The sequence below is a fragment of the Pygocentrus nattereri genome, chromosome 19, assembly GCF_015220715.1.
Source record: "Pygocentrus nattereri isolate fPygNat1 chromosome 19, fPygNat1.pri, whole genome shotgun sequence".
NCBI lineage: Eukaryota > Metazoa > Chordata > Actinopteri > Characiformes > Serrasalmidae > Pygocentrus > Pygocentrus nattereri.
In genome coordinates, this window is record NC_051229.1 from 16170868 (window position 1) to 16315046 (window position 144179).

Consider the following 144179-nt stretch of genomic DNA (forward strand, 5'->3'; position numbering starts at 1 on the left):
TGTAAACCAATAAAATGCACCAATAAGGTGTCTCTCAAGAAATGTCCAATTAGTGTATGTAATAAAGTGGTCACTCGGTATGATCTGTCATTAAAAAGCAAAGCAATGACTACCAATGTTTCTTTATAAACCTCATCAGGCAAATTCAACTAAGAGCACCAATACTCTATTTCTAAACATCTTCCTTCTGTGTGTAATTTAATCAATGTTTATTACCAGAGCAGTATTTCAACCAGAGCACTGCAGATGTGATAAACAAGCTGAGGCTTCACAGTGCTCATCTATTCTAGTGCTTCATTCTGCTGGCACTGTGAAGAAACATGCCACACGTTGATACTTAAGGCTTTGCAGAGCAACAAAGGAATAAGGTCATATTCAGTCAACCTTCTATTGTGGTTCTGAATGCAGGGCCTTGTAATAACTCTGCATTCATTTACATCCGACAGCTTAGTCCATATGTTGCATGGACTTGAATGTCATCATTTTATTTCCTCTTTATATAATGTACAGTCGGTAAACATTTAATGAATAGACCATATGTTTGTTTCCCTTAATCCGAAGCTACCGAGCAAATCTATCAAGATGAAATCAATGCTGAATGAACGATACCTGCACAGCATTCATCCTTGATTCATGCAGTGTCAATGTACAGTACCAGTCAGTTGGAAACAACTTGAAACTTACTTTTAATATGACATATTTTGTGTGTGTATAAACTTAGACTGTAACCAAGCCTACTTACAGACTTGCTTAGAATTTTAAAAAATCTGGAGCGGGTGCATTTTCTCCTTTTTACAATCCAAAACATGCTGGGTGATGTTGAGGTCTGGACTGTGGGGTAGTCAGTTCACTGTTTTGAGACCATCGGCAGCTTCTTTGAATTTCCTTCTTTTATGTCTATTGTCTTTTCACAGTAATGGCGTCTTGACAGCTACACATCCTTTCAGACTCATAGTGCTGCATAGCATTGTCTTCTAACAATGGAATGATGGACAAAAACACTTGTGGAATTTTTCAGAACTGATGCCAGAATGCGGCTTAATTTTCTGCTGTCTCTCAAATATGAAAGCTTTAAGAACTGTTTATCTGAAGGTGACAGTTTTCATGGTCTACCAGGTCTTGCAAGGCTGTTAGGTGTCCCACTATCTCATGTCTTTTTCTGCCTTCATTGTTGTTCTAAAATGTTGTAAAAAATAGTATAAATGTAGAAAATGTAGTAAAAATAAGAAAAAAAATGTGTGCCTAAACTTTTGACTGGTACTGTGTATCTGCAAAACCACAAGATGATGAAGTAAATTAAAATCTCCTTAAGTCCCTGTGTTGTGACACCCCTAATCCTAATGAAGCAGGCAGGTTCAGTGTTAATGAGCTGACTCAGGTTTGTTAGCGAAGGGCTGGATCTAAATCCAGCAGACAACACAACTCTCCAGCAAGGCATTAGCCCCCCACCTGCTGCCCCATATGTGTGACATCACTTTTATCTGAAGGTGTCATTATGTATTCAGTGATTATCATGCATGCATGTTTGAGATGTAAAATGAAGGATCTGGAGAGCAGATGTTTTCAAATAGTGAAGAGCAAATTTTTAAATCAAAGACGAATACTGACTTTACAAAATACAAAAAGCATTTCTATAGTTTCCTTCAATCTTTTTGTAAAAACGTAACATCAATTCCTTAAAACCTAAGAGCCTGTATATTGGTCCACACTTCATGCAAGAAAAATGTAGGACCTTTAATATTTAGCCTAGAGTTCAAGTGAATAATGTACAACACAAGCAGGTGCTTGATCCTATTATGCTATCTGTTTGCTGTAGGAGTGATGGATAAGCATACAGAAGAGCTTTCAAGAGAGATAAAGTCATTGATTATGCATTTGAAAACAGCTGGTAGTAAATCCTGAGTGGTAGGCAATCGATGAGCATCACAGAGCGGAGGACGTGACATGTAACCCCTGGAGATGAACGGGTTACATAAACAGCCACCAGATCCATCACAGTGAGGACGAGCAGTGCTCATTAGCGACTTGTGGAAATCACTCAGGTGGGTGCCGCACATTGGTGGTGGTGAGTCATCATGTACATATTAGCACTTCAAGTAGGGTTTAGATAACCATGGTACCAGTCCAAAGCTTAGCGTATTTATAAACGAATAACACAGATCAAAAAGGAGCTCGGGTTTGCCACAGGTGGGTTCACATTACGTTTCATGTGATCTAAATGTCTGGTTATGTTTGAGATGTTAGATATTTCCACATTTTAATATATCTAATTACTGCATAAGGCCAATCTACTTTCCAATAATCCAGTACATCCACAAAGCATATACTGAAAAGTCAATTAACTCCTTTATTATTCAGTTGATCATCTTAAGACTTATTATTCGGTAACCACTATGAATTACGCAGCATCTACTATAAAACTCATATGCAAGTTTTTAGTTATGAGACTAAGTAATTAAAGTATGGATGCACATGCAGATCCTTACAGTTTGAGTTGATAATTACATTAAATTCACTAATTAAAAATCAATCAATTCTTCATAAGAAACTATATTGCATAAAAATAGGATTCATTAGATTATCTAACATGAATGGATCAGAGAAGCTCCATTCAACTCTTGCCTAGAACATTTTTCTACACTTTTCTAGATCAAATTAGATGACTTTGTTGCTCTGCACAGTTCATGAAACTGGTCCATATAATAAAATGTGCAACTCCAGTATATATTAGTGCACCCTCTGAATGAAATGCACTGTTTATATTAAAATCATGACTGCTAGCACCCTCTCCTGGTGGATATCCCTCATAGCAACCACAGATTTCACTTTGCAAACTGTAACTGTGCGCACTAAAGCATTAAATGATATTGTAACAATGCTGAATTCAGATCACACAGTATAATTGGCTTAGCGGCTAGGTCTGCTTTGCTAACGCCATTGCAGTTACAATAAAGAGAAAACAAATCAGTTAAAAGGGCAACAGAGCCAAACATGCAATGTTGCTAACAATGAAGGGAAGCTAAAAGCCACCAGTCAGCATAATGTCATAGTGATGTAACATTTTGTAACGTTGGTGGTTATGCACATTCCTTCATTGTAGCAACATTAGCATTAACATAACACTAGTATTATTGACTGAAACATTCCAAGTGTCTCATCTTCCAAATTACTGAACCAAACAGAAAATGAAAGAAAAGTGTGAGAAAAGAAGTTAATTTTAGCGAAAATTTAGTAACAAAAAGAAAATAATTTGTTAAGATGAAGTTGAGATTTCTTAATCCGTTAACCTGTGGCCCTCTACATTCTGACAGATACAATTAGAGAACTGACGAGTGAACAAAGCCCCCTGTTGTCAAAGGAGAGAAAACAGAGATGAATCACCTTATTGTAATAATTTATCATGTGAGTTTCAATGAAGCTTAATGAGCAGAATGTAGAAGGCCTCTCCTACAGTCATTAGCCTGACTCCACTGAGTTCTGCCTCAGCTAACAGGAACAATAACCACAGGCCTTGGCTGCGCTGAACACATCTCTGCCCTGTAAAACTCCTCAGCAACCTGCAATGCTTTACACAGATGATGTAGGGGGAGTTACAGGCACACTTCAATCTTACTACACGCTTAGTTACTGGCACACTTAAATCTGAGGGCAATAGCTTAAAAAAGGTATCTCCAAAATAGACTATTTACCACTGTATGTGTAAAGCTGGTTGGACAAAACCAGGGTTCAGGATGTTACTGTTTTAGCAATTAACTTTTCATTTTTTTATAGATTATCACATGACACAGAACAGTATCGCTGCAATTAGTAATAAAACCTGGTGGTTTTGCTTTCTAATGTGAATTGGCTGAATGTTTACTTTTACAGAAGAGTAGTTTCCAGTATGACACTTATACATCCTAGGAAACCATCAAATGCATCTGGGAACAGTCCAAGAACACCTGTCAATATATATATATCTATATATACTGATCAGCCAAAACAAAATTAAACACCCAAAACTCCTTGTTTCTACGCTCATTGTCCATTTTATCAGATCCACTTACTATATAGGTGCACTTTGTAGTTCTACAATTACTGTTTCTCTGCATACTTTGTTAGCCCCCTTTTACCCTGTTCTTCAGTGGTCAGGACCCCCATGGACCCTCACATTGCAGGCACTTTTTGGGTGGTGGATCATTCTCAGCACTGCAATAATACTGATGTGGGGGTGGTGCGTTAGTGTGTGTTGTGATGGTCTGAGTGGATCAGGCACAGCAGTGAAGTCCACTCACTGTCCACTCTATTAGACATGCCTAACTTGTCAATCCACTTTATAGATTTAAAGTCAGAGACGATAGCTCATCTGCCGCTGCACAGTTTGTGCTAGTCATCCTCAAGTCCTTCATCAGTGGCCGCAGGACGCTGCCCACAGGACGCTGTTGGCTGGATGTTATTTTGTTTCTTTGACTATTCTCAGCCCAGCAGTGACACTGAGGTGTTTAAAAACTCCAGCAGCACTGCTGTGTCTGATCCACTCGTACCAGCGCAACACACACTAACACACCACCACCATGTCAGTGTTATTGCAGTGCTGAGAATGATCCACCACCCAAATATTATCTGCTCTGTGAGGATCCATGGGGGTCCAGACCACTGAAGAACAGGGTAAAAGGGGGATACAAAGTATGCAGAGAAACAAACAGACTACAGTCTGTAATTGTAGAACTACAACATGCACCTACATAGTAAGTGGAGCTGATAAAATGGACAATGAGCATAGAAAAATGGAGGTGGTCATAATGCTATGTCTGATTGGTGTACACATTTAAAATGAAGTTGAATTTACTTAACAACTGGACACAATTTGAGAAAAGCATACAATTACAAATGCAGTCTGCATGATGATAATTGGTAGCATATAAGCTTCCATTGTGCTAACTACATTAGCTACAGTTCCATTGCAGAAACAAAATAATGAAGCCAATTGCTTAAGATCAATATTTTACAAATGAGATTAATTATCAATGTGTGTGTCATACAAATTCATTTTTTTCTCCTGGTTATTTCATCAATAACCAGATCAATAAATTGTTTCCTGTTGCTCACACCCCATGTTCCTTTGGGTAATCAGGACAGTCTGTTTGCTTCTCAGCAGTGACTACTGGCTGAGATCCATTTGGCTGTTGTGTGTGGGAAATCTCTGAGTATAATAGCGGGCAGCTGATCAGCATTTTGGAAATTGAAAATATGAGGCCATCTCAGGTGAAGGTTGCTTTCATGCTGAGTGTGTTCTAGCAGTAGTATAAAAACAGGCCATTAATTAATAGTTATTGTGAAGAAGAGGTCAAGTGTCGGGTTGAAAAAGCAAAGCATGCATGTGTTGTTTAAAGCGATTGGACAATGGCAAAAAAAACAGACTTATCGCTTTTCCCAAAGGTACTCTATCAGCCAAGATGTTTGGTGTTTCTTTAGTTTTGCACTGGAGCGAGACACAAATGGGGCTAATAAGTAATGGAAGCTTATCAATCCACAATCTGAAATAGACTCACTTGTATGATTTCTGACACTGTATGACAAACCGTTATCTACAATAATGGAGAAATGTATGGACAAAATTCTGGATTCAAGATAGCCACTTCTAGTTTTTAAGATAGCCTGTGAGTGGTTGGTGTAGTGCAGTGGGTAACACCTCTGCCTTCTATGCTGGAGACTGGGATTCAATCCCCTGCCTCGGTAGGCACTCTACACTATATCAATAAGAGTCCTTGGGCAAGACTCCTAACAATACCTTCACCTACCTATGTTAAAAAAAAAATCAAATTGTAAGCTGCTCTGGATAAGAGTGTCTGCCAAATTCAGTAAGTACATTTATAGATTATAGTCATAGTGACAGAAAACTATGGGCGTTAACCATAATTGATTAGATGCATTGTTATTCTCTCTTGAAAGATTCTGAATCAATTCACAAAAACTGATCAGATTTTATTTAGGCTCTGCATTTCCTCTGTAAAATAAACTTTCCTCACTAATGCATGCATGTTTGCGGTCATAAATTGTTTTCTGTGAACTAAAATGACCAAAACTACAATAAAAAAGACCCTAAGGAATAACATGGCTTTGTTTAGCATCCACCTCGGCAAATTGCTATCAGGCGAACAGGCTAATCCAGTAATAAGAAGAATTACAAACTGTAAAACATACCAAAGTAAAAAACAGGTAACCTGAACGTCCGTTACAAACATCAAACGTGAGCGTTCAGGCTACAACTAAGTCAAGGTAAAGCAGTGATGCTAACATAACACTGAAATCCTCATTAATCTGCTAACAAAAGTCATTAATACCTTAGCAGAGTGCATAAATAGGCTAATATTAAGTAGCCTACATTCCTACATTAAAGATGTTTATAATGTGGGCTACAGAAATAAAAAATCAAGAAGCATCTAAAAGCATTGTGAATCATTTTCTAATGGTATTTTTCCATTTTCCATGATGAAATTGCACCAAATCGTGCGCTGCCTAGAGATTCTCAAACCTACACAAAACACATAAGCAAGTTTGCACACTGTTAACTGTTTTTTTGCCATGTAGCTCCTGTGAAAACTAAAGAAGTAGGTCTACACTCTAGACACTAAAATTGTGTTGATCGATCTATTAGGAAAAGCAGTGTCATTAAATTTTTTTTTACAAAACTGTTTTCAATTTTAGAATGTTATAAACAATATGTTACCTTTGTCCTGCTTAAGCTACTATTGTGTCATAAGTGCGCAACATGATCCATACTGAACACACCCAGGCACACTATAGTCTATACGCTGTTCTAACATCAGGAATGCAGAGGAATGGGGGCTGTGGAATGAGAAGAGAGAAAGTGTGATTCCATCTAGAGTCTGTCTTCTTCTTATCGCTGCATTAGAAGCTTTCACTCTTATCCCTCATTCATCAAATAGCAAAGGACAAAAAATGATCAGATGAAGTGTTCACACATGCGCAAAACATGATATACCACTCACATTGACGACAACTAGTTTTACATAAAAAGATGACCAGAATGCCTGACATGGCTCTTTGTGGGGAAAACAGTCAGAGATGACTTCATTACAATTTTTTTTGGAAGTAACCATTTCAGTCAATGATAGATGTGGTGTAGAAGTCTCTTATAGGTAGACGTGACTGAGCATAGTTTGGTGGAGTTCAGCCTCTTGGTGGCAATTGAACTGCATCAGTTTTGAAATGAGAGAATTAATATAATCAGTCTGAAATAAACCCCGTTATTATCTATTTTCCACTTTTACAGGATCCCAAAAGCTTGCACTTTTTCATAAGCGTGATCCAACATTTCAAAACGGATGCATCAGTGGCGGTACGACTGCATCAGTTCTGGAACCAATTGTAATCGATTATAATCATATCTAGTAAAGTATGCACTCCTTTTTATAGCAAAAATACAGTTTTCAAATATAAAAAAATCGTATTTTTTCTGATGTCTACAGCACTGCTCCAATCATAGTTGTGCATGTCACTGTGCTTGAAAAAAGTCTAAATCATAAGAAAATAATCGCGTCGACTCATTGATTGATTCACTGAATCAGGTGTGGGAGGTGTTAATGTTTTAACCATGGCAGCTTTAAAACTCACCAGACCACATGTCGTTACGCCTTGAAATCAGGCGACTTTAGTATGAAAAAACGCAGACACAGCAGTGCGTGGTCTTCCCTCATCACCCGCATACATATTTTTGGTAATAACGGCAAGCTTTTGTGTGCCTGCTTTATCTGATACCCCTGTGTAAACCTCCGAAACACATATGCTTGTCTACCTGCTGTGCACATTTACTCATCGTGGCACACCCACTGAGGTTATGAGAGGGACATCAACCAGCTAGGTTAGCTTTAAAACCCAAATAAGAGAGGCAGATGCAGTGGAAGCAGGAACCACGCTTTATGGAGGATATAGACGTTTTTTCACATTTTTAGATCACAACCGAGGCTGAATGCAGCTCAGCATTAGATGGACTGAGTTACAGGCATCTACGTATTCCATTTGGATCCGTTCATTTTTTGCTTTCCCGCACAAATGACGTAGACGGCGACAGTTCGAACGTGAAATATAGCCAACTGGCCGAAACTGAAATTTAAACTGAACGCTGCACGGTTAATGCGGTGTGGATTTCACCTTCGTTTTCCTACATACGACTGTATGGAAATCTCTGGGGAGAGCAGGTGTGTGAAGGGGGAAAGACCAGCCTACTGAACACAGACGGACAGTTCGTAGGTTAGCTCGCTCACACACACACCGAGCCGACCCACTTCAGTAGACTGACCGAGGAGGAGGCTGCGAAAAGCGACCGTTACAGCCACAACAGCAGGTAAATGCTGGATGCTAACGTTTCTGCGTCGAAAGAAATAGTGAAAACCAAATGAACTGAGACGGAGTATGTGAATATGGGTGGCCTTGTCCAAGCTTCAGTTTTTGTAAAAGGCAAACAGGAGACATTGGTGTCATGTAAGGTTGAAGAAAAGCGAGAAAAAGAGGGTCTTTACACACTTATAACGCTAAGCTTAGTGAGATAGTAAAACCTCATACACGAGCTACGTAATATTATCAGCATGCCCGTGGCGCAGCGGTTAAATCCTCTGAAGGAAATGTTCCTGTAGACGAGTAAACCAGGCTAACCTTCCCATAGCATGTCGTATCAGATCAAATCTGAGGGATATTTATTCTCTCATGATGCTGGTTACTTTTTTCTGTTGGTAATATTAGTTTAAATGCAATGTAAATCCGACCGTTTTTTCTCCCAGCAAAACAGACATGGCACACTGGTTTTGTCCTGTCATATCCAGATTTACAGTACTAATAACCTAGCTATATAATAATGTAACAGTATATAATGTGGATGTAACATTGTATATATGTGAAAATGTACACATTTCTAGTTAATTCCAATGCATAATTTCTTCCAGTGTACTCCTGTTGTAGTCCATCTTTCTGCCCCAGGACGTGCTTTGGTGGATAGGTTTGCTTACACCCTTCTTTCCCCTGCTGCAGTATGGAGCTCTTTAATGAGTGGCTGTGGAGACAGGAGTACTGGCTTCCTCCGGGCATCACCTGGAGGGACATGGCCCAGATGGAGGACTCTCCGCTCCCCAGGGATTTGCTCATCTCCCTGCCTCTGGCTTTGGGCTTTATTGCCCTGCGTTGCGCCTTTGAGAGGTAACAGCACTTTTAACATGGCTTGAAGGGATTCTAGGGTCATTTGATATTGAGGAGATTGATTTCAGCTAAAGCTGTGTTTAAAGGATTTGTTCAGAGAAAAATCACATTTACACAATATTCCCCTCACCCCAAATATCATTGGTTAGCCAAGGCACGTTTGCCATGAGGCTGGTATAGTGAGCAAATCAGCTTTTACACTACCAGTTATCACTGTACAAACTATTGTCCACTGTTATCTATTAAAATGGACAAAAGTATTTTGTATAGCTAAAACAGTAGTGCCAGCTGCCTTTCAGCCACTCTTGTATGTCCTTTTGTCCATTTGTATAGACATGAATGTGTCATACAGTGTCAGAGAGATTTAGCAGTTTGCACAATGCTAATTGGTGGTCATAAGCATTCATTACTTGTGCACAGCATTACCATTGTAGCTCTGGTGTAAAACTGAAGCGGTATATTTTGAACATAACATTTCTTGACTGCACTGTAAAGAACTTGTGTAAATTTGCAGCGGAAACACTGCGGTAGTTTACTGTATTCGATGTTGTGTACTGTATGATATGTTGCTGTGTTAGAAAAGATGTTCTGGTGCATCTCATGTCTCGGAGGTAGCTTATGCTAGCTTTTACCCTCTCAGGGTGGTACACCGAAGTAGCGTGTAGAATTAGAGGTTAGAAAGTAAAAATCTAAAAATTAACATATTTCTTCTCTCCTGAAGTATTTCCCACTTGGGTGGAAATAGAATGTATTTCTATTAGGACAAAACCTCCTTTCAGTTTATACCTCTACTCAATGGACAGTGAAACTCTTAAAAATGCAAAAACTCTGTCTGTCATAATCCCTTCTTAATAAATATGATCTACATTTGGTGTGATGTGCATAAATATCTAGACATAACAATTGCTCTCTCTGGTTTCACACCAATCTGGGGAAATGAAAAAATGAAACCTGCTAGGTTGGATTTAGGATTTAAAATTTGGTATGAAAAAGGGGTGCAAAAAATCCAAGATCTATACAGAGATAATGTCCTAATGCCCTTCTCAGAGATCACAACCAAGTTTGGCATTCCAAAAAAGCACTTTTTTAAATACCTGCAACTTCATCTTGTCCCATTAAGGCTCAAACCTTTCAGAACTCAAAATGTCCCTGTTAGAGGAAACAATTTCAAAATCTCCCCTGTCTAAAGGACTGATATTATCATTTTATAACATGCTGATGAGTAGCTCCAGAGAATCCTCAGATTCTGAACTTGACTCTTGGAAAGAAGATGTGCAAGTTGATATTTCATTAGAGGCCTGGAAGAATCATACATCACTCCAGTAAAATTGAATAAATTTAATGGCAACATTCCTGATTTTGCATGAAATGTTCACTCTTAAAGGTAGATTGTTGCATTGCATGTGGAGTTGCACTGTAGCCAAAGAAGTTCTGGAAAGAAGTGTCGCAATCTATTTTCCACATGGTTTCTGTAGATCTAGCTTTGAAACCTGAACTTTTTATTTCAGGTATTTTCCCTGACAGTCTTGTTCTTGGAAGTAGCACTCGTAAGTTAACTGACATATGTATTCTAGAGACGAAACATCTGATAGCTTTATTTTGGAAAAGAACAGAGGGGCCCTCCATTATGCAATGGATAAAGAATATGTCCATTTGTTTGTCAATTGAAAAAGTAACATACAACCCCAATTCCAATGAAGCTGGGACGTTGTGTAAAATAAATAAAAACAGAATACGATGATTTGTAAATCCTTTTCAACCTATATTCAATTGAATACACTACAAAGACAAGATATTTAATGTTCAAATGGATAAACTTTAATGTTTTTTGCAAAATATTCATTTTGAATTTGATGTCTGCAACACGTTCCAAAGAAGTTGGGACAGGGGCATGTTTACCACTGTGTTACATCACCTTTCCTTTTAACAACACTCAATAAGTGTTTGGGAACTGAGGACACTAATTGTTGAAGCTTTGTAGGTGGAATTCTTTCCCATTCTTGCTTGATGTACAACTTCAGTTGCTCAACAGTCCGGGGTCTCCGTTGTCGTATTTTGCGCTTCATAATGCGCCACACATTCAATGGGAGACAGGTCTGGACTGCAGGCAGGCCAGTCTAGTACCAGCACTCTTTTACTACAAAGCCACGCTGTTGTAACATGTGCAGAATGTGGCTTGACATTGTCTTGCTGAAATAAGCAGGACGTCCCTGAAAAAGACGTTGCTTGGATGGCAGCATATGTTGCTCAGCATTAATGGTGCCTTCACAGATGTGCAAGTTACCCCTGCCATGGGCACTAACACACCCCCATACCATCAGAGATGCTGGCTTTTGAACTTTGCGCTGATGACAATCCAGACAGTCCTTTTCCTCTTTGGCCCGGAGGACATGACGTCCATGATTTCCAAAAACAATTTGAAATGTGGACTCGTCAGACCACAGGACACTTGTCCACTTTGCGTCAGTCCACCTCTGATGAGCTCAGGCCCAGAGCTCATGGCAGAGTTTTAATTGCACTTGTAGATGGAGCGACAAACTGTGTTCACTGTCAATGGTTTTCTGAAGTGTTCCTGAGTCCATGTGGTAATATCTATAACAGAATGATGACGTTTTTAATGCAGTGCCGCCTGAGGGATCGAAGGTCACAGGCATTCAGTGTTGGTTTTCTGCCTTGCCGCTTACTTGCAGAGATTTCTCCAGATTCTCTGAATCTTTTGATGATATTATGGACTGTAGATGATGAAATCCCTAGATTCCTTGAAATTGCATGTTGAGAAATGTTCTTAAACTGTTGGACTACAGTGTTCCCTCATTTATCACGGGTGTTACATTCCAGGACCACCCGTGATAAACGAAAATCCGTGAAGTAGGGACGCTATATTTATTTAAGTATTTATACACTATTTTAAGGCTTTATAAACCCTCCCCCACACTTTACGCTACATAAACCTTTCCCATTCCCTTAATAACCATTCCCACACTGTTCTGTGCATGTATTGTACATGTATTGTACAAAACACACGTGTTTTTTTAGCATTCCTCAACTTTCCCAGTTGCCCCTGTCCCAACTTCTTTGGAAAGTGTTGCAGGCGTCAAATTGAAAATGAGTGAATAATTGCAAAAAACAATAAAGTTTATCCATTTGAACATGGAATATCTTGTCTTTGTAGTGTATTCAATTGAATATAGGTTGAAAAGGATTCGCAAATCATCGTATCCTGTTCTTATTTATGTTTTATACAGCATCCCAACTTCATTGAAGCCCATCCTATACTGCTATCACATGTAGACATTGGCAAGTTGTTATAAGATGACAAATTGCTTTTCTCTGCCTTGATTTTGATTTTTTTTAAAAAGAGGTGTTTATACATGTTTCTTTTTACAGATCTGACACTGCCTAAGGGCCTCTTTTTGCTAGTTGCCATTAATGATCTGTGCCCAGTACTGAACTGCATTGTATTGTTTATCTGCACTGTACATAGTCTACCTGTTTTTTTTCTATTTATTGTTGTTTTTGATCTGCTGTTTCTGTTTGTTTGTTTTAATTAATTCAAGCACTATTTCACCTACTTAATTGCTTGCATAGCTAATTGTTTTATGTGTGTTTGGTTAATTCTAAAATGGTTTATTCTTTAGTGTTTATTGGCCATAACTGTAATGGACTAATTGTAAAACTTGTAAAAACTCAATAAATACAATGTTTAAAGAAAAAAACAAACAAAATCTAAAAAAGAGACAACATATACTTGGATGGCTGTCAGTATACTTTAGAGAAATGCCCAAGTATAGCCTTTGTGTGGGAAACACTGGATTGGCCTTATATGCCTATATCTTTACACATTGTCCAACATAATGTAGCAAAACTGCGGACTCTTAAACCACTGTGGGTGCACATTAGAACACATGTAAGCTGTGCATACAGATATATATGTATAGAAATGCAAATGTGTGGGAAAAAAATGACACAGTAATTACACAGCATTGTTATTTTATGATTACATTTACGGTAATGGGAAAACAGTACATTTGATTTTGTGCCAAACTCTTTTGTTAAGGCACTGATGGGGAAGTGAGAAGAAATCTGTTTTGAGCAGGTCACCAGGGTGTTTAGAAGATTAAAGGCTCCCCATGGTGTTAAACCCCTAGCGTGCACAAGGAGTCTGAGTGTGTGTGTGTGTCAGCTTTCAATTAGTGTTTTAAATCAACGCCACCTCAAAAGTTTAACTTCTTAAACTGCAAGGGCCATATAATAGGCCCATTTTCAGTTTTACTTACATATTATTTTTTCAGTAGTGTATTAGAGTCATTACATTATAATTACATGTTTCAATATTAGTAACTGAATAATAAGCCTTTTGATCAGGCAATTAATTTATATAGTATTATTTTTATAGTTTGTTCATATTAACGACTGTGTTATATTTAGAAGGTGTATTTTATTAGGATGACTGTTCACATTTTTAAATGACTGTACATTTCAGTGTAGTGTTTCTAATTTTGTACATTGATATTTTGTTACCATAATAAATCAGTCTCTTTGTTTGGCTTTGGCCGCTAGCCATATGCTGCAGTGTAACAGCAGCCATTCTCTTTGTGGAGAGCAGCTGCAGGTCTATGGGTTGTGTGATTCTGGCAGAGCTCTGGGGAGTATAGGGGAGGAGAGTGTGAGGGAAGAGGGAAGGGACACTGAATCAACAAACAGCAGCAGGCAGGCGTACAGTAAGTGTGTGTGTACATGTGTGTGTATGTCTCTGCACGTGTGTAGGATGTGAGTATGTTACTGTGGCAGCTGATCACTATAGTAACTTGAGAGGACAGACGTGTCAGCTGATGAATTTGCCCCTCTCACCCATGTTTGATCTCATCTCATCTTCCAGGGTCTAATGAATGGTTCACACACACACACACAAAACACTCGAACACACATACTGGCACACATTTGCAGTCAGAACTTACAAATTGTTATGCATTTAAAAACTCAATCTAGGGATGCATGATATATATTTTATTTGCAGATAAATTGAAAAATGTAATGATTTATTGACCTAATATTGGAATTACAACCAATAATCTGGCACCCAGTTTCAAACTTGTACCTGTAGTGATGCACATACACTAATGATGGGCATTTCTGTTCTTTTCAAACTCCCTGAAATTGCAGAAAAGTTAAATAATCAGTTTTGGTTTCATAGCCACAGCATATGACTGTCAGCCCAGAAATTCCATATCTCCAAATACACTTTTGCACACTTTATTACTGTCAAGAAAGTGTAATGTGTGATGTTTTCTCTTCTCTTGTTATTTAGGACTGTAGCTGTTCCTCTGAGCAAACTGCTAGGAGTGAAAGACAGAGTGCGCTTATCAGTCTCACCTGCTCCAGGCCTGGAGGCCTTTTACACCAAACACAGCAGACATCCAGCACAGGTGAGTTCAGGGAAAACAGCATGCACACAAACAGACATATTGTTCATCAACACAGTGTAAAGTCCTGAGTGCCTCTCATAATTTTGCATAACGTTTGCCTGGAAAATATCCATGTTACTTTACAAACAATTATAGGAAATTTGTTGTGGTTAGTCCACCACTTCTCAGTGAGCTGTATCCACTTAGTTACAGTTTGTTGTGGATCTGAAAGCTTAAAGCAGTTCTAATGACTCATAAGGGGTTGGGCCACCCAAGGCCTTGTTCCTGATGTGTGTGTTCCTGGTACTGATGTGGGTATTGTTATTACCAAAGTGGGAGGGTTGGGGTTGAGAAGACAATCATATAGTTCATCTTTGCTGGTAAACTGGGGGTTATCAAGGTCATGTATGCATAACTACACTATTGCTATGAGCATTCTGACAAATCACAGTTCCAGATGAGTGTGTCTGTGGTTGTTTTGATGAATCAGCATGTGTATGTATCCAACAGGAGTAAATTATTTTGGTCTGTCTTTAACCATGTCATGTTACACACACACACACACATATGTGTGTGTATATGTGTGTGTGTGTGTGTGTGTGTGTGTGTGTGTGTGTGTGTATATATATACATATACATATACATATATATATATATATATATATATATATATATATATATATATATATATATATATACATTTTTTTGTTTGTTTTTTTGTTTGTTTTTTTTTCTTTCCATGTTGTGCAGACTGATATATGTCATGACATATGATATATGTCAGCACCAGTTAAAAAAGATTTTATGTGCTTTAGAGGAATGCTTACTGCACTGCATCACTGCTGCTGTTTGGAGCTTTCAATACGTATGCATTCCCAAATATATCACTCAGTTATAGATAAATGTACACAAAACATACATGTAAAAATACATAACAGTTTCCCTCTTTTACTTGGGAATTTCTTTTTTTTTGTTCTACTGCAGTAGCTCCTCTGAACTGTCATTCTTAATTGTGCTATAGAAGTACGTTTAGCCTGTGTTCTTTTCAGTACTTCTGGAGTAGCTACAGTCATGCAAAATAAACTGAGGCTACTACTGAGTTACACATATTTCACACATATCTGCACTTCATTGGTCTAAAAAGTTATTATGTATACTTGTTTCTCTGTTTTTGACAGTCAAAACACACAAGCAAAAATGCTTTTAACATAACAGTCTGGTACCCAGATGGTGATTTTGATAACAGTCTACCAGCAAGCTGTAGCTCACAAAGCCTGTGTTAAAATCTGTGAAACCTCTATATTTTTCTGTTATTACAGCAAAGAGTTACCCCACATGAATTGAATGAGCTTTCAGTTTTTGCTTTATCTGTTTTATTCAGAGTGAGGTCAGCAGTCTGGTGAAACAGAGTGGCCTAACCCAAAAACAGGTGGAGGTCTGGTTCCGTCATCGTAGAAACCAGGACAGGCCCAGCAACACCAAGAAGTTCTGTGAGGCAAGGTGAGTTTACTGTGAATAACACAGGTCGTTCATTCTCAATAGTACATACCTACTAGCATAAATGAGCAAGTCCATTAAAGCAGCAATTAAATGAAACATCACTGAAAATAGACAAAATTGCTAATACTACAGCTTTCACCAACGTGATGTAGTTTAGTATGTTTTAAACGAAAAGCATGCCATACAGTGTCAGAAACCAAAGATAGTACCAAACTTTGGATGCAAAACATATCTTGGTTGAACGACTCTATTAGGGATAAGTGTAACATTTTGTGAATTAGATTTTTCTGTTGCTTCAGCATGAAGAACTCCTACACTGACAGTGGTTTTCTCAATCAGATGGATTTACCATCACTTACTTGCCCTTACCTAACATTCTCTAACAGTGATTAGCATGACTGCATCGTTAAGATCAGTTCAAATCTTTTATTAAAGAATCAGTCAATCACAACAATCATTAAAGAACCTCTGTTCTCTCAGTGGTGCTGTAGATGGTATATGACACCTGGTGATATACACTGTTTGTTCCAGTGATTGTGTGTTCTGCCAAGGTCTTTATCACAATGTATAACTCTAACATGGCATCATTTTTGTTTTTGTAGCTGGAGGTTTGTCTTCTACTTAATATCGTTCACTGCTGGACTTGCATCTCTTATCAATGTAAGTAATTCATTGTGGTATTTTTCTGTAGTATTTTTTAATATTTCAGTATTGTAATAGAAACCCATGTGTGATTATGTGCTAGTTCTAGAGTAACAGCCTGCCTAACTCATCATACATTTGTATCAGACTGTGTTAAGCTGTTATGTAATATCAAATGGACTTGCTTATGTGGTTTCTCACACTTTTGTGACATATTGGTATGTATTAAAATTAAAATGAACGACATGATTTACCTGTGCCGTTAACTAACTAGTGGCTATAACCTTACAGTACTTTCAGAGACTAAATGTGATGACTGATAACCTACATTGGATCTGAGGGGAAAATTGTGTTCATCTGACCATGGTTTAGGTCTTCTTGACTGAAAAAACTAGCAAAGAAAAAACACTAAAGAATTCATGTCAGTAATACTTTTATGGTGCATGTGTGATAAGTCTGTAGTTGTGCTTGTCTCTGAATAAGATCAAGTGTCAATTTGTACATTTTCCTCTTAAGACACACCCGCATGGGGTTTCACATCAGTGACTGTCCTTTGTTTTCAGACACTTAAAGGAACAGAGAATTTTGATACTGCTGTAATTTGATCGCCCCCTCTCCTGTTCATTTGCTTGTTCATTTGCTTATACATTTGCGATGACATACATTCTGATTTCCCACAGACATCTTGGTTTTGGGACCAGGGGGAGTGCTGGAGAAGATATCCGTTACAGGTTCACCTACCTTTCGCGCACACACAGCCACACACAACTATGAGGTTCACACATAAAGAAGAAGCAGGGCTCTGGTATTGGACAGAGAGGCAAAAAGCATTTGTTCAGTGCATTTGCATTTGTAGGCTCTGAAGCTGTTGGTCAGGAAAAAGGCAGCACAAAAATAAGTGTGTGTTTATGTAAATCACACATTTTATACAGGGATTCCTTTATTCAGTACAAAAGGTTTATTTACTATTCAGAATTCAGTGAACACCTATGCACCTTGTTCACACAGCAGCCATTTTGCTTATTATGTCACACAGGGTGGGAAGATTATTGGACAGCAGCAATGGGGAAAGTTCCACATTTTTTTGAAGGACCAACAGCATACTAATGTAGATTTGGTGTCCTTTCATGACTTGCATTTGCATAGTTGTTTAATTCAAGTAACTAAAAAATTCCATGGTTATTACTCCTGGATTTACCCCTTTTTATCTGTCTAGAGAGCTAACTACGTTGTACATAGTAGCTAATGCTAACGCCGCACTGAACAAGCTGTACAGCGCTATCAGCAATCTTCAAAGCGCACACCCAGACGGACTGTTCATTGTCGCTAGATTTCTACCATGCCAATCTGAAGTCAGAGCTCCCTAAATTCTACCAATATGTAGACTTTGCAACCCGGGGGGCTAATGTGCTGGATCTTGTTTACACAAACATTCATGGCACATACAGGGCTGAGCCCCACCCCCACTACAGATACTCAGACCACAACTCTGATGCTCATTCCAGCCTACAGACCGCTCATCAGACGTGCCAAACCAGACCAGAAGCAAGTGAGAACCTGGCCACCAGGAGCTATCTCTGCTCTTCAGGACTGTTTTGAGCACACTGACAGGGAGATGTTCAGAAAAGCAGCAACTTCCGGTGACTCTATCAACCTGGAGGAGTATACAGAATCAGTGACTGGCAACATCAGCAAGTGCATTGATGATGTTACTGTCTCCAAACTCATCACTACACACCCCAACCAGAAGCCATGGATGACTGCAGAGGTGTGCACACTGCTGAGAGCCCGTGACAAGGCTTTCAAGTCAGTGGATAAGGCAAGCCTCAGGATAACTAGAGCCAAGCTTTCCCAGACCATCAGACAGGCAAAGCGCACCTACTCAAAGAAAATCCATGAACATTTTCAAGACACTACAGACACACGGTGCATGTGGCAGGGCATCCAGGTCATTACCAATGACAAGACACCTCCACCTGCTTGTAACTGTGATACCTCCCTTCCAGATGTGCTAAATAACTTCTGTGTTTGATTTGAAGTGCTTGAACAGTGAGGGAAACCACACCTCCTCCAAATGAACAGGTATTGTGTCTGTCCACAGCTCATGTGCGGAAAACTCTACACAGAGTCAACACATGAAAAGCCCCAGGATCTGATAGGTTACCAGGCAAAGTGCTCAGAGAATGTGCTGAACAGCTGGCTGATGTTCTCTTAGACATATTCAACATCTCTCTGAGCACTGCAGTCGTTCGAATGTGCTTCAAGTCCACCATCATCATCCCTGTGCCAAAGAAGTCTTCAATATCGGAGAGGAGGTGCAGCAGCTAATGGACTGGTGCAGAACCAACAACCTGTCTCTCAGTGTGGACAAAATTAAGGAGATGGTTGTTGACTTCAGAAGAGTGCGAGGTGTCCACCCCCCCACTTAACATCACTGGCTCTGCTGTAGAAATCAACAGGAGGACCAAGTTCCTTGGTGTCTACGTTACAGAGAACCTCACCTGGTCCCTCAACACCAACTCCATAGCCAAGAGCGCCCAGCAGCGCCTCTACTTCCTGTGGAGACTGAAGAAGGCTCATCTCCCCCCTCCCATCCTCACCATGTTCTATTGTGGACTGTGGAGAGCATCCTGAGCAGCTGCATCATCATCATGGTTTGGGAATTGCACCGCCTCCGGCCGCAAGACCCTACAGGGGTAGTGAGGACAGCTGAGAAGATAATCTGGGTCTCTCTCCCCTCCATCATGGACATCTACACCACACACTGTATCTGAAAAGCCACCATCATGCTGGATGACCCCATCCATCCCTCACTCGTACTATTCTCACAGCAAAAGACTGGAGCATCCTTGCTATCACTGCCAGACTCTGCAACAGCTTTGTTCCGCAAGCAATCAGGTTTTTGAACTCACAATGACTGAACTGAAAGCCCCCCTCACACACACATTCTACACTCACACACTCTTCTCTTTTGATGCTCTTTTGCATTATCTGGAACTTGTTGCTAATACAGTGTTTACACTTTGTTTACTCAAGTACCGTGTATATCTTACCTCAGGAACTGCTGTGCTCACATATTCACAGATCACAGCATGTTAAATAATCTTTGCACTTTGTCACAACTCTACCTCATGCTCAGAAATGAGTGCTGTGTCAGCGCTGCACTGTCCTGTCTGTTTACTGTGTCTAATGTCTGTTGTATTTATTTGAACTTATTGTATTGTTTGTAGTCTAATTTTTTGCACTTACGTCTGCACGTTGCACTTTGTACTGCTTATTCTGTTTCATGTTGCACCGTGTTGTTTCTTAGAGAAATGTAATTTCACTCCAGTGTGTACTTGTACATAGATGGAATGACAATAAAAGCCTCTTGACATGACATGGCTCGGATTTTAGTCTCAGAGCACACAAGAATGCATCAGAATATCCATGTTAAAATCACATACAGCTTTTTCCTAGGAATTATGCCTCTGAGCCCCACTACAGGGAACTTGGCACTTGAGTTTTCATGTCTGTGACTAGGATTGTTTAGCTAAAATTTTATTGACAGATTTAGCATCGCAAATTAGTCTCACTAGGCCCAATCAAACACTAGCCTTTTTCAGCAAAATTTTTGCTAGTGAAATTACATTAATTCTGATGGAAATCATAATAATAAATGCAGTGCAGACAGTGATATGCATTATATGGCTAATGGGAAAAGGGGTTGTTTTTGTTAATGCATGTGTTTTAGGTATTACATTTTACAAATTGATAAGATCTCACACACCCACATGAGAGGCAGGACAGACGCACATTATGCATGTGAAAAATGGCAGACTGCTTTTGGTTTTGGTCATCGCACTCTTTCACATGATAATGTATTTACCCAGTTTACCCAAAATGCTCAATTTATTCAGTCTGAATGTTTACCATGATCAAGCTAGTGGTACAGTTGCTATTGTAAAGATATCTAACCTAATAATTGTGTTTCTCCTTTTGTAGCCAGTTGAGAAAGTGCACTATTGGTATTACATGATAGAGTTGGGATTCTACTGGTCCTTGCTGCTCTGCGTCTCTGTGGACGTGAAGAGAAAAGTAAGTCCACTGCATTTAGTACAATAATCTGTCTGTAATGAATATTGGTCAGCAGTGTATTGCATAAAGGACTCTGTGCAGACCAGTCAAGTTCTTCTACGCCAAACTCACTCATCCATGTCTTTATGGACCTTGCTTTGTGCACTGGTGCGAAGTCATGTTGGAACAGGAAGGGGCCATCCCCAAGATGTTTCCAAAATGTTGGGAGCACTAAATTGTCCAAAATCTCTTGGTGCTGAAGCTTTAAGAGTTCCTTTTGCTGGAACTAAGGGGCCGAGCTCAACTCTTGAAAAACAACCCCACACCATAATCCCCCCTCCACCAAACCTTACACTTTGCACAGTGCAGGCAGACAAGTATCGTTCTTCTGGCAACTCCCAAACCCAGAGTCATCCATCGGATTGCCAGACAGAGAAGCGTGATTCGTCACTCCAGAGAACACGTCTCCACTGTTCTAGATCCCAGTGGCGGCGCTTTGCACCACTGCATTCGACGCTTTGCATTGCGCTTGGTGATGTAAGGCTTGGATGCAGCTGCTTGGCCATGGAAACTCATTCCATGAAGCTCTCTACACACTGTTCTTTGGCTAATCTGAAGGCCACATGAAGTTTGGAGGTCTGTAGTTATTAACTGCAGAAAGCTGGAAACATCTGCGCACTATCCTCTGTCATTTTATGTGGCCTACCACTTTGTGGCTGAGTTGCTGTTGTTCCCAGTTGCTTCCATTTTGTTCTAATACCACTGACAGTTGACTGTGGAATATTTAGTGAGAAAATTTCACGATTGGACTTATCACGGTACCACGCTGGAATTCACTGAGCTCCTGAGAGCGACCCATTCTTTTACTAATGTTTGTAGAATCAATCTGCATGCCTAGGTGCTTGGTTTTATACAGCTGTTGCCATGGAAGTGATTGGAACACCCGAATTCAATTATTTGGGTGGGTGACTGGATACTTTTGGAAATATAGTGTAAGTTAAGTCAGGGTTTAAAAGTACATAGTGTAATAAGATCCATCCATCCATCCATCCATTTTCCAAGCCGCTTCTCCATCAGGGATTGCGGGGTGTAATAACATATTAAATTAATTCGTAAGAGGTTGCATTGTTTTTAATACACCTAAAACACAATGGCAGTCCACAATTCACCCTTCGCTCAGTACTGATGCCTAATCAAAGCTGTGTTTTATTCTAGGATTTCAAAGAGCAGATTGTTCATCACATTGCTACTATTTTCCTGCTTGGATTCTCGTACTGTGCAAACTACATCCGCATTGGCACTTTGGTGATGCTTGTCCATGACTCCTCAGACTTCCTACTGGAGGTAGGAATTTTCACTGGCTCATGAGCTCCAAATTTACTTTGGACTCTTAACAGACTTATTTTGGATGCTAGGATTTGGGTACTTTATTATACTTTGCTGAGTTAAACAGGAATTAGTTTAGTTGAAATTAACATTTTTATCTCTCTCAACAGTCTGCAAAGATGTTCAACTATGCAAGCTGGAAAAAGACCTGTGACTCACTGTTTGTGGTTTTTGCTGTGGTATTCCTGGTGACGCGTCTGGTCGTGTTCCCCAGCAAGTAAGACTTCTGTCATACTAGTTTGTGCTAGAAAACAATTAATAAATTAGTATTTTAACCCAAGGGCCAGCACTTCAATGTTACTACATTACATATATACTTTTTTTTACATATTATGTTTGATTAAATGCTCATCTATAGACAAACATTACATATTAGTATATTGCTAATAAATGTTTTAATGTATGGCATCAGACTATTTGTTGGTGGTCTTTTTTTGGCATTTCAATGGTTTCTTGTGTTTTATTTCTTGCTGTTCTTAGGATAATCTATACCACTCTGATCTTGTCAATGGAGGTGTTTCAGCCCTTCATGGGTTACTACTTTTTCAACGCTCTGCTGCTAGTGCTGCAAGCCTTGCACATCTTCTGGGCCTGGCTCATAATGCGCATGATCTACAAGTTCCTCTTTCTGGGAAAGGTGTGTTTATGTTTATATTTCTATTTATGTTTATGCTACCTTGATTTCCCTCATCTATAACCTCTTAACTTGCAGCTTGAAAAGGACGAACGCAGTGATGATGAAAGTGAGGCAGAAGAGGAGGCTGAAGATGAAGGAGAGGAGGAAGAGAACCAGACATCCTGGAAGAAGAGAAAAGTTGTCCTAGATTCCAAACTGGCTATGATGACTTCTAGTTGTGTTCTAAACAACTTGGCCAGTCAGAGAGCTAATGTGTGCAGTAGAATGCCCAAAAGCAGATAGCACCTGTTACTGGAAAATAGATATTAAGTGTAACTTAGGTTTCACTGAAACACTGTTAAGCGCTTTTTCAGATAATTTCTTAAAAGACACTGACGTTACTGTTACTACTAGAGACATTAATACTTTCATTAATAAGGCACAGTGTTTTTGGGTAAACTTAGCTGCAGTACTTCGGTATCCTGCATTTTGTGGTTGCACAATGGTTTGCAGTGTGTAACATGACTACTACTGATTATAAAAACCTGTTTGTAAAATGCAGGATTAGGAAGCACTATTGTAAGAGAACAATTGGAAATACACACGGACTGGTTTCTTTACCATTTTACACATTCACCTAGACAGAGAAGAACACAGCTCAAGAGCCTTTTCTTTGTACATATGACCTTTCTGCTACGCTTGTGGCTATCTGTGTATTTCATTTGTAAAGTATTATAAAATATATTAACTGAACAATCCCAGTCTCATGGATTTCTAAAACACTGCACCCACTGGGTCTCCTCACTGGAACAAAACCAAAGCAACATTGATAACTGCGCACTTTACGTATCATTTAGTGATTGATGTGGTGGATATAGGCTCTAGTACAACATAGCTAATTGATTTTAACACCAGTCATTTAACTCCACACAGAAAACATTCACTGTCATCACATTCATTACATATAAAGCCATGAATTGCCTTACAGGTTGCTAAGATAAATTTAGGAGCCCATTTCCGGCACCTAAATGTTATAGATTTTTACAGGATTTTGACACACAAGCCATGGAAGTCATGGATGTCAGCCCTGCTACTATCACTCAATTATGTAAGTGTGATTCCAGTGCATTTTCAAACGTCTCACACTCTTATAAATCAACTGCTACTTATTCAAACATAGTTCATTATAATCAGTAACTAACTGCACTTTTCCACTACTAACGTCATCACTGTTGTGTTGAGCAAGTTGAACCTTCATTTTAAAACTTGTTCTTTAAATAATTTGCTCACTAATTCAGAATGTGTAACTCAGGGGGGCCCAGTCTAACTCACAAAGTGCTGATATGGCTGCAGGTTTTTGTTCTAACCAACTTCGAGCACATCTGATTCCACTGTTTAATCTTTTGGTCTTAGTCTTCAAACAATTGGTCAGGTGTGCTCCTGCTTGGTTAGCAGGACAACCCGCAGCCACACTGGCCCTTTGCAGAGGAGATTTGGCATGATTTGATAATTCATCTTCCTTTTAACTGATGATATAATCTTCTTTTCCAAGATTTTCTTCCAGTTTTGTTATTTAATTAATTTATTATCAAAATGTCTTAGTAATACAGGATACATAAGGTAGGAAAGCTGATGACAGTAGCAGAGTTGATGATACAGAAGCCATTAGTTTGCTATTAATTACACCAAATCTGCAAGTATATCACTATTTAGATGTTTATTTATTGCAAATCTATTAATGTGTGCGTCACCTTCTCTTTGACAGATGCTACACTTTCATTTTATTTCCATCCCAAATGGACATCACAATTACAAGGCCGAATTAGTTATACTTTTCTGGACTGTTATTTATTAAAAACTTATTTGCCTTGTCAACTCCAGATAACAAAAGTCAAATTCAAAAGTCATGATCTTAAGATAACAGTCCAGAAAATGATATATGGCCTCTCTGGACGTCAGTAGAACTCACTTCTCTCTGGATGCACATCTCTGTGATGTTCAGGCTATTTCTGACCGCTGCTGCTCAACGTATTGAGCCTCCAAACAAGCGTCGATATTAAATACTGAGTAAGGTAGTTAACAGTAAATGCTTTGGATCAGTCTCTAAACCATCTACCTGGTCTAATTTCTGTAATTTAAAATATAAAAATGTACTTTATCAAAAGAAAATTTTTAATTTAACAAGCATATTTTTGAAACAGTTCTCAGTGATTATATGAGATGACACTAAAATAGGTCGAAGGGACTAGAATCAATTTCACAGTGTAAAATAACAGTGCCAATATTTCGACTCTCCCTCACAGCCACTCATGCAGCAAGACATTGACATGAAAACATTTCCGAGGTGGCTTCCATGTCTCTGTGGCGCAATCGGTTAGCGCGTTCGGCTGTTAACCGAAAGGTTGGTGGTTCGAGCCCACCCAGGGACGACACCGTTTTTGGCCCTTGATGACAACTATTTCATAGCTAGAATCATTTTTTTAAAAACAGAAATCCACAACATGCGAGTTTCAGCAGCGAACGCAGCACCAAAAACAGATATGATCCTAACAATTCACTTGCAATGACATTATTCGGACAGTAGATGTCGCACGAAAAACATCAACAGTGTGATCAATATCAGATTATTTCATTTAAAAACACTCATCTTGAAGGCTTGATGTCGGTGAAACGTTTCAGATCATTTTTAGCCACAATTAGCCTTACAGTCACTTTTTTGGTCAGTTTTACCTCTCTACCCATAACATTTCTTTTTAGTTTTCAAGCGTAGTTGCTATTTAGCAAATGCTTAGCGAACAGTTTAACATAAGCAAGAAAGTGTTCACGCAGATCCACCAAATAACAGATATAACTGTGAATAATTAAAAAAATGTAAATGTAACATCGGCTGTCCGAGTTCACCGAGTCTGTATGGCTGTATTTACTCTCCAGTGCAGCAGGTGGCAGCGAACACGTCTTCAGCAGCCGAGCAGAGAACAGCAAAGCGGAAAGCAGCCCTCGGTCTTTTTCCGCCGAGGCCAGCAGCGACGGGGTGGGTGAGACTTTTCAGCCCCTAAAGTAGCAGAAAATACTCTCATTATAGTTTATATTTGACTGTTATTCAGCACAGTATGTGATAATAAACATTTTAGCGGTCGTTCTAGTTAGTTACGGTGACACTGTGTGGGGTATTGTAGGCACTGTGGAGCGATACGGAGCTGAAGTCCACAGACCGCTCGGCTCATCGGGTAAAGGCGCCATGTGTTAGCAGCGTGCTAGCGAAGCGCATCACAACTGCAGTTATAACATGGCATTCGGCCCGCTTAACACCTCTGTCACCCCATATAAACAGTTTTCGTAAATCTCTGAAGAACATTAAGAGCTGTCGGATGCCGTCTTATGACATACATGACAACGTGTCGCTTCTGGAAGCTAAGCTAGATGTGGAATTCGCTTAAAACTGCTTAACCACGCTTATAAACCGCTATTAAAGTCTTTTAAACTTGGCACTACTTTTACAAAGCTGGATCTGGCGTCCTGTTCGCCCGCTTCTGGTTCGAATTTGTCCGTTCCACCACAACTGGTGCGGCAGTTGTATTGCTGTACCGTTTGCGGTGGAACGGGAACATTCTAACAGAAAGGCAACTTCAGCCTCGTTTTACTTCATCTGTACGTTTCGCTTTTTAGGCTTGTGCGACATTTGTCTCTTTAAATAAATAAATCTTTATGCTTCACAGCAAAATGCAGATCTTCGTGAAAACGTTGACCGGGAAAACCATCACCCTTGAGGTGGAGCCCAGCGACACCATCGAGAATGTGAAGGCTAAGATTCAGGACAAGGAAGGTAAGGTATCAGTTTCAGAGAACCTTTTGATACACTTACCTAAAAGTCTTGGAGTTGACGCAGTACGGTTTCCACAGGCATCCCCCCTGACCAACAGCGTCTGATTTTCGCTGGCAAACAGTTGGAGGATGGCCGCACACTGTCAGATTATAACATTCAGAAAGGTGAGTGTTTTTCCTGTAGGTCATTTTGTCTGTTAACAGAAAACTGGTGGAGATCCTTCACTGGCAGACTGTTAGCAGACTGCGTGGTATGTGAGTATCTGCTGAATTGGGCAGTTAAAGTTTGACTGAGAGGAACCTTTTCATCTGTTGCATCATAATGAGCTTGAGAGCGGCATTATTGTGTCACTGGAGGCAAACTGATTATTTTTCTATTTGTAGAGTCCACTCTCCACCTGGTGCTGCGTCTGAGAGGAGGTATCATTGAGCCTTCCCTCAAGCAGCTGGCTAACAAATACAACTGTGAGAAGATGATCTGCCGCAAGTAAGCATCCTCTGGTATTGCATCATAAACACTCAAGTCATGTATGCCCCAGTGCCATTTTAACCCTTTAATGTCCTCACCAACAAAAAAGCAGTGGATATATATATTTTTTTGTATTTATTTGTTAGGGGCAGTAATACATTTTTCTTTTTTTGATCCCACAATATTAAAAATATTCACATTTACCAAATGGTCGAGATGGCACTTTGTGACATATATAGTGACTCTAAATGTGCTCTACCAAATGGTTAAGCAGAGTGTTAAAGGGTTAAGGTAGGCTAGCAGCAAGAGATTAAAGGGGAATTCTTCAGATTTTACAGAATTTAGTAAAATTGTCGTTGTGATAAACAGTAATTCAGAGTGGTCTAATATGAAATGTACTGTGGTAGAGAAGAGTATATAGCATTTCACACCAGGCCACTCTGAATGACTGCTTACATCTTAACCACTTAATGGAATGTTTGGAAAAATTGGTTCCCCTTTCAACTGTGCACAAAATCAGTCCCAGGTCACTATATAATGGATGATCTAGGAGTTTAGTGAATTATTCTGAACACTGTGATAGACTAGAATAGATAAGATGCAAGGCATTTGTGTATTCCATATCCATAACCGGGCTACAATTCAAAGTTAATCTGTAGTCTTTTGCTTCTTGTTTGCACACTAGCAATTGACGGATAACATTTTTTTTTTTCTTCAGGTGTTACGCACGTCTTCATCCTCGTGCCGTCAACTGCCGTAAGAAGAAGTGTGGACACACCAATAACTTGCGCCCCAAGAAGAAGCTGAAGTAAACTGTAGCGCTAATATGCACTTCAATAACTTGTTTATTCAAGGGCGATGTTTATTACCAATAACACATTAAAAGAAATTTTCAGTTCTGAAATGTCTGATTTCCTTTTTCTGAGTCTTTTACTTCATAGGTAGAAGGAAGATAAATTCACCCCAGTCAAATTAAAGTTGGCATAAAGTTTTTATTTTTTTTAATGAATGGAAACTGTGCACAGGTTCAGCATAGAAACTAGTACCTTAACTGAGAGGTGTTAACTGATACTATTCAAGGCCAGAGCAGAATGGCTGCCTTAAAATAACTGCAGCAAAATGTAAAACTGAATGTATATAATATGCTCTATATGTTCAGTACTGTTTATAGTGCAGTTTGCAAGAGCGCAACAAAATTTCACTTGGCTATGAACCATAGGCCACAATATGAAAAATAAGTGTGACATTGTGGAAATGTGTACTTGCACCTTCTACACCTGTACCAAAATAAGGCCTTTAACTTACGAATAGGACGTTGGTCAACAAGAAGCTGCAGAAAGTCCTGATATGTTGCTGAGAATTGGTAGCTGTATCCCTTAGGGTAATTAAACCCTATACAAGATACTGAAGTGGCACATGGTTGTTAACAGCAGGTTAGCTTAATGTATTACTTTGAGACCTGCATTTGCAATGTTGATATCCTCTTAAGATCTTGTATTGGCTGCAGGCTCTCTAACACTGGTACAGAACATTTTACTCCACGTTTTAAAGCCATTTCACCATCACATATGTTCACATTTACAAATACATGAAGCACGGCTCTGAATAGGTTTTCTGAAGCTACGACCGATATGCAACCATGCAACCTTGGTCATACAAGGCCTATGGCATCATAACTCAATGCATAGAAGCCCTACGATCTAGCTGCAAAAGCAAGTCACTGTAACACGACCCATCCAAGCCAAAGCTTGCATTCCTGAATGGTGAAAATGATTCTTAACTTATACTTATTACTTCTTTAGTTATAGCTTAACCTACAAGAACCTGTCAGAATAACAAATGAATTGCGTATTTTCTATCTAATAAATTTCTATAAATGCAACTATAAACTTCTGTATCATTATGACCCCAATAATGTACGATATTCCAGATTTTGTAATAAAATGAGTAAGTTTTGCACTTAGTCAAAAACAATGCAATAACTCTTAATATTGTAATACAATACATTAACTGTTTATACTGAATGTAACACTGTTTTCCATTGTTGGGAATTACATTTTCATGTTGATCTGGTGTAATAGCTTATTGCATTATCAGTAAATTATATTTTTTCCAAATGATAACACTTTTGTATGGTAATACTATTTACACTATTCATACACTCTTCAGTTCCCAGTATAATGTTAGGCAAGTTATGTTTTTGACAAAGGTAAGTACAAATTATATCATTATTAGTAGTAGTATTATTGACATTACTGGGACATCATGACATTATTGGGTTCCACATCCCACCAATGTGTGATCACAGCTATTTTCAATACAGTCCATACCATCAAATAAGCAATCAAATCGAGCAGTGCTGCCCTCAGTAGAGCAGTGACCGTTCCGCTGGTCTTTGGTATACACGTGTCTCCAGCTCTAGCACTGCTTATCTTCTGAGCGAAGAAGCCGCATCCATGTGGTACACTCACTCATTAATCTTTCAAATTAATCTCTTGAATTTATGAGTTCATATAAACTTGAATCTCATGAAGTAATAAAGAGATTCAGTATGCTTAGCTTGTGCTCAACCATAGACAGTTGTGTTATTCCATGTTAGTTGTTTGCTAGTCTGTGCCATTTCTTTAAGAAAGGATTCTAAAATAGTACCATGATACTGATTAGTTCTACCATCCTTACTGTATAAATGTGCATTGTTTACATCTTTGACAATGTAATTTAATACGTAACTTGTAGTCTGGCTCTTTAATTCCACTATGGTCATGCTCCACACACTGTATCAAAAATAGTACTTTCCCCCCTGTCATTATTAACTTAATACTGACTTAAACTGAGATTGACTTATTGCTAATCTGTTAACGGAAATTGCAACTTAGTGCGGAAAAATTGAGAGAAAACGGCAAAGAAAACTGAAGAAAGTGTGTTAACTAGCACATCTTAGCCTCTTCCATTCTCTATTTGAAAAGCATAGCTACACTACATGCTGCAATGTGGCGCCTCCTGATCGACTGCCCCTCTATGTTCTGGAGCCAGGTTGTTGAGCTGAGGCTGAGGGCTGGACCACCATTGTCTTCTAGACCTCAGCTCCTGCAGGTCAGTGAGAAGGTCACTCTCACTCTATTTCTCCAGCAGTTTGACCAGACTCTGTCGGAGGTCGTTGAGGTCGAAGATTTTGACGTCGAGTATCTGGATGACCCTCTGGACCTCGTTATCCACGCGGTCCCGATCCTCTAGTGTAGAGGCCAGGCTTTGCTCAGAGTTTTGCACCCTCCGCTCCAGGTCCATGTTACGCATCTCCAGCTCCTGGACAGAATAACAATATTATTTACTCAACTGTAGTTCTTCTTTCTATCTCGTGCAACCCATTTTTACCAGGACAGAAAGAAAGGATGGCCAGTGTTGACCAGTGCCACCCTAGTTTTAAAGAAAGACTGCACTTCCAGACACCTCAGACACAGAACGCTGGGTGCTGGGACAGTCACCGAATTTCCAATGCTGAACAATACCAAGACCAGTATCTAGATACCAATACTTATACTTTTAAAAGCACCTAAGTCAGCTAATTACTCTACATTAATTCCAGTGTTCTAGCTCTTGTGCTTTTTTTGAATCATGTTTCTAAGTGATGGGCCAAATGGGTTGTTATGGCAGTGTTGTACTGCTGCTGAGACTTTTAGTCACCTGTAGTCTATGAATGGCTTCTTCTCTCTCCTGCTCCATTTCATGGAAGTTGGACTTCTTTGCTTGAAGAATGCGGATTTCCTGAAACAGAAACAGAGAACTAGAACTGTCTCAGACCATCACTAAATCGAGGAAAACTGTATGAGTAGTAGGGCTACAATGATTTGTAAATAGAATGTCCATTATGGGAAGATGCTGAAGCTCTGTTTGCAGCAACAAATGAAACAATCAGAGTTCTCTACATGCTCTATAATATTCATATGATAGATATTTACAATACGTCAGACTACAATACACAACAGACAGCACAGGGGGAAATAAGGCTTCTACTGTTTGGTTGGCCTATGAAAGCAGAAATTGGTCAGCTAAATGGAACTTGGCAGCAGATGATGCAAAGTGAGAGGAAACCGCAGAAAACATAATAGTGTAATTAGTGGAGTAACCAAGTAATAATCAACAGATTAACTGATTATAAAAATAATAGTTATTTACAACCAGGGTCATAGGTTTAATGACTGGAAGTATACACACTGTACATACTGCACTGCTCATGACAGGTTTTTTATACTAATTATTAGCATTAACGATTACATTAGGAATGTGCTGTGAAAAGGTTATTCAATAAGTAAAACATTCTTAAACATTCTTCTTTAAATGTTTTCAAAATGTTCAAAAAAATTCATTACTGTATTGTAAACAAGCCATCTAGAGAGGTTTGATGTAAAATGGTCCATTGCAGAGAAAGTTACAGATTTCTTTACATTGGTGGTGATAAGAACCAGGGTCGCCCTGTCTAAAACACAAAGACAGTCATTTTGTTCATTATCCAAAACCAACAGTGAACCTACATGTTTTATATGTAATGTTTATGATGGACCGCGACCCTGAGGGAGAAGCGGCTTGGAAAGAGCATGTGTGTGTGTATATGACGGTAAAATAGTGGAAAATCTGAAAAAAAGTCCCCTAACAATGGATTACAATAAAAGGATTATCAAAACATTCAGGTGTAAAGCAGTGTCTCAGACATCAGACAGTATATATCCAGCTATTTCATGCAATACATTTTTGTGAGGGAGCTTTTATAGGTGGACATCTGGTTGCTACCACCACCATAAACAAGTCTAAGTAAGTTTTTGTGAAATGAAGCATGTCACACCAAATCCCTGTGAAGGACCTCCCATTTAACTTATACACTTCAAATAACTATAATTATGTTTAAATAAACATGCTGAACTACCACCCCCCACATAATAACATGTTATTATGCATAATAACACGTTAACTGGCTTCTCTACTGCCATGACTAACAATAGTTTTTATATAAAATTGTTCATCAACCTCAGCAATCATTACATGCAATTCATATCATTGTATTTATTAAAACAATATACTGCTAACCAGCAAGCCTTTTCCCATTATGGGAGTTCATGGATAAAACCAGATGCAAGAATCAGAATGACAATAACAGTTGATCAAGTATCTAGAACCTACATAAGTGATGTGTTAAACAACTGAAATACATATCCATCCATTCATCCATCCAGTATGGATATAGGTGTTTAGACCAGTACGCAGTACCAACCAGGCACTGGACAAGGGAGCTCAAAACTGGACACTAGTTAGAAATTCCAGGTGTCATGCAGACAGAGACGTACCCTTTTAGATGTAGAAGCTTTTTTCTAGGTTTAAATAAATGTAAATAAATGTAGCAGGCAGGCTTACTAAACTAGCTTCTTAGCTATTGCTAAGAAACAAGGCCTCAGAATTAGTGGAGTAGTACCAGCTAAATTTAAAATTTAAAATTACTGAGGGGGACAGTTCATCTCTCAATAACCATTGAAGAGGACACAAAGAGGACCGCCCTAATGCTGTGTTGTGCTGTGCTTCTACAATGTGACCTGACTCTTTCTCCTTACCTCATCTTTGGCCTTGAGTAAAGCCTCCAGTTCCTCCAGGGATTGGGTGAGCTCATCCTTCAGCATATCACTGGGGCCCTGACCCCCATGAGCCTCTAAATCTGCCACCTACAGACACATAAACACTCCGTCACTGCACTGCAGATGGGCCTCCAGTCACTTTGAGTTAATAGCTATAAGTCTAGACTCATTACTGATATTGTGAATGTCAGTAATGAATTTGCATTATATATTGATCAAGCATGGTGTCTGAATGACAATTTGAACCCCATTCAAGGACTATGACCCCATCCACTATGAACTGCCTCACCTCTGCAGTGTTATAGGCTTTATTAAAAATTGTCTTAGGTATAGTTTTAAATACTTTTGAGTTTTAAAGAGTTTTGCTTTAAATAATTGTACTTCACTGAAAGGTTAGATTTTAGTAATATTCAGTATGTCCAGAAGATATCAGTCATTTTTATTAGCTGTGACATGTGAATTATTACAGCAATATTTACAGCTGCCATACTGATATTGCATAAGGCTGCAATATGCAAATGAGCTTTTTGACCAATCACTGTCCCAGTTGAGTGCTTCTATGGATGTTTTGATGAATGTGTTAATGTAATCCAACACAAATTAATTACTTTGGTTAAAATAATGCAGGCTGGACTTCATCATATTATTGATTCAGCAGTGCATTTTTAACCTAATGAAACTTCACGTCCTCATATGAAGGCATAACCTTTTGGCTTCCGTGAGCCATTTACATTGATAGTATGAACTCAGAACTAATGTTCTCAAATAAGGGCAGATTGTTTAGTGATATCAGCAGCAAAACATCTGCCATGGTGTATAAAAAAGTTGGCACACAGCTTGGTAAGCACGCCTAATAGGAGAAGCACATACAAGGACACTAAGAAACAACATGTTTTGTCACTGAAACCAGTTCCTTTACAGTGATCAAGATTTGTAGTTTGGACTCGTACTAATTTAATGCATTCAGGTGATATTTATGAGTCAGCATGACAAAGTACTGATACAAGGACAACGGAAAAATGTCACTGTAATGCTTGTGTATAATAAAAGCCTAGAAAACCAATAGTGGCCTAATATACCTCAATATGTTAAATCATACGTCACACATTTTGTTCCTTTAACAGTGTACATATACTGTATGAAATGAAGTGATGTGCTTGCAAAATAAACAACAGGTTTACAGGATTTTGCACTAGACATTTTTATCGACAAGAGCGCTGTAGAATGGTGACAACAGTGCCATTATGTTGTAGGTTTTTCTAAGTATACTAGGCTATTCTCTGTATACTGTAGAGATATATGAATAGGCTACATTATTGAAAACAAATAGATGCGTTCTAATTCAGCGTTTCTCAGCCCTGTTCTGGAGGCTGACTGCCCTGCGCTTTTTAGTGTTTTCCCTGCTCCCAACACACCTGATGGAACTAATCAGCTCATTAACAGCCCATTATGCACATGCTCTGTACTGTACAGAGATGTGGGAAGTAGGGGTTGCTGAGGGTGCTGCAGCAAAAAAGCTTAAAATAAATGAAACATAGTAAAGATCTATGTTTGCTTGTTTCAGAGTGGAATTTGCATTTTTAAATTTTATGTACATATTTTCCAAACCTGCAGTAGCCATGCACTGTTTAAGTTAACGCTGAATTTATATTACAGTGAGCCGAATCGCTTACTTCAACAACTCCTGGCTGCTTTGGGGGTCGTGTAGCTGAAACACAAGAAAATTGAGGTGCAATGAAGGAAAGTGTATGTAGAGCTGTATGGTAGTTCTGAGCCTAAGTGACTTATTATTTACACTTGAAAAACCGAATTTAACACATTGCCCCACGTTTTTCTTTTTTAAAAATCGACAGCTATATCTCCCGCTCTATGTGCATTCCAGTGTTGACCCTTAGCGCATGCTTATGGGAATGACAAAGTTGGTTACAGTGCCGCATACATAACAAATGAGTTGATTGGTCCACACTCAACTAATTTGCATGAAGTCTTGCCAGAAGGAGAGAGAGCAGGTTGTTCATCAGCGGTCTTATGTGTCAGTTATATGTGATCTTTTGCTACTTTATGTAATGTCAGGGCACATTCTGGTTGATGTTAACTATGAATAAATGAAATAAAAAAGGTCATTTTGCACATCGTCATGGTTCACATACACCTTCCCGTGTCCCTGGGACAGTAAACCTAATATCTTCATATAAGGATAGTTGGCAGCTGCCACTAAATACAAACAGCAAGGAAAAATCAAAATGCACCACACACAGGTCAGATGCAGGGCATAATGTTGTATAATATATCCATCCATCCATCATCTTCTGCTTCTCCGGGGTTCGGGTCGCAGGGGCAGCATCCTGAGCAATGAAGCCCAGACCTCCCTTTCCCCAGCCACTTCCACTAGCTCCCTGGGAGGGATTCCGAGGCGCTCCCAGGCCAGCTGGGCGATATAGTCACGCCAGCGTGTCCTGGGTCTTCCCCGGGGTCTCCCCCCCGGTGGACTTGCCTGTGACACCTCCCAAGGGAGGCGTCCAGGAGGCATCCTAACAAGATGCCCGAACCACCTCAACTGGCTCCTCTCGACGTGAAGAAGCAGCGGCTCTACTCCGAGTCCCTCCCGGATGACCGAACTTCTCACCCTATCTCTAAGGGAGAGTCCAGCCACCCTGCGGAGGAAACTCATTTCAGCCGCTTGTATTCGCGATCTCGTTCTTTCGGTCATTACCCAAAGCTCATGACCATAGGTGAGGGTGGGAACGTAGATCGACCAGTAAATCGAGAGCCTTGCCTTATGGCTCAGCTCTTTCTGTACCACAACAGACCGGTAAAGAGCCCGCATCACTGCTGACCCAGCACCAATCCGCCTGTCAATCTCCCGCTCCCTTGTACCATCACTCGTGAACAAGACCCCGAGATACTTAAACTCCTCCACTTGAGGCAAGAGCTCATCCCCGACCCAGAGAGGGCTCTCCACCCTTTCCCGCGTGAGAACCATGGCCTCGGATTTGGAGGTACTGATCCTCATCCCGGCCGCTTCACACTCGGCTGCAAACCGATCCAGTGAAAGCTGAAGTTCACGGCCTGATGTCCCCAATAGGACCACATCATCTGCAAACAGCAGCGATGTGACCCTGAGGTCACCAAACCGGACACCCTCCATCCCCTGACTGCGCCTAGAAATTCTATCCATAAAAATTATGAATAGAATCGGTGACAAAGGGCAGCCCTGACGGAGTCCAACTCTCACTGGGAAAAAGTCTGACTTACTGCCGGCCATGCGAACCAAGCTCCGGCTTTGTTTGTACAGGGCCTGAATGGCTCGTAGCAAAGAGCCATGTACCCCGTACTCCCGAAGCACCTCCCACAGAATACCCCGGGGAACACAGTCGAATGCCTTCTCCAAATCCACATGTGGACTGGTTGGGCAAACTCCCATGAACCCTCAAGAATCCTGGAGAGGGTAAAGAGTTGGTCCAGTGTTCCACGACCAGGGCGGAACCCGCACTGCTCCTCCTGAATCCGAGGTTCGACTATAAGCCGGACTCTCTTCTCCAGTACCCTTGCATAGACCTTACCAGGGAGGCTGAGGAGTGTGATTCCCCTGTAGTTGGAACACACCCTCCGGTCCCCCTTTTTAAAAAGAGGCACCACCACCCCAGTCTGCCAATCAAGTGGCACCACCCCTGATGTCCACGCAATGTTGAAAAGGCGTGTCAGCCAAGACAGCCCCACAACATCCAGAGCCTTGAGGAACTCGGGACGGATCTCATCCACCCCTGCAGCCCTGCCGCCAAGGAGCTTTTTAACTACCTTAGCGACTTCGGCCTCAGTAATGGACAAGCCTATTCCCGTGTCCCCAGACTCTGCCTCCTCACTGGAGAACGTGTTGGTGGGATTGAGAAGGTCCTCAAAGTATTCCTTCCACCGCCCAATGACGTCTTCAGTCGAAGTCAGCAGCACACCATCTCCACTATATACAGTGCTAGTGGCACACTGCTTTCCCCTTCTGAGTCGCCTGATGGTTTGCCAGAATCTTTTTGGAGCCGACTTAAAGTCACTTTCCAAGGCCTCACCGAACTCTTCCCACACCCGGGTTTTTGCCTTGGCAACGACTGAAGCCGCAGATCGCTTGGCCTGTCGATACCTGCCAGCTGCCTCTGGTGTCCTACAGGCCAACCATGTCCGGTAGGACTCCTTCTTCAGCTTGACGGCATCTCTCACTGGGGTGTCCACCACCGGGTTCGAGGATTACCGCCCCGACAGGCACCAACTACCTTGCGACCACAGCTACAGTCAGCCGCTTCAACAATGGAGGAGCGGAACATGGCCCATTCTGAGTCAATGTCCCCCACCTCCCCCGATATCTGGTCAAAGTTCTGACGGAGGTGTGAGTTGAAGGTCAATCTGACAGGTCCTTCTGCCAGACGTTCCCAGCAAACCCTCACTATATGTTTGGGTTTGCCTGGTCTGACTGGCATCTTCCCCCACCACCTGATCCAACTCACCACCAGGTGGTGATCAGTTGACAGCTCAGCTCCTCTCTTTACCCGAGTGTCCCGTACACATGGCCGCAAGTCCGCTGACACGACTACAAAGTCAATCATTGAACTGCGGCCTAGGGTGTCCTGGTGCCATGTGCACTTATGGACATCCTTGTGTTCAAACATGGTGTTCGTTATGGACAAACTGCGGTTTGCACAGAAGTCCAAAAACTGAACACCACTCGGGTTCAGATCAGAGAGGCCATTCCTCCCAATCACACCCCTCCAGGTCTTACTGTCGTTGCCCACGTGAGCGTTGAAGTCCCCCAGTAGGACAATCGAGTCTCCAGGAGGAGCACTTTCAAGCACCCCTTCCAAGGACTCTATGAAGGCTGGGTATTCTGAACTGCTGTTCGGTGCATAAGCACAGACAACAGTCAGGACCTGTTCCCCAACCCGAAGGCGTAGGGAAGCTACCCTCTCGTCCACCGGGGAAAACTCCAACATACAGGTGCCGAGTCGAGGGGCTATGAGAAAGCCCACACCTGCCCGCCGCCTCTCACCATGGGCAACTCCAGAAAAGAAAAAAGTCCAGCCCCTCTCAAGGAGATTGGACCCAGAGCCCAAGCTGTGTGTTGAGGTGAGCCCGACTATATCTAGCCGGTATCTCTCAACCTCGCGCACCAACTCAGGCTCCTTCCCCGCCAGTGAGGTAACGTTCCAAGTTCCAAAAGCCAGTTTCAGCAACCGAGGATCAGAACGTCAAGGCCCATGCCTTCGGACACTGCCCGATCCACAATGCACCGCACCCCTACTACTGCCCCTCCCATCGGTGGTGGGTCGATGGGAGGGGGGACTCATGTAGCTCCTTCGGGCTGGGCCCAGCCGGGCACCATGAGTGAATGCCCGGCCACCAGACGCTCGTTGGCGAGCCCCTCCCCCAGGCCTGGCTCCAGGGTGGGGCCCCGGTAACCCTGATCCGGGCAGGGTACACAAGTCCTGCTTTGTTGTCCTCATAGGGGTGGTTATGGATCACACTTTGTCTGGCCTGTCATCTAGGACCAGTTTGCCATGGGAGACCCTACCAGGAGCTTTTGCTCCAGACAACATAGCTCCTAGGGTCCTTCAAGCACACAAACCTCTCCACCACGATAAGGTGGTGATCCATGGAGAGGGTTGTATAATATAATACAATGAAAAGGCACTGACCAGAGAAGGGGTCAGTCTCAGTGGATCACCCAATATAATACAATTATACTATGCATAATTGCATAATATAATACTCAATCATAATATTGCAGCAATATTAACCGCACTAGTTTGTCCATAAGCCCTGATCTTTATGAAGGAGGGGGTGGGGCACTGTAAAATGCAGATGTAGCCTCTTACTTGAGCAATAGATACAAAATGTTTCATAAGCGTGACCTCATGTCCTGTCAGGTTGTTTCATTTGAAGGGAACTGCACAGCTTACTCTACTACACCTCTCTTAAAGTTGGATAGAAATTGTGTCAATGCCCCCTGGGCAGAACATATGCTTATTGATACTATAGTTAGGATAACAGCGCTCTCCTTTCAAATATAATTTAGGAGAAATAAGCAGGGAAATTAATGACTCACAGCCCCATCTGTGCACACACAAGCCGCTCTGCCGGTCCACTTTCCACATACGCAGTTCTGCTCTTCCTTAATTGCTTATACACCAAAAACAGTGTTGTAAAACGAAGAACCAGCAAAATTGCAATCGTTCCCCTTTGTTATTACATATAAGCTGTAGTTGGATGTACATTCACTACCGATTAATCAACGAAATAAGTCTGTGAAGGACAGGGGGTGGGGTGGGGGGTGGGGGTAGGGGGGCATAATGCCCGGAAGTGCTGTCCCATCCAATTTTCTACGCATTTCTATGTGATTAAAAATGATTACATAATTGCTTTTTCACTCTTAAAACCTTACTGTCCTCTATGTGCGCTGTTTACTCTGCTCTTTTTAGAAAGGAAAGCTCTGAGGAGGGGTCAGTCTCAGTGGATGACCCAAAGCCAGGACACGGGCATTAAAGGCCTTCTGCCTGCCATGCATACAACATGAAAGGGCTGCAGAAGGCAGCCAGTGCTATCCTACTTCTCTCTCTCTCTCTCTCTCTCTCTCTCTCTTTCAAAACTCGCCAGTCAACCCTTCACTCTATCCACTTTATGATGCATTCATGCTTTACCATCTTTCTTTCACGATCTCTCTTCCTAACCTTTTTTCTTCTCCCTGTGTCTTTTCTCCCTTTCTCTCCCTCTGTTTCTCACCCTGTTTTTCTTTTTGTATCCTCCTTTTTTTCAAAGCTTAACAGCAAATTACTCTCTTCTACCTTCACATCATTCTCTTCCACTCTTCTCTTACAGTCTGCCAGCAAATCATACTCTATCTTTATCATACTTCTCTCTCTCAAAGCTCACCAGCCAGCCCATCATCTTTTTATGCCTTCATGCTATACCGTCTTTTATGCTTTCACTTCTTTTTCTTTCTTCCTTCTTTTTCTCTCAAAGCTTGCAATCACTCTATCCCTTCTATCTACATACCATACTGCTCTCACCTTCTCTCACTCTTTTCTCTCTTCCACCATTTCTCTTTCTCCCTTTTCAATCTTTTAAAGCCAAACCCTATCTCAATTCTTTCTATACCTTCATGCGATAACATCTTTCTTTCATGTTCTCTTCTCTCCCCCCTCACTTTTTTCTCTGCCTCTTTCTCTCTCCCCCTTTTCTCTTTATGCCTTTTTGTTTCTTACATTTTCTCTTTTTCTCTCCCTCTCTTCCTCTTTCTTTTATCGCATACCATTCCATCCTTCCTATACTCATTCTTTTCTTTCTGTTCTTTTATCTCTCACCCCCTTCTTTCCACAAAAGCACCCCTTGTATCCTCCTATTACACTCATCTCTCTTTCTCTCTGTCTCTCTTAACTTTTTCTTCTCCCCATCGCTTTTCTCTTTCTCTCCTCTTTTCTCACCCTTTCTTAAAGCTTGCCAGAAAACCTATCACTCTATCTCTTTATTCCTCCATGCCATTCTTTCTTTCACACTCACTTTTCTTTCTACTCATCTATCACTTTTCTTTCTCCCACTCTCTCCTCTATTTCTTCCTGGTTGCTCTCTTCCTCTTTTCTCACAAAGCTCGCCAGCAATTTGCTCTATCCCTCATATCATACTTCTCTCCCTCTCTCTTTTTCTCTTGTCCTCTACAACCATCACAGTCATGAGCTTCAGACCTCAACATCTTCCTGAGGTTTGTCAGCACAACACACTCACACACATTCCACAGCTGAGGGAAAAAAAAAAAATTAAAGGACACCTCACAAAGGTCCCTGCCACTTGGAGAGTCTTGAGAGAGACTGGCTTATTTTTAACTATGTAAAGTGCAAAAAGAAAAAAAATCCCCCAAACGAGGGGCTGCCAGTTCCCCCTGGTGATTTTTCATTTCTCCTAACTAGGCCATAGAAAGTAGGATATAGCTGTCCTACAAACCCTCCTCACTCGCTCTCTCTTTCTGTCTCTCTTGCTCACTCTCTCACTAGTCTCATGAGACATGAACCATTTTCAACCACCTGGTCGCCTGATTCACACTAAAGAGAGGGAGGGAGGGAGGGAGGGAGGGGGAGAGAGAGAAAGAGAGAAAGAGAGAGAGAGAGAGAGAGAGAGAGAGAGAGAGAGAGAGAGAGAGAGACAGCTGCTCCCTCGACCACAGACTCCTGTCCTGCCCTTGTTGGTTTTCAAAAAAGGATAACAGAAGAACAAAGTTAGGGCAGAAGAATGAGATGATGATCACTTTCAAGATTCATCAACAGAGGCTACAACATAATGATGTCACAAACATGATCTTCTCATTAACAATAACAGGCAGATGAAACACTCCTTAACTGAAGGTCTACTGGAGGTCAAAGCCCAATTAAGTCAGCTCTCTAAGCTGGCACCCACATATTGAATGTGTCATGAATCCATCACTGTCTGCATTTCCTCTGCTGACTCAGAGTCTACAACCTTAAGAACATTACTCTCCTTCACTACAGGGCTGTTATGCCATTAGCAGCAGGTTCGGTTGGCACTTAGAGCTGCTAAAATTTCACAGAAACTCAGTAGGATACCATTAGCCTCCTGGCCGGAACCAGACAGTAGCAGAAAATCCCCCTAAGCCACTGATTGGATTGGAGACCACCATGCTGAACCAATCACAACAATCAAGTCGTGGTAGTGTTAGGTTATCTGACCATTCAGAAAGGCTGCTACACCCTGCTACACTCTGATTCCAGGCAAATTAGCTTCCACTCTGCAGGATATATGTGGACCAGCAGGAAATAGTAACAGCAGGCTTTAACCTTATCTGTAATCTAAAACCCTTTGATACCTTCCAGAACGTTCATAATAACCAAAAATGCAATTATGGATCTGAGAGTGAAGATTCCCTCTCACATCTGCTAAACACATATCCATTAACTGCTACAACTGCCCAATCAGTGAGGTTCCTGCTCAACTTTGTATGGATGGGATGTCTGGCTACAGTCTGCTTACCACTGAGAGAAATAGTGATTATGTTATAGTTAACAACAAACTCTTGATGTGTTATTAGTTTGACTCAACATTTTGCTTAGTGCTCTAATTGATTACAAAAGCATCTCATATCTTCACTGTCCTCTATAATGGTCACTTTACAGCAGAGGGCAAAAATGAGAGAAAAAAAATCTTTTAACGTACGTTAAAGGAGTATTTATACCATTTGGCAGATGCTCTTATCCAGAGCGACTTACAATTGGATCATTTTTTTTACATAGGTAGGCAAAGGTAGGGTTAGGAGTCTTGCCCAAGGACTATTATTTGTATAGTGTAGGGAGCTGACCCAGGCAGGGGATTGAATCCCAGTCTCCAGCGTAGAGGGCAGAGGTGTTACCCACTACACTACACAACCACTACAATTTTACTCATTTTTTCTCAGTTTAATATACTTCCTTGTGCTCTTTGAAAGACATTACGGTGAGTGGGGAAAAAAGGTTTAATTCTATAAATTAAAGTTGATTCTATATTTAAATCTCACTGGCCAACTCTGTCACTGCGCTGCTGTATGTAGTTAAAATGGCTGCAGTGGACCTAAACATTGTGAGACAGTATAGTATGACATGCGATACGAAAAATATCATTTTCTAAAAAAGTTGGGATACTGCGCAAAAATGTAAATAAAGACATCATGCAATGATGTGCAACTCATTTAAACCCTACATTTAACTGAAAATAGCACGAAAACATCATGTCAAATGTCAAAACTTAGAAATTTTATTGTATGTTGAAAAATACATGTCCATTCTGAATTTGATTCCAGCAGCATGTTTCAAAAAAACTTGGCACAGGGGCAACAAAAGACTGCTTAAGTTGTGTAATGCTAAGAAATAGGTTAATTGGCAACAGGTCAGTAACAACACTGGGTATGAAAAGAGCAGTAAAGCGGTTTCAGAGGTGAAGATGATAAGGGTTCTACCACTCTGTAATAGACTACTCAGGCAAATAATGCAACAATTAAAAAATAGCGCATTTGAACATAAAATAGCAAAAAAATTGTGGTTTTTATTTTCTACGGTACATAACATCATCAAAAGATTTAGAAAATCAAGGGACAAGGGCAAAAACCAATATTGTCTGGTCATGACCTGCAGTTCCTAAAGTGGCACTTTAAAAGAGGCATGATTCTATACTGGAAACGCCACCGCCTTCTCTGGGCCTGAGATCATTTAAAGACGGATAAAGACGAAAAGTGTCCAGTGGTCCGATTTAAAATTGCTGAATGAGTTGAAATTATTTTTTTGAAAATCATGGACACGGCATCCTCTGGGCTAAAGAGGAGAGGGACTATCTGGCTTGCTATCAGCACACTGTATTAAAGCATTCGTTTGGTATGGGGGAAGCATTAGTGCACATGGCATGGGTGACATACACATCTGAGAAAGCACCATTAATGCTGAACAATATATACAGGTTTTGTCTTTTTCAGGAAGGCCAGTGAAACAACACCAAAACACATTCTACACTTATTACAACAGCATGGCTTTGCAGTAAAAGAGTCTGGGTGCTAAACTGGCCTGCCTGCAGTCCAGCCCTGTCACCCATTGAAAACATTTGGCACATTATGAAACTAAAATATGGCAAAGGAAACCCTGAACTGTTGAGTAGCTTAAATCCTATATCAAGCAATAATGAGAAAAACATTTCACTATTAAAACTGTAGCAGTTGGTTTTCTCAGTTCCCAAACGCTTACAGAGTGCTGTTAAAAGAAGAGGTGATGAAACACAGTGGCAAACATGCCCCTTCCCAACTTTTTTTAAATGGGTTGTTGGCATCAAATGTGTTGAACGTGCATATATTTTTCAAAAACAATACAATTTCTCAGTTTTAAGATTTAATATGTTGTCTTTGTATTATTTTCAATTATATATAGGGTTTAAATGTTTTGTACATCATTGCATTCTGTTTTTTATTAAAATTTAACATTAAGAGTCCCAGTTTCTTTGGAAACAAGGTTGTAATTTATCATGCTTGGAATCAGTTTCCTACCTCTTCATAAATTCACTGTTTTTGAGCTGAAAGACATGAGGTTTAAAAAAAAGACTAACACAGAGGTAACACAACATTAGCATTTGCTATTTATCTAAAAGACTGACTGTCTATCTTTCTGTAAATTTAAAACCACAAGTGGTCTACTGTGGCTTACTGTGGTCTTGATATGGCTTTAATTTAATATAGTAAAGGCAAAATGCTGACCGGGGCGCTGAGACACAGAACGAGAGAGTGTTCAGTCTCTCATTGGCATCTGTCAGTAGAAAGTGAGCAGCAGATGCTGATGGCAGGTGCCACTGACGATTGGCTAGTGCCTCCCCTAAGCAACAGTTACAGAAACTAATCAGGGGTTTACTTGCCTGTACAATGTAGGGCTTAAAACATGGCTCACTGCAAACATGACATCTGATGATGGCACATTAATTCTTGTTTAGGAAATGGTGTTGATGAAATAGTGTTTGCTGTGAAATCCTGTTTACGAATACGGTAAGAAGGTGGTGGTGAAAGTGAAGTTGATGGGTGTGGTTATTCTAATGGGGGGGGTCGAGGTTCTATTTTGCTGTGACGTAGAAATGAGAAGAAAATCCCAACAGCCTGGTGAACTGCATGCCTTTATTTGAAAGGAAAATACAGCAAAACAGCATTTCACCATGACACTGTAATAAAACACACACCAACCAATGTCTGGATAAAAAGTGTGATACCACACCTCCAAAGGTTGTAGGGCAAAATATATTGATTCTAAAATCTTGGCTAAAAAGCCTGCCAGCTGGTAACCCACTGACAACTTTTTTTGAGTGAAAAAAGATAACTATGAAGCACTATATATAACCTATATCATATTAGTGTTTATTGTTACCCTGTGTGTGTTTAGCTATACGTCTCATACTAGTACTTAGCTACAGGTCTCAGACTGGTATTTAGCTATACCCTGTAAGAAAGGCTTGTCAGATCAACCTAAAAAATTACTTAATGTGGCAACAAGCTAATTAACTAGTCCTATTCTAGTATTACTAAATAAATACTTTGAATAAACATTTATTTTAATCACTGTAATTTTCTGAGTTGAATAAAAGTAGTTTACTTGCTTGTTACCACATAAAATAATTTTTAGGTTGATCCGACAAGCTGTTTTTACAGTGTAGGTCTCAAGGTCTCAGTGTAGGGGTAGTCGTAGGCTGGGAGTTAGGGAACTGTCCCCAGAGCCGACAGTACATGACTGAGGTGTCCTTGAGCAAGGCACCTAATACCCCAACTAGGGCTGCCCACCGCTCCGGGCAAGTGTGTTCACTGCTCCCTTGTGTGTATGTTGTGTCTCACTTCATGGATGGGTTAAATGCAGAGGTGAAATTTCCCTGTTGTGGGACTAATAAGGGTCTCTTAAATCAAATTGGTACTTCGCCATTGGTCTGAATCTGGAACCTAGCTATAGGTATTAATCTGGTACTTACCTATAGATCTTGATCTGGTACCTAGCAACAGGTCTCAATCTGATACCTAGTTATAGATCTTAATCTGGTATTTAGCTATAGGTTGCAATCTGGTACTTACCTATAGGTCAATTTGGTACTTAGTGATAGGTCTCATCCTGGTACTTAGCTATAGGTCTCAACTGATACTTGGGTATAGGTCTTAACTTAGCTACAGGTTGCAACCTGGTATGTAGCTACAGGTCTCTATCAGGTACTTGGCTATAGGCCTTGTATAAATGTGAGTGTATTATTATCGCTATGGGGATGTATTATTACATTTTTAATAGGAGGCCAAATATAAAGGTTAGTCATGAAGGTCATAGTGCTTAAATGGAGCTGTATTACAGAGATTATCACTGACATTATGCCATCAACGTCACTGGTAAATGGACTGAGGTTTTAGAATGAGTCACAGAGAGAGCGACTAAAATAAATAAATAAACAAACATTACATATCACTGGTATTTTTAACTTCAGTCCTCTCCATTTACAGAATGAAAAAGTGTATGCATGTCTGGACATGATTAAGAGGATCCTGTGAATTAATGATAAAACATTTTTAATTATTTCTGTAGTGAAGGGCTTTTTTTGAGCGTTTGAATTGAGGCCAGTTCAGATTCAGTTAAGCAGCTTTGTAAGCGTGCCTCCGCTAAAATGCACTGAAACTTATTTACCAGATTAGAGAAAAAAAAGAGAGAGAGAGAGAGAGAGAAAGCTTTTTAATAGTGGTGCACTGATTTGATATACTGGATTGGTATTGTCACAGATACTGACCTTATTAAACACATCAGATATCAGTCTGACGTTTTATACAATTTGATAATTATAGTCATTATAAAACTGCAACAGTGCAATTTTATAAATCTTCTAAAAGAGAGATATGCAACTCTAAAGCTTAAATCCATCTGATCAAGTGTCATACCTACCAGTGTTTACTAGGAATGGGACAGAATTTTAGAATTTTTTTAAAAGTCATTAACAAAAAAATGTAAATAAAATGTTTTTAACAAGCAAATGAGTTTAATGTTGCATGTCCTCATATTTATAACTTATTCCACAGGAATATTTTCAGTGGTGTAGCAAGTGGCTTTTGGAACAGGCCCCCCTGAATCTCTGTATTATATATCAGGGGAGGCTTCAGGTTTTATGAAGCCTATATGAAGTAAGCAGATACATCTTACATTCAACACCACCTCATTGTGCTTACTACAGTGTTTGTGGTTTGTATAGTGCAGGTGAAAAAAAAGAGAATTGAAACAATGGGCAAATAACATTCAAACCAGGACCTCCCAAAACACAGGCCCTGCACACCTAGACGCTGTATGTTTTGGCCATAAATTTGTGTCTGTTTAGTCAAAAGAAGGAAGCACTGAAAAATACTGAAGCCAGCTAAAGGCTACTGCCAGAGGTAGGTAGAGTGGCCTAAATCCATAGTCTTATTTGAGCATGGATTTAGGCCACGCCACCAACCTTTTACTTTAGTGAGTATTTTACCATTATCAATTTTTTTACCAGTATCAAATATCGATACTTTTACTTCACATGGGTAAAATAATGGCTCAAGTAAAAGCACTTTCCCAAAGAACCACTCCAGTGAAAGTACAAATATCTGGTCATAAAACTACTTAAGTACTGCGTAAATTTCTAGAACTGCAGTTTTTTTAGTAAATGAAGCATTGACTGGCTTTGGAACTAAAGTTTATTAGACTTCTATTTTTGGGATTCTTTTGGTATAAAACAAAATGCTAAAGCTGCAAAGTCAAAGATGGGACCAGTCACAAAACAGTATAGATGTTGTCACAAAACATAATGATACTTATACAGATACTTGAACACAAAAAAGTGATTAGCTAAATATAAATGGCTAAAATGTAAAATCGTAGACCCATCATTTACTAATATACTTACAGAAATTCTGAAATGCCATCATATATTATTTTTTTAGGTAAAAATCTGGTGCAACCTACATACTATCATGTGCGTCACCAGACTGGTGTCTGTCCGATAATATCTGTTGCTCACCTGATTGTATCTGGTTTTACTTTAAAGAAAAAGATACACCATGTCCCTTCAGAGACTTTTAATATAGTTGAGTAGAGGTAAAAGTATTATGATTTGAAAATGTTTTTACTGATGTAGATACATTTGAGTAAATGTAACTAGTTACTCATACAGATTTAATGGATGACAACTTTCAACACATGCAGTGAATTTCTCATGTTTGGCATTGGCATAAAGCTCAAATGTATGAGATGAGAAGTTATTATGTGATAAAGCATGTTAACTCAGGTGAAAGCTGACACATAGCATTTGTCAGCTTAACTTAAAATCTTTAGATTGACTTCTCAGTGTAAATTTCAAGCCACACCACCTACTGGTGATGGACTGGTGGTCTGGGTCCAGGTTTAACACAGTACAGTAGTAGTAAGATGCTGAGTGGCTATTTTTTTGGACATTGCTTATGTCGTCCACCTGACAGTGTGCGGTTGCCTGTAGTTTTAAGAGTACTTATTTTTTTTGTAATGCATTACAACAGAACAAAAAAAACATTACCTGCCTACTAGTCAGGGCTGAGTTTTCTAAAAATATCTTTTTTACAGTCACCCTACAGCTAGAGAGAGTGTTCAGTATGATTCTTGCTCTACCATTTAAGAATCATCTTTGCTAGTATTATGCTTTTGGGAAACCCATCCCTGAACATATAACAATACATAAAACGATATAGCATCTAGTACCTATAGTATCTTACTCGTTAGAAGGTATTTTCAGCGCTGTGTGTGTTCATGTTTGGGTGTCTCACCTGTTCTCTCAGCCTCTCTGTCTCCTCCTGATAGGCTGCCAGCTGCTTCTTCCACTGCTCCACGTTGGCATTAGCCTCATGCAGTGCTGCCACCAGTTTAGCATTGCTGTCCTGCAGGGTGAACAGCTCAGCCTCCAGGTTCATCTCACAGATCGAGCTGCAGAATGGACAGTTATGCTTTCAGGCCATGGTGAGGGCTAATTCTGTTTTAATGCCTTAACCCCTTAAATCCCAGGCTTATTACACACTACGGCTTATTATTCAGCAACTACAGGGACTTCAACATTGGGCTTGCCAGTGAGCCCTGGTCATTTAAGGGGTTTAAAGAATACTGGAACATAATTTCCATCAGCTGCATTTGCATCATACAGTCATTTCCCATGGACAATCACTACAATATGTCTTCCAGTTGTTAAAACAGAAGAGAGCCTGTTGACTCAAAATACATTTATAATAGAACCTAAAGGGCAGTCGCTTCAGCTTGAGGTTCAAATTTAATTCACTTGAATTAATTCATATGCTACAACTTAAAATCTGCCACAGTAACATGGAAAAGTGACAAAAGCCATTTTTCCAGCTTTTGGACTTATAATGGATTGTCAAAAGAATCCCCATTAGAAGTGCATTTAGGAAAAAAAAGAAAAATTTCATTTTTTTTAATATAAAACTAATATACCTTCTTTAGATTTACGAAAGAATAACAGCAGACATCGTCAAAGTGTGAACATACAATACTGTGCAGAAATCAGACCACCCTTCATTAATTTCATGTCCAGTCAAAATATTAATTTTTCATTGTCAGGAAAAAAGTAGATAACATATTTAACAGAAAATTACACCGAAACCTAAACAATTTATTGTTATTAAGTGTGTCCACATTTTGCCACAGTTTCCAATCTCTTTGGGAGACTTACTTTCAGTCAAAAATCTGCAGGGATATTTTTCCACACCTTCATAGTTCAGTCTTGGAAGTTGGTTGCATTTACTGCTTCTGAGAACCCAAGTAATCCCAAACACATTTAATGATGTTAAAGTCTGGACAGACCGGGGTGGCTGGTGCATTGTTCGGAGAACAGCAGCAGCTTCGTCTTTCTGCTTTTCTGACTGAAATTTCCTTTTCTCAGTAATGTCTTCTTGGCAGCTAGACTCATAGTGTCGAGTTGTCTTCTGACAGTGGAAGTATGGACAGAAACACCTGTGGATTTCTTTTTACAACTGAGAGTGGAGCTTGTCTATATCCTCTCTCTCAAAGATGAAAGCTTTGAAATTCTATTCATCTGATGGAGGTTTTCGTGGTCTACCAGGTCTTGCATGGTTGGAACTCCATTTTCTTTATTTTGCAATAATTTTCTGTTTTATTTGTTTTAACATTCTCAGAAATATCTCCTCAAAAATGAACATCTCGCACTTAATGGCTGTTTTGACAGAAAATTTAAATGATGATTGGCGTCTGACTTTTGCACAGCACTGTACAGTCCTTTTGTACAGTACTGCACCCCAGTGCTGTTTTTTCCCAGTCAGCTGTTCCAGAAATGAGCTAGGGTATGTTAATCTGTCAGCTAAAATGGGCCTTTCCCCCCCATGTCCTCCTTTCTTGATATTTTACAGGAGAGAGGGAAGGAGAGTGTTCGGAGGTTCACCATAGCAACCCTCGTTAGAAAAGAGCACCACTGGGCAATAAAGGGCGGACAAAAGCAAGGCGACAGGAGAGGGCCAGTGAAAGAAAGCTTGATGCGTGAGCGTGTGTGTGTGTGTGTGTGTGCTCATAAATGTACCGGAGCACTTATGTATGACTCAACACAGTAATGGCTGCTCTGCTTTCCCTCCACCTGGGCTAACAGTAAGAATGGTCATGAATGGGTAAGAGATGGACTAAGCAACATAAAAGCGAAAAATAGACATGAAAGGCATTGTGGATTAAATAAATTAATAAATAAATATGCTCACAAGACAATATATGACAACTAACCCTGAGACCCGCTCTACAATTCTGCTATATGAGTTCACAGGCACCTACGTCTTCACTGGTATTAGCAGATATGTGGGTGATTTCTCAATAAATGTGGGCATTAATAACAGTGTACTGCTCTGATTTATGAACATAAAATCTCTACAAAAGATAGGCCGTTCTAGTAATCGGGTTTCAGCAAAGCTGTCATGACAAAGAAAAATATTCAAAATTAAAAAATCTAACCAAAAAAATTGAAGTGCACTGTAATTTCTCTCATTTGGGGCTCTAAAGTGATCTATCCATGCTCTGCCCACAAATGTGTTCTTTGGCAGCGACTGTTGCTAGGCTGTAAAAGCTAGCAGCACACAATTCAGTTCATGTCAAATTAAGTAAATTATTCAAACTGGACCACGGCACTGGTCAGTTTGTTTAGAGTAGCTATATAGCTTCCAGTTTAAAATGCCACACTACTGAGGTGCATGTTGTTATAGCAAATTGACAGTAGGGGCTGCTTATACTAGTCAATTAATAAATCCACTAGTTGGCGCTGAGGCATCAGTACTGCTTTGTGGAACCAGATCATAATACAACAAACTTACTGTCCAGCCATTTATCTTCCTTTTTTTCACATGGCCACTTTGTGGCACTAACAAGCCACAATGTGTCTAATATGAGAAAAACAAAGGTTTTGTGAGGCAAGTGACAGCAGATGATGTTGGGACAGTTAGGTTTCATTTACAGCACTGCACCAGTGCCTTATGTCACCAAGCTGAGACAGTATGAGCATCTAAAGATTAAATTGTGTGGAAACCAAAGTGATAATTGATGCGTACATACCTGTCCACTGTTCTTTTAAATGGTAAAGTAACTGAAAACGATATGTGAATTCAACTGTCCAACAATGTTGTGTTAGCAGTAGTTCCAAAAGATGTGGTGGCTCGCTTCACAGTCTCTGAGAAAGCCTGTGCAAGCTATCGCTCTCTTAGAGCTGGTAGTATCATGTGATGGGTGGAGTACTAACTAGTGGGTGGAATTAGATACAACTAAATCGGGGAGAAAAGTTAATCCCTGACTTACTCTGAAGTTGGAGCTTGATGCAATAAACGGAGTGAGCAATCCACTGCAGCAACCATGACCTCTGGTGTGAAAGATTGGCATTAGTGTTAATGTGTATGTTGACATGATTTTGACTTTTTTAACTTATAAAGCTGAAAAAAAGTCCTCGACAAACTGAATATGATACTGTAAAATACTTGTTGTTTTAAAGGGGAACTCAATTTACATTTCTGTATAATTCAATCACTGAGATGTAAAATCATTCAGTTTGGTGCGGAAAGAATTTGTTGTGGAAAGACTTAACTCAGATTTCTTTACAGTGGTGGTGGCAGGAACCAGGGGCCACGATGTTTACCAATGAATGTACCTATGACGTCAGAGTCTTGTGAGTGATGCCGATAGTGGTTAAATGGTGCTTTGGTTTTTGGGGGAACTATTTTGCCTGACAATGCCCTGCATGCATCTCTCGTCCAGGAATGGATTTTCAAAAAATGTTTTAGGTCAACAAATCTATTTAAAACAAAAAAAATGTCTAAAATAATGTCTTGGACATCATGCTATGAATTCTTAACCATTAAGTTTAATAGCTCTCTGTAAGCTTCTACTTCATTATTTAACAGGCACAATACACATTAACCAACATCATTATTCATTATCTAAATATACCAGATTTAGCCAAACAATCCTTGGGCAGGTTAATGTTATTATTAAAAGGAAAAAAATTCTTGGATGTCACTTGAATGTGAGCTTGAGCGTGCTCTGTGTCATAGACATTCGTTGACTGTACTGGTCTTACCCTTCAGAGAGCATCTTTTTGATGCGCTCTTTCTCTGATGAGAGAGTGATGTCTGCACTCTGGCTGCGGAACAGCTTGTCCTCTGGTCCGTTCACACACATCACAGGGGGGGACTGCAGCTCATCCGACAAATCCTTGAAAACACAAGCAAACACACCTCAGCATGTGGCTGCACCACTCCAACTGTCAGCCCTGACAACTGTCTCAACACTTACAATGACACTATCATAAATGATATCCACTGCAGTGAAGTGACTACACCAGCGACCAATGTAATGATCACAGCAACACAAATGTTAGATCCTTCAGTAGCTCAGGCTACGCTTATACATAATTAAGTTAGAGACCATTCTTCCATTATTTAATTTCCAGTCACAGTGGCCATTAAGTTTTTAACTTTTCAGGAGATATTTCAGAGGAGATAATTTAGGTGCATAAAGAGGGGAAAGTCAAAGGAAAATATGTGAAATAACAAGTTTCCAAAACTGTAGTTTAGAAAATTATTAAAAGAGAAAGAGAAAATGGGACTCCTGACAACTATGCAAGACCTGGTAAACCAGCAAAACTATCATCAGATAAACAGTACTTTAAGTTTTCATCTTTGAGAGGAGAAAACTTTAATGAATAATAATAACATATAAACCTGTTTTTTTAGATGCTGTATTCAATATTATGAGTATTTAAGGTTCAAGATGAAGTTAATGATACATTATATAAGCTAATTCTCTGCTTACACTCATTTTTGTTACATTTTTCTGCCTCAAGATGTGATCATGACGTTTGAAAAACTGAGTCATTTCAGAACAATCTACAGCTCTGTTCATTATTCTGGATGCATCTAAAACATAATTTCTTTTATAGCTTCTACTATTTATTTGAAACCTGTGAAGCTGCACATTTACATTTATGGCATTTGGCTGACGCTCTTATCCAGAGCGACTTACCAACCAACCATTGGTGCTAACCAGCACATGACTAACATATTTTAACTTAAGGAACTTAAGGAAAACTCCTGTTAAACTCAGTATTCTGTACTAATGCTATTTAGACTTGGGATTCCTGCCTCATCTATTAGTCTACATATAACCCATCATTTGGCAGAATGGGGGACTTTACAGATCATCTGTAGCAAATCAACATCAACAGTCTAACTGAAACCTATTTATAATGCATTTGTTAAAACTATAAAACTCATGCTTTCAGTACTCACCCTGAAGTTCCTGAGAAACTGCGGTCTAACACTCCATAAGTTGGGATTACTGTATAACAACTTTTATAGTACTTCACTTTCAACTGCATGTATAACTGGCACTGGTTTTACAAAACTGACAGAATTTTATACCCTTTGCACATTTACATGGTTTATGCGGTTTTCTAGTCAGCTTCATATTTTTTTCCAATATAATGATAAGTCAATGAAGCATGCAATGTACTAAGCCAAAACAACAAAGGCATAAATAAAAAATAATGCCTTTAACACCTCTATGGGAAAGCTCTATGGACAAGGAAGGCATGATGAGAATAATCCTCATGAGATGAGGTTTGTTTTGTACTAATTATAGTGCATGACATCTAAATTTTACTGCTGCTGTGAAAACATCACTATGTTCATTAAAGAGGAAAAAAACATGCAGTCAGGCTAACAGAATAACAGAATGATAAGTGCTATGAGTTAATCAGACAGAATACTACCATTTAGAAATTCTGAATCACTTATTGTCATATTAATTGCTTTTCAATAATAGCTTGCACAGTGTAGATTGAAATGTGACAAACTACTTATCAGAATATAAACCAAGGTCTTATTGCAATTTAAAGTGTTTTGGGGACAATAAGATTTATTATAGTAAATAATTAGGAAATTATATTTAACTATACTATATTTAACTAACTAATGACACTTAATTAACTATAATTATACAGCAGTGTTCAAAGGTTTGTGCACCCCGGTCAAATTATATGCTTTATTAATGTTCTAAGTGAAAATAAGTACTTCTTCTACACAGAACACTATTCTACTCATTTTAATTTAATGTCTTGTGCCTATATTATTTCTTAATTGTCTTTCCCTAAATGGTAGGTTCAGCAAATAGATATAAATTATGCACTGACATTTGCAGGAAAATGCCATATTTATGTTGTCTGTAGAGGATGTGTGGATTTTATTTTCACACAAAAAATCAACAAGACATGTCATTTGATTGGGGGTGTCTAACCTTTTGTATATGACTGTATATACACTATAAACTATAGCATTCTTTTCAGTAAGTAATGTGAATGCAGCCCCACCCCCTGTCATGGTTATAACAGGCGATTACATATTAAGTGATGACAACTGCATAAAGATGATGTGTTATGAAAAAGGCAATAATGTACACAGAGTGTGATTCTTCAGCACGATTTTCTGGGAATTGAGACGGAAAATCGAATTAAGTGGTCTAAGTGCAGCGAAGAAATGCAAGTAAAGGAGAAATTTTCTGGAAAAATTTCATAGCTCATGACTTTACTATGTTACTCTGTACCAAATTATCTGACAATGTTGGAAGATCATTTTGCTTGATTTTAAGCATATTTCTTAAAGCAAGTAAAGTTATCTACCAATATAGTGATTTCACTTAAAATGATATGACTGAATTATTTTAATTAATAAATAATCTTGAACTATTCTTACAACAATCTCAAAATGAGAAATATTAGATACATCGTCTAGATTTAAAATTTCACTTGCCAAAATATATTTTATTTGCAGTGTAGACAGTTGCGCCACTCGGGAGCCCAGAGCCTCAACTTAAAAATGATGCATCCAGGTAGCCCCATTCCTGTCTTTTGCCCAGAGCTCCAGAATCACAAAATCTGCCCCTGGATTCCTGTTCATATAGGTCACTGAAATGTGACCTTTTGGTTTTGCATCCGGACAGCAGTCCGCCAGTTAACGCTTTTTGGCCCTTTTACATTTTAAAACTGTGGTTAAAACGTGAAAAGGGAACAGGTTCTCTTTCTCTCTGTCTCTCATTATAAAGAGCTGCTTTATCACTTTCTCAGCCTGCAGCAGTGCAGAATGATGCAGTTCTCTCTGGGTGGGGAGTATAACCGCAGGACCTCTGGACAGTCAGTGTGCCTGCTTCAGTGTGATAAAGCAACACTTCTATTTGCTCTGCCCCTGACTCCTCTGCCTCCAGGCCAGATAACTGACCAGCTGCTCAGCACCACAACAGGACAATGGTACAGAGGACAGCAGGACAGAGGACTGAAGGTCTTGAAGCTCGACCTCTGCAGCACTGCTGGTGCCTTTCCGGAGAAGTGTACTCTTTGGCCCGGTGGTCCGCAAGGTATTTTACAACACTCACATTAACTGATAAAAACTGATTTCATAAACTGATCTTCCCAGTTTTCCTTTACATCAAATAAAAACCTTAGGTTTGCAGATATAATCACATTAGGTATACTATTAACTCTCAGTTAAGGCCACTGCAACCAACTAAGCTAACTTAGCGACTGTTTTCTACCTAGTGGTAAAGTTTTAAAGTTCTAAAAGGCATGAGTCACAGTCACAGCATCGCTGGGATTTGAGCTCACAACCTCCCAATTTTTAGATGAACCTCTTCTCTTTTTTACTAATTTTTCCACACCTAACCTTTATCACGAGAATAAAACATATTTGTATGTATATATAATAAAACTCCAAAAATGAATGGAAAATTAAGAAATACAAAAGCTAATTAACATAAAATCGCAAAAATTCTAGGTATATTTTCACTTTACATTTTACAACCTATGATTTTGTGCTGTTTAGTATAAGAAATGAGACAACCAAGAACGTAATGATATTTTTTAGCTCCTTAAACCCAGTATATGTATCAGACACAAAATTTTCCCTATTACCTACACCAGTGTAGTGTAATGAGCAAATTAACAACATACTTTAAGTTTTAAAACACTGAGTGTTGATGTTTGACTGTTATGTTACGAAGAACTATAAACACATCAAATGAACTTAACTATCTATAGGCTACCTGTAACCAGCCTATGGAATCAGTAGCTATATCTTGTAAAATGATACACTGAATGAAATCACACGAGACATGATGCTGATCCAAAAAATGGGAATTTGGAGGTACAACATAAATAATAAGCTAATAGACTACATAGAATTAAAAAATAAAATTAATAACCACTAACAAAGATTTCAAATGAACAGTATTAGTCTGGAATCTGCTTACTTGCCGTTTACTTCCAAAGGCATTACTAGTAGCTGTGTGTGTCATTCCTGTTTGGATAATTATCATCTCTCTTCCTCTCTCTCGCTCTCTCTCACACACACACACACACACACTCACACACACACACACACACACACACACACACACACACACACACACACACAGTGACTTTTTTATGCACGTCTTTCCTTCCTTGTGTGAGGCTGACCATGTTGCATTGCAATAAAGAAGCCACTTTCTGCTTTTTCTTATTCTGCCAATACAACTCCGACTCACCTGAGAGAACTGCAGAAATCCAGTAGGATAGCATAATGGGAGAGAGGCAATGGCATTAAACGTAACTCCAAGTAAAAAAGAAAAACAATTTGTAACGCAAAACAGAGTTCTTTGGAGAGATGGCAAAGTAGAACCTCTCAGTTAAGTGGATTCAAATTAGCTTTTTGACCCTTTACAGGTAAAATTATGGTCCAACAAAGCTGAAAATGTGACTTTTATTTCATGTCACAAACTACAAACATACTAACAGTAATATATTTCACACTTCAGCTACCTTTCATTTTAACTCTCATGAAAACAAACATGAAATGTGTTCCAAATGTTTGCATTCGCTTGCTCAGAAACATCTGCGGTGCATCCAACAATAAAGGCAGCATTTTCATTGATAGAAAAGATGGTAGTTCACAGGAAGTTCCAATTCCACATTTTGATCCATTTGACTACAGCCAACATGGACATGCATGCCCACCAACTACTCTGGTGGTAGACTTCATGGTTAAACAACCATCCAATGAGCTTCTCCTATGGCATATCTCCAAAGAACCTTTTTTGGTTCACTTTTATTTTCAAGAGTGTGGGTGCAATTTAGTGTTTTTTTCTGTGACAACTCAACAAAGCCAAGTTCCAAGAAAAGGGCAAAACTGAAATAGCTGCAGATTTGTGAGAAACAATCAAAATGTGAAGGAAAGTGCGTGGGGAGCCCTCAGGCACTCAACTAAAGAGTAAGAGTGTTATTCACATAGCGTCGGAACCTGCTGATTGTTTAATTGCTCCCAATCACTCCGCTGACCTGAAAAGCCTAACAGCTTTATTCAGTGGGAGACAGACAGCACGAGCCAAGGCACAGGACTGCATGGGATAATTTTATCGCTGCCCTATTTCTCCTCTCTCTTTCCTGTGAGACGAATGACCCAGCTCATCTTTCTCTCCGCTTCCTCTCCTGCTTTCCATTCCGTTCCTCCTTCACTTTCCTGCACTCTTGAGGTGGGTTTGGGTTTCAGTAACTCTTTCTCTGCTGCAGCACTGCAAGAGGAGGAGTAACTATTCTAGATGATCTTTGGGCTTCAGTTTAGACTAAGGTCAGACAGATCAGCTATGTTGTTGCTATCAAATCCAAACCTTGTAACTCTGCTTTTTACATTTTTTATTAGTCTTATTTTTTGGCAACACTGAAAGTGCAAGCTGCCCTTTACATTGTGTGAACACTACATGAGAAATCGATAGACAGAAATGGTTCAAAATGACTTATGGATTAAAACTTTATAACAGTAAGTTAGTAGTGTACACCAAATAAAATTCTTACTACGTAAGAGATCTGTCTTAACCATTATACCGGTATGCTGCATGTAAGCGCAGATAATGCAACGTATAAGCAGTGCAAACAATGCTAATCTTAGCCCTTTTGGTTGAACAGCTGAGCCACAAATGTTATAGTTACATTTCATATGAACTTGAAAAGCAGCCATGGACCAGCTGGTTCTGACAGCGTGTATAACAGTAATATTTTCAAAATTCCAGCAGTGCCTGACGGTCGGAGACACGAGTGCATGGGACCGCATATAAAACAAATGTGTTGAGAAATTCTATAGCCAAAGCCTACTTCTACTTCAAATTTTGTGTTCCACCTAAGAAGTGCAGCTATTACATTCAGGTGCCTGAACAGGTGCCAGAATGTAACTACTGCTGCAATTCAGTTGAAACAGAAAATAAAAAAAGCTACAAAATAAGAGGCTATCTGGAGCCTTCAAACCTTCAAAAAAAAAAAGAAAAAGACCAATAAACCTGCAATCAAATTTCGGAATCTGCCATTAAAATGATCGGTGCATCCTTAAATGCTATACATTTGGTGAAAATAACTAATTATTCAAAATAATTAAATATGTAGCTGGAATCTTACATGTTTTGGATTACTGGACCACGAACATGATCTATAAGCTTTGACAATTCCACCATAGTGCCCCAGTCCTTTAGTTCACAATCATGTGATGAAAAAGGGACAAACTGATGATAATAACGGTTTTGGCCCTTTAGCGTGATTTGGCCAATCATCTTAAGTGTGTCTGTACATTTGAGTGTGTGTGAGAGCCCACCTGTGGGGCTGCGATGTTCAGGGCAGGGTTGGCCAGTTCCATTTTGTCTTGTGATTTCTCTCTGGCCAAACGGGCAGCTTCCTTTATCTCTTTAAAGCGCTCAAAAAACTGCAACAAAAGATATTCACATAAACTAGATCATAGCACACTTACTGACATTACATCTTATCAATGTCAACGTGGTTTAGCCAAAATAATGGCCACGGGTACGATTCTAGCCGCCAGCATCTTCTACTGCTATTGTAACTTTCTGGTAACACTTTGTATAATTGGCTATCATAAGTCACTTTGGACAAATTCATCATGTGTAAATGTTATTTGCTGAAATTAAATTTGCTCCTGTCCTCCTGGTGCAATAATTACATAAAGCAGATTATTCAAATCATTTTGTGCTTTAATGGGCAATAAAAGCCAATCAACTCTGAGTTGTCTTTGGCTCATATATGTGATATGAGATATCTTTCCACTCACTACTAATCTTCCTTCAGACTAATCTTAATAAGAACAACATCATTATCCACTGGGACCTCAGGTCTTTAAAGGTAGAGCACTCTGGTGTGATTTACCTGGTGGAGCTGCTGCTCAGTGGCGAAGCCGAGGCCGTAAACTGTGTTAGCCCTGCTGTCTGCCCACTGGCCAAACTTCTGGGACGTCTTAGTGAATGTCATGTTAGGTGTGATTGTGCTGTTAATGATAGCCTGTGGAGAAATAGCCAATGAAACAATCAGAGCAAAATCAAGTTTACATGATAACAGGAGAAGCATCATATTGCTACAGATATATTTAAAGTTTTTAATATGGATGATTAGTTTCTTTTCTTTTTTTTCTTTTTTTTACACAGACCTGAAAAGATGTTTTCTTGGTTTACATATGACAATATTTATCACACATTAATAGTTGATGCATATGGTGTGTGCAGTTTTAGTTGATTTAGTTGATTCCATTGATATAAAAGACTGACTTTACCCAATTTCCCCCCCCCCCAAAAAAATGAAGTCCTGCACATGCTTCCAAGGAGATGTAAAGTAAGTAATGAGGAGAGGGAAGGGCATCCTACCCACCCAGACAGAACAAAATAAATTGTGCTTCCAGTCCCAGGACATCGGGACTCCTGGTGAGGGATGACTGTGGCATCCCTGGGGATTGATCTTGCGATCTCCAGATGATAGGACCAACACTTGGACCATTGCACCACTCGAAAGCTGACCAAACATTTTAACATGCAGGGTCTTGGTATTAATGCATTCCTACTTGTCTGATCAGAATAAAATAAATAAAAAACAAAAAAGAATGCGCTCTGAGAGGAATGTTCAATGTAAACATATACCTTGGCCCAATCCCATTTCACCCCTTGCACCTAACACTTAGCCCTACCCCTCCGTTTTGTGTGTCCACGTCTAGGGAGGGGTAGGGTGAAGTGTTAGGGCTACATGGCCCTTCAAATGGAGATTTTTCAGAGGCACACTACAAACAAGTGTTATGAGAAAATTCCCAAAATGCCCTGCAAATCATCGGTAAGATGGCTGTACATGTGGCCAAAGAGACACATTAATGTAAGTATTTTCTCTGCTAAAAAACTGTTGTATTGTAAGAACCAATGTAATAGCATTTTATGGTCATTTCCTTCATAATATGCATAAAAATCGGTAGTAATACGCTGATGTCTTGGTTGCTACCTAGTGAAATTTCCCATTCCACCTTAAATGGTGCAGCAGTTACATTCTGGTACCCAAGGCTGCTGCACCATTTAAGGTGGAACAGGAATTTGATCATGAAGCTGGTGATTAGAAAGCTAAGTTCAGCTTCATATCACCGAAGAATTCTTGGTGGCGATAATAAATAATCGTCATCCCCCTCTTTGAAGGTGTTTGATGCCCTAAATGTATTTAAGCAGTGAGGAGCTGAACTTTACTCCTCTGCTGTCACTGCAGGCTGGCAGAGTCGCCTACAAAGCAGCGCTAGTAGCTGTTAATGAAGTGATGTAGTTTTTTGTTTGTGCTCTTTTTTATTTAGCGACTCGTTTGATTGATGTGCAAAACTGAAGTTGAATGAATCGCAAGCGCCCATGCTTTCCAGTCTCCTTCGGATAAATGGCAAATGTCAGTGTGATATACCATTATTGCTATAGTATGGAGACAAAGCAGGAAAACACGTCCTGATCATTTTTCCAGGCTATTTTAAATATGATTCACCTGTCCTGTCATGTGACACACAAGTGAGATCACGAAAGCTGGAGGCAGCATATTGGAAATGGCCAAAAAACCTTGTCTTGTCTGTTTACGTAAAAGTCGCTGACGACAACTGATGACGTTTCCAGTTTTTGAGGGGTTGTCCCATTTCAGAGGGGGAAGATTTCAACCACTACCCCTTGTAATTCAGTTTCAAGGGGGAGGGTTACACTCGAAAACAAGGGGTAAAAATAAGAAATGGAATTGGGCCCTTGAATGTGTTACTTGCCATGCACACCCAACAATTTGGGAAATAAGTAGCTATGTCTGCAAATGTTTAGCAGTTTTGGCTCCGTTAGTTGCAAAACTACATCACTCAAGTGTGCTTTCTTTAATAGCTGACTGGGGTTAAGCTAGCCAGAATCTTTGATTTTAATTTAAGTACTTATTTAAATGTATTGTATTACACTCTGTCTAATTTTCATTCTTTTCTCTCGATATGAAAGGCTTTTGTTTTCTAGCAATATCTGAACTGAGAAGTAGCTTGTATTCTAACCTATTTGTACTAACAAAGGCACTTTGTCGAAGCAAACAACAAAGCACTTTTGTAAGTTGCTCTGGATAAGAATGTCTGCTAAATGCTGTAAATGTCGGAATGACTTTTATTGAACGTTAGCACTCCAGCTGGTCACTTAATGCTAGCTGGTTTACCTGAGTGACAAGATGCTTGTAAAACAACTGAGAAAGTAATTTGAATTTAGTAGTCCTCAAATAGGCTACTGTGAAGCCCTGACATGACATATTCAGAACATTTTTCCAATGCCTGCTATATTAGAGTATTTAAATTCTTTCTCATTTTCTTTTTCCCAATAAAGTACTTTACTGGGAAAAATAATGTTATACAGGTCCATGTCACGTTATACAGGTCTATGTCATGCACATAACTGTGATAACCAAAAAACAGCAACAACAAAAGCAAAAACTGTAAATCCTTGTGATTATTTTTTCATGAAATAAATGATCAGTCCAGGATATTTGATTAGAGCACGGAAAAGAAAGAAGAGGCCAGATGCAGTTTATAAATGTCTCTTTCTCTTTCTCTCTCTGCACTAATGATTCCCCTTCTGAGGAGGAGAAGGGGTTATGTGAGTAGATTACCAGGGTGGCTGGCTAAAAACTGGGGGAATTGGACTCATGTGAGGTCACGGTGGAATTAGAATGTGGGTCAGTTTGGAGGTGTGGGGTAGAGCTGCTACACACTCCGATAAGCCCTAGTAATCTATGAACAGCCACAGCTCTGGAGGGAGGGGCAGGGCCACGTATACACACGCTCTGTCGGTTTCATTCATTTTATTTTCACAGTTGAAAACACACCCCAATGCTGCTGTCACTTCTGCAGAGCTCTGTAAGCAAAACAAATTACAGAACACTGCAATACAAACAGGGGGGTAAAGGGTGTGAGATGTTGAAAAAATTATAACATCAAGACTCTTAAAGACTCTTGAAGTTCTCAATTCACATATTCTAGTATGTGTCACATACTAGCATTTCGGCTGAACACGTTGGAATTGACAAGATGCACTAGGAAAATAACAGCGCCATGTTTTTAACAAGTGGCATGTTTTTATAGAAAAATACGAGCAGAATGAAATTCAAAACATTTACAATAACAATTTAACCAGTTAAAATATGAGGCTTAAAATATACTAAGGCTAATTATTCAGTAACTACAGGGACTGCAAACAGGTTGAGCTATTCTTTGGTTATAGAAGTGTGTAATAAAGCACTGGCCATTTAAGGGGTTAAGAAGGAAGAGGAGGAAAAATCAAACAATTGATAAAAATAAAATAATAAAATAAAGATGATGTCATAACGGACCAACAACCAATCAGCTACTTTTTACTATGCTTTTTATGCAGTTACTATACACTGTTTATTGCAATAATAACAATAATTATTATTGAGAAACAAAGGCTGATGCAACTCTGGGCCAATCATAGCCGTCTATAAATGTCTCTAAGCATCTACTTCCTCCATCAAGCGATACGACAAGACTCCTCAGAACAACCTTGCAGTGAGAACGGCAGTGGCAGTAAATTCATTTTGGATTAGATTAAGTTGACTGAATTTAACTATGCAGAAGATGCATAATGCACAGCTTAATGCCAAAACTATTAACAGACATACCTACAAGATTATTTTTAATATGATGTATAAAGATTAATAACGTTACGTAATATTCTCCATCGGGTTGGCATTTTTTTGGCTGTTGACAGTTAATGAATTGATAAATTAGTCATTTAAATGAACCTTTCACTGCTCACATTTGCAATTAAAAGCATTCTCTGCAAAGATAAATATTCATGCACTCGTACACAACCACTGTGTGCATAAGTAAAGGGCATTGTGTAAAACACGACAAGTCTTCCTCAGCATTTAATACAGCACTGACTCCAGTGTTAGCTTTAGCTTTAGCTCATTATTAGAAATGCTGAATTTATAAATCCCGCCACTTCAGTGGCCAGTAGCTTCTTAGTGTGATGGTTTCCACAGTCCTTTTTTGCCTTTCTTTAATGGCCTATATACATATTTTGTCCGTTCTCAAACATGCAGATCTCCAGCAAACAGCTTGTAAAGCCAGTTTATTTATGAATGGTATAATGTTTCTACATGTGCTCTTCAGTGTTTTACATTTTCCTTTGTACTACTGAACCTTTTAGTCTGTTAGCACAAGTGCTTTGGATGCTACTAGGTGACCTGGGCTGAAAGTTTTAAGGACATAGCAACAGTAAATACAGGTGGGGCTACACCAAACACTTATTAGCCTGATTTTAATCCTGATTTGCTCCTTCTGACAATTTTTCACAACCTAAAGCAATTTTACAGGTCAGAAGAGACTGACAGTGGAGATGATCTGGTGGTGTAAGAGGGGAGACAAGTAAATTTTGAGTCTTGAGCTTCTGATATTTTCAGCCTACCGATATTTTCAGACATGAAGCTTGATTGTAACTCAAAAAGTGATTCAAGTGAATTTAAAAAGGCAAAGAGACATGGACACCATATGTAAAGCAGACAGCAGAAAAGATCAACTCCAGAAAATAAGAGCCCTTATAATATTTATGATGTATGGATTCAGATGTCATTTCGCTCTCTTTACAATGTCAAGCCAGCTGCTAGTTTACTGTAAAATACTTCTAGCTCTTACTGTAATAGCTATGCTTTTTCCCCACATATTTTTTCCTAGTTAGCATTTTTGGTAGGCATAAAATGCTTTTTGTAGTTACAATTTTGTGCACAGTTTCTAATCTCACAGCACTATCATCACAGCAAAAACACACATTCTGTGAATTCTGTAGACTGATGTTAAGTGTCTGATGTTCTCTGTTTGTGAAATCTGTTAGGATTTTAAAAGTTCTGTGGAGTACACTCAGCTTTAAGAGAAGCAAGGCTTTTGCAAATGTCCAATTGGTCTAAATCTGTTTTTTAAAAGATGCATGCAGTCATTCAGTGTTCTAGAAGTATTGATGGTAATCCTACACTCAGTAAAGACAAAGGCATCATGATGATAACATTGCCCATATTGCCCATCCCCACATTATAAGTGAATGTTCTGTAATGCATGATGCATACAACCAGCTTTGAGTAGTACACCCTTATTTTGCCTACACATGGAAGGTAGCTATTTGACTATAGCATGTTTTGTATTCTGCAAACTATGTCAGTTTCCATAGGTCTCCTTCATGAACAACCTGTTTCTGACCAAGGAGCAGGCATTAACTGGATGTTTTTTTAATTGAGTGGATGAATGCCCTCTTGCTATTTTCACACAAATGCCATCACTTACTGAAACTCATTTCATAACCCCTAAAAAAAAAAAAACTTTACTTGCATGGAAGATCATGCAAAACTTACTTTCCTAGAAAACAAACATTCTTATATTCACTGACCTTTTGTTCTTTTATTAAAAATGTGACCAGACATCAGATTAAAGCTGTACGTCTACAAAGGGGGATTTCCCTAAAAAATGAACACAAACTTACAGAGAGGTCTATAATCCTTATCTGAAAATGGTTGTAAGACGATTTCTTGGAACTGACTGCAAAATATACTGCAGGGGATGCCACATTTCACTGCAGAAGCAGTAAGAAAAATAGGCAATTTCAAGAAAAAAAAAAAACCACAGGTATTACTTTAAGGCCTAGCAAATAACAATGATTCATTCAGCAAGTGAAAAAAGTGGAAAATGTCATCTGAAATACCACATGCTTAAAAAAATTACTTTTCATGCAGCTGCTTCATGGGGTAAGCAATCTGCTTCTGCATTTCATGGAATTCTCCATCAAGGCCTTGTTCTTTGCATTTACACAAGACACTTCATGCATCCTCATTACACAAACGCCCTGATCTGTATTCGTCTGACTGCTTGCAGCAGCTCGGCCCCTGCCCCTTCATGGTGTGTGAATATGCTCACTGTGCGAGCCGTGTCTTCCCTCATTGATCAACACCTCCATCCCCCAGGATCTTTCTCATCACTGCACAGTTCCTCTAGCCCGCTAAACCTGGAAATGCCCGATTCACACCATCAATAGTCATCGATTAGTCAGCGCAAAACAGCAGATAGGTCCCTCAGCACTGACATCAACACTTTTTCTACACTTTCATTAGAAGGTGGGGTTGGATATTTTGTCTTACAAATATCTTTTTAAACATACGTTTAAAATGCTGCTCACACAATCTATATAGAACAATCATAGAATACCTCATTATACATCATTTTCACTAGATTCCTAGGGCAGCATGGATTAAAGCTGCACCATTTGGACAAAATGCACATATATAACCATTGCAAGCACTCAGCCAAATTCCAACCATCCCTGAGCACTAAGTTCATAAAAAACTCCTCAGAACAAACCTGCAGTGAAAATGCAGTTATTTTATATATATATATTTTTAATAAATCCATGGTAGAGAGGTACATGCAGGATATTTGTAAAGCTCTATTCATGATGGACTAGTTTTACCTGGAGAGGTAAAACTGTAATATGATTGATTACCGACAAGATCCGCAATTTTAATCCAGAGCAATATATCCATAGTTTTTACAAGTGTGCTCAATAAGAATTCTGAACCGAAATACCTACTATAATACATAGAACTCTAAGCTCCCTCAGTAATAGCAGCCCTGTTCAAATTAACATCATAGTAATGTAATAACAAAACCAGGTAATAGAAAATGGTGCCTCCATTTTTTTCTTTTTTTTTTGCGAGCTGAAGATAAGATTAACAGCTAAAATGGAGCTTGATTTAAACCAACTGCTTGATTGGTGCACTCTGAAACCAATTCATTGGGACAGCAGGCTCACCTTGGTCCCTCCCACACTGATGATGCGGTAGGCGTGGCGGTTGGCATCGTAGAAGAACGAGACAGTGACAGCATGCTTGCTGGCTGGGATCCAGTTACGCTTAGTGGCTGGATCGATCTGGAACACATGAGCTCGTGTACTGAAAATGGGCTGCTCCCTGTGAGAGAAACACATGGAGAATGTGAGATGGGACTCCGTAACTCACTGAAAGAGAATGACTAATACACACGCTTTAAAGATACAACAACATCCATGGATATTTTCAATTTGCATATAAAGTGCTAAGCTAAATTGTGACTAAAATTTCCACAGTCATCCCTGCGACTGAGCACAGAAAAGCCATTATTTAAGGCCTTGTGTCATTAATGGATAAGCTGTATCAAAGTCAAAGGGTTACCATGAAAACCCCATTTTGTTCAAAATGTTCAGCCTTTCTATTCAATTCAGTTTGGCTCTATGTCATATCTCATCAACTGTATATCCTTCAGAAGCTAATTTCATACATTAAAATGCAAAGTGCTGCAGACAAAACAAGCATTAAAAATGGCCTCATTTGTTTTTGAGTGAAGAATATGAAACACTGATGGACATTATACACAGACATAAGTGCTTATGTGAAATTGAAACAAATCTTGGTATCCGGGGAAGAAATTTATTGAGGATTTTGAACTGAAGTACCAGGAATTTGGTCAGTATTGACAGCCTTTTAGCTCAGTTTTGCCTTTTCCTCAGTGCCTTACTTAACTGTAGGCAACATGGCAAGACTCAACTGTAGGCAGCACTTCCCTATACCCACAGAGGCCTATTGTTATTTCATTAAAAGCAGAGGCGGGTGGTATAGCAGTAATATGGTATACAGTAGCATTTAAAAATGATGTGTCTAATTTTTTATTCCATGTCTGACTCTGTCACTCCAACACTAGTTACTTAACGTTTCAGACAGTTTTTATCATCAACTGTTTTTCAGCAGATCTGTTAGTCAAAATCAAACCTGTACTGTGATGTCCTTGCTGAAAAAAAGACTATAAGAACTGTCAGGATTTAAAATGATGGTTTTGCTTTCTAATGGGAATTGGCCTAATGCTTGCAATTCAAGACCACTTGTTTCCTGTATAAAACCTTTAGACAACATTAAGCAACCATGAAATGCATCTGCAATCAGTCACAGAACATTGCTTAAACCATTAGAATCTATTAGACTCCTCCAGCAACCAAAAGAAACATTTAATGGTTTTGTGATTTTTTCAGCAGGGGTGTGGCTCTGTTTAGGTCTGTAGCCTTCTCACTAAGCTAATGTTAAGTTAGCTGATCAGGATACAGAACTGAACACCACAGAAAATGTTTACTTTCTCCTTCTGTCCCTTTAGCTCTAGTTGTTCGATTGTTCTTGCTCAGATTTCACACATCATCATGTGCGCTTTTGTTGGTGCTTTACTTCTACAGAATCAAACATATTTCATGGTTAGCAGAGCTATTAGCATGCTAGCTAAGCTAATGCTCCTCCCTCCGCAGCACTGTGTAACAGTTAGCAACTGCTAGATAGATGGCTTGACATCAGTGGAATGATGGCTTGAGAATCACTTACTTGGTGACCATGTAAGTGAACCAAACTCTCTAAATGAACTAAAACTGATTATTTTTGAGATGGCAAAAAAGCAGCATAAATGTTTTTATGTCAATTAAGTGCCAAGTAGTAACCAGGGTTGAGATAGCTACTGAAAAATTAGTAGCTAGCTACAATTTAGCTACTTTTCAAGAAAGAGTAGTGGCTACTTTTTAGCTCCTTTTTGAAAAGCAGTGCACTACATTTTAGCTACTTTCAGAGCGTGATTGTCAGAATGAGAATCTCCACCTGACACACCAAACAAGCCCAACTGACAATGTGAGCAAGACACTGCATTTAATCCTGTGCAAGAAAGAAACAATTGACAAGCTGCAAATATATAAAAAGTGTAACCAACAACCAAACCTACACAACCAAAGGCGTGATATCCAACAAGAATTTAGACTAAGGGCAAAGTCAGCCATTCCAGGTTTTTCCTACAAACCAGAGAATTCTGCGCAATGCGTTATCAACTGTTGAAGTAAAACTGCTCCAATTTAAACATTTCAGCAAGATACACTGATCAGGCATACCATTATGACCTTGATTCTACACTCATTGTCCATTTTATCAGCTCCACTTAATATAGGAGCACTTTATAGTTCTACAGTTACAGACTGTAGTCTGTCTGTTTCTCTACATACTTTGTTAGCCCCCTTTTACCCTGTTCTTCAGTGTTCAGGACCCCTATGGACCCTCACAGAGCAGGCACTATGTGGGTGGTGGATCATTCTCAGCACTGCAGTAACACTGATGTGGTGGTGGTGTGTTAGTGTGTGTTGTGCTGGTACAAGTGGATCAGACACAACAGTGCTGCTGGAGTTTTTAAACACCTCAAATGTCACTGCTGGACTGAGAACAGTCCACCAACCAAAAACATTAAGTCCTGTGGGCAGCATCCTGTGACCACTGATGAAGGACTAGAGGATGACCAACACAAACTGTGCAGCAGCAGATGAGCTATCATCTCTGGCTTTACATCTACAGGGTGAACCAACAACACAGGTGCACCTAAAAGAGCAAACAGTGAGTGGAGATGGTGTTTAAAACTCCACCAGCACTGCTGTGTCTGATCCACTCAGATCAGCACAACACACACTAACACACGACCGCCCCATCAGTGTTACTGCAGTGCTGAGAATTGTCCACCACCCAAATAGTACCTGCTCTGTGAGGGTCCATGGGGGTCCTGAGCACTGAAGAACAGAGTAAAAGGGGGCTAACAAAGTATGCAGAGAAACAGATGGACTACAGTCTGTAACAGTAGAACTATAAAGTGCTCCTATATAGTAAGTGGAGCTGATAAAATGGACAATGAGTGTAGAAACAAGGAGGTGGTCATAACGTTATGCCTGATCAGTGTATGTACAGACATAACATTCAGAATCTTTATTAAACTTAAGCAGCACTTCAGCCTCAAACTTCAGCCTTCTCATCAGTGACCCTGGCTCTGTTTGGGGTGAATAATCTCTCCACTGTTGCTGTTGTGGCTTCACAGCAGAACTAGATTTTTAGGCAAAATAAAATGATCCTCCTCTGAAGTAAAATCATTCTAACACACAGTTCTAACACGGTTTTCATAATAAATGGTCTTAAACGCTGGAGTTAATGTAGAACTGCTAATTCACCAACCTTTAACACTGAAGACTGATGCGCAGACGTCCAGACACACAGCAACGCAGATAACAAAACGGCAAAAAAGTTTTAAGATGACCATCAAAATTAGCAGATGAACGGACTTATTTGCATTTATAATCACTCAGCTGGTTTCCTGATACACTTAATCTGCAACAACTTGCAAAGCTGAAGTCGCTTCTCATTCGAATTTTCCTGTTCCACCTTAAATGTACTGCTGCGCTATTTCGAACGAGAAGCTGGAGGAAGAGAATCGACTTCAGCCTTGTAAAAAGTCGAACATTGAGAGACATTTTACAAGAAACTCATGGAAAAGTTTCCTGATATGGGAGAAAAGCGGCTACAGCTGAGCTAGCAAGCAGAGCAAGGTAAGTGCGTTTGTGTTTATATTATATTTTTAGTCTAAACTAGAACATCAGCACATACTGAGATATACTTACAGCCAAGAGATTGTAAAACGGACATAAAATGTTGTGGTTTCATTTTTGTTGAAAGGACAAAATGGCTCTTCTTAACGTTTCCGTTGTGACCCCTGAGCTAAACTTACTAGTATGGGTTGATCAGCGTGTAGGGCGCGCGTTTGCTCGAGCTGTCCGAGGCTCAGTCAGGATCACAATTACCACCAGCCCAGTGAACGACAACATTCTGTTGCTCGAATTTAGTGTGGATTGACTGAAGCCTGTAGCGAAATTCTAGTGAAAATTTCGCTATAGCTACACAAAACTTTTGTAGGCACTACAGCTACTAGCTACATTTCATAAAACTGTAGCAGCTATAGCAATTAGGTACAAAAAATTGTACCGCACTTCTTAGCTACTCCACCATCCCTGGTAGTAACCCACCACCTCATTCCTCCCAATAATGCCACATACTATGGTAATATTTGGAGGCAGTAACAAGTCAACTTTACCCAACCCTATTGCCCATTACCCAACTGTGACCATACATCAATAACTGCCATGAAACTGAAAAGCAGAATTTAAAACTTGTTCATTGTTCAAGGTGCCAATATTCATATGCTAAAATCACTACTCAGGCATTTGTTACACTTCATCACGGGAAAACATGAAACATGATAACTATTCAGCGATTTTATGGTTTAACAGAACGGCTTAACATGGATATTAAATCCTGTTCATGTGTAAGTATATGACTGAAGTATATTACACTACCATGAAACATGAGTGCCTTAGCACGACCATGTTGTCAAGGATGCATTGTTAAGTATGTGACTGAGAAGGAAGAGGTTAGAGTGGTTGGCTGTATAGGAATTTCTCTAATTAGGCTAACTTTCTCTAGCTGATGTTAGCTAGGTCCAGACGTAGTGAAAAGATTTTTCTCTGACAAACTAACATGATAACACATCATTACCTGAGGAGAAAATACTTCATGTATAAGTCCCAATTAGCATCCATGTTCCAATCAGCAATTAGCATAAGCTCATCAGCTCATCTGAAGAGGCAGCAATTATTAACACAAGAACTATCATCTAAAAAGTAATCCTATAGCTCAAATTTTGTCAAGTTTTGGTGCCTTTTCTTTCCCTGAGGTTAAACAGACAAACATTAACTCATTGGTTCACAGAGGGATTCTGTAGCCACCTCCACATTTACCCCATCCGTGAAATGAAACACCACATACGCACTAGTGAGCACACACACACTAGGGGGCAGTGAGCAACTTGCCCGGAGCGGTGGGCAGCCCAATCCGCATCGCCCAGGGAGCAGTTGGGAGTTAGGTGTCTTGCTCAAGGACACCTCAGTCATGTGCTGTCGGCTCTGGGGATCGAACCGGTCACGAGGCTGGTTCCCTGACCTTCAGCCCACGACTGCCCCGGGTAATGATGAAGTTTGCGGCTCTAAGTTGATCATTAAAAGGAACATCAATGACCTCAAATGTGAAGGGTGGAATTAGTCTTATGACAGTTTTTCAAAACTTGTTTACATGTTCTTTTGTGTTGTTCACAGGCTGTCTATGATTAGTCATTCTTATCATATGTGCAGCTGTTCAGTGTTTTATACAGAATGTGTAAGAGTTTGGTTTAAAGCAATTAGCTAATTAGTGAAAATGAAGCAGCGTGATAGTCAGAAAACACTGCTGTGACTGACATTACTAATGGTGATGAAAGATCATCCTAACAATCACAAAATAAAATAAAGATAGAGGCCATTGTCATATGGTAGTGACCACTGTCATATAGTAGATCGAGGATCACTTTGGACACCCTCTCTACCATATAATGATGCCTTAGGGCTGGGCAATGAACCAAAACGATAAGTATCGCTATATAACTTTTCCTCGATAGAGCGATAAGAAAGGTTCGATAAATTTTCGATATAATAGGCCATTCTCACATTTCCACGTTCAGCGACAGCCCTGGAGGCGTTTTCTACTGCAAGGAAAGCAACTCTACTCTGATGTCGCCAGGAGAGGGCGCACTTCCGATGCACTTTTTTCGACATGATTAGAGAGCTGGGTGATGAATGAAATGAGTTATACTTTAGTATACATTAGCAACTTCTGAAACGTGGAGTTATACCTTCCCTGCTTGAATGGAGCGACCGATGATCTGTTCTCCTGTGACCAAGTGTGAGTGATGAGATAAGTGGCATAACTGTACTGACCTACAGTTATACATACATCCTAAGTTTTAGCAGAATTAAATCACATTAAATTACATCTAAAGCACTATATTACTGCGCCAAACCATCATATTTTAGTATTAGTGCATTCCTGAGCAACAAATGTGAAAGCAAGAAGTGAGTTCATGTCAGTTACAGCCCTGATTTAAATTAAAGTAAACTGAGGATGCTGTGAGGCATTGGAGAGTGGGAGAACACTATCTTTACAGGTTAGCTGCTTTAGCAGCTGGCTAACTTGAAGCCGTGCTCCGTCACTGGCACAACACGGCGATTGATGACACTGTAGATCAAACAAGACACAAAAGCACTGCTTTAAGTTTAAACATACCTTTGTTTGCCTGGTGTTAGATATACTGCAGTTTATCCCTCAAATACTATGATAGAATAGAAATTCAGACGTCGCTAGCTGGTGTTTGAATACTATGACATGCTCTGACATGGATGCGGTAGGAGTGAGGCTGGCTAGGTGGCTGCGTGATCCATCACTGATGTACTGAGCCAGTAAATGTTCGCTGTTCATATTAAGTTGACGTTGTTGAGAAACTAGTTTAGCACTGCTGTTTAGCATTTGTAACAGGACAGCTGAGCATTTGTCACCTGATAGCTAAAATAATCCGTTTTCCTTCTTAAATTATGACTACAAAAATTGAGGCCATGCTTTTCCAGCTGGTAAAACAGAAATACCATAAAGATAGTTCAAAACAGCAATTAACCACCCAGCAGCAAAAATTGGCCTTCAAACTTGAAAAATGATTCGACATTAATCGCGATATGTATCGATATCAGGCGATATGAATTTTGTTTATCGTGATAACATTTTTGGCCATATCGCCCAGCTCTATGATGGTTAAAATGCTTTGCAGCATTAGGGAAACAAAGCTCCAGTTCTTCACCAATAAAGCCACTTCACTGATGCGGCCCAGTTTGATCACAGTTGACATTCCCGGAACGTTCCTCTTGTGACACTGACTTCCAGAGCACTTACAAGAAGAACAGAAGAGGCAGTAAGCAGAAAGAAGGCCTGACCAATTTCTAACCTCTTTATCACTTATAACAAACCGTTTCAATCCTAGGCTTCCTATTTAATTATTAGAATTTTTATTCTTTTTTTTTTTTTTTTACCCAATCCATAATTTAGTGGTGTGCAATTTTGCCTGCAAGCTAGGTGTCCCACAATCCCATGATGCTACCAAGCTGGGAGACTAAAGGCTAGCACATGTTCCCTCCAAAAGTGAGGAGGCGAGAGTCAAAAGATTCACCCAGAAACAGTGATGCCAATTACGCTGTCTTGGACAGTGTCAAAGGTTAGCACATTAAGCTTCAACTTTGAATGTGCAGAGTATAATCGGCTAATCTTGTATAAAAAGTTGATGCTCACTTGTAGAGCAGGAAGGCCAAACATGCTGTTTTTTAGAAAGAATTTAGCTATGGAACCAAAAAAGACTGAATGGACACCATTGATAATGGTTTTAGTATTAACTTTTAATCAGTCATTTGACTGAGAAGGCTCCATCCGTGCAGAGAAACCTTGCACAGATTTGTTAGTTCATTAGGTGAACTGCACCTATATTCATTATTTATCTTGTACACCTTCTAACTGCTGACTCAATACCAGGTAAGTCGCTAGCTAAATGCTGAGATGTAATGAACTTTGATGAACTTTTGTACGGTGTCAACATTTTACAACTTCAACTCTGACCCTTCAGGTGAGAAGCTGACTTCAAGAATCTCACGTAAGCTTTTGAACTGCAGCATTGTTGGGAATAAAATTCACAATCTGAAAAGAAAAAAAAAAAAGGCCAACGACTCACATATAAACCCTTACGGTTTATAGAGTTAAACAGACATTTCTGAAAAACAGACATTTCTGTTTCTTTAAGATTAAGTCTACACACACACACACACACACATAAATATATATATATATATATATATATATATATATTTCACCACATCTTCTCCAATAACTCTGCTACAGATTGTCCACAGTAACAACAATCTTTATCACTTCAACAAGAATGGACTGGATCAATTGCTGTACTCTGAATGGGTGCTTATATGTAAATGTACTCCAGGTTGCAACATTAAAATGGGCAGTTTTTCAGATTCCATATATAGACTGGGGAGTGAAAAGTTCATTTTACAAACTTTACAATGTTTATATAGTACATCAATCTCTTATTTAAGAAAAAAGAATCAAGGAAAACCCTGCTTTTCATTGTGGGGAGAACCATGTACACTCATGATCTTAATCCTGGACTGGATCATTTCTGTCCTTCCTGCCTCTGGCTGGTGTGACCGTGTTATCCATGTATCCTGGATACGGGGTAAATATTTGAAAGTCTCAGTGCCATAGCGCTTTGAGTGTTGTTTGGCTGGCTCTACTAGGAAAGTTTCAAACCTCATCAAAAGTGAATGACAACAGGGAGCGGGATTAGCCCGGGCCGAGTGGGAAATGTCAGGTCGCTGTAAGCTGCCACACATCAGAAGATACAGAGAGGAGCCCCGCTGGGTCAAGGAGATGGAAATGGAACCATGCTAATGGAATAAAAAAAAAAAAGAGAGAGAAAAAAGAAAAAGTAGACGGCCCTGATATCATTGTTCAAAGTCTTTTGGCCCTGCAAATCCCTGATTAATGTTTATCTTCCTACCCTTTTCAGAAATGGACACAGATATGAGACTTTTGTCCTGCAGACAGTTCCAGTCAGGACTTCACAAAGAAACCACCACTGGATTTGGGGCACATGTTGGCCAGTGTCTCAAGTGAATGGCATGAAATTTTAAGTTAAAAGTCTCCAGGATGTTTCACACAACTGTCTTCGAGATAGAGGCACACACAAAATATAAATAGACAAAAATATGAAGGTGGATTAAACTGGGTGTGTATTCTTTACCTTTGGAAATTGTTATCAACTCTAACTGTTTTAGTCATAAACAATTTCAGTATCTTGCAGTCTGCAGTAATGTGAAGACGGCTAGTTACTGTTTTGCTAAGGCTAATCTAACTAGGTGCTAGCTAGATACACTAGCTAGCTAATGCTGCGCATTTTTTAGGCAATATACGTCTAGTTAACCTTTGCTAGGTTGTTCTTATACTTCTGTATAAGAAAGACATAGGCACTAGTACACCCAACACAAAAAACACAAAACAAAATGATCCAAAAACTGCCAAAATTGTGTGAAACTGTAAAATCATTTTAGCGAGAATAAGAAAATAAATGAGTAAAATATATTTTGCCATATTTAGATCAGATTTGCATTTACAATTAGTGGTGACACAGCAAAAAATTATACTTCAAGGACACAGTATTTATTTTCCTAGCAGCTGATGCATTGGAACAAAAAGCCAGGAGTGCTAGATTGAAAAATATATATCAAAAACTAAAGACAAATGATTTTTATTTAACACTGACATACTAAAAACCAATTAAACAGGACTCATTATGCTCCCTTTTCAATAAGAAACATGTAGTTTGTCAGTGTTTTTCAAAGGGGAACAGCACCAATTATGCAAAATTACTTAACCATTCAATGGTTTAAATGTAAACAAAATAATTCAGAGTACTTTGGTAAGAAATGCACCTGGAGTGGAGTTCCCCTTTATGTACTGATGATATCCATGATGTGCTTAATGTCATATTGCCCAGCTCTATATACTATTATTTAAATGTAATCACCATGCAAGATAAAGTTGCAAGTGAGGTTCAACTTTGCTTAGACTTTCTGAACTAAAGAACCTGAGCATAACTTTAAATGTCTTTGTGAAAGACAGAATTTGGACTTTTAAGCATGATGTCTAAAAAACCTTGCTGCAGGCTCTCACTGAAACCATTCACTCAGAACAATCTTTATCTCAGACTGATGCATGTCTTGCCACTCCATTCCATTAATATTGCAGCGGAACTAAACCACTCTGAAGAACCTCCCAATTGAACTAATTGCATTTAATAGCTCCAGGTTATAGCAATCTTACTGTTATAAATGTAACAGCTGACCTCTGGACCTTCATATAAATTTCTGTACAATGGCCCCAATAACTCACATTAAACATTTTCAGCCTCAAAAACACAAAAACCAACAACCAGACATACACCATACACTTAACAATTATGGTTATTCCAGGTTTCTTTAGTAAATAAAATGGTTCTAAATAGAACAGGAAACACTCAAAGAACCCTTTGCATGATTAAGGAGTTCCTTGCATCGTGAAAGGGTTCTTCAGCTTGATGGACAATGTGTTCTATATATAACCTTTTTAAAAAGGGTTATATTTAACAACTAAAAGGCTTCTTCTGTCATAACAACCCTGACATCGTAACAATAGAAAAATCATTTTTGGCGCTATACAGAACCCTGTTCAAAAAGATTCTATACAGAACCATCTACAGCACATTATCCATCAACCTGAAGAACCCTGTCAAAAGTCAATGAACCCTTTAATCATAGAAAGGGTTCTTTGAATCTTTATGGTTCTATATGGAACTATTTTCTTTACTAAAGAACATTTGAAGAACCATACTTTTAGGTGGGTACCATTCAAAAGTTTCATATTAGAGTTTACAATAATACTGTTAGTGTTTTCAACAGTACTATTTCCTATTTTGCTGAGGATAAAGATGTATATCATCATATATATCATCAGGATGCATAGGGTTCAACTAATCTGTAGGACCCTGTAAACATTATGATGAACAGAGATCATGCAGCTAAATAGTTACATCTGATGAGTAGATCTGCATTAACCCAGCTATAAACTACATAAAATCAGCTTAGGCTGATGCTTATGACATTATAAGTAAAAATAAGATTGCTACATGCAAGAACAAACATGGAAACAATGACTATAATTTAGCTATAATTCACTTAGCTCTTTCTCTGATAAGTTATACCAGTAGTTAGTTAAATCTACCTTTGTGGATTCATTCATGAAGTGTTAGATACAGCATGACAGAATTAAGAAATTAAGAAATGGAAATCACTCAAACAAATCCACTATATAGAGTATATAGATTTAACCACACATTTGCCGTACACTTTATTCACAATAATTTCACTTGCATTCAGGAACACAAATGCCATCAAAATAAGAGCCCTATATAATTCTACTGTTAAATGTAAGTTTACTTGACTTAGCTGAACACCAACATGTTAACTAAGCTCTGTGCATTTATATTATCTATACATATATATTTATAGTGTAGTGGTTAACACCTCTGCCTTCTACGCAGTAGACTGGGGTTCAATCCCCAACCAGGGCAAGCACCATTACACTATACCAATAAGGTCCTTGGGCAAGACTCCTAACACCACCTTAGCCTACCTGTGTAAAATGATCAAACTGTAAGTCGCTCTGGAGAAGAGCGTCAGCCAAATGCCATAAATGTAAATGTTTTAGTAGTACTAGTAGTAACTGTGGTTTGTAAAGACTGAAGATGCACTTAAATGACTGTACATATTATGTAGGAAAAATTCACACTTGGAAAAAGTATACATTTTTCCTTGCATTTTTTCCCAAGAGACCCACCTTGGAGAAGAACACCTGGCTAGTGCCATGCCCCCCCCCCCCCCTCCCCCCTCCTAGTGAAACCCTTGTCCCTTTTGTATGATGCATGGTGTGAGTTATTATAAAATAAAATAATAACTACTAATGACTCCAAATGTTTGAACAGCAGTGTTAATACAGACACCCACACAAGTCTGTCATCAACGCTGCATCATGCCACATTATGTTTACAGCAGGACTGCAATTCTGCCTAATTTGTCTACTTTATCCATAATGTTGTCGCCTAGCACTGTGTAACACCAGTATGCGCGCACACGCACACACACACCCACACCGGGATAATTACAACACTAGCAGCGTCCTGGTGACGCCACCTCACCACTGGAGCTGGTCGCCTGGAATAGCGTGGCCTGAATTCCCAAAATTCCACAGAGCAGCTCTCTCCTGGGAGAAGGAAGCAAAACATCCACACTGTGCTCGTTTTTCTCAACCTGCTTTTCACACATCTGGCATCCATCACATCATTCAGCATCTATCAGTCATCTTAAATGGGATTTGTCATGGAAATGGTACATTTCCTTTTTTTTTACAGAATAATATAAAAACTTGATTATAGAAGCATATACTCAAATTTAAATGACAATATTATTTCTGAAATGATAATGTATTCTTATGCTTGAGTTAAAATTTCCCACTGTATGCACTTTTGCCTGAAAACTGAACTGAAACTTAACTGAACTGAAAAAATTTACCATTTCAACCCCTTAAGGCCGATGCAAAAAAAATCGGTTTTGGCCATTCTCCACTAATGATGTGATTTCTCATTGCTGCTGTTGCTTTTATTTTGATGTCTAAAGAACATGCTTTAACAAAGCCATAAATTTAGATTTTTATTTAATGTGAATATTTAGTATTTAGTGAGAATGAACAGGAATATGAGATCATTATTCTAATGAATAAAACAACAAAAGTGCTTAATGACCTGAACTGCGCTCAGAATGAGCTCACACACCAACTTGAAAAAAATGATAGTGCATTTTTACACAGTGATGAAAACACAGGAGCACGGAAACACCTGCTGGACATGATAAAATGCAACAAACTGCAACAAACGATCACCAGAACATGACTGTAAGTCCTCTGGCAGCTTCCTTTTTCGGTGGGGGGGTCTGGTACTGGGCTGGTCAGGTTCATGGGGTCAATTAGCTATTTGATATACTAGTACTGACATTTCATTTACACACAGATTAGAGTCTAAATACAGATTTCTAAGCTGCTTATCCTTCTGGATCACCATGGGGAGTTGGAGCCTATCCCAACAGTCATTGGGTGGAAGGCAGAAAACACCCTGGATAGGTCGTAGGCCATTGCAGGGCAGACAGAGAGAAATATACATCCACATTCACACCTAGGGGCAATTTAGTGTCTCCATTCAGCCCGACCGCATGTCTTTGGACTGTGGGAGAAAACCAGAGTACCCAGAGGAAACCCATGCAGACACGGGAAGAACTCTACGCAGGACCCTTGTTGCCCAGCCGGGAATTAGAGTCTAAATAATGATACTGAATTTATAATAATATTGAATTACAATACATGAGGAGGGTTGTTAGTACAGATAGTTTGTATGGGAGATATTATAGTGGAAGATATGGAGAAAATGGTCAAACATTGTGCTGTTCCTGACTGTCAGGAAGCAAATGTGTCACTGCAACCTTCCAAACATTCCACATATCTGAAAGAAGCAAGTGAACTTCATTTTTTCTGATGTCCACAAGGATTAACAGTTTGTTTGTACATTTCAGCCAGGATTGCTTTTTGAATGAGACAAAATGCAGCACAGCTAATCAGAACAGAGATAATTTACATATACCAGTCTTAAAGACATTTAATACAAATTGACCTGTTTAAAGTTGACATGTCAAACTAATGAGGGTTTCTGGTATGTAAAACCACACAACGTTTAGGCAGAAAAAATACAATGCATGACAGTAAAATGTGAGATATGGCCCTTTAAGCAGATGAGAAAAGCCTTTACAGGAGAGGATGAAAGACTAAGCTGTATTGTTTGCAACCACAGTGACCATTTTCAGAATGTGTATTTTCATCGGTTGGCCAGTGATAAGCCTAAGATGATCAACACATTTCACAATGAGGCCTGAAAGATAATTTTCAAACTCATTATTTTGTTTAACAATGCAGGTACAGCTTCTGACGTATTTGCATTCATTATAATAGCAATGCCACATGGGGAGGACAATACAGATGATGTTCCATGGACATGTTGCTATTCAATGTGATTGGAAATGCACCAGGCAACCAATGAGAGAGAGAGAAGAGGTGTAAGCCCTCTGTGGCCTGGCCGGTTGCTTCAGTACTCAGAAACTGGAGCAGAAAATACAGTTTTAAACATGCACACACACACACACACACACACACACACACACACACACACACACACACACACACACACACACACACACACACACACACACTCTCCCTCTTTCTCTCTCTCAAATACACGTTCAGTACAAGTTTTTGGAGATATGTCTGAGGAGATTAGATAAAAAGAATAAAGAAGGGAAACAGGAGTTCAGAAAACGACTAAAACAACTATGCCTAGCAGACATAACAGACCACCAAAAGTGCCCCATTATAAAAAAAAAGTGCTTAAAGCTTTTATCTTTGAGAGAGAGGAGAAATTCAAGCTTCAGATCTAAAAACATGTTTCTGTCCATTCTTCCACGGTGAGAAGACAACTCAATACTATGACTTTTTCAAAGGATGTGTAGCTGTCAAGAAGCCTTTACCAACAGACTAGCCACCCCAGAGTCCAAACTTCAACATCACTGAATGTGTTTTGGATTGTGAGAAGCAGAAAATGGAACCAATACTGAACTTTGGAGGGTGGAAAAATATCTCAGATTTCTTTAAACAACTGAAAGCAAGGCCCATCCCTTGCCCCTACCACTTAGCCCTTAGCCCTCTGTTTTGCTTGTTCACGTCTAGGGGTAGGGTGTCCCAATTTTTGTTGAGATAGATGGGTAGGGTGAAGTGTTAGGGTGTCATGGCCCTCCAAACAGAAATTTTTCAGAGGCACACTCCAAACGGAGTGCTATGAGAGAAAAAAAAATGGAAAACCGCCAAGATAGCTGCCTTGGGGGACAGTCGTGGGCTGGAGGTTAGGGAGCTGGCCCTGTGACCGGAAGGTCGCCGGTTCGATCCCCAGGACAGTCCATGACTGAGGTGTCCTTGAGCAAGACACCTAACCCCCAACTGCTCCCCGGGCGCCGTGGATAGGGCTGCCCACCGCTCCGGGCAAGTGTGCTCACTGCCCCCTAGTGTGTATGTTCACTGGTGTGTATGTGGTGTTTCACTTCATGGATGGGTTAAATGCAGAGGTGGAATTTCCCCGGTTGTGGGATCAAAAAAGTATCACTTAACTTTCTCCGTCAAAAAATTACAATAGCCATTGTATTATCTTAGTTTAATATAGTAACTTTCTTTGTAACAAACATAAAAAAATCGCTAAAATTATGCTATTGTTTCAGTAACTAGCTAGCTACCTTTCCTGTTCCACCTTAAATAGCCCAGCAGTAATGTAATTGCTGCACCATTTAAGGTGGAACGAGAAAATTTGAACAGGAACCTGGTGAGTAGCTGACTTCAGCTTCATATCACCAATAAATTAGTGGTTGTCAATAATAAATAATTGTCTTATACCCACTCTTTGAAAGCATATAATGCCCTAAATGTAACTAAAGCCCAGTGGCGAGGTTGTTGAACCTTTCCCTTCTCTGCTATGACTGAAGACGAGCCCGGTCACCTACAGAGTACCGCTAGTCGCCTGTTAATGGGCCCTTTTCATAAGATTTGAGCATTACATCATTAACAGGCTACTAGCAATGTTTTCTTTTTTTAATTTGAGGGTTGTCCAATTTCGTAGGGCAAGATTTTAACCACTATACCTTGAAACTGAGTTCCAAGTGGTTAGGTTGACACTGGAAAACAAGGGGTAAAAAGAAGAAATGGGATTGGGTCCAAGCCTCCTGAAAAGAATGGAAGCTCTAATAAAGGTAAAGAGTGAACAAAATAAATACTGAAAAGACTGTATTTACTCGATGATGCTTCTGTGTCATTTCTGCTTTTTTCCTTATACAAAAAAAGGAATAACTTGTGCTTTGTGGCCATTCTGACTGGAAATGAATAGAATGACTCTCTGACTTTTGCACAGTGCTGTATACATGACTGCAGCAAATGATCCCTATCTATCAAATGCACTGTGTTTGAAATGCTTCTGTAACACCCAATACAATATTACTGTCACCATCATGGACACACAATCCCCCCTGTCCATATCTGTAAACTAAGCTACAAAAACAGCTTGTTTTGAATTGCTGGATTGTTTTTGTGCTGTCCTTAAAAAAACAAGACGTTTACATACATCCACTTGTTTATCTACAGCAGTTTCAGCTGGACCTGCTTTGCGAAAGTGGCATAATAAGAAGAGCTAATCAGAACAGAGATCTTTACATTTATCATTCTTAAGGGCACAGCAATAAAAAGCCTGTTTAATTTTATGGACTAAAGAAGCTGAAAGAGGTCATGTACAATGAATCATGACTATATTTGATACATAAAACTACACAAAAGGGGACTTCAAAGGAAAAAAAGAAGAAAAATGTAAAATATTTATGTGGGACTTTCTTTGTGTAATACCTTTTTTTCACTAAAAAATAATTTTCCAAACAGGGACAAATAAAGTTTCTAACTGACTCACTCATGTAATCCATGTGTTTCAAATACATTAATCTAAATTGTGATTCAACTGCACTGATTGTGGAATGTTAGAATTAACTGTAATTGAACATAATCTTCTTCTTCTTTCGGCTGCTCCCTTTAGGGGTCACCACAGCGGATCATCTGCCTCCATCTTGCCCTATCCATTGCCTCCTCTACTTTCACACCAACCATCTCCATTTCCACCTTCACTACATCCATAAACCTTCTCTGAGGTCTACCTCTTCTCCTTCTACCCAGCAGCTCCATCTCCAACATTCTTTGCCCAATATATCCACTATTCCTCCTCAACACGTCCAAACCATCTCAACTTGGCCTCTCTGGCTTTATCTCCAAACTGCTCCACCTTCACTGTCCCTCTGATCTGCTCATTTCTAATCTTGTCCATCCTTGTCACTACCAACGAAAATCTCAGCATCTTCATCTCCGCCACCTCCAGCTCAGCCTCCTGTCTTTTAGACAGAGCCACAGTCTCCAAACCATACATCATATCAGGACGCACTACTGTCTTGTAAACCTTCCCTTTCACTCTTGCTGCTATCCTTCTGTCACACATCAGCCCTGACACCCGTCTCCACCCACTCCATCCTGCCTGCAATCTCTTCTTCACCTCTTTTCTACACTGTCCATTGCTCTGGATAGTTGACCCAAGTTATTTGAAGTCATCCACCTTTACGACCTCTACTCCTTGCATCTTCACCTTTCCACCTGCCTCCCTCTCATTCACACACATGTATTCGGTCTTGTCTCTACTGACCTTCATTCCTTTCCTCTCCAGTGCAAACCTCCACCTCTCCAGATTCTCTTCCACCTGCTCTACTCTCATCACAGATTACAATGTCATCTGCAAACATCATGGTCCATGGAGCCTCCTGCCTGACCTCATCTGTCAACCTGTCCATCACCATTGCAAACAAGAAGGGGCTCAAAGCTGATCCCTGATGCAACCCTACCTTCACCTTGAAACCATTTGTCACTCCAACTGCACACCTCACCACTGTCTCACTATCCTCATACATGTCCTGCACCACCCTAACATACTTTTCAGCTACACCTGACTTCCTCATACAGTACCACAGTTCCTGTCTTGGCACCCTATCATATGCCTTCTCTACATCCACAAAGACACAATGTAGCTCCTTCTGACCTTCTCTGTACTTCTCTACCAACACTCTCAACGCAAAAATTGCATCTGTGGTACTCTTTCTGGGCATGAAACCAAACAGCTGCTCACTGATCTGAACCTCTCACCTTAGCCTTGCTTCAACAACTCTTTCCCATACCTTCATGGTGTGGCTCATCAACTTTGTAGTTCTGTACCTCTGTAGTTACTGCAGCTCTGCACATCACCCTTGTTCTTAAAAATGGGGACCAATACACTGCTTCTCCACTCATCAGGCATCCTCTCACTCTCCAGGATTTTGTTAAACAACCTGGTTAAAAAGTCCACTGCCTTCTCTCCTAAACATCTCCATACCTCCACAGGTATTGCCTTTCCATTCTTCATCCTTTTTAAAGCTGCCCTCACTTCCACCTTACTAATTCTCTGCACTTCCTGATCCACTATCTCTCCCCCCGTTGTCCTCCTCTCTCTCGTTTTCCTCATTCATTAGTTCTTCAAAGTACTCCTTCCATCTGCTCAACACTCTCTGTTCACTCACTAGTACATTTCCCTCTCTATCCTTTATCAGCCTAACCTGCTGTACATACTTTCCAGCTCTATCTCTCTGTTTAGCCAAACGATACAAGTCCTTTACTCCTTCTTTACTGTCCAGCCTCTCATACAGCTCATCATAGGCCTGAGCCTTTGCCACCATTCTTTTCGCTATGCGACTAGCCTCACAGTACTCCTGCCTACTTCCTTCATCTCTCTGGTTATCCCACTTTTTCTTAGCTGCCTTCTTCTTCTGAATACTCTCCTGGACTTCCTCATTCCACCACCAACTTTCCTTGTCTTCTTTCCTCTGACCAGATGAAACACCCAACACATTCTTGCCAGTTTCTCTCACCACCTTAGCTGTAGTTTCCCAGTCCTCAGATAGCTCCTCACTGCCCCCAAAGGCCTGTTGCAATTTTCCCTGAACTGCCTGCAACCATCCTCCTCCTTCAGCTTCCACCATCTAATCTTTGGCTGTCTTCACTCTCTTCCTCTTCTTTGTTTCTAATCTCATTCTACAGACAACCACCCTATGCTGCCTTGCTACACTTTCCCCTGGCACCACTTTACAATCTCCAATCTCCTTTAGGTGGCATCTCCTGCTAAGGATATAATCCACCTGTGTGCACCTCCTACCACTCTTGTATGTCACCCTGTGTTCTTCCCTCTTCTGAAAATACGTGTTCACCACAGCCATTTCCATTCTCTTTGCAAAATCTACAACCATCTGACCTTCCGCATATGAACTGACCACATCCAAAATCACACCATCAACCTCCAACTTCAGGCTCATGATCCTGTCTGACACTCTCTTTACATCCAGAACACTTTTCACAAGCTGTTCCTTTAGGATTATCACTACTCCATTTCTCTTCCTCTCTACAGAACATAATGATATTTGAATGATAATTGAACATAATGATATTTAATAAAGAATGAGATTATTTTATGGCCAAAAAACTCTCATGCTTTTAAAAAAGGAAGGTAAAAACATGTTTTGCTGTTTTTTTATTGTCTAAATTCAATTTAATATAGGTCATGATAACAGGAAACGTTACTAGCTTTGCCATTGGTGGTGAAGATGTCAAAGTTCTGGACAGTTTTTGCCTGCTTGGATCAATTATTAAGAAAGGACCCAGCAGTCAAGAAATAAAACACAGACTGGATGGTTGAAGGAGCTTGAAAAAATCTTCAGATGGAATGACATGTCTCTACAGAAATCAGAATTGTCCTCTGAAGCACAGTTTTCTGCAGTTATTTATGAACATGAAAGCTGAACGATAAAAAATTGGGAAAATTTGGGTAGATGTCTGAACCTGATTGGAGGCTTCAATATTCCAACACTTGGACCTTGAACTGATGAGGAGTTGGTCCCAAAAGAATCGATTCTTTGACTCCAGCCCGTCTGGGAGTAGGGGTAGACTCTTGGCCAGTTACACTAAGAGTCAAAATTTTTTTAACTTTCAATTTTTTCTCCATGTCAATCACCATGTTTTAAACTATGAATTTGTGCTAACACCAGCTGCTGTAATCACAAATTCTGCTCACAAAAACGTTTTCAACACATCCAGTACTGCAGCTTTTCATTTTCTTCATGATTAGGGTATAAACAATAATCAGAAATGGTACAAGCAAAGAAAACAAAAAATAAAAACAAACAATATTTTTCTTACAATGTTGTTGAAAAAGAAGATGAAGCTAAAGTTGGGTTCTTTTTTTGGCAACTTCTCATTCAAATTTCTGTTCCACCTTAAATGGTGTTGCAGTTACATTCTGGCAACAATGCACCCTTAAAGTAGATTAGTATGGACTTAATTTTGTGCCTGAAGTTTCAAACACAATGATAAAATCCACAAGCAAAATATTGGGTATTAAAATGTCAGAAATTTGTCAAAAGAATTTTTTTTTCTCAAAAATTTCTACTCATTTTCGCTCACTTTGCCCATTTTTGTGTTCATTTTTTTCTTGATTTTGCTGATATCTTTTTTTGCTTCTGTACTCTTTTGCTTTTAAAGATTTTCTTTTGCTTCTTGCTTTTGGCACTTTTTAACAGGGGGCGGGTCTCAAACAGGGAAGTGGGTGTTCACCTACACTGTCTATTGGTCAACTGATTTGGAGTTTTCTGTAGCCACTCAGCATCAACTGCCCCCAGCAGGGTGGAACACACTGTACGTCAAAAAAAACAACAAAAAAAAAAAAACAGACAGACACAGACAGTCACTCACACACTCACACCTAGGGGGGAATTTAGCATGTCCAATCGGCCTGACTGCATGTCTTTGGACTGTGGGAGGAAACCCACGCAGACACAGGGAAAACATGCAAACTCCACACAGAGAGGACCCCGGTCACCCGGTGGGGAACTGAACCCAGACCCAGGCCCCAGATTTTTTTTTTAATGCAGATTGACACAGGACTGTGTGTGTTACATCAGTAAATATGATCAACACTGTTCATTAGGGAAGACATGTTAGCACAGTCCTCTCTGGCACTAATACACTGAGTACAAAGTGCTCCACCACCCTTGAGGAAGACCATGGCTCTCAGAGTGGGCGTGGCTACGTGTTCAGAAGACTTGTCAGCTGAACACCCTCTTAGACCCACCCCCTGTTAAAAAGTGCAGAAGCAAAAGAAAAGATTCCAGGAGCATAAAGATATCAGCCAAATCAGCAAATAGAAAGAAATGAAAGTAAAAACTAGCAAAATGATTGATATTACCAATTTCCTGTATATCAGAATGACTAAAAATGAGAAGAAATATTTTTGAATAATTACGCTTGATTTAACTCTCATTTTTCTGTATTTGCCACATATGTTGAACATTTTTATACTTAACATTTTGCTTGTGAAATTTATCATTTTATTTGGAACTTTTGGCACAAAATTAACTCCATATGCTAACTGCTGCATCACTTAAGGCGGACCGAAGAAGTTGAATATGAATCTGGTGAATGTGAAGCTAATTTCAGCCTCGTGAAAAGAGGAACAAGGTAACTTCCAGATGGTTCCTTTTCAAAGAACTGAAAACAAACTTGAAAAGGGTTTCCTTTCAAAGAATTCTGACTACAGCAATGATTTTCTCAATAGGCCTACATCACTCTTGCCCCATTATGTGAAAAAAGCTGAATTATCATCATATCACTATAGTGTGTAGTATAATCTGTAGTATCTAAAAACTGTGTATGGATTTAGGATGGTTTAAACTCTGCTGTATCCTTTTATCACCAGCTTTGGAGCTTTCTTGGTTAAAATAAAGTGGAGTCAGAGAACCCAAAGTCATGAATCACTACTTAAACACCCGTGCGCAGTCCTGTCATGAACAAGCCATTATGTTGCCTGAAGACCCAAACAGAAGACAACAAACTGTCCATATGGTGACCTGGAGTCACAACTTGGCACTTAATATTCCACTACTGAATTAAAAACAGGTCTGAATTGTACCAACATAATGTAATTAAAACATTGAAATCTGAAATTGTACAGTGCATTGAATCATTTAATAAAGAATTGTAACTGAATCAAATCAATGTTAGGTCAAAAGGAAGATTCACACTGCTACCATGAGCCCTTTCTATAAGGACTTTCAGCTGGTGCACATATTTCACTCCTCAAATTCCCACTTACATCAGTTTTCATTGACTTATTGTCATTCCCAGTAAAGCAATTACTGTTAAATGTTTCTAAGAAAGCACCCTCCAGATAAAGCTGTTTATAGCTGCTCTGTGCTGTGAGAAAGATGAGCAGGACTGAAGCGCTGTTGGAAATGGAGAATATATTGGTAAAATATTTCATGCCACAGACACAGTTACACAAAGTAATTAGCATTTGTATACTACTACCAGCTATAGCCTACAAGCTACATTCCAAATAGGACTGCAATGCCACTGTTGGGATATTATTATAACGGCACTGGTTGGAACACTTCCGTCAACTGAACACAAATGTAGTGTTGACTGAAAGTTAGTTTTATTTTTGACAGCAATAACTGCAACCATGAGTTAAAGTAAGCCTGCGGTTGCATTAAATGAGCAATTCAGGCTATACAAGGTGAAATTCACACAGTTCGAGCATATGGACACAACTGAACAACACTGGGTTGTAATAAACTGTGTGGGTGTGTGATGCAAGAGAGCGTTTGAAGGACGACTGGCGCTGTTCAGAAGAAAGAATTAGGCCAAACATTTCTGTGACTGAATCCTCCCAGCCTCCTCACACCTTGACAGCTCCAAGGAAGTATGAACTAATTTACAACACCCTCTATATAATGTACACTTACTAACATCAACCCAGTATGAACTTTACAAGGTCATCAATCGACCTCAGACAAGACCACACCATGAATTCAATTCAGCTTAGTTCAATTCAACATTAGTCATCATATCAGAACAGCAACGAAAACTTTCAATAAGAAAACTGTTCCTCATGCAAAACCACAAGACAGAAGTGCACTAAAGACAGTGTACACTAAAGTACAGTAACAAACAGTAAACATACAGCAATATTGGACAGACAGTATTATTATTAGGTTCCCAGTTACTGACTGTAGCCCATCTGTTATTTCACAGGCTGTCAGCCCTGCTCTAGCCTGTCCATCATAGGAAAGGGATCACCACCACAAGACAAATTAGCACAGCAGTGACATTCACTTAGTAGTGTGTGTGGTACTGGTATGAGTGCATCAGGCACAGCAGTGTTGCCGGGGGATTTATACATGTCGGGGTCACTGCTGCTTGAGAGCAGGCATACAATCAAAAATATCCTGCCACCAGTGGTCCTGGGGTCAGAAACTGACCACTGATGAAGGGCTAAAGGATGACACAAGGTCAATCAGTTTTAGTGATTCTACAACTAACTATGCGAGATTACAAAATCCAGGACCAGACCAGACTCAAGGTCTCTAGATTGAGAATTCACAGCCAACTTTTTTTCTAGGCCTGACGATTATCAAAAGAAAACAGTAATTGTGATATTTCTGGCCAATATAGTGAATGCAATTTAAATGCAGTTATTTTCTGCAGTTGTTTTTACATGAATTAAATTCCAGCCTGCTTTGGTCAAGAAGACCTTTTTTGGTGCTTAAATGCTGATTGAGCCAGAGTATCATATGGTTCAGCTTATCACATTTACATCTCATATATATATATATATATATATATATATATATATATATATATATGAAAATTGCATTCTTTCCAACTGATTTTGAAGATTTTTTTTCTGACAATGTTTAGAGTTCTTCACTTGAGGAAGGACAGTACATATCAGCTTGATTTTAGCCACATACATCAAATGCTTCCATACTTTAAAAAAAACTTTTCCACAGAATATAACAGCATTTTTCCAACAGTATTTTTTTTTCACTTCACACTGGATCAATAAATCCTGGGGTTATTTTTATGGTGGGCTGTATAGGCAAAAAAGGTGCCAGAATTTTTACTGGCAAGAGAACATACACTCAAAATGACTAGAATAGGCCCATATTCTACATTTTTCCTCTATTGTACTTGTTTCCCTGAGGTCAACATATCGTATTTTATGTTATACGTCATTTTATGAATATTCGAATGTGAACATTTCCAACCTCTGTCCATCCCTTAGGACTCCAGGCTGTTTTTGTCTTGACTGATATATGTAAATGAGCTCTGTTCTGGCCCTGTATTGTACCTCATTTGAAAAGCACTTCATTTAATGGACAGAGCTAAACTGCTGTATACTGAATAGGTGGATATATTTAAATGTGTTGGTTTTCGTGCCATCACAAAAACAGTGAATTTAAAACAGGCTGTTTTGCAGTATATTCCTTATATGCACTAGAGAGTAAATTATGTGTTTTGAAACTTATACAATGTTTACATAATACATCTAAATCTAATTGAAAAAAGTGAAGAAAAGTTGGTTTTCATTGACATAAGCCCTTTAAAACCTCAGCAAAGCTGTTGTGAGTTGATGGATGGGGGGAGTGGGGTTGATCAATTGTGCTGCAACAGATGGGCTACAGTTAGTAACCTACAAAGTGCATTTATATGGTAGACCTTTTTAATAAGATGGCCAAAGAGTGTAGATATAAGGTAGGTGTTACTCATAAACTGTCAAATCAGAGTACGAATTAAATGTACAATATGAAGCTGACACTCCTGGAGGTCCTGAGCTGAAAGCAACAGTGGCAGGTGACTCCAGTGTGGCTGATGGTAACAGTGCCGTATCAAATCCTATGTTCTTTTGGTGGCACTTAACTGTGACTGAGACTCCCAGTCAGACCATATATTCCTCTTAGTATGAGTTTAAAATGTACTTGAAAAATTTAACTTGACCCAGTTCCAGCTGGAATATGGAAAATCTGTGAATATTTTATAATTATGTCATGGTCGGTTTTAGGATCAAGACTCAACAGCCCATGTAACATAATCTAAGTGACAAACAGAAAGAAGTACCAGTGTAGTGACCTGTGTGAAAGATGGGGTTGTTTACCTCTCTCTGTGGGACGGAAACATTCTTACTGGACAGAGGAGGACCCTTTTCTGCAATTAGAAAGACAAGTGGAAGTATTTACAACACACAGACACAAGCCATCGCAAAACATTTTAAAATATAGCCAAGTATAGGATTACTCCAATCAGCTGCGACTGTGTCTTAATCTTACTGAGTAAAATATTCCTTGTGAGCCAACACAGCCTTATGCCAACACACATTTAACTAAAGGCCCACCCTCAGACTGTTTCTCCTAATATACTCCAGAATCTACAAATGAGCTATATACATATAAAATGCTTGGCAGGCATTTATAAACATTAATAAACATGTAATAAAGTGTAATTACAGGCTCATATTCTGTGTTTTATCAAAACTTACTAGAGTAAATTCAGGTATCATGGCTCATTGGGAAATATATAGGATGGGGAGTGCAGGGGACAAACTAACGCAGGGTAAATATAGTTAAACAGGTTAATGTAGAATGCATTTTTAATCATGTTCTTGTATCCCCATAGCAATGCCATCTGTGGATTTTGACATTAACTGGGAAGATTTCTCAAGAGTAACCCTGAAGGCTGTATTATCATCTATATTATTTTATTCACATACAAATATAGGGGGTCTTGTGGGTTCCGGGAACCCTTAATAAAAGTCTTGAGCCCCTGAATATCTCAAAATCAAAATAATGGGGTGTCCCCTAAATAAATGTATTATGATGTTATGCTGTCCATTAGGGAAACATGGACAGTCAAATGCAAATTCAGGCAAAGGTCATGGTTCAGCTGCTTCACCCAAAATCGCACACTTCTGTCTACTTAACTACCTAGAGATGCAGCACTGGTCTGCCTCAGGGTGGTGCTGTAGCAAATTGGTTTACCAAGTTAGTCCTTCACAACTGTGTCCAGGATACCTCTAAAAACATACAGTATGGCGTAGCATATTTGTAAATCTGAAGACTTGCCTAGTTTCCCAAAAGTTTGGTGGAAGGGGTGAACGGTCACTCATTTCTCAAACCAAAGATAAAAGAGAAGATATGTAGATTATCAATTAATATGTGGAAGACTGCACTACCAAGCTAAAAAAAGCTTTCCCAAAAGAATTGATTCACTGCAGCAAAAACCAGTATGTGATATTTTTTGTAAATGATATGATATAACCATAGTATGGCGCTGTCTGATGCCCTATATTAAAATAAAGGAGTTGCTGAAATGTGAATAAAGCATAATTTTGCTTTTCAATTTAAAAGGTTGTACAAAATAAAACAGAAAACAAAATAACTGACTAATAACTGCAACCTCATTTCCATAAAAGTTGGGATGCTGTGCAAAATGTAAATAAAAACAAAATGCAATCATATACTACAAAGACAACATATCAAAATCACATTCCAAAACGTTGGGACATGAGCAAGAAAAGGATGGTAAATTTGTGCAATGTTTAGAAAACACCTGGTGGTTAATTGGCAATAGGTCAATAACATAACTGAGTACAAAAAGAGCATCTCAGAGAGGCGGAGTCTTTCAGAAGTAAAGATGGGCAGGAGTTCACCACTCTGTGAAAGACTGCACAGGCCAATAGTGGCAACAGTTCAAGAATAATGTTTCTCAATGTAAAACAGCAAAGAACCTTTGCTTTACATCATTTACGCTACATAATATCATTAAAAGATTCAGAGGATCTGAAGAAATCACTGTATGCTAGGGCCAAGACCAAAAAACTGTATTTTCGAGCATGTTTGGGGCCCTCAGCATTAAAGACAGACACAGAGTGGAAATCACTGCATGGGCTCAGGGACACTTCTGAAAACCACTCCCTGTGAAACAATTCATCAATGTATCCACAAATGCAAGTTAAAGCTCGACAACACAAAGAAGAAACCATATACAAACAGGGCCTTCACTGGCCCAAGCTCATTTTAAATGGACTAAGGCGAAGTGCAAAAGAGTCCTCTGGTCCGATGAATCAAAACTTGAAATTGCCAATCCACATTCTGCATGTATTACAACGGCCTTGCTCCGGGTGCTAAACTGGCCTGCCTGCAGTCCAGACCTGTCACCACTGAGAACATTTTGCCATGAAAAATATGGCAAATGAGACCCTGAACTGCTGAGCAGCTGAAATCCTACATCAAACAAGAACAGGAAAACATTTCACTTTCAAAAGCACAGTAACTGATCTTCCTCAGTCGCCAAACGCTTACAGAGTGTTGATAAAAGACGAGGTAATGAAACAACGTGTTGGAACGTGTTGCAGGCATCAAATTCAAAATGAGTGAATATTTGCAAAAAACATTAAAGTTTATCTGTTTGAACATTAAATATCTTGTCTTTGTAGTGTAATCAATTGAATACAGGCTGAAAAGGACTTGCAAGTAATCATATTCTGTTTTTGTTTTACACAACGTCCGAACTTCATTGGAATTGGGGTTGTAACATACTATAATATCTAATATACTGTCCCATAATACATGAGTCCACCCTTAAACAGCTCAGTTAAATCTGAAAAGTGGGGAGTGGAATATAAGAACAGCGTCTCGTTTAAGACCCATGACCTGCATAGCTCACAAAACACCATACTATCTAATAATAATGACTATATTACATGAACTAGACAGATATAGTTTACCCAACTTTACTTACTTTTCCCCAAATTTGAATAATTCAGTCTTTGAGATGTAAACAGAGACATTCAGTGGATTTATGTGAAATAGTTTACTTGTAGAGAAACTTGGAGTCAAATTCTTTACAGAGGCGTTGATGGGAACCTGGGGTCACAAATATAAACATTTTATTTACTATCTAAAAACCCCCAATGAACCTACATGTGCCTTCTGAGTGTTTCTATAGATTTTATCTGTAATGTTGGTGGTGGCGGTAAAATACAAATCTGAAAGAAAAAAAAATTTTTTGGGAACTATTTTGCCCTACAACGCCTTACATGTAGCCCTCCACCATTAACGGATTCAAATTTAGCACAAAACTATCATAAAACATCACCAAGCGTATATCTAACCATTTCATGTAATAACTTTTTGTGAGGGAGCTTTCAGAGGCATTGAACTTTCCAGACGTCTGGTTCCTATCACCACCATTATTAACCATTCTGACTCGTCAAGTTTCTCTAGAACGGAGCCTTTCACACCAGACCGCTCGGACTGACTGTCAACCGTTGAAAAAAATCCGTTTAAACTCCTCTTTAAGACTCAAAACTGTCCTCACTAAGCTACTACCTGTGTCCATAATCAGCTGTACACTGAAGCCCTCCAGCTGTCTCAACAGAAGGTACAGCAAGCTTGACTAACTACGCAAGTTGGACCCCCAAAACAGTTTGTTAATCCTGTGAGTAGAAACCCCCCTATTGAGCTCCAAGAAGTTCTGTGCTGCTGGATTCCATCTGCTCGTGTGCGCCCACAGCTCGGTGCAGTGACACTAGCATGACATACCAAGCCACTTACCCCATTTCGTTGAAAATACTGGATCTGTTAACTGTTTCCCCCTCGCCCCCCCCCCCTCAGTGAGGGACCACCACCGCGGAACTGCAGAATAACGCAGAGCCCAGGACTCCTTTCCCCGCTTTAGTGGAGAATTTCACTGCTGAGGCAAGACGGACAGTCCGTTTAGCACGTACACTAACGACGGTCACACATGAGGCGAGACTTTAAACTAAAAGCCTGGCGAATACGAGACCACCCTGAGCAGCAACGTGGAGGGGAATACTGAACATCTTGTAGGGACTTCTTCCCCTCTTTTTTCTGTCTTTTTGGCTGCACTTCAGTAACCTTGCGGTCAGCTGCAAACTCCCCCCCGCAGGATTCTGTAAGAAATTCCCTCCCGGAAGCGCTGCGGTGTGAAACTCCTGCTTGTTTCCACTCGCTTTGCAGCACCGCGGTAGCTGCACTTCACAACTCGTTTCCCCGGCTTCGGCGTCGTGTTCAGCTGAAGCGCCGCGGTTCCGTCGCCGCCTTTTAAAGGCGCTCGGACGGCCCCTGCTGGACAAGGCAGGCAAGTGCTGCGGCGACGGAATCCTGCCAACGAGGCCTGGACAATTTCAGCAGTGAATCCAAACACTCTCTGCCCTCTAGCGTTCCCGTCTCCATATCGATTGGGTGCTCATGAAGACATTATGGCACAGAGGTGGTGCAGAATGCGCTTATGAGACGAGATTCAAAACGTCTAGACTACAGATTAGTTAAACCGATTCAGACCTAATCCAACCTTGATACAGTAAGACAAAGAATAAAAAACGGATTAAACTCCAATTCAGACGAGACATAATACAACTCCAATTCCAATGAAGTTGGGACGTTGTGTAAAACATAAATTAAAACAGAATACGATGATTTGCAAATCCTTTTGAACCTATATTCAACTGAATACACTACAAAGACAAGATATTTAATGTTCAAACGGATAAACTTTATTGTTTTTTGCAAATATTCACTCATTTTGAATTTGATGCCTGCAACACGTTCCAAAAAAGTTGGGACAGGCATGACAAAAGACTGGGAAAGTTGAGGAATGCTCAAAAAACACCTGTTTGGAAAATTCCACAGGTGAGTGTCACGATTGGGTATAAAAGAGAGCATCCCTGAAAGGCTCAGTCGTTCACAAGCAAGGATGGGGCGAGGTTCACTATTTTGTGAACAACTGCGTGAGCAAATAGTCCAACAGTTTAAGAACATTTCTCAACGTGCAGTTGGATTTTGGGATTGAATTTTGAATTTAGGGATTTCTTCATCTACAGTCCATAATATCATGAGAAGGTTCCGAGTATCTGAAGAAACCTCTGCAAGTAAGCGGCAAGGCAGAAAACCAACATTGAATGCCTGTGACCTTCGATCCCTCAGGCGGCACTGCATTAAAGAGCGACATCATTCTGTAACGGATATTACGACATGGGCTCAGGAACACTTCACACTTCGGCTTCTCCGGGACCAAGCTCATCTGAGATGGACTGACGCAAAGTGGAAAGGTGTCCTGTGGTCCAAATTGTTTTTGGAAATCATGGACGTTGTGTCCTCCAGGCCAAAGAGGAAAAGGACTGTCCGGATTGTTATCAGCGCAAAGTTCAAAACCCAGCATCTCTGATGGTATGGGGGTGTGTTAGTGCCCATGGCAGGGGTAACTTGCACTTCTGTGAAGGAACCATTAATGCTGAAAGGTACATGCAGGTTTTGGAGCAACATATGCTGCCATCCAAGCAGCGTCTTTTTCAGGGACGTCCTGCTTATTTCAGCAAGACAATGCCAAGCCACATTCTGCACGTGTTAAAACAGCGTGGCTTCGTAGTAAAAGAGTGCAGGTACTAGACTGGCCTGCCTGCAGTCCAGACTTGTCTCCTTTTGAAAATGTGTGGCGCATTATGAAGCACAAAATATGAGAATGGAGACCCCGGACTGTTGAGCAACTGAAGTTGTACATCAAGCAAAAATGGGAAAGAATTCCACCTACAAAGCTTCAACAATTAGTGTCCTCTGTTCCCAAACGCTTATTGAGTGCTCTTAAAAAGAAAGGTGATGTAACACTTTGATGAATGCCCCTGTCCCAACTTATTTGGAATTGGGGTTGTACAACAGATTGATTTGGGCCCAGTTAATGCCTGATAGACCAGAACAAAAGTTGCATCCAGTTTAGGACAGACGCAAAACAAAATTCAGACTGCTTCAGATCCAATTTTTCCCCGATACCACAAAAAAGTTTGTGTAACACTGTAAAACAAAATTCTAACAATTTCTAAACTGAAATTGTAGAGGACAAAAAATTGCCCTAGTTGATAGTCAATTCAGGCCCACTTTAGACCTATATGGTAAAACAAAACTCAAACTAATTCAGGCCAACCCCCCCCCTCATACCGGAAACCAAAAGAGAAAATATCTATGTCTAGTTTAGGCCTGCGTCAATAACCACCACATAACATTTATATTAAAAAAAAAACAAAAAAAACTGTGAATAAGGGGGACTACAAGACTGCAATTACACAGATGAAGTGCTGAGGACCACATGACAATTAGAGAAAATGCAAAAAATACAGATATATTTTTTTTATAATCCAAGGCACAATAAATGATTTACATATGAAATTAAGATTACATCACATACTGTTGTAATCGGTCTTAAAGGGTTTCCATTCTTGTTTTCAGACTGCAGGAATCTTCACATTTGTTAGAAACTAGCCTTAAAAGTGAAGCAACCAGTCTTATTTGTGTGAAATAAAGCAACATTTATTTCTGTAACATTACAAGAATTACGTATTGTAGGGGGAAAAAAAACCTTCCATTAAACAAAATCTGGTCTCTGGTGATTCAAATCCTCCGAATCATTTTCAGTGTCAATTTATCGTTCCCTCCGGTGGGTGAAGGTACTGCTGGCATCCCATCAGTATTCACTCTCATTCAAGTTTTAATTTCACTGAATGCAACCTCAACAGGTCGTCCTCTCACAGTTGAGTGTGACACAGTCGTTTCCCTTCAGGTGAAGACAGTCTATCTATCCCACCAAACTTTCATACTGCAGGGATTCTCTAGGGTATTTTTTGCTGTAGGCCATGTCATATGAAGAAATCAACAAACCTCATTTAATCACTGACATGTTTACAAAATTTGGTTTGATCGCAAAGATGACTGAAGTAAAGAAATCCAGACTAATTCAATCGTATAAGAGGAATGAATTTCTTTAAAAAGTTGAGAACATGAGAAAGGCATGTCTTGGATATTCAATTTCCTGGATATTCAATATCCTAATCTCTTAGATTTACAGTCTACATTGAGGTTAGATAGTACAAACAGGGAGAATAACTATCAAGACCTAAGCACTATGCACACAAGCAGTGAAAGTTTTCTAGATGTTCAAACTTTTTTTGCAACTGGTGCATCGGTTAGAAATCCATTACATTTATCAGTTGGGCAGCCAAAATTGAAATAGTTTCAAAAGAACACTGGGGCAAGGTGTTCCAGGTTAGTGCTATGAGACCGATGGCAGCAAATTCAAACAGATGTGATACTAGGCATGGAATAACAGCAAGGCATGAATATTCCTGGTTTCAGTAGGATGACAAGGCGACCATCAAGGGTTGTTGCAGTAAAGCTTTAAATGAGCACAACTTAAAAAAGAGCAAAAACTAGGCAAAACATGAAAAGTCCATTATTCTTGGACTGCGATGAACAGCTGAAAGTAGATAATGTGGTACACCTCACGTTCATAAAGACTGTACAAAATGAAAAATGTGCATGGTGCTAACAAATCAAGACAGTGGGTGGGGAAAGGAAAAAAAAACAAAGGAACAGAAACAAGACAGAAAAAATAATGATAAAACTACTACTAATCACAAAACAAAAGAGGGACAGTTAATAAGGAGGCACACCTCCGTATCAGAACATTACTGTCTATGCACACTCTTTTCAGTCTGCTTGTGGGAAACAGACAAACAGAGAGAATCTATCCCGTCTGCCCTTTCACAGCCTTCTTTAACAAATAGCCACCACTGCGACTCTGGTGATTCTGGGCCATTTTTTTCTTGTATGTTCTCTCAGCCATTATGGGTCAAATTCACAAATGTGGCTAGTTCAATCCAAGAGCTCAATGGAGTCAGATATCAGCACCTGTCAACCTGAATTTTTAAAGCAGGTGGGGTGGTTTAAGGGGGGAGAAAAAAAAAAAATTCAACCTTGGTTTTGCGACTCTGCCTGTTGGTGGAAGCATCCTGATTTTTGGCACAGTACTGAAGACCTAGAAACATGAAGTCTAGCTGCCCCACTCACCATAAATGCTCCTGCATGCTACAGCAATGTTTTGGATCTTCCTACAGCTTCAGGTCATTCCTTTAACTCTCTTTGAAACCATAACATCTCTCTCCAACTTCAGTTTCCTGTACTCCAGTGAATGTGCGAGGGCATTTGTGCGAGGTGAAATCTTGGCGGTTTTACGTGGGCTTTTATGCATTATTTGGCTCATTGTCTGGTGGGCCTGTGACTGCAAGTTTGCTGTATGGAGAAATCAACAAGCCATTCAACTGCCACGTCTAAATCCAGCAAGTTAACGAACGCTGTTCTACCGCATGTTCTATTCTACTTCAACAAAATATATTTAAAATGAAGAGGGAAAAAAAGAAAAATCTTTCAGCCCTTCCATTTCTGCTCTTCAGATACAAATCTTTAGCCTTTATTTAAAAAAAAAAAAAAAACTTCCCAAAGCCACTTGTTAAAAGACTCCCACCCCCCCCTCATTTCTTTTTTCTGTTTGTGAATCACCCAGAGCAGAGTCTCACAGCAGAGAGCAAGTGACATCTCTCACAGGCTCTCCATTCCTGAACCTCTACTCCACCGACTTCAGCCAGAAAACTTTCCTCAAAGTTGAGTTGAATCCTTCCTCAGTGACTCCTGGCACCATTTTCAGAGATTAAACTACCACCATAAAAAGAAAAAAAAACAAACAAAAAACAAACCAAAAACAAAAATAAATAACAAGCATCCTCCGTTGATTTTTCCCCATTCTCAAGATGTCCGGTGGCAGTACCTGAATGTCAGATCTCAACTTTGAAGGGAAAATTTTCCCAGAATCAGCTGCTTGAAAGCGTTTTTTTTAATATATATTTTTCTTTTTTTTGAAAGACGTCACCCCCTCTTTCAGCTTGTGGAGACGACAGAGCAAGCTTGGTATTTTTTGCAGGTAGTTTTATAAGAGAACTTCATCTTCTCTCCGTCTCGGGTGGCAGAGCGAGGTCTGCGGCCGCCGGCTGCAGCCTGGCAGCGAGAGAGAGGAGGCAGGGGAGGGGCCCCCCTGCTCCCCAGGAGGTGCCTCGACTTTGCGGAGTTGCAGATCGAAGATCTCGTTTGTTTTCTCTCCCACATCGTCTCCTCCTACGCTGCGTCTCCTCCTCTCTCCTCCTTTCCCAGCCTTAGTGAGTGGTGGTGATTTCCCCCCCTCCACTCTCTCTCGTTCTCTCTTCCTGTCCTGCTTTTCTCCCTCTTTTTTCACTCGTGTGATTGGTTTGATTCTCTCCTGTTGCTCTCACACCATGGTGCTTCAGTTGTAACAGTGGAAAACGGGCATCCATGTTTGTTCTTTTTTAATATTTACCCAGATTTAAAATGCTGATGAACTAAGCTCAGCATAGGCCTAGCTCCCGTTCCAACAACCTGAGGACACAGGGAAAGAATTCAATCAGCATTTCCTCTACACTAAGGGGTCATAAAGTATGCTTAATACTTTGTTACTTCTTGGTTTCTCGGCACCTCTGATATCACGGAGTGTTACTATCTATCATCAGAGTTTTCTTTAGCTGAATTAGGGTTGTTGGATCAACAAAAACACACGATGGTGCAGTATGTTGGCCTAAAAGCCAGAGATAGGAAATCTTGTACTGTTTGTTAGGGTTACAAATATCAAAAATTTTCATTTTAATATATTCTTAAGAATAATATGTTGGAGTATTTGAAAGTTCTTTAATAAGAAAACGTGAAGATGTTTAATTTTAGTAACTGAATGTAAAAAGTTAATCCTTACTGTTATTTTAATTATTATTGCATAAATTCTATGTATGTATTTTATTTTTAATTAAATAAAATTAAAACAGTATGATAAATTACGTTTCTGGTCAACTATTATCAAGATTTTAAGCCACTCCAAATTGCTTTATACCGGAGTATGCGCCCAGCTCAGCCATGTTGGCTTTAACTTGTGCTGCAGCTGAATAATTGGCAATGCTCGTAAATATGCACTGTAAAAAGATGCAACTGAGAACATGTTAGCTAGCTAGTGATTTGGAGCAGTAGAAAACTGCTATTTGTTTTAGAGCGCACCCAAAGTTAAGATACTGTGTCTCAAATAAGATAGGGCTGAAGCTTTGCAAGCCACGCCAAATCACAGCATAAAATGTATCATGTGTGCAGAACTGGACACTCTATATGCTGCTGCTGACAAGCTAGCATTAAGCTTAATAAACAAATGTGCATTATCTCACAGAAATGCATGGTTTTATAAAAGTGGTAAACATGTCGGATTTTCAAGTAGATTTTCCATTTTCACATAATTCATATATAAAATTTATAGCAGCTCCACGCTGAGCCTGCTCTCTATGGTATGGATAGAATTCTTTTAATCTCTCTTACACTCTAGTACTGAGAGAGTCCGGTCACTCCTCCATGTTGGTATGCCCGTTCACCCTGGTATGTGGAATCCTGGGACAATGCCACGTCCATCTGCGACTTGAACTCATCACCCAGGTAACTGTCCTGTTAAGCAAAGAAGGAAAGGGGGGTTGAGTTAGATTTTCTGAGTATGGGCCTGTATGGAAAATGACAGTGAGGGCTCAGATGTGGACAACGTGATAAGTATATATATATATATATGAATAGGGAGCTGCACTGTGTGTGCATGGAGACAAATGCATGCTTATGTGTATGTACACACATTTGCTATCAAGGACAGTTGACAAAAAGACTGTGTGCACACCTGAGAGAGTTCAGGCTGGGACAGGCCTGGCTGGCTCATCTGTGAGGGCTGGCTCATAGTGATATATCCCTGGGTTAGGGGGCCCTGGGAGAAGGGCTGAGACACCAGGTCCTGGCTGGCCTGGCTGCTGGCCATGTTGGCCTGCCCACTGCCATGGTTACCCACACCACGGTTCCTTTGACGACCCCCACGACCACCTGTCTTACCCTTCGGAGCCCCACGGCCTGAGTCAAAAGGAGAAAATACATAACGCTAATAATCACTACTTTCATTAATTTAAGACACTGGAAACAATATCCTAAACCAAAGGATAGTAGATGCACCTCTTAAAGCAAACAGTTCATCTGGAGTGTCTAGAGTAAAATCTGTTCACAACATACAGACCTTAAAGTCTAAATACAGCCATTCCTAAGGTAGCAATGCCTCCCCATCAATACTGGTAAACGGATATTTCTTCGCTGGGATTTGGGATCCAGATATTCTTAAATATTTTTTGGCTAAACTGCTTTAACATTCAGGGTTTGAGAAAAATTTAAGACAACACAAGGTTATGGTCCATAATGGATCTTCAATTTTAATTAACTGAAAACAATGCCAAACATGACACTAAGAAACACACCCTCTCCAGTTCTAACAGCTGTCTGAATGACCAGGGCAAGTAAAATGCGATGTCAGGACAGCAGCACAGCCGCAGTATGTTAACAGAACAATGTAACTGAGGCCAAACTTGAACATTTAACCCGTCACCACACTAAATGGTTTTATCCATTTGTGAGTGTTTGTCCAGTTAAAACAAACCAGTGGTTTCCTTTGTTGACGAATGACGTCAGAAGGGAGGTGGCAGGAAAATGTCAACAAAGCGTGAATACGAAGCTAAGCGAGCCCACAGATTCATTCCCTCATGGAAAACTCAATTCTCATGGGTCGATTTTGACCCCTCTGTACCTGAGATGTTCTGTGAACTTTGTAGGGAATATCCTAACAAGGCAGATAAAAGTGGTTCTTTTTTGTCAGAACTACAACTTCTAGCAATAAAAAAAGTTTGAATGTCACTAAAAGCAGCAAAAAAAGCTCTTAGTGCATCTGGGCTGCTCAACATGTGCAGAGAGTGGATTAACAGTAGCCAGTATTGTACAGACAGGGCTTGCAGAAGGTAAGGAAATATTTGCTAAAATACATGTGCAAATGCTAACGTTGATTGACAACTTTAACGTGAATTTATTCAAAATAAAATAGAAATAAAAATCAGTGGTAGGAATTTGTGCAGTTTTATTTAAAAAATTTTATTTTAAGAATAAATAACTAACTAAATATATTAGTTTATGTGTGCTTACCTATAACATCAAATGCAAAGATTTGTTCAGGACAGTAAGAATTTAGTTTGGGACAGTGAAGTTTCAGATCGTTTGCCTGAGTTAAAGTTGAACCTTGATAAATTATTCTTACTTTAAAAAAAAATAAAAAATAAATAAAAATAAAAAAACACTGAACAAAGACTGAGAACGTGGCATGGCAACACCACAAAACATTGTCACCACATTCATGTACAGTATCATTTTTAAAATATGGAACTGTTAAAATATAGAAATATATCCCATCTCAGGCTCCTAATATCCTGCTCACTCACAGCAGTAAACACCATGCTAACGAGGTGCCAGGCATCATGTACTCCCAGGGGGTCCTAAGGCTGCAATGTATGCCCTTCATACCTCAGAGTTAGAAAACTTCCATGAAGCACTGGTTAATATGTGCATTCACTGTGCTATTACCTCTAGCCTACTGCCAAGAGAGGCTAGTGGATCTGAACAAAGCTGCTTTTACAGCAGAAGAAGCCACTGATGTGCTTTCAACACCGGTGTTGGACATGAATCCTCCTCAACTCAATATTCAAGATGAAACCTCACGTATATGGTGTTAATTACTGATGAAGCTCAGCTCTGGAGCCTAAAAAATGGTATTTGAGACAGACCTAACATAACCAAGAAGAAATAATAAAAGGCTACCGTAAAAGAACAGCATCATCTTACCAGCAGCAGGGCCGTTAACCTGGCCCAGGTAGCCTGGTGGGGGCATGGGGGGCATAACCAGGTTGAAGGGAATGGGGATGTTCATTGAGGCCATGGGGTTTGGCCCTGCCCCAATCATCCCAATCTGGTCGTGAGTCTGGAAGTACATATTTGATGGACGTCCTATAAAAGCACAAAAAAAAAAAAAAAAAAAAAAAAAACCCAACCCATTTTAATCTGTGCCCAATTTCTAGAAGCAAGTATTCCAGCTTGAGAGCCAGCTGAGAAGTTGAATCAGACATGGTAGAGTAAGGTAAACAAGTTGTAAAGGTTATACATTGGGTACCACAGCACTACAAGCTCCAAAATGTGTTGTGTAGGAAGTAAAAAGTATGGGAGGTGAACTGGGTTTCTTTACCAGTGCTGCTGCGATCGTACACTGATCCAGGTATCATGGCCTCTCTGGCATCATACATCGCAGTGCTCATGAACCGAGCTCCCTAAATTACAATAAAAAACAGACAACTGCAAGTTATATTACTTCTAACATAAAACCATATTCTGAATATCTAAGAACAGCAGATGAAACAAACTTTAGGTTTATTTGCATAGGAACCAATTTTGCCCTATACAGGTCATCTGGCTGTTTTTCTCCTTCCAAAAGAAGTTGAATAAATTGAGTGAAAATCTATAACAGCTTGAAACAAACCAATGCCCCAAAACAGACAGACTGAGGCAATACCTATGGTACTGAGAGATACCTGTAGAACCTCCTGCTATTGTTGGGGTGTGTGTGTAGTCTGGTAGTGATACTCACAGGGTTAATAGTGTTCACAAGCTTCCGAGGTTTGCTGAACTGCATAAGACTCTCTCTCAGATTGTTGAGAGGTCCCTCCACCAGAACCTTTTGCTCCTTGTAATAATTCAGCAGGTGGTTCCACAGCGGCTGCTTGGACAGAGCTTTAGGATTCCCCACAATGATAACACCATATCTGATACCACAAAACATACAGAAATTTACTGATTGTTGCTAAAATGGAAGAGACTTCCAACCTGTCAGTACAGGGAACTTACTATTTCTTGACTATGAATCAGTCACTTTGGAAAAGCAGCCTGTAGCAATGATTTAGCTGAAATGAGATATTAATCATTCCCCAATTCATGGCAACTCCATGATTAATCCCACTATTGGAATAATTATTTTCAACAGTGATTAAGCACTCTTCAATTACAAAAAGACTGTGCACTGCTACAGCCCTTAAAAACTGTCCTTTTCCTCAGAAGGGCAGTTAATAGGATAACTAGGTAAAGGGTTACCTCGCTCTGGTGAGGGCCACGTTGAGCCTACGTGGATCATTGAGGAAGCCGATGCCCTGGTGCTCATTGGCCCTGACACAGGACAGAATGATGAAGTCCTTCTCTCGGCCCTGGAAGGCATCCACACTAGCTATCTCCACCTCCTACAAAAAACATGAAACAAATGGAAGACAATACTAATCACACATGCCACTATCCAGTATTATATCTACCAGTGCAGTTTATTACCGTCTTATTTACCAATGCACACAATCATTAGCAAACTAACAATTGTGGAGAAGTGCTGTTACAACTAACAGGCTTGGATGATGGCACTTAACCTTATAGAAGGGAAAAAACACACGCATACTTTTTCACACAAACACATACCTCACAAATGCTAATGAATTCCAATATTACCTAATATTTACTTTTACCAAAGTAAAACTACTTTGATAATAGTGGAGTTTTGTCTTCCTGACTCTTTTGAAATTATGCATTTTCAGTTTCCTCCTTTCAGGACATATTTTTGCCTATTTTTCCTTTATTCACGTTATAAAGCACACTATATTGCCAAAGGTTTTCACCCACCCATGCAAATAATTGAATCCAGGCGTTCCAATCACTTCCATGGTGTATAAAACCAAGAACCTATGCATGCAGATTGCTTCTACAAACATTAGTGAAAGAATGGGTCGCTCTCAGGAGGTCAGTGAATTCCAGCCTGGTACCGTGATAGGATGCCACCTGTACAACAAGTCCAGTTATGAAATTTCCTTGCTACTAAATATTCCACAAATCACTGTCAGTGGTATTATAACAAAGTGGAAGCGATTGGGAATGACAGCAACTCGGCCACAAAGTGCTGGACACGTAAAATAACCGAGCAGGGTCAGCGGATGCTGAGGCATATAGTGGGCACAGGACGCCAACTTTCTGCAGAGTCAATCGTCTCCAGACCTCCAAAGTTCATGTGGCCTTCAGATTAACTCAAGAACAGCGTAGAGAGCTTCATGGAATGGGTTTCCATGGCTGTGCAGCTTCATCCACCAAGTGCAGTGCAAAGCGTCGAAAACAGTGGCGTAAAGTGCCGCCACTGGACTCTAGATCAGTGGAGAAGTGTTCTCTGGACTGACCAATCACACTTCTCCGTCTGGCAATCCGATGGATGACTCTGGGTTTGGCAGTTGCCAAGAGAACGGTACTTGTCTGACTGCATTGTGCCAAGTGTACAGTTTGGTGGGGGGGAGGGGGGGTTACAGAGTGGGGTTGTTTTTCAGGAGTTGGGCTCGGCCCCTTAGTTCCAGTGAAAGGAACTCTTAATGCTTCAGCAAACGAAGAGATTTTGGACAATTTCATGCTACCTACTTTGTGGGTACAGTTTGGAGATGGCCCCTTCCTGTTCCAACATCACTGCGTACCCATTGCACAAAGCAAGGTCCATAAAGACATGGATGAGTGAGTCTGGTGTGGAAGAACTTGACTGGCCTGCACAGACTCCTGAACTTGCTAGAACACCTTTTGGATGAATTAGAGCGGAGACTGTAAGCTAGGCCTTTTTGTCCAACATCAGTGTCTGACCTCACAAATGCACTTCTGAAAGAATCGTCAAAATTTTCCATAAACACACTCCTAAGCCTTGTGGAAAGCCTTCCCAGAAGATTTTAAGCTGTGTTATAGCTGCAAAGGGTGGGCCGACATTATATTAAACCCTATGTATTAAGAATGAGATGACAAGTTCATATGTGTGTGAAGGTAGGTGAGCTAATACTTTTGGCAATATAGTGCATCATGCATTGCTTCGCTCAGAGTGGCATTGTTAAACAGCTATTGGATGTTTGGGTTTTATTGGGAATATTTGCAAACATGTTCTTTCATGTGTTTGTAAGAAGTCGTGTATATTTTTTTTCCCTGTGAAGTTGAGGGGTTGCAAACCATAAATATGTTTTTCTTTTGTTCTGTTACTTTTCTTTTGATTTCCTAGGGAACAAAACCCATCACTGTAAGGGGAAATAACCTGATATGCTGAATGTCACAAAACTCAAATTAAATTCCTATTAATAGCATTGTTTTATTCATAAGCCATTAAATATAGGACAATATGGTAACAGAGTGGAGGCTTTTTCACATTAAACTGTCAGTCATTTGCAAAACGTTTAAACACTCCCAGTCAAATGACACATTTTGACTTTCTAATTAAAAAAAAAAAAAAAAAGTTAATACATGCTGAACAGAGGAAAAAATTAAATATGCATCTGTCTGAAAATTTCAGTGCACTATTCTTATTTATTTGCTGAGTTTAAAAAAAATGTGCCATTGGCAACATTTTTTTCCAAAAAAAAAAAGGAAACGAACAATAATTGTGCATTAAAATGTGCAGACACTTGTTCTCTGTAGGAATGTGTACTTATTTCCATTTAGAAAAGTCAACAAAACATGTAATTTGACCAAGGTGTATTCAAACATTTGCATATAAATGCAAGCTTTAACTTCCGAACGTTGGTCCCCACCAACTGTTCAGACCAAATTTGCACAGCTGTCTAAATCTTGAAAATAGACACAGTAAACTATGAATGATTACAATGAGTAAGAACGGGCACTGTGAAAGTGACTGTATACCTGGTACAGTTTTGTGTGCAGAGAGCCGCTAAACTGCATGTACTGCACCAGATAGGAACGCTGGCCCTCGTACGGTGTGATGATACCGATTTGGTCAGGTTTGGCTCCAGCCTTCAGTAAGCGAGTGGTAATCTTCTCTACATTAGCAGCCTCGGTCCTGTACAAAAATGACCATAGACATGTTTCATTACCTGCTCTCAGTGGAAGCCAGGTGCTTCTTGCAAGGACATTTGCTAAGAAATATTTCTAATATGGAGTGGGACAGTAGCTTATTAGTGTACTCCAGTCAACTCTTCTACAGTACCATCTCCAGGTAGCAGTTCAGCCACAGAAGAATAAAGGAGTTAAAAGGATAAACAGTGTGTACCTGTTGAGGTAGGAGGTGCCCGAGCTAGCAATTTCCTCCTGGCCCTGCGTCACATAAAAGAACATGGGCTTATCTGGCTGAGGCCACTGGAAGTCAAAGCCTTTCTTGAGGCGGTCAGCTAAAATGGATGAGGAAAAGAGAAAAAAAAATTTTTAATACAAATAACAGACTGTTTTAACAGATGCCTAGTGCATCAAAATACAGGTTCACACAGACAGAATCAGCAAAAATCTCTTGTGCATACCGGCAGTAACTCCATTTTGGAGGGATCCTTCGTAGAAGATGTTGGAGGGAAAGGCGCTGAGTGCCGGGTGCATACGGTACTGCACTTGGAGACGGATGGGTCTGATGCCCAGCACCACCAACCTCTCAAACAGAGACTGAGACAATCCTGCTTTAGCTGCCTTTTTACACATCACCACTGGGCCCAACTGGCAGTGGTCACCCACCAGGATCAGCTGATAAGGGGCAGAGGTGAGATGAGCTGGCTGAGTTAACAATGTTCATTTATGTCCATCAGGCATAGCTAAACTAAACTTTGGCTACAATCCTACTGGTGACACTTGTACTTAGAGAGGAACTGTACAGATTACTCAATTTATAGACAGCTAACTTTTTTCACATGTAAAACAAGTCATTCAGAGTGGTTTAATATGAAAGGGGAGTCAGAATTGTTTGCAGCATTAGTAACAAGAACAGTCATCCATTTTAATGCTTCTGACAGTTACCTCTGAATACTCTATTGGACATCAAAACACTCTGAATACCATTGTCTGCATGATCGAATTATGCAGACCTTTTGAAAAATCTGTAAAATTCCCCATCCACTCTAATTCCAAAAATCCACCCTATTTACCCACTAACACTTTACAGCATGGATGTAAACTCATACGGGTGGTTTACATGAATAAGGATTAAACCTAGTCTTGCCAATAGTCCAAATTAAACTTGGAATCACCTTTGGAAGCTATTTTTAGTCTACATCTACCCAATATAGGTCTGGAAAACTGACCCACAATGTTTACTTGGTCTAAGAGTGTACTCTGTTTAGCTTTACCAAGTCAATAAGTCAAGTGAAATCCACTTGTTTGAGTAGTACCTGCTTGGCTCCCAGCACTACAGGTACCATGCACTCTGGCTCAGTGGCCTGGGTGCTCTCGTCTATCAGGATGGAGCGGAACTGCATCTTAGCCAGGCGAGGATCACCTGCACCCACACAAGTACAGCAGATCACATCTGCATTCTGTGAAAGAGAAAGAGTGAGGGAAACAAAGAGCAAACCTGTCAGAGCTCCACAGTCATCAGAAAAAAAAGTCTCTATTATGCATTATCTGAGAATACTGCTTACATGGATAAAAGCATCTTAGTAACTATTAACTCAATCGTGCTCCATGTGTTGCAGAACATCACTTTATTACAAATAAATATTTTGTGTACAATGGCCGAAAGGGAAGCGCACCACTAAAACACACTGGGTTACACTGTTTACAATTTTAGTATTCAATGAATTTCATTTTAATTTCAAACCAACAGTATGTATTCAGGGATGCAAAGAGGTAAGGGGTAAAAGAATGAGAACGCACTGGGTGCAAAGAGAAACAACTGAAAACACCCACAGACCCCTGTGTCAGATTAAACATACCCTAGGTGTGATTTTTGAAACAGAGGAGTAAGTCTGTGTGGTCATTTTCACATTTCTCTACCACTACCTAAGGCAGCTATGCTGAACACCACAAAACTGCCACATCTTTATTCAATATTATTGATCTTTGTTATCACAGCTGGCCCTGACCTCCCTGGGGTCCTAAGCAAAATCCTACAAAAGGTGCGCACCTGGCTGACCCCGGTAAACCATCTGCAATAGTCACACTTGATACCCCAGTACTCCAAGTACAATTCCTTTAAAACAGTTTACTTCATCCATCAGCCTATGGCCCTTACCCCTCCGTTTTGTGCATCTAGAGGTAGGGTGTCCCGACTTTTGTTGAGCTAGAGGAGTAGGCTGAAGTGTTGGGGCCACATGGCCCTCCAAACTGAGATTTTGTAAGAGGCACAAAACAAAAAAAACCCTGGCAAGTTGGCTTCACAAATGTGAATATTATGCCCCCACAAAGAGTATTTTCTCCAAAAAAAAAAAAAAAAAGTATGATAAGCATTGTACTATCTTAATTTAATGCTGTTTAAGTGTATTATAGTCCATTTCTTCATAACAAGCATAAAAGGTTAGTAGCATGCTGATATCTCTGTATAAGAAGCTGAAGAATAGCTGACTTCAGCTTCGTATCACTGAAGAATTAAGGGTCAGCTTTGATACAAGAGAGAGGAGGGGCCCTTGCGTAATTTGCCAGGCCCTACACAACATGCATAGGGCCAACCGGCTCCAATTGTTATTAATCAATATTTTGGTCTGCTAGAGTTAGGATAATGAACGCAACCGACCTCACGTTCAGCAGATACCTCATGCGTGTTGTCATCTCAGCTCAGTACGGAGAGACACATACTGAAACCTTTGCCACTAGCATTCCATAAAGACCTGCCCCTCTCTGCCTCTGACTGGCTAGTTCTCATTGCCTTCTTTAGATCAAAACCAATATTATCAGAGGCAAACTATGGGTGGGAAAAGAATGTAGTCCAGAGAAGGTAAAAAGTCTTTCTGAATTTCTGCTGTTGTGAATTACCCATTTTATAGAGCTAGGAATTAAATATGATTTTACATTGCTAAGATGCATGTGCAGTAACTGGTCTTTTTTCAGTTTTGAACACATCATTTCTGCTAATGGCAGCTTTTAACCAGAAGCATCACAGTATGGCCAGAAAAGGAAATGTTTCCATGGTAGTTGTGCCTTCATTCTTCAGAAGAGAAATGTGCTGGGTGTATATTTCCTATGTGGTTTTGGCAGCAAGTCACTCGTGACAAATGGCAAAAAACAGACCAACTATGGGAACCCTGTATAGAACAAAGTCCTGTTACATTACTCTGCCTCTGGCTGATTAGTTCTCATTACCTTCATTAGGATTAAGATAGTTAGGGCAAGAATATCAGGGTCAGGGTCAATTTTATAAGAGTGGGGAAGGTCTCAGAATGTAGGTGGGGGGATGCAAGCCAGAGAAGGTAAACAAGTACCAACAACACAATTTCATCTTAGCTCTGCACGAATCTCATAAGCGATCTATTTTCATCTCAAAGTGGTGAATTTCACCAAAAGGTTAGGAATTTACATGTTTCTCAGTTCCAAAGGAAGAGTTAAATAAGTACCATAAGCAGCTCTCTTTCTGCTGTGCGTTTAAGGGCTCTGTAGCGTTTCTCATCTGAGGAGGACAACTCTCCAGTCTCGTCCTTCAGCTGCTGTAGCTTCTGCAATTCTGGCATACTGAAAGCAAACAAACAAAATTATAATAAGTCTTAATGTCCTTTCCGAAGTACACAGAATGAAATAAAGTCTATAACAGAATGACAAAAAACACTGCTACATCAACAGTATACTGCCGTAAAAAACATGTAATCGACTTTTGTTATTTTACTCTAAAATAAATTTATAAAGCTACACAGAACATTACTCTAAATGCCATAGCATGCGTCACTGTAACCACCACCACATTGTTTTATCATTTTGTAAAAAATTTACTTATGTTTTTTTTTTTTTTACCTGTCCATGTTGCGGATCTGGTTGTGCAGGGCGAGGAAGGACACAGGAGAATCAATAGCCTCCCGACTCTTAGCACACAGACGCACTACCTTCAGCCCAGTCTGGTGAATCTTCTCTGTCAGCTGATCTACAGCAATGTTACTGGGGGCACATACCAGCACTGGCCTAGCACAGAAAAAAGGGGAACAGGTAAAAGTTGGTTAACTGGTGACGACACTCCTGCACAACTTTTAAAATGCATTTAAATGCCTTTTCAAGACCTAAACACAGCAAAAATATTATTTAACCTGCTCAACAGCACACACAAACAAACTCAAATATGGCATGTATCAACATACATTTTACTCAAACCTACTGGTTGGATAAGCATGGACATACGCTTTAAGACTGCATGATCCTTACATAGGATCAGTATCACTGTGACTGACTTATCAGCTTTGCCCAACTCCAGTCATTCATCAGTGGCCAGTTTCTGACCACAGGACTGCTGCTGCCTGTGGTATTTTGAATGAATGACTGTACTGAACTAGCTTAATATATAAAATAACCTGTGCTTTAAGACCTGTCTTAAAAAGTCTAAAATCACATATCGAAGTTTTTAAACCACACACACAAACAATCACAACTGCATCCCAAACACAACCAGAGACACGTATGCTAACAAAATGTGCAAAAAAACTAAACAAGCAAACAACAACAACAACCCACATAATTTTCTACCAATGGCACTTTATTAACAATCAGATAAGTTTTAATGTTTTAATTGTTAAGTTTGCACTCATTTACATTAATAATATGAAATGGTGCTACTCTAATACATTATTGGTTTTTATGGAGTACTTGTGAAATAACCATTTTATAGGGCCATGAAATAAAAATGATTTTCTATTGCTGTAATGCGTGCGCAGTAACTGCTCTTTTTTTCAGTTTCGAACACACTATTTCTGCTAATGGCAGCTTACAACCAGAAGCATTGCAGCATGGCCAGTAAAGCAAGCATTTCCATGATAGTTTTGCTTCAACAAAAGAGAAAATGTGCTGGAAGTAAATTTTCTTTCCAATTCTGGCAGCATGTCAACAGTGACAAATAGCAAAGACTAGAATATCCACAGGAAACTTGTGCAGAACAAAGTCAGATAATGAACACTCATTTCAACCACAGATGCTCTACCTTTAGATACATGGAACATCTGATAACATTAGCAGCTCTTCACCATATTATATTTGGCTTGTGAGGTTAAGTAAATACTGGAACTGTGTTTAAATGAAATTAACAACTGAAATTATTTTATCTCTACAGTAGCTCTGGAACCTAGTGAGCCTATGAATTTCAGACAATGCTTGTGGTACAATTACGAGTTTAAATCTGAGTTTAAAAGGTGATGGAATTATATGTTTCTGAATATTTTGTAATGGTAATATTTTTCAATAGCTAGAATAGCTACTTTAACATTACTTGTACACTTTAATGTGTATTCTTGATAAATCCACATTTGTTGCTTGGTCAGTGAAGTGTGCCCTGGGTTTTAAGCCTGAAACCTGAACAGTAGTCTAAAAATAAATGAGTAACAGGATCGCATTGATATGCAAACTTAAAAACAGTTTAGTCCACCCATGTGAGTTACATGTCTTACCCGTTGCCCTGTCTGGCCAGGTGGTAAACAATGGTTGCTGAGGTGACCGTCTTGCCAGTACCAGGAGGGCCCTGAATGAGACTGAGAGGACGCTGCAGCACAGTCTTCACAGCATATACCTAAACACAAAACATAGCATTACTGTTTCAGTATCAGGGGCTAAAACAGGTCATAATTGAAAAAAATTAGAGCCATGTTATAACAAAGTACATCTGTATGTAACATAAAATTAATTAAAACTTTATTTACAGCTTGAGATTAAAATATGTCCTACTGAGTATAGATAAACAATGGTATTAAACCAGTGTTTCTGAATCCTGGTCCTGGAATACCACTGCCCTGTGCATTTTATAGTTTCCCCATGAACCCAATACACCTGATGCATTTATTGAAATATTAGGAAGCGCTTTGTAAGGTAAAGCATATACTCTAAGAAAGATAGAGAACCATTGCATTATTCAGTTATTAGTTTCACTGGCTAAATAAGATACGCTAATAGAATACTGAAGAAAATAAACACTATTGTAGGAGTTAATGAGTAAATACAAATGTCATTACACCACGTGTGTGCTCTACGGGATGCATAAAATAGCCAACTAGTCGCACACAGTGGTGGCACACAAAAAAAAAAAAAAAAAAAAAAAATCCATAGTGAACAAAACTCTCCAGAACACAAAGTACTTTAGTGTGAAAACACAAACACACAAGATGAAACCAGAACCACTGCAGGCTGTGTATGATGTGCGAATTGACCAATCATGATTTGTTAAACCAATTAAACAGGTCAGTGCCGTTGGACATACACATTAGGACCTCATTTACTTGCTACTTATGGCTGCAAAACAAAATTCGGGAGTCCTTAAAAAGTGGGATAACGTGAATGTGTTCATGTTATTGTTCAAGGCTCAAAGGTATGTGTAGATGACAACTGTTTGCTACTAGCATTTAGCTTGACAAAGTTTATTTCCCATCAGACTGATAAAACCAGTGCACAGAAGCGTGCATAGCCAGTGCTAGTTTAAATTTACAGTGAGAGAATTGTATGAACTGTGGTGATTTTAGCATGCATTTTACATCATACAATCTGTATATTTCTAAGCAAAGTGTCTGAGGAAACGGAAATACAACAAAACTTCTTCTACAGTGCATATGTGAAATTGAATCATTGTACAAGTCCACTGGTCCTCACCTGTGAGTGGTTGAGGTCAGGCAGGCCTTGGGCAGTGAAGCGCTTTGGTAGCTGGCATTTAATGATCACGTCCTCCACCTCATGGCCAAGTAGCTTGTGGTAGATGTAGCCAGATACTGAGGTTTCATCCACTGCAAATGTTTTCAGGGCACTCTGCATGCTTTAACACAAAGTAAACATTAGCTTTGGAAAGCACTACTGATCTTAAAAAAAAAAACAAAAAAACAAACAAACAAACAAACAAAAAAAAAAACTTAAATTAATTTTACAAAGCAGGCTACAAATAAAAGAAAATAAATGTAATATTCAACACAATACAAAATAAAACTAAATATTTAAGCAGTTCAATTCAGCACAAAATCACTTAAGAAACTACTAACCGGTCAAAGGAAGTGGATTTCCATACAAAGTCCACCTGGAAGTTGTGGGGCACCTCCACAGGAGCTCCAGCACTACTCCTCAGTTCAATAGCAATCTCATCACCATAGTCTGAGAAGAACTCTTTAAGGAAAACGAATACATTCGCCTACTGAAGACAACTGTTTCTGACATTCAGGCTATAATGAGCAGTTTCACCATGAGCAGTTTTACAATGTGGTGCCTGGCACCAATTATTTATTTATTTTCATTTGTTCATTTCAAGAGATGACAGTTCAGAGCCACTAATAGGGACCTCTCTGGAAGCACAAATAGCTCACTAGCCTAATAATCCATGTTGCACTGCAATTACAGCAGCTTTGTCCTATGAAATAAACAGGAAGGATACTATCAGGGACCTTGATGACATGTCCAATTCCCTTCCAAAGAGGAGCCATGTCTCCCTTATAACGCAGACAGATCTCATCCCCTTGCATCAGACGCATGTCTGTGAAAGAACACATTCAGTTAAGCTTTAAAACAGATTCCATTACTTTTTCAGATTTAATGTTTGATTTTATAAACAATGCAAAACTGATTTTATATCCATCACAAACACAGAGATACACCACAAACACTTACAAAAACCCATCAACACCAATAGCCTTGCAGTCTCTCATGCACAGACACACACACACACACACACACACACACACACACACACACAGTGGACTCGTCCGTGCATACATCGATGAGGGATGCATGGGGCACGAGTTGGGGGTGGGATGGATATGAGCCACTGGTAGACACAGAGGATGACGAAAGTAAATATTACCACCTGAATCCGTCTTGGGAAGTGTGAAATAAGCAATCCTCTTTTTATTCAGTCCCAAGTCCCACCTGACAGTTATATTGTCTTGGGTCTAAAAGGGCAAAAGGGAGGAAAAAACAATTGTTGGAAAACTAAATTAGGAAGATTTGAGTACTTCTCACTGCTTATAACAAGAACTGTGCTATTCTCCTTTGTCAACAACATATTTCAACCATCCTGCAAACAAATTCACTATAAATGACGTTTAACTGGTACAAAGAACCTATAAGAAGTTTTTTGTTAGCCCACCTGGGACTCTTTGAGCTTCTTATCATAGTCTGCCTCCAATTTCACAAGTGGGCCAAATATGTTCTGGTACTGGTAAGCATCCTCATAGCGAAGCAGCACATGTTGAGGCTCCTCGTCCACACCAGGCTTCTCCAAATCCTCAAGTGTTGCTGTAGGATTTTCCTACAAATCAGACACCACACATGGGATTAAAGTCAAAACACCCACTGTAACAACACTAGCAGCGACCACCATCACTATAAATGCATATATAGATTAGATATAAAGATTAGATCTTTTATGATAATACAAAGTGTTCAGACTTCTAAAGCCCACAAAAGTTGTGGGCAGTGGCATCCTGCACCTTCCACAGCTCCTCCAGTTTGTTGATCTGCTGAGCAGTGATCTGACGCGCCCTCAGCTGCTCCTGTTCAGACGGAATCTTCACCAGCCAGGACAGAAAGCAGCGATCTTGGATCAAAGGCTGCCACTGGGAGCTGTCCCAGTTAATGTCCTTCAGACTGCTCTGACTGGCACATGGCTGCCTAAACACACAAACAAACACCCATGTGATTGATTAGCACTTTGGTCAACAGCCCCTAGACAGCCTTATATTAAAACACAAGATGCGAGATATAATATTCATGCATGCTCTACTTCTTTATTCTTAACAAAAGGTAAAACCAACCATTATAACAGCCTTTCAATTTTGATCAATCAATCTTAATACTGAAACGTTATAAATTATTTAAATGTCTACTGCTAGATAAGCTTACTGCATTAACTTTAAACTGTACAGAAAAAAAGAACACCAATGGCTTTACCTGCACAGGAGCACCACAACAGAATCAGCCTTGGCTGGGATGAAGCCCAAGAGGAAGACATTACGACAGCCACAGTTGTAGCACTCCAACACAGTCTCCCCTAATGGGCCATCTTTATGCAGGGTCACCTCCTTACATTTGGCCCTCACCAAGTGATTGACAATATGGCTGTGAGAAAAAAAAATTAACACATGGCAAATAATCAAATTACATAAGAGTATTTATATATATATATATATATATATATATATATATATATATATATATATATATATATATATATATATATATGAATGATAGCATTTACACATAAACCAGAAGATAAAAGCTTATCAGCCTACCTGCCGGAGGTGTTGCCACGACCATTGCAGAACCATTTCTTGCTGGTGTTGCAATACACTACACAAGCAGGATCATGGATGCCACAATAACTTTAGGGGGGAAAAATATCATTGAAATCACCAATCATTGAGTAAATAATATTCAGGAAGATATTTAACTTTAAAATAACATACACTTACTACATTTTTGGAAAGTCTGTCAACACCTGTTCATCCAATCTTTTACGCTTTACACTAGATGTTAGAACACTGCTGCTTAAATCTGATTGAATTTAGTCACAAGATCATGTACTGATAATGGATAATTAGTTAGTGCTGGATCACAAACAACACTCCAACTCATCTCAAAGGTAATCAATGGTGTTTTGTCTCTCAAGAAAATGCAGTCCCACAGCCCAATCCAGTGGACCCCCCTAGCTGACACTTGGCTGGATAAACTGACCACAGACCCATACATGGTTGACCCAGAGCATCTCATTCTATAAGCAAGGCTTTTCTGTGAAAATTACATAAGCCGTCTGTGCTCCAATTAACTCCTGTGCCAGCAACAGGTCCAACTTAAGTAGCCGAACTTATTGACATTAATTACAAAGAACCTATAACGTATTTGTCTAAATACATAAATTAAAGAAGAAAACATCAATACAGGTAACAGAAACCTCTTTAAATGAAATCTAAGGGAAGGTGAATGTCTGCACATGGTTAATCTACCTGCACGCATGCACAGGAAGATCCTTGGTGTAATAGGTGTCCTCCTCATCTTCTTCAAAATTCAGCTCAGCCAGAAGTTGACTGGTTTTCACAACAGCATCTTCGCCGTTTTGCGATACTCCGTCCGGTCCGTTAACCTTCGCACACAGACAGAAATTTTAAACCAACCTTTAAATTTCAGGGAAACCTTAAAGGAATAGTAAAGGAAGCCAGTATGTCACTCGGGCGAGCTCGCGTTTCTCCCCTGTTAGCCTAGCTTAGCCAGCTGTTGTGGCGCTAACTTTTGCCAACCTTAAACTTATTTAACTAGCCAAATGAACACAGCCCATAGACTGGCAGTTTGAAGCAACACAACACAAAACGACAGCCGGTCGTTTTACGAATAGTGTTGCTCATGTAACCTATAAGTGTGTTTCGGTTAGATATCATTTGGTCGGCCAGGCTATGCGCGCTAGCTACGCCATTAACATTGGCATGGCTAGTTGGCGAGGCTTAGCTTTTAGCATCTAGCTTTGCCGCTAAGCTAACTCATAACGCTATTTTATAACGCGCAGAAAATAAACAAGCCCGCTAATTCCGCTAGCCAGCTTGCTAGCTAGCTAGCTTCATTTTTTCTGCATTCAAGTCGGACGAGGGGGGGCGGGTGAATTATTTCACTGAAAAGGAGAAATAAAAGGAAAAGAACCTGGTTGTCCAACTGGCTCTGTGTTTGGCCTTGCGTCTGAGTCTGACTCGGCAGGGTGAAATCGGTGAACTCGAACTCCGAGCCCTGGGTATCGGCTCCAAGCAGCTCTGCTTCCTCCGTGTCCAGGAAGGTGAGAGTCTGCGAGCTCGGCCCGTACGCCTCTACACTCATATTTTCTAATATTTATATCCCAACCGGCGACGTGTGCCTTCTCAATCCAAGCCCTCAGAGACAAACGCAATAAAACTGTGCAAAAATTCCGAATGCCTTCGCCGATATTGTTTTCCCTTAAACTTGGAAGCGAGCGACGTTTCTCAAATGAAAGCACATTCGGTTCAACTCCCACTCGAAACGGTGACGTAAACACCAAGCACCGCGCGAATTGCACACGTGGAACGCAAAGCGAGAGTGACGTCGCACAGACCTGCACACATTTTAGAAAAGTGGGCGATGAGCGGGATTTTCTTTTCACTCAGTAAAGTAGTAATAAAGCTGACATCCCGATACAGATGCTGACCATTTCAAACTCTTTTTGCATGTGTAAAACTTTTGTTTTGTGTTTTCTTGTGTAAAAATGTGGACATTTTGTTTGAAACTAAGGATGAGCCGATAGGCCTGTATGCCTCGTTATGACCAATGTTTTATGAAACGTCACATTATGGGAGGCAAATCCAGCCCAAAAAGAAATGAAAATGTAAACGCAAGCCTCTTTTTACCATTTTTTTTCCCAAACATCTGCGCAAATATTCATTTGTCACATGTAATTTGTGACAAAAATAAAAATAAATTTAAGATAGCTATTTGTAATTTCATTTTAGTCGTTATTCTGGGATTTCAAATCTAAAATGAAAAAGCTAATAGAGAAAAGAAAATTCGAGCGTTACTTTGGCTTAGGCTTTTCTTCATGACATGCAGAATACGTGTCAAAACTAAAATCAAAATGCAATGTTCACGTTCTTATTTCTTTTTGATAGCAAGTCAGCTGCATTTCTGCCAAAATTAAAGTGCAAAATGGATAAATCAACAGCAAAGTGACAGTTCGTGATTCAGTTTTTGGTGTGGACGATTTAAGCGTCAGTATGAAAAGGCAAATGCAAACGAACACCGGTGCCACCTGCTTGAGATTTACTTTACATTTCCAACTTTTCTTTTTCGTTTTCAAACTGACTAACATGCAAATATATGTTAATTAGCACTAGGCAGGCTACAGGGTACATTTTAGGACAATCCTCAGACCTCAGCGTCAGAACAGCATCATTGCTCAAGGTAAACGACTTTGCGTCTCAGGAAAAAACACTATCATGTCTCAGATTTGCTGAAATTGAACACCAAAACAAATATCGCCTGACCAAACAGCCCCAGAGAAACAGTATCAGACCAAATGCAATTGTGTTGACATGAGAAGCCTTCACTAAAGTTTCTTCCACTTATAACACTGTTACAAAGCATCTTTTCCAAGCAATGGAACAGGTTGCTAAAGGTAGTAAAGGCAGGTTGCTTATACAGTAATAAATACAGTACTCTGTGCTTATGCATGTGGTATGAATTTAGTATGTAGGCAGTGTTCAAAGTTGTAGATTTGTATTTTCTCAACATTGAACTAGTATTTTCTTAAATTTTTATTTGTATAGCACATATCATTATATTGACAAAATCCCAGAGTGCTTTACACAGGAATATTGGTAAAAAGTGGAAACATTACGCTTAAACACTACACTAAATTAAAATAACTGCAAAATTACAAACAAAAAGAGAAAATTAACCACAACAGCACAATAGCCACAATAACACGTGATAGTATAAAGAAATAGGTTTTTATTCTAGGAACATATTAAAGAAATCTTTTGTCCTAAGTTGAAATCTGACAAGGTCAAGGTACAATTTTTTACTAATTCATATTATAAAAACATATATAGGAAAATAGATATGTTATTATTATATATTATATATATATATTATATATTATATATTAATATAGCAATTATATCTTGCAGCATAATAGCTAGAGTTGGAAATCCTAAACTACTCAATCAGGTTCATAACCATTTTCAGCAACATGAGAGGGAATATTGGAGAATATGTGTTCAGTGTGGGAGATGTTTTGTGGACATCGTCCACAGATTTAGGGACAAAAAAAAATAACTCTCACAAGTGAAATGACCATTTTGCAATATATAAAAAAATCACTATGCCAGTTATAGTGCAATTGTCACATTATTGTATTATCAGTAAAATGTCAAACAACAGAAAGAACACCTCTGGATTTGTACTAAAGTTAGGATGATATTTAGGAAATTTAGTCTAGTTAGGATGTGACTTTAATACTGTTTTCTTATCTTGAGTTAGGAGAAGATTATGAAGTTAGGAATTGTTATTCAGTAAAACCTGTTAAATTCAGTTCTAACCGAACTAGTCACTGTGACTAAAAATAATCTCTTAATTAGGATATTTCTGTAAAATGGCCCCTGGATTTCAAAACTTGTGTCAAGCTTGAATTCCTAATATTCCCTGGAATGCTATTCCAGAGTTTAGAGGCAAGAAAACAAAATTCCACTAATTGAACTGTTGGTGATCCTAGGTGTGTGCAGCAAGCCTGCCTGAGCTGAGCGTAATGGTCAGGACCAGCTAAAACAATGTATATATACATATGTTACAAGCATATTATAAGCAATACAAGCTTGGTCATTAAGAGCTTAAAGGGGCCTATATGACATTAAACTGGCTTTTTTACTGTGCCCGATATATCTAAATGACCTCAATTCTGATTGGCTGCCCTGTATTCTGTCTCATTCAAAATTACATAAGCAAGACCTTAAAGTCAATGCAGAACTTAACAGGAAGCCAGTATAAAGTGAATAAGACAGGAGAAATAACTTTCTGTTCCTGCACACAGGCTGCTGCATTAGAAACGCAGCAGCCTGTGTGCAGGGTAGACAGATAGCTAACAGGAATTTGAAGAAGAATCAAGATCTTTGTAAAAGGAGTGGCTTTATTGAGAACTTCAGGTTCAATTACATATTTTGTTCTTTGTTTGATTCTTTCTTTTCATTCTTACTTGTAAAACTGCAAATACAATTGAAATATATAAACTGCTCAAAAAAATAAAGGGAACACTTAAACAACACAATATAACTCCAAGTAAATCAAACTTCTGTGAAATCAAACTGTCCACTTAGGAAGCAACACTGATTGACAATCAATTTCACAGCTGTTGTGCAAATGGAATAGACAACAGGTGGAAATTATTGGCAATTAGCGAGACACACTCAATAAAGGATTGGTTCTGCAGGTGGGGACCACAGACCACTTCTCAGTACCTTTCTGCTTTCTGGCTGATGTTTTGGTCACTTTTGAATGTTGGTGGTGCTTTCACACTCGTGGTAGCATGAGACGGACTCTACAACCCACACAAGTGGCTCAGGTAGTGCAGCTCATCCAGGATGGCACATCAATGTGAGCTGTGGCAAGACGGTTTGCTGTGTTTGTCAGCAAAGTGTCCAGAGGCTGGAGGCGCTACCAGGAGACAGGCCAGTACACCAGGAGACGTGGAGGAGGCCGTAGGAGGGCAACAACCCAGCAGCAGGACCGCTACCTCTGCCTTTGTGCAAGGAGGAACAGGAGGAGCACTGCCAGAGCCCTGCAAAATGACCTCCAGCAGGCCACAAATGTGCATGTGTCTGCACAAACGGTTAGCAACCGACTCCATGAGGATGGTATGAGGGCCCGACGTCCACAGATGGGGGTTGTGCTCACAGCCCAACACCATGCAGGATGCTTGGCATTTGCCAGAGAACACCAGGATTGGCAACTTTGCCACTGGCGGCCTGTGCTCTTCACAGATCAAAGCAGGTTCACACTGAGCACATGTGACAGACGTGACAGAGTCTGGAGACGCCGTGGAGAGTGATCTGCTGCCTGCAACATCCTGCAGCATGACTGGTTTGGCAGTGGGTCAGTAATGGTGTGGGGTGGCATTTCTTTGAAGGGCCACAAAGCCCTCCATGTGCTCGCCAGAGGTAGCCTGACTGCCATTAGGTACCGAGATGAGATCCTCAGACCCCTTGTGAGACCATATGCTGGTGTGGGTTGGCCCTGGGTTCCTCCTAATGCAGGACAATGCTAGACCTCATGTGGCTGGAGTGTGTCAGCAGTTCCTGCAAGATGAAGGCATTGAAGCTATGGACTGGCCCGCCCGTTCCCCAGACCTGAATCCGATTGAGCACATCTGGGACATCATGTCTCGCTCCGTCCACCAACGCCACGTTGCACCACAGACTGTCCAGGAGTTGGCGGATACTTTAGTCCAGGTCTGGGAGGAGATCCCTCAGGAGACCATCCGCCACCTCATCAGGAGCATGCCCAGGTGTTGTAGGGAGGTCATACAGGCACATGGAGGCCACACACAATACACATTTTGATGTAATTAAGGACATTACATCAAAGTTGGATCAGCCTGTCGTGTGTTTTTCCACTTTAATTTTGTGTGTGACTCCAAATCCAGGCCTCCATTGGTTAATACATTTGATTTCCATTGATGATTTTTGTGTGATTTTGTTGTCAGCACATTCAACTTTGTACAGAACAAAGTATTCAATGAGAATATTTCATTCATTCAGATGTAGGATGTGTTATTTGAGTGTTCCCTTTATTTTTTTGAGCAGTGTAGTTTACAAATAAAGATATTACGGAACTAACATTTGTCTCCAAGTATAAACTGCTTTTAACCATGTAAATAGTTCACTATATTACTCTTCACACAGGTAAACATAACTGTTAATCAATAATAATGCATCAGTAAATTAAAAAATCAGGCTACTGTCACTACAGCCACAGGTTACAGACCAAAGCTAAGATACAGTGTGGTAAGCCTGGACATGCAAGCAAATACACAGATACAGCATGGACTGTACTAACACAAAATACTCAGAGCAAACACTACTACGGAAATGTAAATTCTAATTTTTAAGCTTCTACAAGCTAATAACATTGCTTAAGTTTTAATATTTTGTAGACTTACAGGCATATATTTTCCTAGGCTCAAACAAAAAGGGGAGAATGAGGAAATGCACAATGCAGCTTGCCTGAACTATAACTGCAAACAAAATGGAGGAAGACTTGCTTAATGAAAATTGAATAGGCATTCAGTTTTCATTAAGCAAATCTTCCTTCATCGCCATGGAGAGGTGCTAAAATGAGCCTAAATGAGGACCAGAATACTCCCCGCCTGGTATAATGTAACTATTATACCACTGAATTCTGTTTGTACATTCACTCAGAAGTGGACAAGAGTAAGATCACTTCAGAAACAGGCCTAAGACATATTCTAGCAGTCCCTTGTCTGAAGATCTTCACTTTGACTTTGCGTACTCTGCTGTCTTTACTCAGCAGTTTTCACTATGAGCCCAACATGCCACTCATTGCGCTTCACCTCACTGTCCTTTAATAGAACAACATCTCCCTCCTGTAAATTTCATTCTTCATCCTGCCACTTTTTCCTGGTTTGCAGTGTAGACAAGTACTCATGCCTCCATTGCTTCCAAAAGGTGTCAGCTAAGCTCTGTAGAGGTCCTTCAAGTCAAAGTCGTTGGGAGGAGATGGAGTAATACTGGCTTTTTGCAACGTAACCATCAAAGGAGAGAGTATTTCTGGTTTCTCAGGCTCTGTGGAGACAGCGGCCAGTGGTCTGGCATTCATTATGGCCATCTCTTCAGCCAAAAGTGTGGTCAAGACTTTGTGAGAGAGACGGAAAATGTTGTCCTTCAACAACATGTAGGTAGCAGCGAGCAATGCCAATCATTCTCTCCCACACAACTCCTATGTGGGATGAATGCAGAGCATTGAATGTCCACATACAACCTGGATCTTGTAGAGAGTTTCTGATCTCTGGATCTTCTGTATTGATATTCAGTTCTTTGCAGGCTCCTATGAAATTTGTGCCTCTGTCTGACTGGAACTGTCTGACTGGCCCTCAAATAGACAGGAACCGTTGCAATGCATTAATGAAACTTGAGGTTGACATGGATTCAATGACTTTGAGATGAACTGCTCTGGTGTTTAAACAGGTAAATATCATTGCCCACCAATGTTTTTTCTAGTGTGATGTGATGTCACACTCCATGGCCCAAATACATCTAAACCTACATATGTGAATGCTGGTTCTGTCACAAGCCTGTTGGTAGGTCTGATCATTTTTGTTTCTCTAGCTTACCCCTGAGCTTCCTATAGGTTACCCACTTGTGGATGGTACTGAAGACCAGTATTTCGCCTCCAATAATCCACAGTTCTGCCATAAGCACTGCACCTTCTGTCAGATGTCTTGATGAGCTACTTGTATGTGGTGGTGTCTGACTAGCAATGTGGAGGCAAAGTGCTTTGCTGGAATGATTATTTGATGTTTTTCTTCTTCTTGAATATCAGCTGAAGATATCCGACCTCCAATTCTGATCAGTCCATCATCATCTATGACTGGACTTAATTTTTCAGAGGACTTTGCTCACGGAGTTCCTGTCTTTCTAAGATGTGAGTGATTTCTTCTTTGAACTTCTCATGAAAAGTGCTCAAACCAGTGTGATTGTAGAGACTTTTCTGTCACCTGTGTTACATAAGTAGTTGCCTGTGGCTAAACATCACTATACCTGTCTGGTCCAATGAGCTCAAAGCATCTTGCATCTTGACTCTTGTACTGCATCGATGTGTCTGAGGAAAGATGGTCAGGACAGCCCACTGGTGTAGTGTAGGATTGCTGCTGGAATAAATCTGTTTCCTTGATCTGCTGGGTTTTGTTCTGTACTCACATAATGCCACTGATGTGGCTGTGAAGACCCAAGAGTGTGGAGGCACAGGGGATTGAAGCCTGGACCTCCTCACTCTTGGTTTACAAGATCGTCAGCATGTCACTTGCCCATCGAGCCACAGTGTACGTCACTTGATGGAAAACAACACACAGGGCAAAGTCATCTGTGAGCCAGAGCTGATAAGGTCCACAGGTAAAGGCCAGGACACGGTCAGGAATGTAAAACTTCCTCTGGTCTATGGTGTTTTAAAGAGGAACATGCATCAGCTAAGCTCCCAGCATTCGAAAAGCTGTTGACACGCTTTAATTACAGCCCTGCAAGCCATAACTCTGCCTCTTTGGAAATGCTGGGGATTGAATCCAGGACCTCATACATGCGAAGCATGTGCTCTACCACTGAGCTACATCCCCTATGTAGTGCACGTAATGCGAATGGACAATGCTGCAAAGGTGCAGTCGCAAACCAGAACACAGTATGTCGAGCTGCTCTTTAGCAACCAGAACACTCATGTGGCAGAAGATTGAGCATGCTAAAGTAGACAGTCAAACTAAGGGGACCTCCACAAGCCATGTTACACAGTCAGAGGAAACCATAGGCAAAAAGCTACATGCGGGTTGGTTTAATCCACAATTTTCGGTTTACGAAATGGACGTCACTCAACCATTACACAGGGTGTTGTAAAAGATGAGAGGCCTGCTCAAGTTGTCATATGTGAAATGGCCTAGTTGCCATGAGAGACCCTGGGCAAAAAAGTGTTATGTGTAGCATTTCATGGATGGGTTGGCCTTATTTGTGTCAACACATACAATCATCCAGCTTGTGCTCCCATGAGTCCTGTGGCACAATTGTTCATTGTTTTTGTTCATGATCTAGATAAACATTGTGCAGACAGTTTTTAAAATCAGCTTACAGCAGGGGTGTTCAGTCTTATCCAAAAAGGGCCAGTTTTCATTTCAACAAAGCGGTAGATCAACTGTAAACAAATGGGCTTGTTGACTATTGCTCTTATGAAGTAGCTAAAACTAATTCAAGGCTTGTTTGCATGGAGTCTAGTAACTTGTAATGCCAGAAATGAAACAGAACCCACATGAAATCCTTTATTGACATAAAGACTCAGTTTAGAGAGCAAAGTACTTTTAACACATCTCATGCAGCACACAAAGATCATGCATGCTGGACCATTGCTACTCCCCCTTCCATGAGGCATACAAAGCCCTCCCCCAACCTCCGTTTGGCAAATCGGATCATCTGTCCATTCTGCTCCTGCCCACCATATAGGCAGAAGCTGAAAAGGACACCATCAGAAAGGTCCATTGCTGGTCGGACCAATCGGATTCAGGACTGTTTTGATGATGCAGACGAACTGAATCACTTCCAGGCAAACTGAATGCTTTCTAGGCCCATTTTGAGGCAAATCACACCACACTTGTGGAAAGAGTCCCCACCCCCACTACCGCTGAGTCAACACCCCACTCCGTCTCTGTGGGTGACGTGTGCAGAACCTTCAAGTGCATTAACATCCGCAAGGCAGCCGAGCCTGACGGGATCCCTGCATGCGCCCTCAAAGCATGTGCACATCAGCTGGCAGGAGTGTTTACAGACATTTTTAACCTCCATTGTGCCAGTTCCAAAGTCAGCCAGGGTTAATACTCTAAATGACTGGGGTCCAGTTGCTTTGACCTCCATCATAAGTGCCTTGAAAAGCTGGTCAGAGACTTCATCTGCCCCTCACTACCTGCCACTGTTGACCCACTGCAGTTTGCTTATAGACAGAACAGATCCACTGATGACGCAATAGCCCTGACTCTAGTTTTTAACACTGAGCTTACAGCAGGGTTGTTCAATCTTCTGCACAAAAGTCTGGTATGGCTGCACGTTTTCATTTTAACAGAGCAGGAGATCACCTGATTAGCATTTTAAAGACTGAGACCAGCTGATTTAACAATTGGCACCCCAGCTGGTTTGGACTAAAAACCTACAGCCACATCAGCCCTCTGTGGACAACGGTGGACAACTTAAGGTCATGGTACTCAACTTGCCAGCAACATGGACACGTGAGTCCAGCAAATGGATTGTGTTTCTCCTCTGAAGGAATTTTGTGAGTTGCAACACTAAGGATTTACATTTGCAACTATGCTGTGGGTGTAGCCAAGGTGGACTCATTATATGTAAAGGGGTTTGATTTGAAAAAAGAAACTTGGTAATCTTCAGAGCAGAACCCAAGCATATTGAGGCACAGGGGATTGAAGCCTGGACCTCATACATGCAAAGCATGTGCTCTACGACTGATATACATCCCCGCATTAACAGAGGTGGACGAAGTACACAAATCATGTACTTGAGTTAAAGTAGAGATACCCAAGGTAAAATAATACTCCAGTAAAAGTAGAGGTCCTTACTCTAGACCTCAACTTGAGTAAAAGTACAAAAGTATTTGGCTTCAAATGTACTTTAGTATCGAAAGTAAAAGTACTAAAAGATTAATTATGACTCTAGTGTCCTGTTATCATTTTTATAACAAGACTCGCTTCATGAACTCATTTTAGGTGAAAATACTCCAGTGTCTCTCTTGGTAAACCGGTTATTTAATAGAATGTCATTAATTAGTGACGCTGACGTCTATTAGAATGATCATAAGCACAAAACACTGAAGGTAAACAGTTTCCATCAGGTAGAACCTGTGGCTCTGAAATCACTTTTACAAACAAGCAAAGTTTCAGTTTAATATTACTTTGTAAATTAGTTAAAAGTTTAATAAAAACTTGCTTTAAACACAGGTTCACAAAAGAATTTCCTTTAGTATATTGATCTGTAGGCCTCTGTTCATAAACATAAACTAACCAAAACTAATTTACTATAAAATGAAAGTGTTTGTACGAATTAAGAAAAAAAAGAAACATGCCAGTCACGACTGCATATGTATATATATTTCTATATTGTGGTCTATTTACACAAAGTTGAGTTAATTCCATCATTTAGGTAGATGTATGCGTTCCCAAATTTTTTACGCTGCTGCGCTGATGTTGAACCGTGTGCTTGCACTGGGTCAGTATGACCAACAGGTCAAAACAAGCTCAGAACAAAGTGACCACTGTGCCCTGATTGGTGTTCTTGCTTTGCACTTCTTTTGTTTTGACATGTTCCATTTTTATACACAAAGAAACCAAAAGGAACGGCAGATTTCTCAAAATGTAGTGAAGTAAAAAGTAAGATATTTGACTTTGAAATGTAGTGGAGTGAAAGTGAAAAGTCGCCCAAAATGGAAATACAACCCCAATTCCAATGAAGTTGGGACGTTGCGTAAAACAAAATAAAAACAGAATACGATGATTTGCAAATCCTTTTCAACCTATATTCAATTGAATACACTACAAAGACAAGATATTTAATGTTCAAACAGATAAACTTTATTGTTTTTTGCAAATATTCACTCATTTTGAATTTGATGCCTGCAACACGTTCCAAAGAAGTTGGGACAGGGGCAACAAAAGATTGGGAAAGTTGGGGAATGCTCAAAAAACACCTATTTGGAACATTCCACAGGTGAACAGGTTAATTGGAAACAGGTGAGTGTCATGATTGGGTATAAAGGCAGCATCACTGAAAGGCTCAGTGATTCACAAGCAAGGATATGAACACCTGCGTGAGCAAATAGTCCAACAGTTTAAGAACAACGTTTCTCAACGTGCAGTTGCAAGGAATTTAGGGATTTCATCATCTACAGTCCATAATATCATCAAAAGATTCAGAGACTCTGGGGAAATCTCTGCAAGTAAGTGACAAGGCAGAAAACCATCATTGAATACCTGTGACCTTCGATCCCTCAGGCGGCATTAAAAACCGACATTATTGTGTAACGGATATTACCACATGGGTTCAGGAACACTTCACAAAACCACTGTCAGTGAACACAGTTCGTCGCTCCATCTACAAGTGCAAGTTAAAACTCTGCCATGCAAAGCGAAAGCCATATATCAACAACACCCAGAAACGCCGCCGGCTTCGCTGGGCCTGAGCTCATCTGAGATGGACTGATGCAAAGTGGACAAGTGTCCTGTGGTCTGACGAGTCCACATTTCAAATTGTTTTTGGAAATCATGGACGTCGTGTCCTCCGGGCCAAAGATGAAAAGGACTGTCCGGATTGTTATCAGCACAAAGTTCAAAAGCCAGAATTTCTGATGATATGGGGGTGTGTTAGTGCCCATGGCATGGGTAACTTGCACATCTGTTAAGGCACCATTAATGCTGAAAGGTACATACAGGTTTTGGAGCAACATATGCTGCCATCCAAGCAATGTCTTTTTCAGGGACGTCCTGCTTATTTCAGCAAGACAATGTCAAGCCACATTCTGTACATGTTACAACAGCGTGGCTTCATAGTAAAAGAGTGCAGGTACTATACTGGGCTGCCTGCAGTCCAGACCTGTCTCACATTGAAAATGTGTGGTGCATTATGAATCGCAAAATACAACGGAGACCCCGGACTGTTGAGCAACTGAAGTTGTATATCAAGCAAGAATGGGAAAGAATTCCACCTACAAAGCTTCAACAATTAGTGTCCTCAGTTCCCAAACGCTTATTGAGTGTTGTTAAAAGGAAAGGTGATGTAACACAGTGGTAAACATGCCCCTGTCCCAACTTCTTTGGAATGTGTTGCAGACATCAAATTTAAAATGAGTGAATATTTGCAAAAAAAAATAATAAAGTTTATCCGTTTGAACATTAAATATCTTGTCTTTGTAGTATATTCAATTGAATATAGGTTGATCATCGTATTCTGTTTTTATTTATGTTTTACACATCATCCCAACTTCATTGGAATTGGGGTTGTACTTAAGTAAAGTACAGATACATGAAAAAAATACTTAAGTACAGTAACGAATTACATTTACTTAGTTAGTGTCCACCACTGCGCATTAAGGCAATGAATGCATGAATTTTAAGCCAGAAACAAAGAAGAGATCACTATGGGGAAACATTCTGCAACAAGTATGGGTACTCTTGTGAATCTGGTTGGTTTCCAGCGGCCTTTAAAAGGCATGGACGGGGCTCGTCATTCTTGGTGTACAAGACTGTCAGCATTCCACTTGCCCATCGCACCACAGCGTATGTCACTTGATGAAGCACAACACACAGGACTATGTCGTCAGTGAGCCAGAGGGGATGAGGTCCACAGGCCATCATTTGGAAAATGGTGGGACGCAATCAGGAATGTAAAGCTTCCTCCGGTCAAAAGTGTTTTAAAGCGAAACACGCTTCAGCAAAGCTCCCAACATTCGAAAAGGTGTCACATGTGAAATGGCCTAGTTGCCATGAGAGACCCTAGCAAAAAAGTATTATGTGTTGCACTTCATGGATGGGCTGGCCTTATTCGTGACAACATATCATGAAACTTGGGCTCCCATGAGACCTGTGGCCCAATTGTTCTGAGCCTAAATTTTTTGTTCATGGTCTACATAAACATTGCACAGTCAGTTTTTAGCATTGGCTCACAGCAGGGGTGTTCAGTCTTATCCAAAAAAGGCCGGTTTTCATTTCAGCAAAGCAGTAGATCACTGTAAACAAATGGGCTTGTTGACTGTTGCTCTTATCGTAGATAATGTAGTAACCTAATTCAAAACTTGCTTGCATGGAGTCTAGTAAGTTGTACTGCGAGAAATGAGACAGAACCCACGTGAAATCTTTTTCATTGACATAATATTTCATATCAGAGAGCATGGCAGGATGTCTCCATTCCGGGAATTGCGAATGTGAAAGTGGCTACAATTGTTCTGGGATAATGTCAGGTTGCAAGCCCCTCACAACATGTTAGTTAGTTTGCAGGAAGGTTAACTGCAGTATGCACAAGTACGCAGTATGCTTTCTCTGTCTGCTTTGGTAGGACTTGGCACCTTCCCATATCAAGAATGTTTATTTGAAACTGTGTTGCGAGTGCAACCAAGGTAGACCAGCCATATGTACAGCAGTCGAATGTGCTCCTATGTCTCATCATCACTTTGTTATAGTGTATGTAGGAGCCATTTTTCATAATTGCCTGCAGCTTAGACAATATCCTCCTCTCCGACATTGCCGTCAGCAAGTCCTGACACCCTCAGCCTGCTTCCCTTGCAGGCAACAGCATAAAGGATAGCACTCACCACCACAGACTCATAGAAGATTATGAGCATAGTCTGGCAGATGTTGAAAGACCTCAGGTGCCTCAGAAAATAGAGACAACTTTGGTCCTTCCTGTAGAGAGCATTAGTCTCTCTGGAGGCTCATGTTGAAGACATGATGCAGTACTCCACAAAGCTGGGTGGCACAGGCTCTAAGCACCCTGGGTGGGACCCCATGAGGGTCTGCAGCCTTGTTTGTGTGAAGTCTCTTCAGTTGTCTTCTCACCTGGTCAGCAGTGAGAGACTCACTGTTGGGGTGGAGGTGTGAGGTGGGCTGTCACAGGTCAGGGACAGGCTATCAGGAGGGGGAGGGAGGGGGAGTGGAGTGGGCTGCTGAGGACCGGCAGCAGTGGAGTCAGGACGGGGGAGGACAGAGCCTGCCATGTCAAATCTGTTAAAGAACAGATTTAGCTTGTTGGCCCCGTCCACGCTGCCCTCTACTCCTCCATTGTTGCTGGACCTGAAGCTGGTGATGGTCCTCAATCCACTCCAAACTGCCCTCATGTTGTTCTGCTGGAGTTTCCACTCCAGCTTCCTCCTATATTCATTCTTAGCCTCCCTGATAGTTGTCTTCAGTTCCCACTGGATCATTCTCACCTCCTCCCTGTCTCCAGCTCTGAAGGCCCTCTTCTTGTTGTTAAGGAGAGTTTTAATGTCCTTTTATTACCCACGGGTTGTTTGGGTAACATTTAACAGTCCTGGTTGGGACAGTGGAGTCCACACATATGTTAATGTAGTCCGTGATGCATCATGGAATACATTAACTGTACCGGCCAATCAGTAGCCTCACTGCAATCCTGCAGTGCCTCGTAAGTCTCCTTAGATGACATAATCACTGTCTGTGTGGTCAAAGGCTGACTCTTCACCAGTGGCACATACCAGAGATTCACCAAGTTGTGGTCTGACCTACCCAGACCCCCTCTGGGGGGGGTGGTGGGGGGGGGGGGGGGGGGGGGGGGGGGGGGAGTGGCAGCTGTATGTGTCCTTAACATTAGCATACAGCAGGTCCAGTGTTCTTTCCTCTCTGGCTGGACAGTCCACATACTGAGTGAAATTTGGTAGTGCCCTGGCCATAGTGATGTGGTTAAAGTCACCTGATTTGGCGATAAAGGCACTTGGGTGTTGCATTTGGAGATGCACTATGATTGAATAAATGACGTCACATGTCGAGGTTTCCGGTTCCGCTAGCGAGAGGATGGCAGCCTAATTATCGAGCTCCCGACGGTGTTTAAAAAATACCCCCCTAAATTTACTTTTTTGCTAACACCAGTGAATATTTGTTAAGATGGAAAGGGGAGTTGCTACTAGAAGTAGGAAAACCGCAAGTTCGGTGGTGGACGGGACCAATTCGAGTCGTGGTGACCAAGGCTATTCCCCAGAGCTAAACCCTCATGGCGGTGACACACCTGAGCCCAGTCTGCAACGTATCCTTGACGAACTTCATGAATTTAGAAGAGACAATAATGTGCAGCTGGCGGACATTAAACAAGAAATACAAGGTGTGAATGATAGATTGGATGAAGCGGAGGAAAGAATAGAGGAAACGGAGACTGTGCTACAAGCGGCATCCATGTTAATTAAGAGGCTAGCCCAACGGCAGACTAAACTGGAAGCCAGGCTGATAGATCAAGAGGGCCGTGCACGCAGAGAGAATCTGCGGATTTACGGGGTGCCCGAAAACAAGGAAGGAGCAGATATGGTGTCTTTTCTGGACAACTTATTTAAAAAAGCACTTGACCTTCCATCCGACCGCGACCTGGGGATTGAACGGGCACATCGAGCACTGACACGAAGGCAGGACAGCGCTCAGGGGAAGCCGCGTTCTATCGTGGTAAAGTTTGAGAGTTACCGTATTAAAGAGGAGATTCTTCGGAAAGCATGGCAGAAAAAAGTAGTATACTGTGATGAAACTCGTTTCTTTGTTGACCATGACTTCCCAACTGAAGTGCTTAAGAAACGAAATGAATATGCAGATGCCAAAAAAGTGCTGAAAAGTGAACGCATTAAGTTTCAGACTCTGTATCCAGCAAAGATGCGGGTCTTTTACGACGGTGACACCCAGCTCTATCAGGATGCAGCAGAGGCGACAAGAGATATGGCTGCTCGTGGACTTTCTGTAACCGTGGTACCACCTGCAGCATCCCCGGACCATGAGGAGATTCAGCTCCTGGCAGAAGGCAGGAAGACAGCGAGTGCGGAGTGGCGGCCATGAACCCAGTGCAACAAGTGACAGCATACAGAAAAGCAGTCACGCACGAATCAAGGAAAAGCTTCAGGGATTCAGAAGATTATCTGTGAGTAAGAATTGATGCTCCATGGTCAAGCCACAAAGCTTATGTTAAGTTATACTAGAAGAAAGAGTGGTATCCCCCACCCCCTCCCCTTTTATACACTTTGGCAGTGATTGAGTAGAGCCACTATAACTTCTTTGTTTACTTTAATTTAAGGGATCCTACTTTATTTTAGTTATTCTAATTAAAGGTCGAGAGAACCACATTTGTGGCATGCTTATATCTTTTTTAACATACAACATTGCTAGTGCGTGGACACTGTATAGGGCCCCACCATTCCAACGAGGTGGGATATTTCCCTATCGGGACCTGGACTACACAAGGACCCACAGGGCTCTTTTGATACGAGCCTCAACCTTGGAAACACATGTTCTATTTTGTTCTCATGGAGACAATGTTAGTACTGTTCACGGTTTATTTCTGTTTAGTATTTGTTTTTCGGGAGAGATTTTGTTTGTGCATAACCTTAACGAAACTGGATCTAGTGGGAGAGTTGTCGGGGGCAACCACCAGGGTAAAATATTACGAATATACAGGACATTAAAATAATATCACTTAATGTGAAAGGCATTTCAAACCCAGTCAAGAGGAGTAAAATATTAACTAAAGTGAAACGGGAAAATGGTCAGATTGTCCTCTTACAAGAGACGCATCTTTCTTTAGCGGAACATGAAAAAATGAGGATGGGATACACAAGGGTTTTCTATTCATCTTACAAACCTGGTCGAAGGAGAGGGGTTATTATATTAATCTCACAAAAAATACCTTTTGAGTACATATCTGAGATGTCTGATAAAGAAGGGCGGTATGTATCGGTTACCGGATTGATAAATAATGTAATAATGACAATATGTAATATTTATGTACCACTTGATAGTAGTTTTGGCCTGTACAGGAAAATGTTTGATTTAATGGTAGGAGCAACAGGACTAGTAGTCTGTGGAGGGGATTGGAACCTTCGTCTTGATCCTAAATTGGATGCATCCAAAAATTTACCTCTTACATCATTACATAGGAAAGTTAACAATTTAATGGAGGAATTGGGTATACTAGACCTTTGGAGAGACTTCCATCCCTCAAAACGTGACTACACCTTTTATTCATTCCCCCATAACACATATTCTAGGATTGACTATTTTTTTGTGTTTAAGAGAGATCGCTCCAAAATAGGTTCCTGTGACATTGGTTCTATAGATATGTCTGACCATGCATCTGTTTCCTGTGAAGTCCATATTAGTGAGAACCCACGTAGAACATTGTGGAGACTAAACACAAATGCTTTGAATAACCCACAGTTTGTTGTTCAGATGAGAAAGGAAATAAAACAGTTCCTAGAGGAAAATGGGAAGGGGGAGGTCAACGCAGCAATAGTGTGGGACGCCCTAAAAGCAGTCATCCGTGGGAAAATTATATCTTGGTGTGCTTATAATAAGAAAATGAAACAATTAAGACTTTCTGAACTTAATAAAGAACTCAAAAATCTTGAAATGCTACATAAAAGGACTCCAAGCTCAAATTTGCTGATCAATATAAAGAAAATCAGAAATGAAATTAACCTATTATATACCCAGGAAATAGAAAAAAAGATGACTTTTGTAAAACAAAAATATTATGAATCTGGTCCTAGATCAGCAAAAATACTTGCAAGAAGGTTACGAAAACAAAGGGCAGATAACACCATATACAAAATAAAGGATCCAGCTTCAAATATTTTACAATATAAACCAGAAGAGTTACAAAACTCATTTGAGAATTATTACAAATTTTTGTACTCGCAACCGCCTTTGGCGAATGAACAACAGATTGAGGTCTTTCTTAATTCTCTTAATTTACCCAAGGTCTCTGAGGAACATAATAAAATCCTGACAGCCGAAATAACTGAGAAAGAACTAAACGATGCCATTTCCATGTTGAAGACGAACAAGTCACCTGGCCCAGATGGCTTCCCCTCAGATTGGTATAAAGCATTTCGAACCAAGCTATTACCAAGCCTACTTAGAGCCTGTAATACTGTATTTAAAGATTCAAAGATGCCACCCTCCTGGAATGAAGCGGTTATCTCCGTTATTCCTAAAGAGGCAAAGGATCCTTCAGACTGTGGAGCATACAGGCCTATTTCTGTGCTAAATGTCGATTATAAGTTATTTACGGCTATCCTTGCTAAGAGATTAGAAAAAATATTGCCAGAGCTTATACATATTGATCAGGCTGGCTTCATTTTACAGAGACAAACACATGATAATATTAGACGCTCGTTGCATATTATAGACCATATAGAACAGAATAATATAGCAGCCCTTGTGGTAAGTCTCGATGCAGAAAAAGCCTTTGATTCGGTCAGTTGGATTTTCCTACACAAAGCTCTTGAACAATTTGGTCTGCACTCAGATTTTATCGGAGTCATACGGACTCTATACAACAAACCAACAGCACAAATAAAAATTAATGGCAGCCTCTCGAATACCATTACGCTGTGGCGAGGAACGCGACAGGGATGCCCTATTTCTCCATTGCTCTTTGCTCTTTATATTGAACCCCTCGCACAATGGCTGAGACAAACAGAAAATATTAGGGGCATCAGTATAAATGGGGAGGACCACAGAGTGACTCTGTATGCAGATGACATTTTGATATATTTAACTGACCCCTCTAAAACATTTTTAGAACTAATGACTCTTTTACAAAAATTTGGCAATTACTCTGGTTATAAATTGAATGTACAAAAGACTCAATTGTTAGCTTTTAATTATTCACCTCCAAAATTATTGAGAGATAAATTTCAAGTAAACTGGGACCAACGCTCACTGAAATATCTAGGCATACACCTACCAAATGATGTCTCATGGCTTAAAGAAATAAATTATTACCCCCTTTTGGAAAAAATTAAAGAAGATATAAATAGGTGGAACTCCGTTTCCTTTCTTAGTCTGAGTCATAGAATTGAATGTGTGAAAATGAACATTCTCCCACGATACCTTTTCTTATTTCAAGCGCTCCCTGTAGAAATCCCACTAAACGAATTTTCAGAAATAGATAAAATTATATCTAGGTTTATTTGGCAAGGGAAGAAACCTAGGGTTAGATTTAAAACACTGCAGCTGTCGAAGGCAGAGGGGGAATGGGGCTACCTTACTTTAAAGGATATTACTATGCGGCCCAGATTAGGCCCCTTTTTAGTCTGTGTTCCCCACAATTCTATGCCAGGTGGAAAGATATTGAACTTTCAATCATGAAAGACCCCCCTGTACATGCAACTCTGGCTTATACACATTTAGACAAGCTTATAAAAGATATTCAAAACCCATGGATTAAAACCCAATTAAAAATCTGGAATAAAGTAAAAGGAGAGTATCAGTTGGATGATAAAATACAGATAATTCAATGGTGTGCTTTTGACCCTGGATTCAGGCCTAACTTACTGGATAACCGTTTTAAAATCTGGATTTCCAAAGGAGTAACAACATTCTACTCACTAACGGAAAAGGGGAAATTCAGGGAATTTGAAGATTTGAAAAAGGAATATCAGCTCAAGAACTCAGACTTTTTCAGATACCTGCAAGTACGCAACTATTATGAACATAATATTAAACCCAAAACAGACCTTAAGGATCCCATATTAAAACAAATTTTGAGTGTATATGGAAATACTTCGGTTAAAGGGGCTATTTCCAAGATCTACAAAGGTCTCTTGATGAAAAATACCCACTCCACAGACTACATTAAAATAAAATGGGAAAGGGAATGTAATATGACAATGTCTACAGAAGAGTGGTTGGATTTGTGTGAGTTTCAATTGAAATGTACAAATTCCCATATATGGCATGAGTTTAATTGGAAATGCCTTATTCGCTTTTTTATAACACCAAAGCAGAAAGCACATTTTGACCCAGTAGGTGTTAAGTGTTGGAGGTTGTGTGGCTCTTGCGAAGCCGATCACTGGCATGTATTTTGGGAATGTCCGAAAATAAAACCATTTTGGGCAGAGATTCACATAATTCTAACCACTAAACTCAATAATAAAATACCATTACAGTTTTTTCACTTATTTTTGGGGAATTGTGATTTCCTGTCCAGATCTGCAGATAAGTACCTATTTGCCATCTTTACATCTGCTTGTAAAAAAGCACTCACAAGATGTTGGATGCTTCCCAAGCCTCCCACAGTCTCAGCCTGGATAGACATTGTTAATGAGATCTATATAATGGAAGCAATTACCTTTACTATTCGCCTTAAGAAAAGTAAATTTATTAATCTGTGGGTTAAATGGGTCAGATACATAAAGCCCTTATAGCCGGACTTTGTAGAAGTATTGAATTAATGATCATGTGGGCCTTGTTTTTCGTTTACTATGTCTTTATCTCATTTGTCCTCTACACTCACGTCCTAGGTAATGTAGATAATCTGTATATTGTGTTATGCAGTTTTTTGTTTTTTTTTTCTCTCCCTAATTGTTCAAAATATATAATTTGTAAACAAAGAAAAGGACAGCAAATGGACAAATATTATTCCTGCTTTTTCTCTGCAACTTTCTCTGTTTTTGCTGCCTCAAAATAAAAATAAAGAATTTCAAAAAAAAAAAAATGACGTCACATGTCGACATCAGGTTGGCAGAGTGGGGGACGTAAACAACCATTATAATAGCATGGGAAAACTTCCACTATAAATAATATGGTCTGAGTCCAACAGCCAACAGCTCAATGTCCAGGCAACAGGCACATTCCTTGATGATAATGTGACCAGCGGTTATTAACTAACACAGCGAGCCGTCCTCCTTTATGCTTATTGCTCTTGGTGCAGCCCTGGTAAGCCTCAATAGTCTGAAAGCCATCAATGGAAACGGTGTCATCTGGTATGTCCTGGTGTAGCCATGTCTCCGAAAAGCACATTAAACTACTTGGTACTCCCTCTGACCCCTGGCTAATACTTTTAGCTTATCCATTTTATTAGCGACCTCACATTGCCCATGATGAGAGAGAGGAGATATGGTTTATATCCCCTGTTCTCCTTAAGCCTCCGTCGTCTCACCCTCACGTTCCCTGTGTGCTGTTTTGTTCCTCCTCTGCCTCTCCTGTGCGTCTGTCTCCAAAGCTCTTCAGCGATGTCCAGGTTGTCATGCCGGCTGGCTTCAGCATGATCAGCTGATCCCGGGTGTAAACAAAGCGACCATCTTTCTGCACAGCAGTGGACCAGGACAGTGAAAGAAGCACTTTCATGGTGAAACAACAGATGAAGACTCTCTCTACTAGCATGTTTCGAGAGGGCACCACTTCACTAAGTTGCCTTGTCACATAAATATTAAAAAGATAAATAAAAGTTAAAAAGAAAAACAAAAAACACGAACGGGAGCTACTGTAACAGGCTGCATGCACAGCCCACACATGCGCACTAAATGTGAAAGTGGCTACAATTGTTAGGGATAAAGTCACGTTGCAAGCACCTCACAATGTGTTAGCTAGTTTGCAGTAAGGTTAACTGCAATAACTTTGTATGCACAAAGCTTTACACTTTACGGTACAGAGCCCCACAAATGCTTTCTCTGCCTTTTTTGGAGGGACTTGGCACCATCCCGTATCAAGAATGTTTATTTTAAACTGTGTTGCAAGTGCAGCCAAGGCGGGCCAGCCAATGTGGAAGCAAAGCATATGGAGATGCAGGGGATTGAACCCAGGACCTCATAAATATACCACTGAGCTCCATCTCCTTCTCACACTGGCAAGGCAGTAATACAAACAGACAACGCTATAACAGTGCAGACACAGAACACAGTATGTCGGGCTGCACTGTAGCAAGCAGAACATCCTTGTGGTAGAACATTGTGCACTCTAAAGTAGACAGTGAAACGAAGAGGATCTCCACAAGCCTCGTTACACAGTAAGGAACCATAGGCAAAATGGCACATGCATGTTAGTTTAACCCACAGTTTTAAGTTTTTGAAATGGATGCCTTGCCACTTGGCCACCATGCCACTCAACCATTTTATAGGGTCTTGCAAACAATGAGGCACCCCCTCAAGATGCCATGTGTGCAATGACCTTATCGCCATGATTGACTGTAGCAAAAAAGTATTATGTGTAGCATTTCTTGGATGGGCTCACGGTATTCATAACACAGTTGTCTCATCTAGTAGTTATTAAAGCATGAAAAAATTTCTCAGCATGTTGCTGAAATAAATGGTTAGTCAGATTCCTTGTGCATACATACCTGGCCAGTAAAACCTGATTCTTAATTTGCACTCCTTCTCAGGTGCTTTTATTTTTGAGTGCTTGCTCATTAAATTGACAGTTAACACTGTATTTCGCTTATATTGTAACAGAAGCTTCTCCAATCAGTAGCCTATACATGTAAACTGTGGCCTCATTAATCCATATCATAGGAAAAAAGAATTTCCCTACCTTTTGAATCAATATGTGAACATTGTTAAATTTTCAACTTACCATTCACAAAACATCCTGTTTTGAATTCATTTTTTATGTGATATCATGCTAACCAACTGTTACATATATCCACCTATTCAGCTGAAAGCAATGTAGCTCCACCCTTTCACACTTAAGTTTTAAGCAGTGTTTCAGCTCTGAGTGCTTTTTAATTGATGCCAAATACAAGATAGCCAGGCAGAATTCATTCATTCATATGTCAGTCTTAAAAGCACCACAACAGAAACAGGCTGTTTAATTATAAGCGATAAAGGGAGGATGGTCATGTAAAAAATAATTATGATCACATAAAACCACATAAATGTTATAAGTGTACCTGGAAAAAAACAAAGTAAAGGAAAAATGTATGATATGGGCCCTTTAAATTGTTTACCACACAAGTACACATTGAGACAACAGAAACACTGCTGAATTCTTTCCAGTTGTAAACTACTATATCAAGTTACTAAAGATCTTATGAATTTTAACAGCTTTTCTTCTGAGGTTGCTTTGGATTGGGTCAGACTGCCATGAATGGAATTTTTTCTTGAAGGGCAGGTTACCAGTTATGTTTGTTATGTTGTTATTATGATTAATGGCAAGGCAGGTCAAACCAAAAGCCAAAATGAAGAGAACATCTGGCTTTAAATTCCCCTTGAATGACATTTCTTTAATAAAAAAGGTCACTTATTAAATAACAGTGTCTTTATTTATAAGTATGATGTAGTTGAAGATCAGATCACATTGTCCAAAGGGTTCGTGAACTTTTTCTCACCCAGGTGTGCATGACTAACTGTTCCACAGGTTAACATGAAATGAGAAAGACTGTAGGTAGACATCATAAAGTTGGACAATCAGCTTCACATTACCAGACTGGTCCAGTGTTTCTTCAACAAAAAAAAAAGAAAGAAAGAAAGAAAAGATAATACAAATGAACTGCTTTCACTGTCAGTATTTCCTATAACGTCTCCAAAACTATATAATTTCTGTATTAGGCACACTTCAGGCCCACATTTCTATCATATTGTCACTGTCATATCAAAACTGCTTGTTTTTTGTTTCGTTTTAACACAAAATTTTATCTCAAAATGGAAACTGCCCATTACATTGTGGCAGCAATAAAACTGATACGGTCAATAGACATGGTTCAAACTATTTGTAATAAAATGTATTTACATTAACACACAGTGCTTTGCAAAAGTTCATTTTATAGCTATTAAGTTATAAATTTCTAAGTGTCAGGAAGAAAAAACATTTAACACAAAACTAAACAGAAACGATTACAACTAAATATAACATTTTTCAGCGTTCAGTGAGTCCATATGTTGCCTTTATCACAGATTCTTTCCAGGACAGTTGCTTTCAATTTTTCAGAGAAATCTACATGGATATTTTTCCACACCTTCACTGGAAAGTGGTCGCATTTCTTGCTTCTCATAATCCAAGTAATTTCCTCCTCTCTCTCAAAGAGTAAATCTTTAAATGCTATTTATCTGCTTTTTATCTTGCATGGTTGTTAAGAGTCCCACTTTCCAAACTCAAGTTTGGAAGCACCACTTTTCCTTCGACTTCAAGAACAGTATATCTAATATCCTCTACTGAAAGATAGAAATATTTCCTGTTATAGAATAACTTTTTTTATTTTTTTTGTATTTAAAGGCCATTTTGAGTGGAAATAAAATATATGAAGGATCTCTGAGTTCTGTACAGTAATGTACACTAAACTTAAAGCTTTTTTCTTTGCTTCTCTTATAAAGTTGCCATTTCAGACATATGAGTTTTATTAAGACAGTGACAATATGCTGTAGGATGTGAACAATGGATTATAAATGTCATACATTTTGAACCCTGATTTCACAGTATCAATCTTCACAGAAAAGCTGCTGACAATTACAATACCCCTGATAAGACAGCTGTTTATCATTTTTGCAGAAGACCTTGATATACGCAGAAGGCAACAGTATTTCCAAAGTGTGTGCTTTGACTATGATCATGTAAAAATACACATTATCATTAAAATAAAAAACAACAACAACAAAAAAACCAAACCAAAACAAAAAACCCCCCAGAAAAATCAAGGTACTAGAGTTCATTACTTTAGACAGTTGGCTAACATGTCAATGCTAATATAGGCACTGTACAGACAAACATTTCCAATCTCATCCTCTTTGTGTACCCCACCCTATGAGGGAAACAGCGCACATTGTTGTTATTCATTTAGACTAAATTTTTTCTTTCACTTTGTGTTAGTATGTCTACTAAAATATAACTCGCTACCAGCCTCTCCCTAAATGCAAACATAGTGTTATGCTCATTTTGTTGCTGTCATAACAAAACAGTGTATCTCCAAAACGTTAACTTTACATTACATTGAAAAAAAAAGATACTGTCCAGCTGCAAACTATATAAATGCACCATCAAAGGAACATGGACCTTAAAGGGGAATTCCAACGACTGTTCAAAATCTCTGCATAATTAAATGGTTAAGATGTAAACAAAGTCATTCAAAGTGGTTTGATGTGAAATGCTCTGTTCTAGAGAAACTGTGTCAGAATACCACACAGTGGTAGTGGTATCTGGCTCACAGAATGTTATTACAAGAAATAGACAAAAATATGTTGCCTGATGAATGAGACACTATTTTTTTGAGAGTTTTAGGAAAACATGGCTTAAAACATATTTTTGAGTAAAGAAAAAAAACATTTATGATGTAGTGGTACATGCATGAGGTTGTGACATATATGACATATATGACAGTTTCGGATGCCACATAACATGGCTATATTTGTGTTGTAGATGCTGCGATCCCTGGATCCTGCCACCACTACTGTAAAGAAAATATGAGTCAGTAAATCTCTCTGCGAGGAACCATTTCATATCAAACCACATTGAACCACATTCTACTGCATCTCAACTAAATACAAATGCATATCGTGACCCCAAACTAAATGAAAATGCATAGTCACCCCAAACAAAACAACACAACATTTATCTCCAAAATAGTAGCATTACAGCAGAAGGCAAAAACCTCCTGAACTTGTAAGTTAATATTGTGTTTTTCTATTGATCCATTCATCATGAAATTTTCACACAGTGTAAATAACAGCTGCAGTGTTCCAATGATGAGGAAAAATATAAATCAACAAAAATGGAGATGCATGCTTTTTTTGGATGGTGATGACAGAAATAATAATAAAAATAGTCTTGTGTCGAGACTGGGTAAATGGAGTCAGTGCAAGTTTAAAAAAATAGAACTGCAGTGCTATATCCTACAATTATGTTCCCTAACTAAAGGAAGATGCATCCTTGAGGATACCACCACAGTGACAGAGTTTGTACTCGAAAAGATATTTTTTTAGTGTAGAAGGCAAAATACAGAGGGGTTCAATGTGAAATTTTCTGTTCTAGGGAACCTTAGGCAATCAGAATTGTTCGACGGTGGTGATGGGAACCAAATATCTAAAGCGTTTAATGCCTCTAAAAGCTCCCTTATGAAAGTATAATACATGAAATGGTCCCAAATATGATGCCTGAGACTTTGTTTTACAATAGTTCTGAGAGAAAGTTTGGGCTTTGGATAGTAAATCACTTTGAGAGAAGGTGTCTTTAGGTAAATAAAATGGCTATACTGTAGACTATAGTTAATTGTTAAAAATGGCGACCCTGGTGGTTATTGCCACCAACGTACAGAAATCTGAAACAGCATGTGTCTCCACAGTGCATCAATTCACTTCAAATCTCTCTGATCAACTCAATGTTTCATTTAAATAGAGATTTTGAAAAATCAGTGGAATTGCCCTTTAAGCACATTTCATCATACAATTTTGCTCCACCTCTAAATTGCCTCTTGTTTTTTTTGGATTATGACACTGTGTGCCAGTGGGCAGGAAAATAATGTTAAGCAATAAAATCAGCAATTACCTCCCACTCTCACCACCTCTACCCATCATTGAGTAAAACTGCTCAGCTAATAGACCCTATTTTTAAGATGCTTCACAAAACGTTGAATGTTAAAAACGAATAAAAAACTGAAACACAATGAAGTAACAAGGTTTTGATGTGACAGCATACATATAAGCAAAGAGACTTTATGAACAACCTCATTCTTTCCAGGGAGTGACTGGGCTATATTTAAAAGCTGGAGAGAAGTGAAAAATATAAACATAGCAGTTTGTGCACTGACAGATTCTATATGCGCTGTTTCCATTCACATTGGTTCAAAAAGAGTTCTTTATACATAGCACCTCATCTCAGCATCTTTTGATTATACCCCTAAAGTGCCGTCCGTTCTTATCTGGCCACAGTGACGGCAGGCTTCAGTGTGCAAGCTTCATCTCAAATCAGTCCACTACTCCCTATGTAGTGTGCATAAGCACGAGATATTGACATCATTGAACATAGCTGAACCTCCTGTCTATGCACAGACACTACACAGTGAGTGAGCTGTTTGGGACACACCCCTGTTCCCTCATTGACCGTGCTGGCAAAGCTGCTTCTCTGTGTTGTGCTCCATCAGTTCCAGCATTTCCAAGATCACGGCCCTGAGGGCCTGGGCCAACTCCTCTGCGCTGTAGGGCTTTCCCAGGGGTGGAACATGCACGAAAGCTGACCTGCCCTTGCCCAGGTACAAAGAGGTGTAGTAGGTGTACTCACACAGGTATCTGATGAGAATAAAACTATCATGAAAGGGGGCCAAACAGAGAAAACATCCGTGTACATGATACAGTCACTGTAATTAGTAAAGACTGATATTCTACGCACCATGGAAGGTGCCATGGAAGTGTAACACTGGTAAGCTTTCTTAGCTCATTAGCTTATTTGATAACCACCAATGGCTCTTGGCTTTTTCTGAATAATAGAACATGTTCCTCAGCTGCCACATTTTGTTCAACACCAGTGTTGTTACCTAAAAAGGTAAGCCATACATCAATTTGAGTTTATTTGTTTTTTTTTCTTTGTTTTTGTTTGTTTGTTTTGGTTTACATTGGCTGTCTTGATATCTGTTCACGAAGTCTTACAGATACTTGAATCTCACAATCTGTTGG

General features: G+C 39.8%; 5 protein-coding genes and 2 non-coding genes across 9 annotated transcripts in view; 3 read left to right on the plus strand and 4 right to left on the minus strand.

Annotated features, from left to right (window-relative positions):
* The first annotated feature begins 7811 nt into the window (after window positions 1–7811).
* cers4b (ceramide synthase 4b) lies at window positions 7812–23550 on the plus strand. The gene is made up of 11 exons (XM_017697143.2): window positions 7812–8347; window positions 9028–9192; window positions 14501–14618; window positions 15979–16097; window positions 16700–16757; window positions 17420–17470; window positions 20724–20816; window positions 22011–22139; window positions 22292–22398; window positions 22662–22818; window positions 22894–23550. The coding sequence occupies exons 2-11, from the start codon at window positions 9029–9031 to the stop codon at window positions 23098–23100; spliced, it is 1203 nt and encodes a 400-aa protein (XP_017552632.1). The 5' UTR covers window positions 7812–8347; window position 9028; the 3' UTR covers window positions 23101–23550.
* Window positions 23551–25152: 1602 nt separating this feature from the next.
* On the plus strand, window positions 25153–25226 carry trnan-guu. Its single transcript has one exon. It is a non-coding gene; the product is annotated as a tRNA-Asn (tRNA).
* Window positions 25227–25719: 493 nt separating this feature from the next.
* Window positions 25720–27992, plus strand: uba52 (ubiquitin A-52 residue ribosomal protein fusion product 1). Its single transcript, XM_017697147.2, has 5 exons — window positions 25720–25828; window positions 26514–26620; window positions 26698–26784; window positions 27004–27106; window positions 27807–27992. The coding sequence occupies exons 2-5, from the start codon at window positions 26518–26520 to the stop codon at window positions 27898–27900; spliced, it is 387 nt and encodes a 128-aa protein (XP_017552636.1). The 5' UTR covers window positions 25720–25828; window positions 26514–26517; the 3' UTR covers window positions 27901–27992.
* Window positions 27993–28060: 68 nt separating this feature from the next.
* LOC108427175 (homer protein homolog 3) lies at window positions 28061–94204 on the minus strand. Of its 2 annotated transcripts, XM_017697144.2 has the most exons (11): window positions 93711–94203; window positions 90254–90303; window positions 65949–66105; window positions 58984–59115; window positions 58418–58525; window positions 56328–56336; window positions 51832–51965; window positions 48029–48185; window positions 32686–32793; window positions 30770–30850; window positions 28061–30391 (listed from the first exon to the last, which is right to left on the minus strand). In XM_017697144.2, the coding sequence occupies exons 2-11, from the start codon at window positions 90274–90276 to the stop codon at window positions 30206–30208; spliced, it is 1095 nt and encodes a 364-aa protein (XP_017552633.1). In that variant the 5' UTR covers window positions 90277–90303; window positions 93711–94203; the 3' UTR covers window positions 28061–30205. The 2 variants fall into 2 exon arrangements, with proteins under 2 accessions (XP_017552633.1, XP_017552635.1); XM_017697146.2 differs by lacking the exon at window positions 56328–56336 and having other exon boundaries at window positions 93711–94204.
* Window positions 94205–96267: 2063 nt separating this feature from the next.
* upf1 (UPF1 RNA helicase and ATPase) lies at window positions 96268–117829 on the minus strand. Of its 2 annotated transcripts, none has more exons than XM_017697149.2 (24): window positions 117480–117829; window positions 116795–116931; window positions 116084–116173; window positions 115743–115910; window positions 115283–115463; window positions 114940–115101; window positions 114655–114742; window positions 114229–114327; window positions 113843–113951; window positions 113463–113622; window positions 112274–112392; window positions 110640–110804; window positions 110249–110363; window positions 108092–108235; window positions 107237–107450; window positions 106993–107110; window positions 106626–106782; window positions 104028–104170; window positions 103528–103702; window positions 103129–103210; window positions 102732–102893; window positions 100705–100928; window positions 100362–100484; window positions 96268–99389 (listed from the first exon to the last, which is right to left on the minus strand). In XM_017697149.2, exons 1-23 carry the CDS (start codon window positions 117648–117650, stop codon window positions 100365–100367), a joined length of 3303 nt encoding a protein of 1100 aa, XP_017552638.1. In that variant the 5' UTR covers window positions 117651–117829; the 3' UTR covers window positions 96268–99389; window positions 100362–100364. The 2 variants fall into 2 exon arrangements, with proteins under 2 accessions (XP_017552638.1, XP_017552640.1); XM_017697151.2 differs by having other exon boundaries at window positions 114658–114742; window positions 117480–117650.
* A 6782-nt stretch (window positions 117830–124611) lies between these two features.
* On the minus strand, window positions 124612–124683 carry trnaa-cgc. Its single transcript has one exon. It is a non-coding gene; the product is annotated as a tRNA-Ala (tRNA).
* A 15134-nt stretch (window positions 124684–139817) lies between these two features.
* pgpep1 (pyroglutamyl-peptidase I) overlaps window positions 139818–144179 on the minus strand; it is an 8339-nt gene continuing 3977 nt past the window's right edge. The window contains exon 5 of the mRNA XM_017697152.2: window positions 139818–143795. Within this exon, the coding sequence (XP_017552641.1) occupies window positions 143603–143795 (193 nt within the window). The 3' untranslated portion in view covers window positions 139818–143602. The remainder of the gene's footprint in view (window positions 143796–144179) is intronic.

Bases quoted from the DNA above. Each gene is read 5' to 3' on its own strand.
- cers4b (XM_017697143.2), top strand. From the start codon at position 9,029: ATGGAGCTCTTTAATGAGTGGCTGTGGAGACAGGAGTACTGGCTTCCT. The intron at 22,140-22,291 runs GTAGGAATTTTC...CTCTCTCAACAG, and splicing joins CCTCAGACTTCCTACTGGAG to TCTGCAAAGATGTTCAACTA. The intron at 22,399-22,661 runs GTAAGACTTCTG...TGCTGTTCTTAG, and splicing joins CTGGTCGTGTTCCCCAGCAA to GATAATCTATACCACTCTGA.
- uba52 (XM_017697147.2), top strand. From the start codon at position 26,518: ATGCAGATCTTCGTGAAAACGTTGACCGGGAAAACCATCACCCTTGAG. The intron at 26,785-27,003 runs GTGAGTGTTTTT...TTCTATTTGTAG, and splicing joins AGATTATAACATTCAGAAAG to AGTCCACTCTCCACCTGGTG. The intron at 27,107-27,806 runs GTAAGCATCCTC...TTTTTTCTTCAG, and splicing joins GAGAAGATGATCTGCCGCAA to GTGTTACGCACGTCTTCATC.
- LOC108427175 (XM_017697144.2), bottom strand. From the start codon at position 90,276: ATGTTTCCGTCCCACAGAGAGAG. The intron at 59,116-65,948 runs GTGAGCCTGCTG...ATTTCTCCACAG, and splicing joins TCAGTGTGGGAGGGACCAAG to GCTATCATTAACAGCACAAT. The intron at 30,392-30,769 runs GTGACTAAAAGT...TATTCTGTCCAG, and splicing joins AAGCCATTCATAGACTACAG to GAGCTGGAGATGCGTAACAT.
- upf1 (XM_017697149.2), bottom strand. From the start codon at position 117,650: ATGAGTGTAGAGGCGTACGGGCCGAGCTCGCAGACTCTCACCTTCCTG. The intron at 110,805-112,273 runs GTAAGACATGTA...TTTCTGTGCTAG, and splicing joins CTGGCCAGACAGGGCAACGG to GCCAGTGCTGGTATGTGCCC. The intron at 100,485-100,704 runs GTGTGCACACAG...TTTGCTTAACAG, and splicing joins CCCAGCCTGAACTCTCTCAG to GACAGTTACCTGGGTGATGA.